The sequence below is a fragment of the Episyrphus balteatus genome, chromosome 2 (genome assembly GCF_945859705.1).
Source record: "Episyrphus balteatus chromosome 2, idEpiBalt1.1, whole genome shotgun sequence".
Taxonomy (NCBI): Eukaryota; Metazoa; Arthropoda; class Insecta; order Diptera; family Syrphidae; genus Episyrphus; species Episyrphus balteatus.
In genome coordinates, this window is record NC_079135.1 from 60,826,720 (window position 1) to 60,965,754 (window position 139,035).

General features: G+C 32.2%; 4 protein-coding genes and 2 long non-coding RNA genes across 10 annotated transcripts; 3 read left to right on the plus strand and 3 right to left on the minus strand.

Moving 5' to 3' along the window:
- Positions 1-4,879: 4,879 nt before the first annotated feature.
- On the minus strand, positions 4,880-10,354 carry LOC129912135 (uncharacterized). Its single transcript, XR_008771752.1, has 3 exons — positions 8,794-10,354; positions 5,612-8,709; positions 4,880-5,547 (listed from the first exon to the last, which is right to left on the minus strand). It is a non-coding gene; the product is annotated as an uncharacterized LOC129912135 (long non-coding RNA).
- Positions 10,355-10,404: 50 nt separating this feature from the next.
- LOC129912127 (translation factor waclaw, mitochondrial) lies at positions 10,405-117,022 on the minus strand. 3 transcript variants are annotated; one of them, XR_008771750.1, is made up of 10 exons: positions 116,991-117,021; positions 92,583-92,709; positions 92,190-92,523; positions 91,920-92,138; positions 91,598-91,866; positions 61,418-61,905; positions 11,212-11,657; positions 11,004-11,153; positions 10,832-10,938; positions 10,405-10,679 (listed from the first exon to the last, which is right to left on the minus strand). XR_008771750.1 is itself a non-coding variant. In XM_055990254.1 (9 exons), the coding sequence occupies exons 2-8, from the start codon at positions 92,630-92,632 to the stop codon at positions 11,028-11,030; spliced, it is 1,920 nt and encodes a 639-aa protein (XP_055846229.1). In that variant the 5' UTR covers positions 92,633-92,709; positions 116,991-117,022; the 3' UTR covers positions 10,921-10,938; positions 11,004-11,027. The 3 variants fall into 3 exon arrangements, 2 of the variants coding, with proteins under 2 accessions (XP_055846229.1, XP_055846228.1); XM_055990254.1 differs by lacking the exon at positions 10,405-10,679 and having other exon boundaries at positions 10,921-10,938; positions 92,595-92,709; positions 116,991-117,022; XM_055990253.1 differs by lacking the exons at positions 10,405-10,679; positions 10,832-10,938 and having other exon boundaries at positions 10,965-11,153.
- Positions 103,014-104,075, plus strand: LOC129909460 (augmin complex subunit dgt5-like). The gene is made up of 2 exons (XM_055986540.1): positions 103,014-103,146; positions 103,288-104,075. The coding sequence occupies exons 1-2, from the start codon at positions 103,014-103,016 to the stop codon at positions 104,073-104,075; spliced, it is 921 nt and encodes a 306-aa protein (XP_055842515.1).
- Positions 104,811-106,074, minus strand: LOC129912133 (uncharacterized). The gene is made up of 4 exons (XM_055990264.1): positions 105,861-106,074; positions 105,586-105,721; positions 105,365-105,530; positions 104,811-105,294 (listed from the first exon to the last, which is right to left on the minus strand). The coding sequence occupies exons 1-4, from the start codon at positions 105,892-105,894 to the stop codon at positions 105,274-105,276; spliced, it is 357 nt and encodes a 118-aa protein (XP_055846239.1). The 5' UTR covers positions 105,895-106,074; the 3' UTR covers positions 104,811-105,273.
- Positions 111,831-114,029, plus strand: LOC129912132 (C2 domain-containing protein 5-like). Of its 3 annotated transcripts, XM_055990262.1 has the most exons (5): positions 111,831-111,882; positions 112,081-112,719; positions 112,797-113,550; positions 113,614-113,701; positions 113,763-114,029. In XM_055990262.1, exons 3-5 carry the CDS (start codon positions 113,246-113,248, stop codon positions 113,865-113,867), a joined length of 498 nt encoding a protein of 165 aa, XP_055846237.1. In that variant the 5' UTR covers positions 111,831-111,882; positions 112,081-112,719; positions 112,797-113,245; the 3' UTR covers positions 113,868-114,029. The 3 variants fall into 3 exon arrangements, with proteins under 3 accessions (XP_055846237.1, XP_055846236.1, XP_055846238.1); XM_055990261.1 differs by having other exon boundaries at positions 112,081-113,550; XM_055990263.1 differs by lacking the exon at positions 111,831-111,882 and adding an exon at positions 111,907-111,992 and having other exon boundaries at positions 112,081-113,550.
- LOC129912134 (uncharacterized) lies at positions 115,092-116,555 on the plus strand. Its single transcript, XR_008771751.1, has 3 exons — positions 115,092-115,289; positions 115,903-116,310; positions 116,365-116,555. It is a non-coding gene; the product is annotated as an uncharacterized LOC129912134 (long non-coding RNA).
- Positions 117,023-139,035: the final 22,013 nt, after the last annotated feature.

Below are 139,035 nucleotides of genomic sequence, written 5' to 3' on the forward strand. Positions count from 1 at the left end.
GGCTCGCGCCAAATTTCAATTTAAAAAAAAATTATTTTGATAGTTAGTACCTACTTGCTACTTGTTTGAAAACTAAAATTGATTTTGGTTGCAGCTGCTGTGGGCTTTTAGGAGAGAAAAATAAATCAAAGCAGATAGAAATAAGATAATCAGGAAAACTCGTATAATTTTTCCAGAACAAAGCTTTATTACACCTGAATTTATTTTTACTATTTTATATTAGAAACTTGGAGAATATTTGTTTTAAAATTAATATTAGCTATGTTTTAATTCCCTCGTGATCCAGATGAGATCATTGCATTTATTTGCGAAAGAATAACAAAACAAAATACTGCTTTTGTTTTAGAGCTAATAAAAACAACGATCTGATCTGGATCACGAGGAAAATAAAACACAGCTATGTATTAATAAAACAAAAAAAATTTGTATAAAGTGAAGTTCAGGTGAAATAGGTTCATTGAGAAAACGAAAACTTTTAATCGAATACAAAATAAAAAAATGGGTCGCACGAACTTGCTTTCAGAGTTCAAGTTGCTTAAATTTTTCCACTTTTTTGCAAATTTTTTTTTAAATCCAAAAATTATTTTTTTGGAAATTTTATTTTTGGTTTATATTTAAATTATATAAATGCTTCTTCACAAAAAGTTTCGTTGAAATCGAATAAGCAGTTTCAGATTTGAAAAAAAAAACGGTTCTATGGCAGGTACCGTTAATATGATTTTGAAAAAAAAAATTTCATTAAAAGATAGACCTTGTCTTAAAACTAACATTTGCCCACTTTTTTGTCATTCTCTACCATCGTAATGTCATAGAAAAATGTTATCTCAACTTTTTTTTGTGTACGAATGCATAACTTGATATATAGTACCTATATCGCAAGTAAAAACGTGTACCAGTTGGAAAGGTATTTGAACAGTATCCATTGCAAGCGGGCTTGAATGGTGTAAAATTTCTAAAATCATTTTACATATTAATAACAATGCAAAGGAAGGATACTTCCTGAAATTTCATCAAATGAATTCCGTTAAATAATTCATCGAGCTTCCAGCTACAGCCAATCAAATTGTTTAGCCTGTATTCATATGAACCAATGTTATTGCTTACTTTTCAAAATTGTTTAACAAAACTTAATAAAAAATATAAATATAAACCAAAAATTAAAATTGTTTATAAAGTAGAATGCCCAAAAAACCTCCAACCGCTTAAAATGAGACACTATATTGTTTGAAAGGACATCAATCTTAAATAACAAATATGAAATTTTTTCACATAAAACCATCCCCAAAGTTGCTACGACCCACAGTGCGGTATTTTGGTCTAAAACCTGGCCAAAAATATTTGGGCACATTTTTCACATTAAGTAGGTACCAAATGACTAAAAAGTTATTTAGAAGGGAAATTTTTCATTTTCTTGGTACAGTAAAACCCACTTACATAAGTGCTTACCTCCTGATTAGCCGAGAAAAAATTTTTTTTAAATCAAAAAATGCACGTACAGTCCTGTGCTATAACTTTTCTTAAATTTCTTTATTTTGTTTTTTTTTTTTTTTTTTGACTCAAGTTGTTCCATTAAGTAGTTTTTGAGAAATTAAGTTTTAAAGATGAAATTTAGAAAAAAAAAAAATTTTTCGTTAAATAACACTCTGTTATAAAATAACAATCATGTCAATTACTTTAGAAATGACCTAGCAGAGGTATTACTGAGAACATCATCTGTTTATAAGAACAAAAATGTTGTACTTTGAGATGCAGCCCATAAAATCTACACCCAATTTGGTGCTTGAGCATAATAACAAAAATATTTTCAAGAAGAATAAGTACAACTCTATTTCCAACTGTTGAAATCTGAAAACATTGAAAAATGTTTTTTTGACGATAACTTGAAATTTTGAGGGTCTACGAAAAATTTCAAGTGCCGAAATATGATGTATGGGAGAGTGGGGCAGTTTTGAACACGGGGCACATTTGAACACTGCATATAAAATTTTATTATATCAATCTTTTTTAGAAGTATTTCGATATTTGAACAAGTCAACACGATATCCATAAATGTCACTTTTACAAAAATTGTTTAAACTTACATGAAAATATTATTTTGTTACATTTATTAATTGATAGATGATTAATAATTAAAAACTTTTGAATTTTCTAAAATAAAAATATAAATTATTGACATTTAATAAATAAAAGTTAAAATAAAAAATAAAAACATACATAACAGCACTTTAGAAAAACTAAATGAAAAACAATTTGAATTTAAATTTGAATTATATCAGAAAATTACACCGCTCTTAATGCAAAAGAATAACTTCCTATTGTATTGTCTATGTCTCTATCTTCTTGAGTATTCATTGTTTTCTCTATATTTTGTTGTATACGTAGACTTTCAAGTGTGTATCTATTATTTGTTCTCTTTTCCTTGTCCATTATTGTTGTATTATCGAAGTCTACAGAGTGGCCAGTTAGAAAATTTACTTTTTTTTATAAAAATCGCAGAAAGAATCGTGTTTACCCAAATAGTGCAAGTTTCAACTGATGGTGTCGCGAATTGGGTTGACTAATTTATAGATAGATTTCACTAAAAAGTAGGCTGGTTATCTACCTGTTATGGGACATAAGCTTAATCCTGGGGGGCAAAATTGAGAAATTTGATTTATGACCACGTTTTAGGTCAAAGTACTGCACTGTGCGACGATTCTTATTCTTCTTCCTTAGGCCAGAACTATAATTTATTGTCGGATGCGTCGAACGAAACGGAGGGGGACAGCAAAAAACGGTTTTTTTGACATTCTTCTAGCTTCGTCAAATTTGTACCCATTTTTTTTTACAGTTTCTGATAGGAGATAAATATACCTTTTCAACATGTAACTTGGTTATACCACTTAGAATTATAAGCAGTCAAAGTTCAAAAGTTCCATTTTTTTCGTCAATTACACAACTTCGACATCAAATTAAAGTATATATTTTCATAACAACATGCTGTTTTAAAAATATACTCTAAAATAATATTTATTTCCAAAAAAAATTTACGATTTCAACCCAGAAACAATGCCCTAGCGAGGTATTCCATCGGAGCGGAGAACGGAGAACGCATACTTCGTCGGAGGCTCAAATTGCATTCGAGGTATCCTTCATCGGAAAAAATACTAAATAAATGCAACGACACATCGCATCGCAACAATTTGACATGCGTCATATTCAAGATTTTAATAGAGATGTACAAAATATACCGATATATCGATAAGTTGGTATATCTTCCGATAAATTTATATAAAAACGCCTAAATACATTTAAATTGTCATATAACTATATAGAGTTTAATTTCATAGTTTTGAAATTAGAGTTGAAGCATTGAATAATTACAAATAGAAGTGGACACCAAGGGAAACTTCCGCTGTAAAATTGTCGGCGCTAGTATCGTGCGTTGAATTAAAAAAGCAAATCCAACAATCCAAAATCAAATCCTAAACCAATTATACATATAGATAAAAGTTTTCCTATTTCAAAAAGTGGAGATAGCCTAGAGCAGGCATGTCAAACTTGCGGCCCGCGGGCCGCATGCGGCCCACATTCTATATTTGTGCGGCCCAAGCTTAATTTAGGTACAACTTGCATTTTCAATTTTTTTACATTCAATTTCTGTTTAAAAAAATAAAATTTAAATGTCTATAATGAACACAAATTTCTCCATTTCAAAACGATGTTGTCCGTTTGGTGAAAAGGTAAGCAAACATTTTTTATGTTGAAAAAAAGCTTTTTTTTGCTGAAATTAGCATTGGAGAAAATAATTGTTTATCTTTTCTCCAGTGCAGATGGGAAAGCAGCGAAAAAGCCCCACACGGTTTGTTTCAACCTAGGTGAATTTTTGGGAAAAAGCTCTTAATTTATTTATTTGTAAAAAATGATTTATGTCGAATTCCAAACATCCAAAAATTCGATCTGCAATCGACTTATTGTCGCTTCTTTTTCTGAAATGAATTCCAATGAAAAAAATTCACTTTTTAATTCTCTTTTTTGAGACGGATTTATAAATATAGAGTTAGTACCTAATCATTTGCAAATGGAGGTAATCGAAATCCAGTGTGACTCCGTTTTAAGATCTAAAATCGATGAATTTGGGATGCCTGAATTTTTACCAACTTCCAAAAAGGAGGAGGTATTCAATTCGCCTTTAATTTTTATTTATGCTAGTTACCTCTTAACTTTGGACTGAGTTAACCAATTTTGATAATTCTTTTTGTATTGGAAAGCTGGGCCCTGCAGTGTGGTTCCATTTAAATTTTGTCCAGTTATGGCTATGGAAACTATGAGAAAAACCATAAAACCCAGTTTTGAACTATGGAAGTCGGTTTAGTTTTTTTGATAAAAATTATTATAAAAGTATCTACCAATCAGATTGGAGAACACTCGAAAATTGGCATATGAAATAATTTGTATATTTAGAAGCACTTTTCGATGCGAGCAGCTGTTTTCACTAATGAATGGAATTAAGTCACCTGTTAGACCCAGAATTACAGATCTAAACCTGGGGTGTTTTAAAAGTAATAACTTCTAATAAATTTTCCCCACAAGTAGAGAAGATGGTAGCAGAAAAGAAATGCCAAGTGTCAGGCAGAAAACATTAATATTACTACATAATTGTTCTTTTATAAAAATAAATCTGTTTCATAAAAATTCTAATTGTTTCTTTTTTGCGGCCCATAAAAATTTATACCCTGTTATTTTGGCCCGCGAAAGCCATTGAGTTTGACATGCCTGGCCTAGAGGATAAGGTGAATGTCTGGTAAGTTTACCTGCCTAGGTTCGAATCTGACGGGAAATTGAGATTTTTTTTTGTTTACATTACTAGAATAAAAATTAATTAAATTTGTCAAAAAAAAAACAAATTTCAATTTTTACCGGTATTCGAACCTAGCTAGGCCTAGGCCAGTAGGAGTAAAAAGCATCGTCCTTGTTCTCTAGACTAATATGACTTTTCAATATACGAAAACTTATATCAATATAAGCTCTTTGGAATGTATAATAATAATTATTAATTTTTTTATGAAGTTTTAAAAAAAATTATAAGTTAAGACTCAACTCGAAAATACATGATAGTTGAGGCGCAAACATGTAGTTCATCTATCTTCCGGTACGTTGTTGTCGCATGAGTAATCTGCGGTGTCACTTCTATTTGTAATTATTCAATGGTTGAAGTTATTTATTTAAGAAAATTAAAGTGTACATGGCAAGTGTCGCGTTACTTTTGAGGCCGAGTCCAAACAAATAAAAAACTCAAGAAAAAAGGAGGATTTGAAAAAGTGAAAGAAAATTTATTTGTGAAAAACTTTTGCCTGTAAGGCCCTCCGCCCGCCAGTGCCCGCGATTTCTTTTTTGTTTATCCATAGTTTTATTTTATGTTGGACTTATGTAATAGTTACGAACATCCTTTTTTCCATCCACCAACATCACTTTGTCGTGGTCCAATTTAATTTAACAGATCTTCCCAATACAGCCAAAATTTTGGGTGATCTTTTTGTATACGTTTGTTTTTTTTTTTCGTTTTGCCTAAACACAAAAATCAATAATAAATAAAAGTTTACTATAATACTTTTTTTTCCTTATTACTTACATTTTAATTATTTATTCCGCAACAAAAACTTGTCGGAGGGCTTCGGAAAAAAAATTATTTGTATCTGTCAAGAAAACAACCAATTGAAGTACTTCATCGCATGCAATTGCATGCGTTGAAATTTGTCGGAGAAAATTTCCGATCAACTGATCGGAGAAATACCTCGAAGCAAAGTCTCCGATTCGTAGAAAATCGGAAAAAATCCGCTCCGACAGAATACCTCGCTAGGGCCGACAGAAATTCGAACTTTTAGGTATAGAACAAAAATGTTGTTTTGGCACGTAGTAGGATATCTTTAGCCAGGATTTTATAACGGGTTTTTGTAGAGAAGTTTAATACAAACATTTTTTTCTTTGGGAGGAGGGTCTATCTCCCCCCGTTTAGGTGGGAGGGGCAGTTTTCTAAAAAAAAATAATCAAAACAAAAAAAATTATTAAAAAACAACGAACTTTTAGGTATAGAACAAAAATGTTGTTTTGGCACGTAGTAGGATAACTTTAGCCAGGATTTGATAACGGGTTTTTGTAGAGGGGTTTAATACAAACATTTTTTTCTTTGGGAGGGGTCTATCTCCCCCCGTTTAGGTGGGAGGGGCAGTTTTCTAAAAAAAAATAATCAAAACAAAAAAAATTATTAAAAAACAACGAACTTTTAGGTATAGAACAAAAATGTTGTTTTGGCACGTAGTAGGATAACTTTAGCCAGGATTTGATAACGGGTTTTTGTAGAGGAGTTTAATACAAACATTTTTTTTTTTGGGAGGGGGGTCTATCTCCCCCCGTTTAGGTGGGAGGGGCAGTTTTCTAAAAAAAAATAATCAAAACAAAAAAAATTATTAAAAAACGACAACATACAGTAATAAATGATACCATTTGCGAAAGGCGAACATTAATTCTAATTTTTAAATCAATACATTATAACCAATGGTTTTCGAAATAATCGATTTCAAAGTTAAAAATAGGCGGAAACCATTATAATGGTTCTGGCTTTAGCTTTTACCAAAATGGCTGGTTTATGAATGTTTTTTTATGGACCAATGTTGCCACACTATGTACTCAAAGTATGCGTTTTCAAGTGCATTTGACGGTCAGAAGGCAAACAATTATCCGTTTTGAACTTAATTGTTTCGTATTATGAAAGAAAATTCAATTATATAGTATAGTTTTTTCTAAGTATCATCCTTATTTAAGTCAACTTTATTTTGAAATTAGCTCACTAGGCTCTGCAAGAATTTTTAATCCTATACATCCAAATCAACATTATCAACCAACAGATCCAGATAATGGCTGTGTCCATATTCTATCTACATTAGACTGATTCAAAAAAAAATTTTTTTTTTGTTCAAAGCATTAGGTATCGAAAATATTGTTGGAAATGACGAAAAAAAAATACTGTAAAAGTTTCAGCCCTTAATGTTAACATTTAGTACCGCCGCATCGCAAATTTCTATTTCCCATACGATTTGTATGGGAAAGATTGTGTATTTGTGTTTAGAATTTTTTATCTTTTTAATATTTTATCCAAAAGGCTTGACAAAATCATTTTTATAAAATTGTCCGCTCTACAAAAAACTCTTAATAATTTTTTTGATTTACCCCCGCGTTTCGAAGTTATTCAACTTTAAAATATAAAAAGTAATTTTTTCTCATTTTTTTCCGATTTTTTGACGAAATTATTAAGTTTTTCCTTTTTGGAAGTCGGTAAAAAAATATTCATAGGTTACGGCACTTTAGGATATTTTTCGATGCTGAATCTCATAGAACTAAAAGCAAGATAATCTGAGTTCCCTAAAATAATTTTCCATTAAAAATAAAAAACACTTTATAATTTGAAATTGAGAATCGTGATAGCAATAATCATGGATGGTCTTATTAGAAAAAAAATTAATATTGGGTATTCAAGATTTTTATTACATTAAGGATATAGTATGCAGACAGTTTTTATCTTGTAAGCACCTTACTTGCCATGTCATCGAATTAATAACCAATATGCATGTCCCTTTCCAGATGTAAATATAATAAAATAAATAAATGTATCCAATGCACTACACAGAATGTAGTACATTGAACCTTATAAGGTAGATACACTGACCAGAATGGAAGTAATCTGAAACCTCAGTGGCCCGTTCTTTAATTGAATAAAATTAACTTTGTTTGCTGTGTCAAAAAAAAATCGTTGTTGTTGTGTTTGTAAGATTTTGTTAGAAAATTTAAACTTTTATTTAGGAACGACTAATGTAACATAATATTTTGAAATCAATTTTATGAATGAATAAACAAGAAAGAATTAATTTGGTACTGAAATAATTCTTTTGAATTGAATTCTAAGCAAATTGAAACAAAATTATGTATTAAATATTTTCAAATATGAAAACAAACAAAAAATTCTCTTCTCACAACTTCCCCTCTCTTCCCCATTTAGTTGTGTTGACAGATTAACATTAGGTCTGTTCCAGACTTTTTGTGCACTAAATTAGGAAGTCTGTCAAATTAATGAGAGTTGGAAGAGAATTCTCTCAGTAGAAAATAAAACTACGAAAGACTGCCAAGAAGTCTGGAACAAGTTGAACACCATTATACAGCACAATTTCATATTTTATGCTTAATTCGATAAACATTAACACTTTTTTAATGCAAAGAACACATAAACGCGATTCAATTTAAAAATCACTACAATTTGATTTTGTTTCTTTATTATTTATTTGTTTGATATACGTCAACTTTTCATTTGACAGCACTCATATTTAACTTCTTTCTCATTTTGAACGAGACCATTCCGCTGTTGAGCTATAACCTCTCTCTAATGAAAAAAGCAATTAATAATCTTGAACTAGTAGAAAACGACCTGATTAATCAAGTCGTCGAGTCTCAGTCAGGGTCCTCCTGGGATAGCACTAGTTACTTATCTCCACTCGGTATTCTTTCTCTAAACCTGGATTCTTGATTAACACCCACTCCCTTGTTTTATGCCAAGGCCACATTGGGCCAAAATCGTGGCTAATCACTTTTTCTCTCTATGTATTTTAAGACTACTTTTGATTTAACACATATCCTCTGTTCGCACTCAGTATACGAAAATTGCGCTGATTTCTTGAAGGTCTTCCGCAAAATTAAATTAAAAAAAAAAAAAAAAGAAACTATAAAAATGAATTTTGTTTACTGTTTATGGTGGACAGTACTTACCTGATTTAGTCTAAGCGTATTGTTAAGTATATATCATACCTGGTATTATTCTAATCACTTATTGCCAGAATGAAAGACTGATTAAATGTTAAATTGCTGTGATAATACCTTGGTACAAACGTTTATCCTTTAAGAATTCATAATTTCTTATTATAAATAATAAAATCTAAAAGAACAACAAAAACTAAAAAAAAAAAAAAAAAAAAAAGTCGTATCCAAATGCTCAACTCATATGTTACATGTTAGTATATATAGTCATTATATGTATTCAAATCTGAATGTTATATGTGTTCGCATAATAAAAGATACAGAAAAAAAAAATAATAAAAGATACATCTAAAAAGAGAAAATGAAATATTACTTATAAAACGACTTTCTGTAAAATGCCATCTCATTCTCACACTTTCAATATCAAATACAATGTAAATTTTTTCCAAATGAGAAGTAAAATAATATTGTTAGTGCGCTCTCGCTCTAACTCTTGCAGAACGACATCAAATATACATTTCTGGCATCTGTTTGTCTTCGTTATTTAGTTTTATTTTAGTAGTAGTCTATTGTATGTATGTATATATTTATTGTTAAATGACCCTCCGTCAATCCAAACGAATATTATACTCCCATGAGCAAGAGTAGTCAAACCATATATAAAAGACAGCCACGAGGCATTTCAAATAAATTGTCAAAGCAGGCAAAACATTATAGCCGCAGTAGTACTTAAGATATAGATAAGAACACACTTTGTAATAGAATTTTAAGTCTCAATAAAGAATTCAATTCAATTCAACTCATTTTGAACGATGAAAGTTAACTATTCTTAACAATAGTAAACATCGGCGAATAAAAGAACGCACTTCAGTGCTTCAAAATACTACGGGGTAACGGGGTGCATGTGGTTGACCATGAAGGAAATGCGAGTGCATTTGAAAAATATGTTTATTATTGTAAAGCGAAGTGTGATTTTAAAGTTAAAAGCTTTGGTCATAAACTGGTTCATAAAATACCCCCGGAAGTGAGCTTCTAAAACTGTAACTGTTGGTTACATATTGTTTGAAAATTGAATTCATAATATAGATCGTTTCCTACAAATCATTTAAGTTGGAGTGGCCCAGATATTGAAAAAAAATGTCGTAGGTCTAATTTGTTGAGTTAAAAAAACATACATTTGTGTGTCAATTTCTTAGATTAAGTGTAAGTCTTTCCTATACGGAATGGTAATTTCTCATAAAATATGCATGATAGTGACCTTAAAGTCCCAGACCGCTCTGGTGGGGGAAGCAATCACGTCGGGGTCAAAAATGTTTTTTTTTCGCAGCTTCCAGACCATAGTGTAGCTCTATGACTGGTTTATACTCACAGTATAACACTATGATTATAATTTAGTTTCGTGGATTTGCAAGAAATTAAGGTAAAACACCAAAAATCTGTGTAATCGGTGATTGAAAAGTGAAAATAGAGAAGTGATTGACAATAAATTGTATTTTACATTTCATTTTTAAAGATACATACTCGTATTTACAAATAACCAGATATAAAAACAAAAAGAAAAATAATAAAAAAAAAACAAAAAGAAAAATAATAAAAAAAAAAAACAAAAAGCGCATGTGTGAAGGAATTAGGTATGTTACAACAAAATAATAAATTGAGAATTCAATTTGGGTTAACAAGTAACAACCCCAAGTTTTGTATACATTTTGTTAATTTAATTTGAATTTCAACAGGTGGTTCGAATTTATTTATTACAATCGTCATTTTATTCTGTAGGCTATTAGAGATTTATAACACTGCTTGATGAAATAAATAAAAATAAAATTAAAAAGTGATTTCGTTCGATCAGTCATGTATTTTTAACACCGAAGGATAGCCAGCCATCACACTTTCTTTCACTATTGATAAATCGGAAAAAAAATTGTTTTGGATTAGAGATGATGTCGGATTGCATTCGATAAATGCCACTTAAGTGGAGAGAATCACATAGAGCAGATTATCAAAATAAATTTCTGTATTAGTTTTTGCATAAAATAATGAACTAACTTACTTTTACTTCACTTTTCTTCTTCTTTTTTTTTACCTTCTTCACTCTTTATAAACTTGTTATTGGTCATTGAATCGCCTTTCATGTTAAATTGTTAAATATTTAATTCACTAGAAACCAGAATAACAATTCAAACAAATTTAATTAAGTTTAATAGTTTACCATATTATATTACTAATTAATTATTGTTTGTATTTGATCATCTTTTTAAAACATTAACAAAAGTCTCATGTGGCACCCTTATATTTGCAAACATTCTCATTTTTTTTTTTCCTTCAGCTTGTTGCTTTAACAGTTTCATTCTTCTCGTTACATCTCCACCATACTAGAAATAAGAAAAAATCAATTATGTAATCTTTTCTTCTTTAAAAATGTTTACTTACTAATTTTGCCGTGACATCCTTTCGGTACGCTTTAATAGTCTCTCTTGCGAGAATTTTATTTCCAACACATGCCTGTATAGCTATCTGGACCATTTGCCTTGGTATAAGCTCTTTTAGTCGTGCAACTATATCCTTGCCAACAGCGGTTGCCTTTGTACAATGTACTATCCGAGAAAATTCCTCTACCTTTTTTCCATTTAGGTGGATGTCTAATCGAACAACACTTGTAATCTGATATCCATGATCTTCATAGTTAAAACTCGAAAAGCCAGAACTAAGTGATTTAAGTCGGTCATTGAAGTCGAAAATTATCTCACCTAATGGCAGAATGTACTTCATTAAAATACGGTCGTCGTCGATGTTAACAGAACTTTTTTGTACGCCCCTTCGATCAACACATAGACTTATAATTTCTCCTAAAAATTTTGTCGGTGTAATTATAGTTCCTGCAAAATAAATCCATAAGTATTTCAATAGTATCATTTTTCCCCTTGTCACAGATCACAAGTCACAAGCATTGTTGTCAGTTGAGCTGCTCTCAAGGAGATGACAAGTTAAGACTCTAGGAAATACAGGTTTCAGGACAGTTTCCTGACACGGTCATATTTTCAGATAAATTACCAACATTTCCGAAAAAATATTGGATATTTAATACGGTTATTATACAGGGTGTCCCAAAAGTAATGGATTAAACGAAATATAGTGATAGGCCAACTAAAAAGCTCTCAGAATTTGGTAACTTGTTCATCCCATATCCTTACGGTTTTCGATTAAATGCAATATTTGTGAAATTTCGAAAAATCCCTACTTTGCAACTGTATTTTGCTTCCTCCACCCCCAATTGATTTTTGTTTTTTAATATTCTTCCACTTAAACATTGTCCAATAATAAGAAACGATTAATTGATCAAAATATTTTTTATTTCATACGCCATTTTGCTGCAAATTAATTAACAGTTTCAATTTGTTTAAACTCAATTCCTTTCATTTATTTCAAAGCAACACGCCCAAAAAAAATTGTTTGATGTGACACTGGTTTATTATTTTAGAAACTTGTCCCGATATTGCAGTTTTCAAAAAGATATACAAGTTTCGAAAGTTGAAGTAAGATCGAAAAATATTACAATTTGAGTTCAACAAAACAGGGTTTTTTAGAGCAAATATCAAACAAAAATAAACACATTTTCTCGAGCTGTTGTTTGTTTATTTCTCTTTGAACAAAAGCCTCTATTTTTGTTTTATTTTTGCGCTGAAAAACCCTGTTTTGTTGAACTCAAATTGTAGTGGAAGAATAATAAAAAGCAAAAATCAATTGGGGGCGGAGGAAGCAAAATACAGTTGCAAAGTAGGGATTTTTCGAAATGTTTTTTTGGGACACCCTGTATAATTAAAAAAAAATAATATTGGAATAATACAATAAATGCCATCAGTTTTAAAACCTTCCATTTTCAGACATGGATAGATTTCTTGATAAATAAGCCGTAGGTATTCTGTGGTAACTCAATAATTTTACTGACTAAACATTTTTTAGTGTAAGCAACAACAAAAAATTACATTTATTTAGTATCAATAAATCATTTGTTGTTGAAAAGCCAAAAATGTATAAGTTTAGAAAAAAGTGTCTCTGTAAACCACGACAAACGAGAATTTTGTTTATCCTAAGTATGTCATTTCTATTTTTTAGCGTGCAAAATTTACTGAGCTAAGTACTAAGTTACAAATATATGGTTATAGTCATAAATATATAATTATATATAAGATAATAATATTTTAGATGATTTCAATTCTATTCGATGGGCTTGATCTGATGTTGTACTTAAGACTCATAAACAAAAATTATAACAGAACAATTAATATAATTCAACAGAAAAAAGTGCTATTTTTAAATATGAAGCACAAATGGACCATAAACAAAGGAAAAAATGCTTAAAAACATTTTTATTTTTTAGCGGAGTGATTGAATATAATTCAATTTAAAAGTTCAATTGACCTTTTAAATTTCATGGAGCTAGGCATTTCATCCATTTACTTTATATCTTGATTATTGATGCAATAATGAGTACTGTAATTATGATGAATGTGTAAAAAAAAAATTCTTACATGCCAGAAGGCTTAAAATTGATAGACTCTAAAAGTATTAATACTGCCAAAAAACTTTTAATTTCGATATATTTTCAAGCGATCGCGAAAACGTGCGCATAGCAGGGAATAAAATTAATTAATTGGACAAGCATCAAGGACTTTCTTTTTTACCCCACTAACTTCCCCTGATATGACTGCTGCACCATCCTAAAATTGTCCAATTGATTTATCCTTACAAGAGATCATATCTATTTATTGAATATTAGCCTTCTGAACTTTTTAGATTATTTACATTTAATCTTAGTATCGCCTTCATTTTATTGAACAAATGAGGGCGATACAAATATAATATAGAGAATATATCTATGTATAAATATTAGACATTAGAGTGACCGCAACTCCCATAGAAAAATTTTGTTGTCGAATTTTTTTCGTGGGAACCCCATAAAACGTTATGCCTTTGCAGATTTTTAGATAGCCAAAATTTAAGCTCCATTGGATAAGTCTAAATGGTGCCGACACTCGCTCAAAGTATCAAAAATCTATCTCTTTTTTTTACTGTTTTGGGAAGAAAATTACCTGTAGCTCCGCTCCCAAACAGATGGGACCATTTTCACTTTTTATATATTAAATTAAAGGTAGTGTTCTTACACATAATTCAGATGCTAAATTTGTAAGAGGTTTACCCAAAAACCTCAAGCATATTTCTTAATTCCCAAAACCTTCCCTATGATATTTTCGCACTTACGGAAACAAATCTTTCTTCCGGTTTTCTTGATAATGAGTTATTCACATCTGACTTTGTTGTTTTTCGTGTAGATGGTCAATCTACAGTAGAGTGGAGCGTTTTTGGACTTTTCTTTAAGATCACTGCGTGCAACTCATGGTTTATGCCTTGTGCTCTTCTGAACATATTCTGATACTTTTTTTTTATTCGACAATGGAAAAATAAAAATCGGGAAGCCTCTGAATATTGCTCGTATTTCACGAAAATCGATATTTTATGAGGCGTTAGAACCCATCTGAATTGACTTAATCTTTTTCATTTCACTACCAACTGCTCATAACTTATGCTGAGTGGTCTCTAGAACCAGATCTGATGCCCTATTTTGAGTCGTTAATGGAAAAAACGAAATCGGGAAGGATAAGAAAAATGCACATTTTCGCAGAAATTCAGATTTTTAAATTGTATAAAATCCAACCCATAACAAATTTCTTTTACAACTTGTTTGTATTTGTTATATTTGTTAGAACCTATTTGAACCTTATAAGCTATAGGGCACTCAAACTGAGAACTTTTTTTTATTATAATAACGTCGTTTATGGGGGATTTAAGAAAATGCTACTTTGACATCCCCTGACCCATTTCAATAGAATTTTAAATTCTAATACTATACACTTAAAAGCTTCGTTAATAATTTAATTTTTATATAAAACACTAACCTTTGTAACTGCATTTAATTTATGTCGATATCATATTTCAATCTTTAGATATTTGACATTTAGGTGTTTCCATAATTCTTTCCCATGCTTAATTTTTTTTAACTTCACCTGCAGACGGTTTTCTTAAATACCATACAATCTTTTGTTTTCCACAAACTTTTGTCTTTAATATTGTTAAATTCATAAAAATAAATCGTTAAACGGTATAATTATTACGCCATTTTGACTTCGAAATAAAAATTTAGCATGGGCAAGAATTTAGTATGGGCAAGAATTATGGAAACACCTAAATGTCAAATATCTAAGGATTGAAATATGATATCGACATAAATTAAATGCAGTTACAAAGGTTAGTGTTTTATATAAAAATTAAATTATTAACGAAGCTTTTAAGTGTAGTATTAGAATTTAAAATTCTATTGAAATGGGTCAGGGGATGTCAAAGTAGCATTTTCTTAAATCCCCCATAAACGACGTTATTATAATAAAAAAAGTTCTCAGTTTGAGTGCCCTATAGCTTATAAGGTTCAAATAGGTTCTAACAAATATAACAAATACAAACAAGTTGTAAAAGAAATTTGTTATGGGTTGGATTTTATACAATTTAAAAAATCTGAATTTCTGCGAAAATGTGCATTTTTCTTAGCCTTCCCGATTTCGTTTTTTCCATTAACGACTCAAAATAGGGCATCAGATCAGGTTCTAGAGACCACTCAGCATAAGTTATGAGCAGTTGGTAGTGAAATGAAAAAGATTAAGTCAATTCAGATGGGTTCTAACGCCTCATAAAATATCGATTTTCGTGAAATACGAGCAATATTCAGAGGCTTCCCGATTTTTATTTTTCCATTGTCGAATAAAAAAAAAGTATCAGAATATGTTCAGAAGAGCACAAGGCATAAACCATGAGTTGCACGCAGTGATCTGAAAGAAAAGTCCAAAAACGCTCCACTCTAATCTACAGATTTCGCTCCCTCAGGTCGTGGTGTCTTATTCGCAGTGCATATCCGCCTTAATGCTTCCTTAGTAGATATCTCAAAATCGCCCTTCTTTGAATTTGTTTAAAGTATCCATTTGTAATCGGTGTTTGTATTTTTTTGTTGCTATATTCGCCCCTCACAACCCACTCATGTCTATCAAGAATTTGTTAACTCGGTTGATTCCATAATTGAAAGAGCAACACCCAGTGACGACTTTATTATAATCGGTGATTTCAATCTGCCTGATTTGCAATGGATCCCTTCTGAGGACGAATCTTGTTTTGCTCCTTCCAATCCAACTTTTGAAAAAGAAGCTCTATTCTCAGACCGTCTTCTTGAATCTGGCCTTTTCCAACTAAGTAAGATGACCAATGATTTAGGTAGACAACTTGATATTATCTTTTCCTCTGACCCTTGTAACTCTATCGTCACCGAAAGCTCTCTCCTCCTGTCCAACCTTGATCTCTATCACCCCCCCTCAATCTCTTAAAATCTCTTTGGACCAAATAATCCCAACCATTGACTCAGAAAATCCCACTCGCTTCAACTTCCGTAAAGCCGATTTTAACCAACTGAACATGCTCCTTAACAATATTAATTTCACCCTCTTTCTCAACTCACAAACCCCCATTGATGTACATAGCCCTTTCCCTCTTTCTCACATCGATTGTATTATCCAATATGTTCCATATACAGTTCAAAAAATTTTTGTATCATCACCGCCTTGGTATACAAAAAACTTACGAGCTCTTCGTAATAATAGATATAAACCATAGAGGAAGGAATACCTAGAGAGCCGACTCGTACCCCCCTTGCCTAAAACACCCGCAAATTTAATTTCAGATAATTGGTATACATCTCTCTTATTTTTCTCTTGTTTTCCTATCTGTGAATACGTGTGAAAGCTATAATTCGTTTAACACCTTCCTTTCACCAGTAGATGTCCTCACAAACTTTGAATTTAAACATGATTTTGGTTTGTACATGAACTTGAATAGCTCAAATAGCTCACTCCAGACACCCACCTTTCAATAAATATGTACAGAAATAAAAAAAAAGGTTCATGTTTTGAATTTATTATATTATTTTTTATGAATTAATTCCTCTACTGAGCACTTAAATTGTTTTTAATTGTTTTGAGCACAACTCCACAGTTGAATGTGTTGGTGCCATTTAAAATGCACAGGAAAACTACCACACATAAGCACTGTGGAGTTTTTCCTCTCATTGCAGCTTGTAGGGTGGAAGAGAAAAACCAACCGAAGTCGCGTCTCTAGGTATTCCTTCCTCTATGATATAAACTGTGGAAAACTCCACTGAAGTTCCAGACTTCCGTAAACTACGCTAACTACCAACAAGCATCTACTGACTTTTCTATTCTCTGCGAATCCCTACACCGAAAAAAAACCAATATCAATTTAACATTTTTTAAATATCAAATTAACATTTTTTAAATATCAGCCAAAAATGCTCTATAAAATGTGTTTTATGATATTTAAAATGTTAAAACAATATTTTTATTATCAGGATGATACTTAAATGTCACATTTTGGAGATTTTTTTGATATTTTATTATCATTTTTTCATATCAATTTCTCATTCCCAATTATTGAAAAATATTAAATAAAAAATTCATAATGTGTACTAATTTAAAGGTGCTTTGTGTTTTTTCGAACTAAAATGTATGATTTACTGAGAAAACTTGATCATCAATAAGATTTTACTTCACATAGTTTGGGAGAAAATAACATAACAACTATATCACCTATAATACAGTAAAATAAGGAGAAAAAAGAGGTAAATCTCGGAATGAATGTTAGTAGAAATTTTTTTTGCTCAATATCTTCCTTTTGCCATTCTATAACATATCTCAAAAGTCTAGAAAAATCTCATGTCCGCTTGTCGCGATTTCAAGGTCAAATCGCGAAATGGAGATTTTCAAAATTAGCAAAAATAGGCTATGGTATTATATACACATATGATACATGATTTCAAGGTATTTTTTAATGCTGATTTAGATTTTTGAAAAAATTAGCCTATTTGCACTTATTCCTAAGATGAACAAGAATCTTCTTTAGTGCATATCCTAAAATTTGCCCCTCCATCAAAAAATACCATTATTTCGTAGGTATATATATTTTTTGTAAGGGATTGTTTTGATTTTTAATAATGATGGATTCTAAAATCTTCATGCAAAATTTGGTTCATCTACCATAACTTTTAAGGGTTTTTCGGCAGTAAGTTTGCAACTGTTATAATAATATGAGTTGACAGATGAAAAACAGGTATAACTTTTTCCAGAGACGTCAGATTGTCTTGATTTCAGATTTTTTGAAATCAGCATTAAAAAATACCTTGAAATCATGTATCATATGTGTATATAATACCATAGCCTATTTTTGCTAATTTTGAAAATCTCCATTTCGCGATTTGACCTTGAAATCGCGACAAGCGGACATGAGATTTTTCTAGACTTTTGAGATATGTTATAGAATGGCAAAAGGAAGATATTGAGCAAAAAAAATTCTACTAACATTCATTCCGAGGTTAAACCCTTATTTAACTGGGATACTATATCACCTATATATTCATATATATTAGACTGGGCCAAAAAAATAAAATATTTTTTTTCTTTGAAAGTTACTTCGAAAATATTGTTCAGGATGATGAAAAAAAAATTTGGTGAAAATTTGAGCCGTTAAAAATAATTTTAAGAGGTCTATCATCGGTGTTTTTTATTTTTATACATGATATGATGTGTTACAACAGAACTGCTAGACGATCAAAGTAAAAAAAATTTCTGCTCATTTTTTCTTATATAAAATTAAATTTCCTACAAAAAAGATCTGAATGAAAATTTTCGTCAGACGAGCCGTATTCGAGTAATTAAGCTTTTAAAATCGAAGTGTTTTTTCAATTTGACTGTTTCACTTTGGAAATTTGTGATGAGCAAATAAGTGAATAGAAAAATAAAACCACGACAGATTCTTATAGGAAATTTAATTCTCTACAAAAAAGGTCTCTTAGTAATTTTCCCTAATTTGAGTTCTGAAGAAGTTATTCACGATTTAAATCGAGAAAAAAATTAAAAAATCAATTTTTTTTTTACTCAATTTTTTTTAACTTTACGGAATATTTATTATTATTTTAACAATATTATGCAAAAATATCAAATTTTACCAATATACATACCTGCATATAAGCTCACTCAAATGATATTTTCTCACCAAAAAAAAAGTATTTTTACCGTCTCCAAGGAATTTTTTAGTAAAAAATGAGTCAGTTCTACTATTATAAATTATTTATTATATATTTATAAGGAAATTAACCAAATAATTATTATTTTTATCATAATCACTGAAACATATTATGAAAAAATTAATTTTAAAGACAATTATCACATACTCTTTATCAAAAAAATCCGTAAAGTCTGATAATTAACTTTTAAATATAATATTTCAGCACATCAAGGTTTTTTATTACAGTTGGGGTATTTTTTTCGATATTCACTAATACCTAGTAGTAGGTATTGAAGTTGCTCTTCGTTCTTCGTTTGAGACTTGTTGTATTCTTCAATTAACGCTACCCCACGTTCAATAATAATTTATAATTGTAGAACTGACTCATTTTTTACTACAAAATTCCTTGGAGAAAATACTTTTTTTTTTGGTGAGAAAATATCAATTGAGTGAGCTTATATGCAGGTATATTGGTAAAATTTAATATTTTTGCATAATATTGTTAAAATAATAATAAATATTCCGTAAAGTTAAAAAAAATTGAGTAAAAAAAAAATTGATTTTTTAATTTTTTTCTCGATTTAAATCGTGAATAACTTCTTCAGAACTCAATTTAGGGAAAATTACTAAGAAAACTTTTTTGTAGAGAATTAAATTTCCTATAAGAATCTGTCGTGGTTTTATTTTTCTATTCACTTATTTGCTCATCACTAATTTCCAAAGTGAAACAGTCAAATTGAAAAAACACTTCGATTTAAAAAGCTTAATTACTCAAATACGGCTCGTCTGACGAAAATTTTCATTCAGATCTTTTTTGTAGGAAATTTAATTTTATATAAGAAAAAATGAACAGAAATTTTTTTTACTTTGATCGTCTAGCAGTTCTGTTGTAACACATCATATCATGTATAAAAATAAAAAACACCGATGATAGACCTCTTAAAATTATTTTTAACGGCTCAAATTTTCACCAATTTTTTTTTTTCATCATCCTGAACAAGATGTCGTGTTAGACATTAATCTATTATGTCTCACACTAACCATAACCCTCCACAATAATTTAATTCATTAATTCAAGGGCACCAAGAGTAATTCGCTTTGTAAACAAACAAACGAATTACTCAAATTAATTGGGCCAGTAATAATTGTAAACACCTGGCCAATGATTCAACTTCAATAATAAGTTGAAGCGACGGCAGGTCGACGATCCGGTGACAAAACATACTGGATCGTCACAATTAAAATTATATTATTATATTATTATATTGTTTTATTGTAGCAAAATTTACATTATTTTTTCTTAAAACTATATTGCACAATTTACAGAGATTGGTATATAAGCTACCTAACTACTGCCAAGTTTAATTTATTTGAACAAGTTAGTGATTTATTTAATTATGTTTGAAGGAAAAGCTACTTGTAAAAACCTTCATTAAAGAAAAAAAAAATAATAATAATTACAAAAGAAGTTATAATTAAAATAGTAATACAGAAAAATGGATACTTAAGATAGGAAAATTTGTTAAGGATGGAGAAGGGGTGGCTTAAATTTCAAGACCGACAATGAGTTTTCAAAATTAACTTTTACATGTATATAAACTAAGATTATCAGTCTTAAAAGAGTTATAACTAAACGTAGATGAATAAATTAACAAACGCATGAATAAATAAATAAATAATAGATAACAAACGACTGAATAGAAAAACAAAAGAATAAATCAATAAATAAATTAAGAACAAACAAAAAACAAAATATGAATATGTTAATAAATATATAAATAAATAAATAAATAAATAAATAAATAAATAAATAAATAAATAAATAAATAAATAAATAAATGAATAAATAAATAAATAAATAAATAAGTAAATAAATAAATAAATAAATAAATTAATAAATTAATAAATTAATAAATTAATAAATTAATAAATTAATAAATTAATAAATAAATAAATAAGTAAATAATAAATAAATAAATAATTAAATAAATGATTAAATAAATAGATTAAAAAATAAATAAATAAATAAATAAATCAGTCAGTAGATAAATATTAATTAATAAGAATATGATAAGTAAATAAATAAATATTTAAAGAATTAATTTGCAATTTAAAAAAGAAAATGCATATTGTAAACAAAAAACAAAAAAGTATCATTTTAGTAAGTTAAATTTGAAATCAGAACATTGTCAGACATAACGCATGACAAATTATAGCGTTCTTTAAGATTTAAGATTCTGTTGGAGACATATTCAACATTTACTAACGCGTGCAGTTCAGAAGTTGAAAAACACCAAGGAAGGTTTAGCATCATTTTTAAAAGTTTATTTTGCATGATTTGGAGCCTTTTAATATGGCTTGTAGCACAACTTCCCCAAGCAGGTGATCCGTAAAACATGATAGCTTGAAATATAACTCTGAAAATTATAAGTTTGTTTTCTTCACTTAACTTTGATTTCCTGTTAATAAATGGATAGAGTATTTTGATTGTTATATTAAGTTTTCTTATAATTTCTTGAACATGAAGACCAAACGTTAATTTTTTATCTAAATGAACCCCAAGATACTTTACATTTGATTTCCAATCAGTCGGTACGCTGTTGATAATGAGCGAATTACTAGGTAAGAAACAGGGTTTTCTTTTTCGAGTAAAAAAGATTGCCTGAGTCTTAGAAGCATTTATTTTAACTTTCCAACTGTTGAAATATTCTTGCAGGATATTTAAAGCAGATTGCAAATTGGTTCCAATAGTAGAACCAATTGAATCCGAAGAAAAGATACACGTATCATCAGCAAATATAGCTTTTTCGCAATTTTGCAATTGGGGAAAATCTGACGTAAAAACTGAATACAATATTGGGCCAAGAACAGATCCCTGGGGAACACCCGCAGAACTTACAAAATCATCGGAACAACAACCATTGACAAACACGACAAAACTTCTCGCAGACAAAAAAGACTTCACCATTTTAATCAAGTACATAGGAAAATTAAACATTAGAAGTTTGTGTAAAAGCCCATCATGCCAGACAGTATCGAATGCCTTTTCAACGTCTAGCAACACCATACCTGTACTTTTTCCTTCGACAAAATTGTTTTTAATGTGTTGAGTAATGCGATGAATTTGTTGCACAGTACTGTGTTGTGAACGAAAGCCAAATTGTTCCAAGGGCAAAATATTATTTGAGCTTATATGCTCCGTGAGTTTATATTTGATTATTTTTTCGAAACATTTACTTATGGAACTTAGCAAACTGATTGGCCTATAACTAGTAGGTAGAATAGCAGATTTTCCTGGTTTTAGAATCGGAATAACTTTTGCCTTTTTCCATTCATCGGGAAAGTAACCTAACTTAAAACAAGAATTGAATAAGTTTTGTAAGAACTTCTTTCCTGACCTCGGAAGGTTTTTCAAATAAAGATTTTTGATGTTGTCAAATCCAGCAGACTTTCGATTCTTTAAACAAAAAAATGCATTTTCCACATCTTCGATGGTAACATAAACTCGATCGTCATTTTCATAGTCTAAACTTGAATTAATTGTATTTATAGAACAAGATACTTGAGTTTCCACGCTACTATTGGGCCTTAAACTTCTACAATTAATATGATTATCGGTGAAAGTTTTTGCCAAGATATTTTCCTTTTCCACAGTTGAAATTGTTACTAAACCATTTCCAAGTTTTAGCGAAGGCAAATGAAACTTAGGTTTTTTTATGACCTTGACAATGTTCCAAAAAGGCTTGCTACCTTTTTCAAGCCCTTTTAATTTATTATTCCATTCATTGTTCCTAAAACTCGCAATTCTATCTTTAATTACGTTTGTCAAAATTTTCATTTCAGCTAAATAGAAATTGTTTCTTGTTCTAATCCACCTTGTTCTATAACTATTTCTTATTTTAATAAGCTGAACTAAGTTTGATGGTAGAGCATTCGTACTGTTAATTTTGATTTCTTTCAAAGGAACGGATTGTTCTACACTTTCGGTAATAGCTTCAGTAAAAGAAGAAACATTAGAATCGATGTCTGACTTGTTTATTGTATTTGTGTTTAATGGAGGAATATTTCTTAATCTTGATCGGATTTGATTCCTAAATGTAGCCCAATTTGCTTTTTTGAAATCCAACACTTCATTTCTGTTTTCATTAGGGCGGGAAAAAGTACTTATACACACAGGAAGGTGATCGGAACTTAATTCGTTCAAAACCATAGGTTGATTAAAAAGACCCGGCATGTTAGTCAAAAAGATGTCTAATGTAGAGGGGGTTGCATGATTATTTGCAGGGTGATACGTTGGATGTGGAGGAAATAGTATGTCAAAACGGTGGGTGGTATTAAGATTTGCAAGTATATTACCCCATGAATTTGCTCTTAAACATCCCCAATTTCTGTGCCTGCAATTTAGATCACCTCCGACCAAAAAAATATCGTTTATATTTACTAATTTTTGCAGATCGTTATTAAATTCAAATTTAGATTGTGGAGATGCTGCGCCACCCGGAAAGTATGCAGCAAAAACTTTTAATGAAGATCCATTTGAAAATGGAATTTCAATACCTATGCTTTGTATTATTTTGGTATTAATAAGTGGTATTAATTTATGTTGAATATTTCTCTTAACTACTACAGCTACACCACCACCCCTTCTCCCTTCTCTATCTAATCTATAGCACAAATATTCTCTATTAGATAATCTATCATTACTACAAAGCCATGTTTCAGAAATTAAACCTATATCTACTTTATGTTTACTCACAATTAAAATAAACGAAAGAAAACTGCTGATGGGTCATATTGGTTATTGAGTGTTGATGGCTCAAATTGCGTCACCAAGAAATTGAGGATGACGCAAAGTAAAGTAGAAGAAATTAAGTAGGTATAATTTTGAAATAGGTTAATAAACAATAAACAAAGAATTGCCCAAAATTGCATTGTATGCAATATTAAGTTTGTAACTGGGTAATTCTTTGTATGTCAATTTAATTAGCAACAAAATAAAGTATTACCCAAGATTGCGATGTAAGCAATCTTAGTTATGTAATTGGGTAATACTTTATACTGTATATTTAGTCTTATAAGTATTAGTGTGTAATGTTAAAATTAAATAGTATAAATAATGTAGAATTAGTTAAGAAATTGAGCAGTCAATCTTGTACACTAGGAGAGGACCCTCTGGCCGATTTACAATAAAACTACACAGGGAGAAACCAATATTAATAAACAATAAATGTAAGAACTATTTAAAACAAATTAATTAATCTTTTTATTCCTCTTTTTCAGGAAGTGGGCCTTAGTTGCCTCTAACATAACTGGCCACCAGTGTGCCAAAAAGCTGGACCTTAGGGAAACGTTAGGGAATTAGAGAAATTGTTAGAAAAGGGAGAGGAACCCATTTGTCGGGTTCACATCCCCTGCCTTTACGGCAAACCTTTCTAATTTACCTTCGTTACGTATGAAAGATTACGTAACATGAAATGGCGCAGCCGGTAGGATGGTATGGCGTTTGGAGAATAAATAAAATGCACGACTGGGGTCGCACGAACTTGCTCTTAGAGTTAAAGTTGCTTAAATTTTTAAGACTTTTTATATAGAAATTTGGAAAAAAAAAATAAAATTCGTTTTAAAAAAAAAATAAAATAAAATCTGAAATTAAATTGCCCTCCAAAACAAGTATGCAGTTTTGATTGATATATTAATATGCATTTTTAGAAAAAAAATTTTCAAAATCGTTAGAGCCATTTTTTAAAAAACTAATTTTTTATAAATAATTTTTTGGAAAAAAAGTTTAAAAATAAAATTGGTATGCCATTTTGTAGAAATCAAAAATCAACATCTAAAAACAAAATTTCAAAAAAATTAAATTTCCCGTTTTCGAAAAGTTGATTTTTCAAAAAAAAAATTTCAAAATTTTTTTAAAAATCCAAAAATTATTTTTTTCAAAATTTTATTTTTGGCTTATATTTAAATTATATAAATGCTTCTTCACAAAAAGTTTCGTTGAAATCAAATAAGCAGTTTTGGAGATAATCGGATTTGAAAAAAACAGTTCTATGGCAGGTACCGTTAATAATGATTTTCAAAAAAAAATTTTTTCATTGAAAGATAGACCTCAACTTTAAACTAACACTTGAATTTTTTAAACAAAATCGTTAGAGCCGTTTTCGAGATATTTCAATTTTACTAAAATCGGTATATGACAAGTACCGTTATTTTTGGTCCAAAAAAATTAATTCCAAAAACCCCTCTGGAGAGTCGCCAAATAACGCTGCATACCAGGTTTGACATCAATCGGTCCATCCGTTTAGGCTGTAGCTCCTTATACAGACAGACAGACAGACTGACAGACAGACTGACAGACTGACAGACAGACAGACAGACAGACAGACAGACGGACTTCCGGGACCCACTTTTTTGGCATTGTCTACCATCGTAATGTCATGGAAAAATGTTATCTCAACTTTTTTTTTTTGTACGAATGCATAACTTGATATATAGTACCTATATCGCAAGTAAAAATTGCCTTAGAAACTGAAGCATCCTCCAGCTTCAGCATGCCATCCTACGAACCTACAAAAAGAAAAATTTTAACTATAATTTCGTTTCCACTGACATGCTTTTATTTGAAGTCAAGTCACTTCAAACTTTTAATTTACTTCCTGATTTCAATATTTAAAAATAAAATAATAAAATAAAAATAAAAAAAAAAATGAAATTTTATCCTGATAAAATTCAGAATCAAATAAAATCACTCTTTTTATAAGCAAACCAACATAAAAAATAAAAATGTCGTTAGGCTTTGAAAAACTTCTCAAGCTATCACACGGCGTTCCTGAATTTTCGGGAGGGAATGACCCAAGGATAGCACAGAAGTTACAAATTTTTTGGACATGCTTACGTCCTATTCAAAATCACATACCTAAAATAGATGAAAAACTATTCATAGAAATACTGACTACTCGATTACGAGAGGATGCTCTTGACCTTATATCAACTTCAAAGCCCTCTACATTTAAAGAGTTTGAAGAAATCCTAAACAGAGCATATTTACCAATTGAAGATTATAATGATCTGGTAAATAGTTTAATCACCAGTCGCCAAAGTCCATTCGAGACTTTGAATACTTTTGTAAGTAGGCTTCGACATTCGTTAATACAATGTCGAGAGGCAGCAGACATTAAGTATGGTGATCAATCTGATATTGTAAAAAATCAATTAGAAGATTTTGCTAAATCAGCCCTTGCTTCTGGGATCTCAAACAAGCAATTAGGCCAATACTTGTTTACTTTAAGAAATCAATCTTTAGAAGAACTAATAAGAACCGCTTTTAGCATGGAAAAACACGTGCAGAGAATGGAAACAATACCACTCTTACATACATCGTGCAACCACACTCAAGCGGCCGCGCCTACTTGCAATGATCTAAATACTTTATTACAAGCGAAAGAAAATATAATATGTAGCTTCTGCAGCATAAAAGGTCACACAAACAGTGAATGCCTTGAACGACAAAACACTCCAATTACGGACATGAAGCAGAAACTTGCAGAAAAAGCTTCAACAACAGCAATCAGAACTACAACACGAGTAATCAACAAAATAACTATCACAATAATCAGAGAACTCAAGATCAAAATAGATCAAACCCTTTTAGAAATATTAATCCAAACTCTCAAAACCGAATAGAAAATAACAATGAAAAACGAGTATTCCATATGGAAACCGTTTGTGATTTTTGTGGAAGAAAAAACCACACAATCAATGAGTGTTCTTTCAGAAATAAGTGGGAGAATACCCAGTCGGGAAACTCCAACTAGTCGACCGAAAGTTTCCCCGTTCGACTTTAAATAGAATTAAGACAAATTTAGGGCAATCCCATTGGAAACACCAAGTTCCAAGGAAACCTGATCCTATACAGGACTCAGAATTATTAACAATAAATAAAAAGATAAATTTACCTTCAATAGGAATAGGAATAGGAGTCGGTAGAAACAAAACAACACGGTTATTGGTAGACACCGGCTCAGAGGTTAGTCTCCTTAAAAAAGCAGCATTAGGATATAAAACGTTCATAAACACTAAAAAGAAGTTAACCATTAACACACCTTGTGGTTCTGATCGAACATTAGGAGAATGTATAGGAAAAATTGAAATACCAACACTACCCAAATGTGAATTTCAAGTTATAGAAGATGACCTAGCCATCCCAGGTGATGGAATTCTAGGGTATAATTTTTTGGGAAAATACTGTAAGGCCTCAGTTATAGCTATCAGTAAAATCCATGAGTAAAAATTGAAACATCAGGAATCTGAAATCTTTTACTGATGAGCGTTTATAGCAATCAGTAAATTTACGTCATTAAATTAAATGTTTATTTGACATTCGCGCCTCAAGAAATTTTTTTACTGTTGATTTCATCAGTAATTTTTTTAATGATGGCACCGGAATAGTAAAAAAATGAAACGCCATCAGTAAAACGAAATGGAATTTTTTTTGGCATTTGGCCAGTCAGCTGTTCAGTAAAATGAAATTTCATCAGTAAAATTTATAAAATGAATTTGTGTATGAAATTTAACACAAAATGCATTGATTCTTTTTGAAAAAATTAGTGGAAATATGTTTTCAATTTATTACATCAAAATTTTCCACAAAATATAAGATTAAAGTATTCAAAATAGCAAAACTAAATTTTTACTGATGGATTTTACTGATAGCTATAACTGAGCCCTAATGTAGATGGCCCTAACAAATTATTAACATTTTCACAAATACACGGAAGTATCACGGGAACACACGTTGGTGAAGTATTCAGTATCCCACTGCTAGAATCCGATGTAACTACAGAGAATGGGTTGTCCATTTCGCACAATGGAAGTTGTTTCACGAGAAATCACTCGCACGTTTATAACTCAAACGAAACACAGCAACAAACCCAAACAAGCCACAATCAAAAGGTGAGGGGAAAAGGTTCAAACACACTTAATTTGGAGAAAAAATTACTTGAAGAAAAATGTAGTTTGCGGCGCAACATTGCGGCCGGCATAGACAAAGATTCTGAAAGTTTATTGACCAACAATTTAGGTTCCTTGAGCACAACCACTAGTTTGAAATCACCAAAGTCTCAATATCTGCCTCGCAAAGTGGAACAAAAAGACGATGGGCAAAAAGTTAGTGCAACTGGAGAGGAAGTAAAACTGCAGAAAGTATCATTGCGACGTGGCTCTGGTAAGCAGAAAAAACTATCTCTCAGAAAAAGGAATATCAGAACTAAAACACCTTCGTGTACCCCAAATAATGGTATTTCTTCAAAAATACAAGAAGAAATTAGAAAAATGATGAATATAAATATTTCTGAAAATAAACATGTAAAAAAAAATAAGAAAGGTCATATGAACCAGAAGAAAATAGGTACTGCACACACAGACCACAGTTTAGATAGAAAAATTAATCAAAATACACTGCAAACAGCGGAAAAAGAAAAAAGAAATGGTTTTTACCGACAAACAAATGATATTATAACACAAGTAGAAGAAGAAGAAGTAGAAGACGAAAATTTAGTTCAATTAATACAACCTCAAGGGTTAGGAAAGACAAAATTACAAGAAATATATAAGTTAACAATAACATTATCATATACAATTTTACATACACTTATATTAATAAGCACACCTATCCAGACAAAGGTTATAACATTATTATATATCATTATAAATAGACTAATATTACTAAACACATTACTTCAGACTAGAATACGAAACAGAATTTACCACGTGAAAATGTCAACACATATAAAGAAAATATTAGTTTAACTTTGAAAAAGGAAATAAGAATTCCTCCCACATCAAAAAAGATAATAGAATTACCAATACAAAATGAAGAAGCAATGATTTGTTTAGGAAAAGAAATAGAAGATGGAGTATTTTTAGGAAATTGTTTAGTTAAACATAACAAAAATAGTATATTAGTTCCAATAATAAATACAAAACAACATAAAATTAAAATACATAATATTGATTTAGAGTTAGTTCCTTTAAAAAATTATAATATAATAAATCTTGATAGGAATTTTACAGATACAAACCACGTATCATGTTATTACACATAAACGTCAACAATTAATGAACAAAAAAGAATAATAGAACTTAAACAGAGTTTAAATAAAGAAAAAACTTTAAATAATGAAGAAAAAAAGGCCATATTAGATCTTTGTGCACAGTACAATGACATATTTCATTTACCAGGAGACAGATTGACTCACACAAATACAATGACACATGAAATACCAATAAAACAAGATCAGGCCCCAATAAATACAAAAATGTATAGACTTCCTGAAAAACAAAGAGGTATTATAAATGAACAACTTGCTGAAATGTTGGAAAACGATATAGTTCAACCAAGCAAAAGTCCTTGGAACTCACCACTTTTAGTAGTACCTAAAAAGGCGGGTCCAGACGGTGAAGCACGATGGAGAGTTGTTGTTGACTTTAGGAAACTTAACGATTGTACAATAGGGGACGCTTTCCCACTAGCGCGAATAGAGGACATACTTGACCAACTAGGACATGCTAGATATTTCACTACACTGGATCTTGCAAGTGGTTATCACCAAGTACTTGTCCTTCCGGAAGATAGGGAAAAAACTGCTTTCAGTACAGCGTATGGACACTATGAATTCAAACGAATGCCATTTGGACTCAAAGGAGCTCCGGCAACATTCAACGACTCATGAACTATATACTAACTGGACTACAAGGTTTAGAATGTTTTGTATACCTGGACGACATAGTCGTTTATGGCAAAAATATAGAAGATCACAATACAAAATTGAGACTAATTTTTGACAGGTTGCGGGAACACAATTTAAAACTTAATGTAGAAAAATGTCAATTCCTCCGTCGAGAAGTTGTATATTTGGGACATAAGTGTTCCGCAGAAGGGGCACAGCCCGACCCCAGCAAAACAAGTTGTGTACAAAATTTCCCGGTACCCCGAACCGTTAGACAAACACAATCTTTCCTTGGTTTAGCCAACTACTACAGAAAATTCATTCCAGGTTTTTCAAAAATAGCACGACCACTCTCTAACTTAACGCGAAAAGATGTAAAATTCAAGTGGACAGACAAATGTCAGGAAGCCTTCCAAAAACTTAAGGACTTATTAGTATCACCCCCTCTCTTAATTTATCCCGATTTTGAAAAAGATTTTATTCTAACTACTGATGCTAGCGATGAAGCCATTGGAGCAATACTCTCACAAGGAGAAGTAGGGAAAGATAAACCTATTGCATATGCTAGCCGAAGTTTAGACAAGACAGAACGAAAGTATTCAACTATAGAAAAGGAAATGCTTGCTATAGTTTGGGCAACGAAAAATTTTAGATGTTACCTGTTAGGTAGAAAATTCGTTGTGTATACAGACCATCAACCACTGACCGGTATTTTTAGGGTAAGGGACCCCACATCTAGACTTATTAGATTACACCACAAATTATTAGAATATAGTGAATGTACTTTAAAATATAAAGCAGGAAAAACTAACATTAATGCTGATGCACTCAGTAGAATACCAGCAAATACGTCTGACAATAAAGACACAATGGACGAGAAAACTTGTTTGGCTGTCACAAGAGCTCAGAAAGCTTTACAAAAGACAGATGCAGAAGATAAAAACAAGGACGGAACTGATTTCGATACTAACATAGATGACGATGCCAATTCTCAAAATGAGAAACAAATTATTCAATCAATCGAACCTAACAAAAATAAAGATATCACAAATACCAGAGAAAAAATAGACAATCACGAAGAAAAAATGACAATAACTTAGAGATTATCACGATTCACCCTTTGGCGGACATCAAGGCGTTATTAATACATACAATAGAATCCGAAAGAAATACGTTTGGCCAAAAATGTTCAAAGACATTTCAAGATACATTAAACGATGTCCAAAATGCCAGAAAATAAAAGTGAGCCCAGTGGCAAAAATGCCAATGGTAATAACTGATACTTGTCAAGTACCATTCGATAAGGTTTATTTAGACATAGTAGGACCCCTACAAGATTCATATTTAGGAAATAAATATATATTAACTTTTCAAGACAATCTAACTAAATTCGTAGATTTTTATGCATTACCAAACCAAGAGGCAGAAACAATTGCCCATATTTTTTATGAACAAATTATAACTAGGTATAGAATACCAAAGAAATTGGTAACAGATCAGGGAACTAATTTTTTAAGTAAATTATTTAAACAAGTATGTAAGCTTTTAAAAATAGAAAAATTACAAACAACAGCTTACCACCCTCAATCAAACGGTGCACTTGAAAGAGCTCATAGACCTCTTGTAGAATATTTAAGAACAATTTGTGATGAAAATCCAAGATCTTGGGACCAGTACCTAAGAACAGCAGCTTTTGTGTATAATAATAGTGTTCACGAAGGAACGAAATTTACTCCTATGGACTGTCTTTTTGGTTTTACCGCTGATATACCATCAAATCTAAAGCGAGACCCAGAACCAGTTTATGACAATGAAAATTATTACTTTATTTTAAGACATAAACTCCAAAAAACATACGCAATTGCACGAAGAAACCTGATCAATAGTAAAAAGAACTCAAAAATTTATTATGATCAAGGCATTAAAATTAAAGCATTCCATATTGGAGATAAGGTACTAATAAAAAATGAAAACAGACAACACAAATTGTCTGAAATATGGAAAGGTCCATACACAATAGTAGAAATACTCAGCCCTACAAATAGTGTAATTCTTATTAAAAAGAAAAGAGTGAATATACACAATAATCGTCTTAAACATTACTATGATGCCGAAGACGAAAAACTTATTAAAAAAAAAAAAAAAAAAAAAAAAACAAAATATGAAATAAAATTAAAATATCAAAGGTTTAAAAAAAAAAAAAAAAAAAGATATCAAAAGAAAAAATAATAATAAAAAAAAAAAAAAAAAAAAAACAAACAAAACAAAAAAGATAATACATAGTTAAAAAATAAAAAATATATATAAAAGATAACAGAATAAAAAAATAAAAAGAACAAAAAAGATGGGAGATAAAGAGCCCCAAACAAAGTTACAATATAAAAAAAAAAAAAAAAAAAAATTATTAAATTAATAAATAAAAGATGGGAGATAGAGAGCCCCAAATTCACACTAACACACATACACAAAAAACACCAACACTACACACACATACACTAAAACAAAACAAACAAAATAGGCTAAAAACTGATGGAAGACAGAACTAACCCACCGGACCAATACTAGTGGAAGATAGGCTAACCCACAGGACTAAAACCAAGCAAAGAACGCAGCTATTATTTGGATTAAGTTTAGATAAAAAAAAAAAAAAAAAATAGAGAAAAAATTATATATATACATAATCAATAGGTATAATATGTTAAAATGTGTTACACTACTTAATAAGAAAGTCTTTCAAACAATGTTCCTTTGTACACTAAATTAGAAGTAAAAAAAAAAATAAATAAATAAATAATCTGTAAATCATGAAACATTTAGTAATCAATTTTCCACATAATAACAAAGACAATTTTAGAATTCAATAATTGTAAATACTTGAACAATACTATTTTAATACATCAAATTAAAAAAAAAAAAAAAAAAAAACATGTAAAATTAAAATACCTATTTAATTTACTTTGCCTACTGTTTGATCTCTAAAAATATCCGCTCAATGACCAAAGGAAGCAACCCACTCAGCAATTTTTGTCTCTTCTAAACAAAAAATGCAATTCTCTTAAAGGGGGGAGGTGTCGTGTTAGACATTAATCTATTATGTCTCACACTAACCATAACCCTCCACAATAATTTAATTCATTAATTCAAGGGCACCAAGAGTAATTCGCTTTGTAAACAAACAAACGAATTACTCAAATTAATTGGGCCAATAATAATTGTAAACACCTGGCCAATGATTCAACTTCAATAATAAGTTGAAGCGACGGCAGGTCGACGATCCGGTGACAAAACATACTGGATCGTCACAATTAAAATAAACGAAAGAAAACTGCTGATGGGTCATATTGGTTATTGAGTGTTGATGGCTCAAATTGCGTCACCAAGAAATTGAGGATGACGCAAAGTAAAGTAGAAGAAATTAAGTAGGTATAATTTTGAAATAGGTTAATAAACAATAAACAAAGAATTGCCCAAAATTGCATTGTATGCAATATTAAGTTTGTAACTGGGTAATTCTTTGTATGTCAATTTAATTAGCAACAAAATAAAGTATTACCCAAGATTGCGATGTAAGCAATCTTAGTTATGTAATTGGGTAATACTTTATACTGTATATTTAGTCTTATAAGTATTAGTGTGTAATGTTAAAATTAAATAGTATAAATAATGTAGAATTAGTTAAGAAATTGAGCAGTCAATCTTGTACACTAGGAGAGGACCCTCTGGCCGATTTACAATAAAACTACACAGGGAGAAACCAATATTAATAAACAATAAATGTAAGAACTATTTAAAACAAATTAATTAATCTTTTTATTCCTCTTTTTCAGGAAGTGGGCCTTAGTTGCCTCTAACATAACTGGCCACCAGTGTGCCAAAAAGCTGGACCTTAGGGAAACGTTAGGGAATTAGAGAAATTGTTAGAAAAGGGAGAGGAACCCATTTGTCGGGTTCACATCCCCTGCCTTTACGGCAAACCTTTCTAATTTACCTTCGTTACGTATGAAAGATTACGTAACATGAAATGGCGCAGCCGGTAGGATGGTATGGCGTTTGGAGAATAAATAAAATGCACGACTGGGGTCGCACGAACTTGCTCTTAGAGTTAAAGTTGCTTAAATTTTTAAGACTTTTTATATAGAAATTTGGAAAAAAAAAATAAAATTCGTTTTAAAAAAAAAATAAAATAAAATCTGAAATTAAATTGCCCTCCAAAACAAGTATGCAGTTTTGATTGATATATTAATATGCATTTTTAGAAAAAAAAATTTCAAAATCGTTAGAGCCATTTTTTAAAAAACTAATTTTTTATAAATAATTTTTTGGAAAAAAAGTTTAAAAATAAAATTGGTATGCCATTTTGTAGAAATCAAAAATCAACATCTAAAAACAAAATTTCAAAAAAATTAAATTTCCCGTTTTCGAAAAGTTGATTTTTCAAAAAAAAAATTTCAAAATTTTTTTAAAAATCCAAAAATTATTTTTTTCAAAATTTTATTTTTGGCTTATATTTAAATTATATAAATGCTTCTTCACAAAAAGTTTCGTTGAAATCAAATAAGCAGTTTTGGAGATAATCGGATTTGAAAAAAACAGTTCTATGGCAGGTACCGTTAATAATGATTTTCAAAAAAAAATTTTTTCATTGAAAGATAGACCTCAACTTTAAACTAACACTTGAATTTTTTAAACAAAATCGTTAGAGCCGTTTTCGAGATATTTCAATTTTACTAAAATCGGTATATGACAAGTACCGTTATTTTTGGTCCAAAAAAATTAATTCCAAAAACCCCTCTGGAGAGTCGCCAAATAACGCTGCATACCAGGTTTGACATCAATCGGTCCATCCGTTTAGGCTGTAGCTCCTTATACAGACAGACAGACAGACTGACAGACAGACTGACAGACTGACAGACAGACAGACAGACAGACAGACAGACAGACAGACAGACAGACGGACTTCCGGGACCCACTTTTTTGGCATTGTCTACCATCGTAATGTCATGGAAAAATGTTATCTCAACTTTTTTTTTTTGTACGAATGCATAACTTGATATATAGTACCTATATCGCAAGTAAAAATTGCCTTAGAAACTGAAGCATCCTCCAGCTTCAGCATGCCATCCTACGAACCTACAAAAAGAAAAATTTTAACTATAATTTCGTTTCCACTGACATGCTTTTATTTGAAGTCAAGTCACTTCAAACTTTTAATTTACTTCCTGATTTCAATATTTAAAAATAAAATAATAAAATAAAAATAAAAAAAAAAATGAAATTTTATCCTGATAAAATTCAGAATCAAATAAAATCACTCTTTTTATAAGCAAACCAACATAAAAAATAAAAATGTCGTTAGGCTTTGAAAAACTTCTCAAGCTATCACACGGCGTTCCTGAATTTTCGGGAGGGAATGACCCAAGGATAGCACAGAAGTTACAAATTTTTTGGACATGCTTACGTCCTATTCAAAATCACATACCTAAAATAGATGAAAAACTATTCATAGAAATACTGACTACTCGATTACGAGAGGATGCTCTTGACCTTATATCAACTTCAAAGCCCTCTACATTTAAAGAGTTTGAAGAAATCCTAAACAGAGCATATTTACCAATTGAAGATTATAATGATCTGGTAAATAGTTTAATCACCAGTCGCCAAAGTCCATTCGAGACTTTGAATACTTTTGTAAGTAGGCTTCGACATTCGTTAATACAATGTCGAGAGGCAGCAGACATTAAGTATGGTGATCAATCTGATATTGTAAAAAATCAATTAGAAGATTTTGCTAAATCAGCCCTTGCTTCTGGGATCTCAAACAAGCAATTAGGCCAATACTTGTTTACTTTAAGAAATCAATCTTTAGAAGAACTAATAAGAACCGCTTTTAGCATGGAAAAACACGTGCAGAGAATGGAAACAATACCACTCTTACATACATCGTGCAACCACACTCAAGCGGCCGCGCCTACTTGCAATGATCTAAATACTTTATTACAAGCGAAAGAAAATATAATATGTAGCTTCTGCAGCATAAAAGGTCACACAAACAGTGAATGCCTTGAACGACAAAACACTCCAATTTGTCAACTATGCAAAAATTACGGACATGAAGCAGAAACTTGCAGAAAAAGCTTCAACAACAGCAATCAGAACTACAACACGAGTAATCAACAAAATAACTATCACAATAATCAGAGAACTCAAGATCAAAATAGATCAAACCCTTTTAGAAATATTAATCCAAACTCTCAAAACCGAATAGAAAATAACAATGAAAAACGAGTATTCCATATGGAAACCGTTTGTGATTTTTGTGGAAGAAAAAACCACACAATCAATGAGTGTTCTTTCAGAAATAAGTGGGAGAATACCCAGTCGGGAAACTCCAACTAGTCGACCGAAAGTTTCCCCGTTCGACTTTAAATAGAATTAAGACAAATTTAGGGCAATCCCATTGGAAACACCAAGTTCCAAGGAAACCTGATCCTATACAGGACTCAGAATTATTAACAATAAATAAAAAGATAAATTTACCTTCAATAGGAATAGGAATAGGAGTCGGTAGAAACAAAACAACACGGTTATTGGTAGACACCGGCTCAGAGGTTAGTCTCCTTAAAAAAGCAGCATTAGGATATAAAACGTTCATAAACACTAAAAAGAAGTTAACCATTAACACACCTTGTGGTTCTGATCGAACATTAGGAGAATGTATAGGAAAAATTGAAATACCAACACTACCCAAATGTGAATTTCAAGTTATAGAAGATGACCTAGCCATCCCAGGTGATGGAATTCTAGGGTATAATTTTTTGGGAAAATACTGTAATGTAGATGGCCCTAACAAATTATTAACATTTTCACAAATACACGGAAGTATCACGGGAACACACGTTGGTGAAGTATTCAGTATCCCACTGCTAGAATCCGATGTAACTACAGAGAATGGGTTGTCCATTTCGCACAATGGAAGTTGTTTCACGAGAAATCACTCGCACGTTTATAACTCAAACGAAACACAGCAACAAACCCAAACAAGCCACAATCAAAAGGTGAGGGGAAAAGGTTCAAACACACTTAATTTGGAGAAAAAATTACTTGAAGAAAAATGTAGTTTGCGGCGCAACATTAGCCCAGTCATTTTAGTCATTTTTAAGCCCAATCTGCGGAAAAATTCCTACTGGGCTGAATTTTGCTATACAGCTTAATGACGGCTTTGTTATGAAGATGTGAAAAATCGACATTGATATCGTGTCCGCGTTAAGAGTTATAGGGGTCAAAAGGTCACAAAAACTGGTTTTTCACGATTTTCAGCAAAACGGTAAGTCTTATCAAAAAATTTTCAATGCAAGAATTGTAGACCAGATTATTATATATAAAAATTGTCATGACACTTTTTTTCCTAAGACCCACCGTTTCTTAGGTATAACGATTCAAAAAGTTGAAGTTTAGTTGTAATTGTCATAATCCTATTCCTGAAAAAAAAACTCCTAACTGAAAAGTTCCTGAAAATTCATTATTTTTTTAGCTTGAATTTCGTTCCTCAACTGTTAAGGATATGGGGAAACCAAAAAAAAAATGGAAATTTTCGCCATTTTTCCGATTGGGGCCCTTCTCCCGAAACCATTTCCATGGGAATTTTTGTTTAGAATATGTCTGAAAATATACAGGGTGTGCAATAGAGAATGGACAACCCTAAAACGGCTTATAGCTACACTTATGATTGTTCTAAAAACAGATAGAAAAAAGTTCTATCGCAACCAGTTCATAAAATATGGACTTTTTTTCGTTCAGTGTATTTTAAATTTTATCATCTTATCTTTTCGTTCACTACAACCACGAATGAATGAATTTTATTTATTTCTTTTTTTTATAATTTTCTAAAATAATTGGATGAGTACATAAACACTTAAAAAATTTCATAGCTATTGCACATTTTCGTAAAAAAAATTTTGAAATCTGTTTTTTGATGCAAAATGTAAAAAAAGTATTTTATGAAAAATTTTAAACACCTGTGGTATAAAATAAATCTATAGAAACCTAGGTGGCCAACTTTCTTAAAAATATTCTGGTATAAGGAGAATATTTTTAAGAAAGGTGTCTATAGATTTATTTTATACCACAGGTGTTTAAAATTTTTCATAAAATACTTTTTTTACATTTTGCATCAAAAAACAGATTTCAAAATTTTTTTTACGAAAATGTGCAATAGCTATGAAATTTTTTAAGTGTTTATGTACTCATCCAATTATTTAAGAAAATTATAAAAAAAAGAAATAAATAAAATTCATCCATTCGTGGTTGTAGTGAACGAAAAGATAAGATGATAAAATTTAAAATACACTGAACGAAAAAAAGTCCATATTTTATGAACTGGTTGCGATAGAACTTTTTTCTATCTGTTTTTAGAACAATCATAAGTGTAGCTATAAGCCGTTTTAGGGTTGTCCATTCTCTATTGCACACCCTGTATATTTTCAGACATATTCTAAACAAAAATTCCCAGGGAAATGGTTTCGGGAGAAGGGTCCCAATCGGAAAAATGGCGAAAATTTCCATTTTTGTTTTGGTTTCCCCATATTCTTAACAGTTGAGGAACGAAATTCAAGCTAAAAATATAATGAAATTTCAGGAACTTTTCAGTTAGGATTTTTTTTTTTAGGAATAGGATTATGACGATTACAACTAATCTTCAACTTTTTGAATCGTTATACATAAGAAACGGTGAGTCTTAGGAAAAAAAGTGTCATGACACTTTTTATAAATAATAATCTGGTCTACAATTCTTGCATTGAAAATTTTTTGATAAGACTTACCGTTTTGCTGAAAATCGTGAAAAACCAGTTTTTGTGACCTTTTGACCCCTATAACTCTTAACGCGGACACGATATCAATGTCGATTTTTCACATCTTCATAACAAAGCCGTCAATAAGCTGTATACCAAAATTCAGCCCAGTAGGAATTTTTCCGCAGATAAAACCTAAAATTACTGGACTACATTGCGGCCGGCATAGACAAAGATTCTGAAAGTTTATTGACCAACAATTTAGGTTCCTTGAGCACAACCACTAGTTTGAAATCACCAAAGTCTCAATATCTGCCTCGCAAAGTGGAACAAAAAGACGATGGGCAAAAAGTTAGTGCAACTGGAGAGGAAGTAAAACTGCAGAAAGTATCATTGCGACGTGGCTCTGGTAAGCAGAAAAAACTATCTCTCAGAAAAAGGAATATCAGAACTAAAACACCTTCGTGTACCCCAAATAATGGTATTTCTTCAAAAATACAAGAAGAAATTAGAAAAATGATGAATATAAATATTTCTGAAAATAAACATGTAAAAAAAAATAAGAAAGGTCATATGAACCAGAAGAAAATAGGTACTGCACACACAGACCACAGTTTAGATAGAAAAATTAATCAAAATACACTGCAAACAGCGGAAAAAGAAAAAAGAAATGGTTTTTACCGACAAACAAATGATATTATAACACAAGTAGAAGAAGAAGAAGTAGAAGACGAAAATTTAGTTCAATTAATACAACCTCAAGGGTTAGGAAAGACAAAATTACAAGAAATATATAAGTTAACAATAACATTATCATATACAATTTTACATACACTTATATTAATAAGCACACCTATCCAGACAAAGGTTATAACATTATTATATATCATTATAAATAGACTAATATTACTAAACACATTACTTCAGACTAGAATAGGTAAACAGAATTTACCACGTGAAAATGTCAACACATATAAAGAAAATATTAGTTTAACTTTGAAAAAGGAAATAAGAATTCCTCCCACATCAAAAAAGATAATAGAATTACCAATACAAAATGAAGAAGCAATGATTTGTTTAGGAAAAGAAATAGAAGATGGAGTATTTTTAGGAAATTGTTTAGTTAAACATAACAAAAATAGTATATTAGTTCCAATAATAAATACAAAACAACATAAAATTAAAATACATAATATTGATTTAGAGTTAGTTCCTTTAAAAAATTATAATATAATAAATCTTGATAGGAATTTTACAGATACAAACCACGTATCATGTTATTACACATAAACGTCAACAATTAATGAACAAAAAAGAATAATAGAACTTAAACAGAGTTTAAATAAAGAAAAAACTTTAAATAATGAAGAAAAAAAGGCCATATTAGATCTTTGTGCACAGTACAATGACATATTTCATTTACCAGGAGACAGATTGACTCACACAAATACAATGACACATGAAATACCAATAAAACAAGATCAGGCCCCAATAAATACAAAAATGTATAGACTTCCTGAAAAACAAAGAGGTATTATAAATGAACAACTTGCTGAAATGTTGGAAAACGATATAGTTCAACCAAGCAAAAGTCCTTGGAACTCACCACTTTTAGTAGTACCTAAAAAGGCGGGTCCAGACGGTGAAGCACGATGGAGAGTTGTTGTTGACTTTAGGAAACTTAACGATTGTACAATAGGGGACGCTTTCCCACTAGCGCGAATAGAGGACATACTTGACCAACTAGGACATGCTAGATAATTCACTACACTGGATCTTGCAAGTGGTTATCACCAAGTACTTGTCCTTCCGGAAGATAGGGAAAAAAACTGCTTTCAGTACAGCGTATGGACACTATGAATTCAAACGAATGCCATTTGGACTCAAAGGAGCTCCGGCAACTTTTCAACGACTCATGAACTATATACTAACTGGACTACAAGGTTTAGAATGTTTTGTATACCTGGACGACATAGTCGTTTATGGGAAAAATATAGAAGATCACAATACAAAATTGAGACTAATTTTTGACAGGTTGCGGGAACACAATTTAAAACTTAATGTAGAAAAATGTCAATTCCTCCGTCGAGAAGTTGTATATTTGGGACATAAGTGTTCCGCAGAAGGGGCACAGCCCGACCCCAGCAAAACAAGTTGTGTACAAAATTTCCCGGTACCCCGAACCGTTAGACAAACACAATCTTTCCTTGGTTTAGCCAACTACTACAGAAAATTCATTCCAGGTTTTTCAAAAATAGCACGACCACTCTCTAACTTAACGCGAAAAGATGTAAAATTCAAGTGGACAGACAAATGTCAGGAAGCCTTCCAAAAACTTAAGGACTTATTAGTATCACCCCCTCTCTTAATTTATCCCGATTTTGAAAAAGATTTTATTCTAACTACTGATGCTAGCGATGAAGCCATTGGAGCAATACTCTCACAAGGAGAAGTAGGGAAAGATAAACCTATTGCATATGCTAGCCGAAGTTTAGACAAGACAGAACGAAAGTACTCAACTATAGAAAAGGAAATGCTTGCTATAGTTTGGGCAACGAAAAATTTTAGATGTTACCTGTTAGGTAGAAAATTCGTTGTGTATACAGACCATCAACCACTGACCGGTATTTTTAGGGTAAGGGACCCCACATCTAGACTTATTAGATTACACCACAAATTATTAGAATATAGTGAATGTACTTTAAAATATAAAGCAGGAAAAACTAACATTAATGCTGATGCACTCAGTAGAATACCAGCAAATACGTCTGACAATAAAGACACAATGGACGAGAAAACTTGTTTGGCTGTCACAAGAGCTCAGAAAGCTTTACAAAAGACAGATGCAGAAGATAAAAACAAGGACGGAACTGATTTCGATACTAACATAGATGACGATGCCAATTCTCAAAATGAGAAACAAATTATTCAATCAATCGAACCTAACAAAAATAAAGATATCACAAATACCAGAGAAAAAATAGACAATCACGAAGAAAAAATGACAATACTTAGAGATTATCACGATTCACCCTTTGGCGGACATCAAGGCGTTATTAATACATACAATAGAATCCGAAAGAAATACGTTTGGCCAAAAATGTTCAAAGACATTTCAAGATACATTAAACGATGTCCAAAATGCCAGAAAATAAAAGTGAGCCCAGTGGCAAAAATGCCAATGGTAATAACTGATACTTGTCAAGTACCATTCGATAAGGTTTATTTAGACATAGTAGGACCCCTACAAGATTCATATTTAGGAAATAAATATATATTAACTTTTCAAGACAATCTAACTAAATTCGTAGATTTTTATGCATTACCAAACCAAGAGGCAGAAACAATTGCCCATATTTTTTATGAACAAATTATAACTAGGTATAGAATACCAAAGAAATTGGTAACAGATCAGGGAACTAATTTTTTAAGTAAATTATTTAAACAAGTATGTAAGCTTTTAAAAATAGAAAAATTACAAACAACAGGTTACCACCCTCAATCAAACGGTGCACTTGAAAGAGCTCATAGACCTCTTGTAGAATATTTAAGAACAATTTGTGATGAAAATCCAAGATCTTGGGACCAGTACCTAAGAACAGCAGCTTTTGTGTATAATAATAGTGTTCACGAAGGAACGAAATTTACTCCTATGGACTGTCTTTTTGGTTTTACCGCTGATATACCATCAAATCTAAAGCGAGACCCAGAACCAGTTTATGACAATGAAAATTATTACTTTATTTTAAGACATAAACTCCAAAAAACATACGCAATTGCACGAAGAAACCTGATCAATAGTAAAAAGAACTCAAAAATTTATTATGATCAAGGCATTAAAATTAAAGCATTCCATATTGGAGATAAGGTACTAATAAAAAATGAAAACAGACAACACAAATTGTCTGAAATATGGAAAGGTCCATACACAATAGTAGAAATACTCAGCCCTACAAATAGTGTAATTCTTATTAAAAAGAAAAGAGTGAATATACACAATAATCGTCTTAAACATTACTATGATGCCGAAGACGAAAAACTTATTAAAAAAAAAAAAAAAAAAAAAACAAAATATGAAATAAAATTAAAATATCAAAGGTTTAAAAAAAAAAAAAAAAAAGATATCAAAAGAAAAAATAATAATAAAAAAAAAAAAAAAAAAAAAAAACAAACAAAACAAAAAAGATAATACATAGTTAAAAAATAAAAAATATATATAAAAGATAACAGAATAAAAAAATAAAAAGAACAAAAAAGATGGGAGATAAAGAGCCCCAAACAAAGTTACAATATAAAAAAAAAAAAAAAAAAAAAAATTATTAAATTAATAAATAAAAGATGGGAGATAGAGAGCCCCAAATTCACACTAACACACATACACAAAAAACACCAACACTACACACACATACACTAAAACAAAACAAACAAAATAGGCTAAAAACTGATGGAAGACAGAACTAACCCACCGGACCAATACTAGTGGAAGATAGGCTAACCCACAGGACTAAAACCAAGCAAAGAACGCAGCTATTATTTGGATTAAGTTTAGATAAAAAAAAAAAAAAAAAATAGAGAAAAAATTATATATATACATAATCAATAGGTATAATATGTTAAAATGTGTTACACTACTTAATAAGAAAGTCTTTCAAACAATGTTCCTTTGTACACTAAATTAGAAGTAAAAAAAAAAAAATAAATAAATAAATAATCTGTAAATCATGAAACATTTAGTAATCAATTTTCCACATAATAACAAAGACAATTTTAGAATTCAATAATTGTAAATACTTGAACAATACTATTTTAATACATCAAATTAAAAAAAAAAAAAAAAAAAAACATGTAAAATTAAAATACCTATTTAATTTACTTTGCCTACTGTTTGATCTCTAAAAATATCCGCTCAATGACCAAAGGAAGCAACCCACTCAGCAATTTTTGTCTCTTCTAAACAAAAAATGCAATTCTCTTAAAGGGGGGAGGTGTCGTGTTAGACATTAATCTATTATGTCTCACACTAACCATAACCCTCCACAATAATTTAATTCATTAATTCAAGGGCACCAAGAGTAATTCGCTTTGTAAACAAACAAACGAATTACTCAAATTAATTGGGCCAATAATAATTGTAAACACCTGGCCAATGATTCAACTTCAATAATAAGTTGAAGCGACGGCAGGTCGACGATCCGGTGACAAAACATACTGGATCGTCACAATTAAAATAAACGAAAGAAAACTGCTGATGGGTCATATTGGTTATTGAGTGTTGATGGCTCAAATTGCGTCACCAAGAAATTGAGGATGACGCAAAGTAAAGTAGAAGAAATTAAGTAGGTATAATTTTGAAATAGGTTAATAAACAATAAACAAAGAATTGCCCAAAATTGCATTGTATGCAATATTAAGTTTGTAACTGGGTAATTATTTGTATGTCAATTTAATTAGCAACAAAATAAAGTATTACCCAAGATTGCGATGTAAGCAATCTTAGTTATGTAATTGGGTAATACTTTATACTGTATATTTAGTCTTATAAGTATTAGTGTGTAATGTTAAAATTAAATAGTATAAATAATGTAGAATTAGTTAAGAAATTGAGCAGTCAATCTTGTACACTAGGAGAGGACCCTCTGGCCGATTTACAATAAAACTACACAGGGAGAAACCAATATTAATAAACAATAAATGTAAGAACTATTTAAAACAAATTAATTAATCTTTTTATTCCTCTTTTTCAGGAAGTGGCCTTAGTTGCCTCTAACATAACTGGCCACCAGTGTGCCAAAAAGCTGGACCTTAGGGAAACGTTAGGGAATTAGGGAAATTGTTAGAAAAGGGAGAGGAACCCATTTGTCGGGTTCACATCCCCTGCCTTTACGGCAAACCTTTCTAATTTACCTTCGTTGCGTATGAAAGATTACGTAACAAAGATTTTCGAAGTAACTTTCAAAAAAAAAAAATATTTTATTTTTTTGGCCCAGTCTAATATACATGTACAGTTGTGTTCAAAATAATAGTAGTGCCTGCAAAAAAATAACATTTGTTATATATACGGTGCTTCTATGGTTAAAAATTTAATTTCTTTGATGTCAAAGTTTGTAACGGTCAATTACTAATAAATGTATCATAATTTTAAAATGAAAAAGAAGGTGCCAAATAATTTTTCATTGATTTTTGGTTGTTCTTTCGAATTTGACCTGTTCAAAATAATAGTAGTTAAAGTTATTTTTTTAAGAATTTAAAAGCGGTTTATAACTTAGAATATTTATTTTTGGTTTAAAAGTAAGTACTCATATAATTTGAACAATTTTTCAACAAAAAACGGTTTGTTTCGGTTTTAATCTATTTAAAGTTCGAAGAGCAAAACACTGCAGTTCGGATAACGGAAACTTATACCAAAGCTGCTTGAAGAAGGGAAAACCTGCTTGGAAATTCATGTTTATATTAGGATGCTACCCTACAATGGTAGCCAATGCAATGAAGTCAACGAAAGACCCGAAACGCGCGGTAGAAAAAGAAAAAAGACCGCCGTAGATGACAGGCGTACTGTCCAGACGAGCAAAGTTGAGCCTTCTGCATCGTTGTTTCACATCCAGAAGGCTTTAAGTCTGGATTGCAGTGCAGTGAACATTCGGGGGCGAATGTTAGAGACTTATTTGTATGCTTGAAGTCCAGGAAAAATCCCGCTGTTAACAAAGAAATATGTTAAAATACTTAAATTTTCGACCCTCCATGTTTAACTGTTTCCATCTTATACTTTGGAACATATTCCGTATTGGGTGGACGTAGGACGTATTGTGGAGATCCAGTACCACCAAAGGGGACAAATTTGCTCTCATCAGTAAACAATATGTTACGCCATTACTTTGCTGGCCAGTTTATGTGGTCTTTTACAAACTGGATACGCTTTTTAACATGTTTCGCTGAACTTTTCGTGGACTTCAAGCATACAAATAAGTCTCTAACATTCGCCCCCGAATGTTCACTTCACTGCAATCCAGACTTAAAGCCTTCTGGATGTGAAACAACGATGCAGAAGGCTCAACTTTGCTCGTCTGGACAGTACGCCTGTCATCTACGGCGGTCTTTTTTCTTTTTCTACCGCGCGTTTCGGGTCTTTCGTTGACTTCATTGCATTGGCTACCATTGTAGGGTAGCATCCTAATATAAACATGAATTTCCAAGCAGGTTTTCCCTTCTTCAAGCAGCTTTGGTATAAGTTTCCGTTATCCGAACTGCAGTGTTTTGCTCTTCGAACTTTAAATAGATTAAAACCGAAACAAACCGTTTTTTGTTGAAAAATTGTTCAAATTATATGAGTACTTACTTTTAAACCAAAAATAAATATTCTAAGTTATAAACCGCTTTTAAATTCTTAAAAAATAACTTTAACTACTATTATTCTGAACAGGTCAAATTCGAAAGAACAACCAAAAATCAATGAAAAATTATTTGGCACCTTCTTTTTCATTTTAAAATTATGATACATTTATTAGTAATTGACCGTTACAAACTTTGACATCAAAGAAATTAAATTTTTAACCATAGAAGCACCGTAAATATAACAAATGTTATTTTTTTGCAGGCACTACTATTATTTTGAACACAGCTGTATATATTAGGGTGGGTCAAAAAAATCGAAATTCGTTTTTTTGATTTGGTACCTCGATTGCTAGACACCTTTAGAATATACTCACCAAATATGAGCTCTTTATCTTAATGGGAAGGTCCTCCGCTTTTCAATTTTCCATTTTTACATCAAGCTTCTACTAAAAAAAATATTTTTTTTATTAATTGAATTTTTAGGGAATTTTTTTTTACATAGTCTTGTAGAAAATTTAACGCTCTACAAAAAAGGTTAAATACACTTTTTTGAATTATCTAACCGTTTAGTAGATATTTGAGGTCCAAAAATCGAGAAAATCTTTAAAAACTCGTTTTTTGTTCTTAATTTTGTAACAAATTGAAAAATTATAATAATCGAGAAAATCTTTAAAAATTCGTTTTTTGTTCTTAATTTTGTAACAAATTGAAAAATTATAATAATCAAACGCGCATAACATATTCTTGTAGGAAACAGATTGCTCCACAAAAAAGGTCTTATTAACTTTTTTTATTAATCTAAACATTTGAAAGATATTCGAGGTCAAAGTTAAACAAAAATATAAAAACTTTTTTCTACTTCACTGAAAAGTCATTATTATTAAATTAGTAAGATGGATTATTGTAAGGCCTTTAATGTTCTACAAAAAAGTCCTTGGCATCAAATTGGTTGCTTTTACCGTTTAGAAGATATTCGCATCCAAACCAATGCCCACTGATTTCAATAGTTTTCTTATGGTCGCTATGCATTGCGACTTGGATTTGATAGCTGTTATTATCAACTTTTTTTTTCGGTGTATACCATGGATATCTTGAAGAAATGCAGTCCAACCTCATCTGTCAACCAAAGCGTTTTTACCAATTTATAAATGTTAAGCGAAAATCTGATAGCCTTCCCTCCACATTTAATTGTTACAACACAACATCTTCTGACCCTCTAGTGATCGCTTATTTGTTCGCTACTTTCTTTAGTGAATCCTACAGCATCGATCAAAAAGATCCTGATTTGGATTACCATAGATTTCTGTCCCTTAGCTCAAACACTTCTTTGCAGTCCATTTACATAAATCCTCAGACCGTTAATGAAAAGATAATTTCATTAAAAGATGACTTTTCTCCTGGCCCGGACGGTATCCCAGCAATCTTTTTAAAAAAAATGTGTTGCTTCTGCCTACCCCTTACCACCCTTTTCCGTCTTTCGCTTTCGCAAGCAGTCTTTCCCACCCTTTGGAAATGCTCCTTTATATTTCCTATTCATAAAAAAGGCAGTAAAAATCCAATTTCTAACTATCGACCTATAGCTAAACTCTCCTCAATACCCAAACTTATCGAAAGTCTCGTTTATGACGCCCTTTACTTCCATTTCAAGTCTATCGTTTCACCACTTCAGCACGGTTTCCTTAAAGGAAGATCTACAACGACGAATTTTTCTCAGTTTGTCTCAACGACTTTATGAGCTTTAGAAAAAGGTTATGAAGTTGATGTTGTAACTACCGATTTTAGCAAAGCGTTTGATAAGATTAGCCATCAAATCATTTATATAAAATTAAAAGCCTTAGGTTTTCCACCATCTTTCATTACCTGGATAAAGTCATACTTAGAAAATCGAATATACAACGTTATTTTCAGATGTGCCACGTCCAATCCCATCTTCGCCACGTCAGGCGTGCCTCAGGGCAGTCACCTTGGACCCCCTTTTTTTATTTTAGCGATAAATGATGTTACTAATATTACAACCAACTCCGAACTTACTATTTATGCTGATGATATAAAGATCATTAAGGTCATCTCTTCTTCACTTGAGTCTTTTCTTCTTCAAGAAGACTTGAATTCTTTCCTTGTTTGGTGTAAACATAATTTCTTAGAGTTAAATGTGAACAAATGTCAATCAATGACTTTTTCTCGCAAACGTCTGCCATCCCCTCCTAGAATGTATCATTTTGAAAATGTTTTCATTCCACTATTGAGGTGAACAAACAAATTTCAGCTGTATGGCTTATTGTTTAGTATTTTTCTCTGCCTTTTTTTTGCCATGAAACTCCTTTTTACTAAAAAGAAAATCAAAACAAAACCATCTGCAAAAAAAATTTAACCTAATTTAACCAAGTCCCAGAGCCCATTAAATTTTTAACACCTAAACATTTTTTATTCACCTCAATAGTGTCAAAAATTTAACACGGTGTTAACTGTTTAACGCAATTTACACACGGCCTTAGAGTCGCCATTTTACAAAATGGAGTAATAAGTTTTTGACGTTTAATTTGGCAAAGTCAAAAGCAACAACAATTTCCAAGACAAATTTGTTTACAATAACAATTTCAATGGGCAGCTGTCAAAAACTTAAGTAGCCATTTTTAAGTTTTGACAGTTCTCGATACAGAGTTTTTTCTAATGATCATACCTTCTCTTTTTATACCATGGACCCATACAAGTGGTGGTCAACAGATACTACAAAATTTCCAATTTTGACAACAATTGCTAAAGTCTACCTTTCGTCTCCTGGGACAAGTGTTTACAGTAAAAGACAATTTTCCGAAGGAGGAATAGTCTACGAAGATAAACGTAATCGTTTACTACCAACAAATGCGGAACAAATAGTTTTCATTTAACACAACTGCCTTAGTAGATTATAAGTACTAAAACTACAATTTTTTAATAAAACACACATTTTGGTATAATAATTTATGTCTTTTTTCTTCTCCATTTGGTATTCGGTATTCGGCCGAATAGTTAAACTATTCGCCGAATAGTTAAACTATTCGGCCGAATACCGAATACCAGAAAAATAGGCCGAATACCGAATAGTGGCCGAATGTTCGCGGCATCCCTACTTTAAACCATTAATTTTGAAACCTCTTTTATTACCTTCCAAAAAGGAGGAGTTTTTTCAAAACGTATTTGAGGTCAGTACTGAAAATTTAAATTGAACACAAAATTTTCTTTTTAAGTAGCATCTGAATTATGTGTAAGAACACGATCTTTATTTAATATATAAAAAGTGAAAATAACAATGGAGCTTCGATTTTGGCTATCTAAAAATCTGCAAAGGCTGAATATTTGTTGGGGTTCCCCCGACCAAATTTCTAAAATCGATTTCTTGCGGTCACTCTAATGAATATAAATCAGCTAATCTTCGTTGCGACACTCATTAACATCAAAAAACCAAGAAACAATTCTTGAATCCCTTCCTCCGATTAGTACCTTAGAACGGCTCTTAGTTGTTCCCTATGGCTCAAGTCTGGTGTTTCGTCTAAAATAATTGAAACAAATCGCGCTTTACTAACCTGTACTTTAATTTCTGTTTTAAAACTGCTGCGATACTTTTTATCAAATCGTTTTGAAAATCACCTTATAGACCTGAAAATGGGATTTTTGAACACTGTTCTAAATGAGTGGCCATTAAAGTGTCATAGTTAGATAAGTATAAACTTTGTGTATGAAGTCCATAGTACTATTTCCACTCGAGAATTTGTGTTTTGCGTCCAAACCACCCAGTAGGCTGTTACCGTGCAGATTTTGATTTTGGAAACAAAAAATGGGTTTGGTTCCGACAGATAGGGTGATATAAATTCTAAGAATAAGAAGTACAGGAATGGGTGTTTGCAGAAACCAGTGCGGCATTTGTACAAAATAGTGTTAGTTACACAAACACATATATGTATTGAAACAGTCGGACTAAAGATTTGTGGTAACTTCCGAGGGCCCAGCAAAAGGTGCCAGTATTGAAAGCGTTTAAACGATGAAAAGAAAAATGGCTTCAATTTGACGGATAAATTGGCATTTTGCCAGTCGTATAAATGAGGCATTACAAAGAATGCCTCTTGGCTGTCAATTGAAAACTGAGTCTGCTCATGCTCAGGAGCAATTGCAGTAGAGTGCGACGTTTGGTCACATACATATATACACAATATACAATACAAAATACTTAGAACTATAGAACTAGAGATGAGTATACGCACGAACAGTTCTACATAAAACCAAGAGCAAACGTCTATTTTACATTCATTTAGTAAATTTTCTAGGTTATGTACAGTTTTGAAAAAGAAAATTCTATTAACACTCATTCTGTCCGCCATTTTGGAACCACCATTTTGAAAAAATGAAAGTTGAAAGATTTTTCGACAGTTTTTATGCGGCACAACCAAACACCGTAGATGTAATATACAGCTGCGGTCAAAAAAATAGCAGTGCATCGAAAAATATTTTAAGTAAAACATAAAACATAAAAAGAGTTTCGATGTTACATTTATTTTTTAGTAAAACTATTTTAGATACATTCTAGATTAATTTTTAGTATAAATGAAATTTAATTTATTGCTAACAGCTAAGCAATAATCCAAAAACAAAATAAACCTAAAAATTAAGCGGTCAAAATAATAGCAGTGATTTTCTTTTTCTAGTAAATTTAAATAAAACAAAGGCACAAAAAGTTCAAATAAACGGTATTTTACTTGGCAAAAGCTAGCATTTGCTCCCTTGACCTTTATTTTTAATTAAAGCTTGGCAAAAACCTTTTATGGGGCCGACAAGTCGCTGAGATCTGTGAGGTGTTTTAGCTCACCAAACCTGCTCAACAACGGTCCATAACTGCTGTTATGTTTGGGTTTTGCTTTATAAACTTCTTCTTTTATATCCTCGCAATGATTCTAGAAAAGATCGAGGTCCAAAGACTAAGCAGTCCACTCCATAAGCTAAATCTTTATGTTTTGAAACCATTGTTTGGCTGCTCTCCTGAAGTATTTTGGGTTATTATGTTGTTGGAAGACCCATTTAAGCGGTATTTTGAAGTCGACGTGTAGCAGCATACTGTTTTACAAGATATCCAGGTACTACTGCTGGTTTATTTTAGTTTTAATCTAATATAATAGACCAAGTCCGTAGTAGGACAAGTTTCTCCAAATTCTTATACTGGACCCTGGAATATTCTCTGGACTGATGAGAGCAAATTGATTCCGCATGGTGGCAAAGGGTCTCGGTAGTACTACCAAACACGAAATATAACCCTAGGTATAACAGAAAAACTATTAAACACGGAGGATCCAGTACAATGGTTTTTATGTTTTATATTTTATTTGAAATATTTTTCGATGCACTGCTATTTTTTTGACTGTCACTGTACATACACCTTTTCCTGTACTTCTTATTCTTAAGTCGATTTCCATTGGTCGTCCGGAATGCCTTTGAAAGTGTTTTATTGGCGTTCTTCTTCTGGAAAGAAGAGAATTTCTTTTCTGATTTTTAAATCAGAATCCAGACTCAGAAGCACTCACACATTCAAACCTCTAAACGTCAAATTTGTCAAACTTCATTTTTTGTTTGTTTTTTAATGCGATTGTTTTGCAAAATATAGTAATTAATGATATAAACTCTTGAAAAGTTCCACAAAAAGAATATTAATAAAATGATTATTAATACTCCTACAATCATAAAAGGTTTGCTTTTTCCATCTTTATCATTTTCATTGTCGTCAAGTGATGAGGAAGATTGTGAAAAAAACACATATAAAGGGTTTTTTTTTTTTTTTTTTTTTGACGGATGGAAATCTTCAAAAGACACTTGGCAGTATTCGACACCAAGTAGTGTGGGACTCTTAACCACTAAAACCACCTCTTTATCAGGACCAATCTTGAGAGATCGACATCAGATTTTTCTTTCTTAACTTTGTAAAATCACTTTGGGGGAAGTTTAAACTTTTAATACTTTCCCATGTTTTTTTAGACCATAAGCTCATGAGGCTTGGTTCTTCTTAATCTCCGAACATGGTTTCTAGTATTCAAGACGGACACCATTTCAGAATTGGTATGACATTGCAGTCTCTGATTATGGGATACAGCGTATTTTTTAACAACTTCTGTAACCGTTTCTATTTGTAAGTCACGATGTAGATCGCTATTTCTTATGTACCAAGGTGCATTAACTATTCCACGAAGGACTTTGTTTTGGAATTTTTGGATGATTTCGGTATTTGTTTTCTTTGTACAGCCCCATAATTGGATACCATAGGTCCAAACAGGCTTTAGTACTTGATTATACAGCATTATTTCGTTTTGGGTTGATAAATCAGAGTTGTTACCAAGTAACCAGTACATTTTTCTATATTTCAAGTTTAGTTCTTCTCTTTTCTTTTTGATGTGCTCTTTCCACTTTAGCTTTGCATCCAAAGTCATTCCAAGGTATTTGGCCGTATTGGCGTAAGGTACAGCTTGATTATTAATGAATATTGAAATATTGTTTATCTTTTTATTTGTAAAGTTTATATGTGAAGATTTTGTTTCATTGAGATACGCCATTTTTCGGTCCAATCTCTGACTGTGTCGACGGCATATTGCAGCTTTACTGCTCCCCTAGAGACACATTTGTCGGGTACCAAAATTGCGGTATCATCTGCAAAAGTAGCCATTATGGTGTGATTCCCAACTGGGATATCCCTTGTGTATAGTAAATACAGGGTAGGACCTAGGACACTTCCTAGTGGTACACCGGCTTTTATTTTCTTCACTTCCGAATATTCTTGATCGTACCTTACTCTAAACAATCGGTCTGAGATGTACGATTTTAATATTTCATAGTACTGTCTGGAAGATCCCTTTGCAGTTTGTACTCAAGTCCCTCATGCCAAACCTTGTCAAAGGCTTGAGCAACATCTAAGAAAATAGCTGAACAGACTTGTTTTCAGAGATACCCAAAAGAGATGAGAAACTTCTGACGTCATACGGGTTTGCCTACAAGCTGCTTTAGACATTTTTGGATAAGTATGCGTGAAAAAATATACATTTTTGGCTAAGTATACGTGAAAAATCGTAGATTTTTGCTTAGGTGTGCGTAAAAACACCGTGGCTACACTATGTGTGTTTTTCACATTTATTCACGAATACAAAAGAGATTACAACAACACGAAATAAACAAATGGGTTTTGGGTGGTAAAACGTACGAAAGTTTCCCACCTCCTTTGGGTATCTCTGCTTGTTTTTCTTCTAATGCTTTTTCTATTACATCCGTTATTCTATGAACTTGGTCTATCGTGGAATGTTTATTTCTAAAGCCAAACTGATAATTTGGGATTAACCTTCTTTCTTCTATAATTTTGCTAAGTCTCTTCAGAAGCAGTTTTTCAAAAACTTTTGCCATAATTTGTATAAGCGATATTGGTCTGTAAGACGTCACTTCTGTAGGTGGGTTACCTTGCTTGGGTATGACAATAACTTCAGCAATTTTCCAATGGTGTGGGACATACCGTTGCTTAAGGCATGCATTTATTATATATTGGAGTTTTATGAAGGCTTTCAAAGGCATTTCTTTCATAACCTGAGCAGTAATAAGATCGTAACCTGGTGATTTTTTATTTGATAGTTGATGTAAACACATACTTTTTATTTCTTTTAATCTTACAATTGGTATTTCACTTTCATCTATCTTATCAACAAGCTGTAAGCTATTTTCAGCCGCCTTTGTTGGGTATGGCTTAAAAACATTCGCAAGATGCTCCGCGAAAAGGTTAGCTTTTTCTTATGGGTTACCGATCCATTTCCCATCTTGAGATTTCAAGGGAGAGTTTAGTAACTGCGGTCTTTTCAGGCGCTTGGCTGCTTTCCATAGCGAAAAATCGGTTGAAGCATCAGTCGTTAAATTCTTTAGGAATGTACTGAGTGAATCATTTTTCAATTTATAAATTTGTTTTTTAAGATTGTTGCTTATACGGTTAAACGTTGTTTTATCATCTGGAAATCTAGTATTTTGCCATTTTCTTCGAGCTCTTCTTTTCTCTATTATCAACTCTCTTATCTCTAAAGGATATTTTATTTCATTTTGTCTTCTATTAGAAAATGTTGGAGTACTTTCTTCAGCGGCCTGTTGCACATCAGCAATAAATTGTTCCACTTCATGGTCAATTTACTCGATTGTATCCATGGGAGATCTTAAATTTATAAAACTTAAAAGCCTTTCTCTAAAATCACTCCAGTTTGTTTTCTTATTTACAAGCTTTGGATTACTTTTTTCTATTACTTCCGATTCACTTAGTGTTAGAATCACTGGAGTATGATCTGATGACAAGTCATAATTACCTTCGACACTAATGTGATTTCGTTTGATTCCTTTAGCTACGAAAAAGTCAATAAGGTCTGGTATTTTGTTAGTATCGGAAGGCCAGTAAGTAGGCGACCTGGAGGAATAGAATTCGCAATTGTATTTACGGCCTGCTTGGAAAAGTCTTTTGCCTTTTGTTGATATAAGTCTTGAACCCCAATGAGTATGTTTCGCATTGAAGTCTCCACCAACAAGAAAGTTATGCCCAAGAAGATTTAATAGATCTGTATAGTCATGTTCTGTCGGGGAGCGCCTTGGTGGGCAGTATAAAGCTGCTATCTTAAACTCTTTCTTTTTCATACCAATACTAATAATTGTTACTTGCATATTTTCATTAGTAAGCTTGATTTCTTCATAATGTTTTAAGCTTTCTTTTATAAGAATCGCCGATCCACCTCTTGCCTTGTCAGCTGGATGTGGAGCGTGGTAACATGAATAGTTTTCTATTACATTATCTAGACTTTGCCCATTGGAGAAGTGAGTTTCGGACACCAAGCAAATATCTATATGTTCTAGATCTAAAAAGATTTTTAATTCGGATAAGTGTTGTAAAAGACCGTTTGCATTCCATGTAGCGATTTTAAGTGTTCTGTCCATCATTGTTTTTTAAGAGCGACTTTTTCGCTTAACTGTTTGATATTGAAATCCTGTTTATCAATTCTTTGAAGAATGAGGTGTAGCATTTCTTTTATGGAAGTCTCTTCATTCTTCCGCACATTTTTTAGAATCTGAGAATAAGCTTTATTTTCATCGCTTTTCCTTTGAACAGCTTTTTTAGGCGGTTCATTCTTAGTATTGTTTTCAGCAGTTAAATCGGTATTTACTGTGTTTCTGGGTTTGTCTCTAGCAGATGTATTTTTGCTTCTGAACTCTTGGAATTTTTTGGCAACTGGGCAGCCTCTATAGCTTGCCGGGTGATTACCCTGGCAGTTCACACATTTTGCTTTCTGATCTTTGCTCATCGGACAATTTTTAGTTGCATGTTTTCCTTCGCACTTTACACAAGCAAACTCGCGGTTGCAGTATTTTTGGGTATGACCAAAAGCTTGGCAACGTTTGCACTGCGGAACAACTTTAGATTTTCGGAGTGGTTCAATTTTAACAGCTATGCCCAAGATTGATCTTACTTTATAAATCTCTTCGACACTTTGTTTACTGTCAAAAGTTAGCATGAATAAAGGTAGTAACCTCTTACTTGTCGTCGATTCTCCAGAGGAGTTTTTAATTGTCTCATTCTTAAATATACAGGGTGATTCAGGAGTAATGTGTCAAAAAGCTAGAGCGTGTAGGTTAGGTCGAGACAAGAAAAAATCGTATGGGAGGGGGGGTCTATTCTCTTTCGTTTAGCGGGGAGGGGCAATTTAAAAAAAAATTGACTTAATTTGGAAAAAAAAATTATTAAAAATCAACGGTTAGGTATACTTACAAAAACGTGCTTTACCTTTTTGAAAATCTAACGGCCAATTTCTTCACATAAGTCCTAAGTCAGCTTAGTACCCGGTCTAGCTAGACCTGGTACTAGCTCTGGTACTCGGTCCTAACGAAAAGTTAGTACCTAACGAAAAGTTAGTGAATCATTTTTCAATTTATAAATTTGTTTTTTAAGATTGTTGCTTATACGGTTAAACGTTGTTTTATCATCTGGAAATCTAGTATTTTGCCATTTTCTTCGAGCTCTTCTTTTCTCTATTATCAACTCTCTTATCTCTAAAGGATATTTTATTTCATTTTGTCTTCTATTAGAAAATGTTGGAGTACTTTCTTCAGCGGCCTGTTGCACATCAGCAATAAATTGTTCCACTTCATGGTCAATTTACTCGATTGTATCCATGGGAGATCTTAAATTTATAAAACTTAAAAGCCTTTCTCTAAAATCACTCCAGTTTGTTTTCTTATTTACAAGCTTTGGATTACTTTTTTCTATTACTTCCGATTCACTTAGTGTTAGAATCACTGGAGTATGATCTGATGACAAGTCATAATTACCTTCGACACTAATGTGATTTCGTTTGATTCCTTTAGCTACGAAAAAGTCAATAAGGTCTGGTATTTTGTTAGTATCGGAAGGCCAGTAAGTAGGCGACCTGGAGGAATAGAATTCGCAATTGTATTTACGGCCTGCTTGGAAAAGTCTTTTGCCTTTTGTTGATATAAGTCTTGAACCCCAATGAGTATGTTTCGCATTGAAGTCTCCACCAACAAGAAAGTTATGCCCAAGAAGATTTAATAGATCTGTATAGTCATGTTCTGTCGGGGAGCGCCTTGGTGGGCAGTATAAAGCTGCTATCTTAAACTCTTTCTTTTTCATACCAATACTAATAATTGTTACTTGCATATTTTCATTAGTAAGCTTGATTTCTTCATAATGTTTTAAGCTTTCTTTTATAAGAATCGCCGATCCACCTCTTGCCTTGTCAGCTGGATGTGGAGCGTGGTAACATGAATAGTTTTCTATTACATTATCTAGACTTTGCCCATTGGAGAAGTGAGTTTCGGACACCAAGCAAATATCTATATGTTCTAGATCTAAAAAGATTTTTAATTCGGATAAGTGTTGTAAAAGACCGTTTGCATTCCATGTAGCGATTTTAAGTGTTCTGTCCATCATTGTTTTTTAAGAGCGACTTTTTCGCTTAACTGTTTGATATTGAAATCCTGTTTATCAATTCTTTGAAGAATGAGGTGTAGCATTTCTTTTATGGAAGTCTCTTCATTCTTCCGCACATTTTTTAGAATCTGAGAATAAGCTTTATTTTCATCGCTTTTCCTTTGAACAGCTTTTTTAGGCGGTTCATTCTTAGTATTGTTTTCAGCAGTTAAATCGGTATTTACTGTGTTTCTGGGTTTGTCTCTAGCAGATGTATTTTTGCTTCTGAACTCTTGGAATTTTTTGGCAACTGGGCAGCCTCTATAGCTTGCCGGGTGATTACCCTGGCAGTTCACACATTTTGCTTTCTGATCTTTGCTCATCGGACAATTTTTAGTTGCATGTTTTCCTTCGCACTTTACACAAGCAAACTCGCGGTTGCAGTATTTTTGGGTATGACCAAAAGCTTGGCAACGTTTGCACTGCGGAACAACTTTAGATTTTCGGAGTGGTTCAATTTTAACAGCTATGCCCAAGATTGATCTTACTTTATAAATCTCTTCGACACTTTGTTTACTGTCAAAAGTTAGCATGAATAAAGGTAGTAACCTCTTACTTGTCGTCGATTCTCCAGAGGAGTTTTTAATTGTCTCATTCTTAAATATACAGGGTGATTCAGGAGTAATGTGTCAAAAAGCTAGAGCGTGTAGGTTAGGTCGAGACAAGAAAAAATCGTATGGGAGGGGGGGTCTATTCTCTTTCGTTTAGCGGGGAGGGGCAATTTAAAAAAAAATTGACTTAATTTGGAAAAAAAAATTATTAAAAATCAACGGTTAGGTATACTTACAAAAACGTGCTTTACCTTTTTGAAAATCTAACGGCCAATTTCTTCACATAAGTCCTAAGTCAGCTTAGTACCCGGTCTAGCTAGACCTGGTACTAGCTCTGGTACTCGGTCCTAACGAAAAGTTAGTACCTGAGCATTTCTTCACATTTATAGGACCTGATCTAATTTCACAACGAGGTCTTAAGAATTAATACGTATAAAACTGGTCTAACTGTCATTTTGAGAATTTATTGAAGTTTGAAATATCTTTTTTTTACATTTGATCAAATTTAACAAATAAAAAATTTAATAAAAATAGAAAACAAGAAGCAAATAATTAAAATAAATATTGAAAAAATTTTATGGAGATTAAAAACGCTACAAGCAATAAAAATTCATACATTTTATGAAGAAAAAAAAGTCAAGAATGAAGACAAGAATAAGAATGCAGAATCAATCAGCCACAAATGGCGAGGAATCATTCAATAATATGAATGCAACCACGAAAGCCTGCCAAAAAGGCTGAAGGACCACCATAAACCATAATTATTTAACAAATAAAAAATATTTTGTATAGATGTACATACATACGTATGTTCATTGTGTTAATAAAAGAAAAGCTTTTCAAAACGCAGTATTTTGTGATTTGGTATTATTATTATGTATGTTTTTATTCCATAATTGACCCCCATCGGAGTTAAAATTTCCGAAGTTTATAGTACGAAAATTCCCACAGATATTTTAATTTGTAATACGATCCTCCAAATTAGCCGAGCCCGAGGTGATGACTATTCATTGGTTGTACAGCCTCGTTGCCAAAAGCGAGTGTCTTGCAATTCGCCTCTACTGCAAGGCTTGTATACATATCATAAGCACAATTTAAAAATACAACCGAAATCTTCTGTGGGCTTTGTTTAGAAGTCCAATTCTCGTGTTTCTTGATAATTAAAAAAAAACTTTCAAAATCAAAATGCAGGGGCAATGGAGTGGTGGATGTAGTGTTTGACTGCTAACCTGGGAGGTATGGGTTTGAGTCCTACCTCAGGCAGCATTCTTTTATTTATCCCCCAGCTTGGACGCCACCCGTGTATTCTAAATTTACTGTACCAACAGAAATTCTTTTCTATTCCTTACTAGTACCGTGCAATATGCATAAGGTCTTACAGGCATATAGAATTATATTAATTATTATCACTAAAAACGCGCTTATATATCGATACAACACCCAAGTAATTAAAAAAATCTGTAATATGGACAACAGGTCATTTAAATTTTCAAATGGAATTAAAATTCACAAAGTCCACTAAATTTGAACAAAAAATAATGAAAATTATTCTTTTTTTTGCGTTTTTTCTTCTTTATTAAACTGCAATATCACTTCAAAAATATGAAATCCATTTATTTGATTCAAGTCCTAACCGCTAGACTACCGATTTTGAGGTCCTAACTTCTACCGAGTCCTAACTAATACTCGGTACCAATTTGACAGTTCTAGGGCTTAGTACTTTTGTGAAGAAATCACTTGGTACCGATTTGAGTACTAACGATTGGTATAATAATCAGGTCCTAGCTGATTTTGAGGAGCTAGCTAGTACCGAGTCCTAACTAGTACTCGGTCCTAAATTGACAGTTCTAAGGCTTAGTACCTGAGTCAAGAAATGAGTTGGTACCGATTTGAGTACTAACTTTAGGACTAGGACCGGGACTAGCGCTAGGACTCTGTGAAGAAATCGGCCGTAAAACATTAGACTTTTACAAATTTCTTAAACAAAATCATTTCATGGCACAGTTTTTGAAAAATTAATTTTTAAAATCAAAATTAAAAGAAAAAAAATTGGAAAAAAAAATTTCAAACTAATTTTTTCAAAATTTTATGTAATTAAGTACTAATTTGGTTTTTAAAATTCGATGCTCTTATTTATTTTTAAACAAAAACAAAAAACCAGATTCAGTTTTAGTGCCTAAAACCCCTTCAACTAGAATCCATGGGTAGCGAGCACCCCAGACATTGTATGAAAAATTCTCAGGTAAGTTTTCAGGTTGTGGCGATTCATGAAATTAATAATTTTGTATTTTCCACTTAGTTTTAAAATCATCATTTTTACTTTAAGAACAAATTTTATATTAATCACCGATTCTGTGCAAAATTTGTTTATCGAATGTAAACAAACTTTTTGATATAAATAGTGCTTAAAAAATAAAATTAAATCAGTTCTATTAAAGAATTCAAAGAAGTAGTTTCTTTTCATCCGAAGCTACTACAAGGTGTTATCAATGAAAAAGTTGATCAATTCAGGGTTAATCCAATACTGTATCACTATATTGTATTCTTATTTAAGTCTGAATGTTTAAAAAATAATTGACGAATTGTTAATGTTTCATAAATTAATTTATCAAGAAGTCCAGCCACGTAAAACAGAAAATAAAGAGGTTTTTTAGAAAAAAGTAGTTTTGGTTTTTTGTTAATTTCTCAAACACGACAAGGTATTTTTGAATCTGGTTTTTTGTTTTTGTTTAAAAATAAATAAGAGCATCGAATTTTAAAAAACCAAATTAGTACTTAATTACATAAAATTTTGAAAAAATTAGTTTGAAATTTTTTTTTCCAATTTTATTTTTAAAATTCTGATTTTAAAAATTAATTTTTCAAAAACTGTGCTATAAAATGGCTTTGTTTAAAAATTTTGTAAAAGACTAATGTTTTGGCTTTACAAAAAAGTATAGCACGTTATTGTAAGTATAACCGTTGATTTTTTAATAATTTTTTTTACAAATTAAGTCAATTTTTTTTTAAATTGCCCCTCCCCGCTAAACGAAGGTAAATAGACCCCCCTCTCCCATACGATTTTTTTCTTGTCTCGACCTAACCTACACGCTCTAGCTTTTTGGCACATCACTCCTGAATCACCCTGTATATACCCATGATACATGAAACTTCAAACTGAAAAGAACTGGAGATCTACTACAATAATAACGGAACCCAATATTTTTTTAAATATACAGCGAATTATTTTAATACATTAAATTTGCTATATGGATATGTATTCTTTATGTTTATATAATTAAATGCCTCCTCACAAAAAATCCACAAAAAAGAACGTTTTTTTTGCACTTACAACTAGATATAACCCCTTAAGAGTTGTCTGCCAGGGTGTTTTTCAAAGAAATTTGGTCTGACTTTTCGTGTTGACACTTTTGGGAATATTATGTGACAAATGGAATAAAAAAAAATACTATACAAATTACTTTCGGTTTGGAATTAAACTTACAAAATTACCCAACCAGGTTGACTTTTTTTCATTTTTTTACACTTTGGGTCGAATTTAACCCATGTTGGTCACACCAAAATGCTGCCAGATTTAACGATTCTTATATAACTCTTCAAGAGCCTTTTTTTATACACCTTACAACATTCTTAAGATGACTTGACTTCTTTCAATTTTGTCACACCTTTGGGTTGAATTTTACCCATGTTGGTCACACCAAAATGCTGCCAGACTTAACGATTCGTGCCTTACTCCCTAAGACTTTTCTTATGATATGCCTTAAAACATTCGTTAGATCACTTGATTAATTATGTCGTTGGCTCTTAGACTATATGAGTTGGCCCCGTTAGCTTTTTTTTTTTAAGTTCGCGATAGGAGAGTTCTTCCGGATTACCAATTAAAAACGACATTAGAGGAACATCTGTAAAACAATAGCGAGACATAAATAAACTACTGATCGGTATAAGACAAGGCCTATTAAGACCAACCCGTTAACAACTTAAAACCACATTAAAACAAACTTTAGCTTGAATTGCCTGAAATTTCCAAAAGAAAACATTAAAACTTAATCTTACCAATAACAAGCGGCTCATAATATTCCTCAACATCTTGGGGTTCTGGAAACAATGCGGCATTAGAGAGTTCCAATGTTTTTTTTCCTAATTTCTTAATCATTGTATGATTTTTTAGAACGATCAGATAGGTCACAGATGGTGCTGTAATTATAGGTTCAGCTGCATACTCTTGTTCAAGTCTTTGGCAAAAAACTTCCATATGAAGTAACCCAAGAAAACCTAGTCTCCAACCTTGTCCTAGTGCTGGACTTGAGTCTATTTTGACAGTTACCGCTGAATCATTCAAAATCAACTTATCTATAGCCCCTCGTAAACTAACATGCTTTGACTGATCAGATGGAAAAATTCCTGCGTATACCATAGGTTGCTGAGGCTTGAAACTTGTAAGAGAAGTAGTTTTGGTGTTTTTTAGGTGTATGGTGTCGCCGATGATGGATTCTTTGCTATTCCGCATATTACAAGAAATTAAACCCACTTGGCCAGCAGATCTGTAAAAATATATTTTTTTTTTGAAAATCAGTTTAAGGCCTACTTATTATTTATATAGGTAAGAAAATGAAAACAAAATATTTTTCAACCTTTTACTACCAAAATGTACTGGTGAATAAATCGTGTGAAACTGATGAGAAATAATAGATTTGGTTTACAATATTTATAATTTTTAATGTGTACGATGCAATGCATAATCGCAAAATAAATAAGAAATTATTACAATATTTATAATTTTTAATTTGTTGATGATGCAAGGATAATACAAACACCAACATGAGAAAAGATTAATAAATGAAATATAGATGAGAAATAATTATGCATTGGCGCGTACCATAAACAAAAAATCTCTGAGGGCTCAATGGTATATTTTTGTTTCGGCAAAAAAAAGTTTAATTTTGCTAACCAGTGTTTCTTATAGAGCAGGAACCAGGGTTTGTAAAACTAAAGTTGTAGATCTTCTTATTATCTTCAACTTTTACATACATAGGACTTGTAGTTTTTCCGGAAATTAAGATTAACCATTTTTTACCATTAAAAATAGGCTTGTGTAGTTCGCGAACGAACTAGTTCAATGAACTAGTTCATCTTGGTGAACTAGTGAACTTAGTTCACTAACTTAGTTCAAATTAGTTCGCGAATAGCGATGAAGATTTTCTTCAACAAACTTAAGGGGTAATAACACCTTGTAAACCATGAAATCGAGCGTCATATTCATCAGCGTATAAAACAAAGAAGAAATATTATTTTCTTTTGGTGTTTGTTTAGTTTAATTAAGTATATTAATAGGTAAAAGAATAGGCCAATGTTAAATTTTTTAATGATGTGAAATTTTTTAAATGGCGGTGTAGTTCAGGAGGGTAGTAAAATCATGTGCTCCCATCGGACGACCAACTAACTCCTACAGTTTTTAACCGATTGGGCTGAAATTTTGTGTGGAGCTTGAAAATACTATTCTCTAGTGAAGTACGTAGGATTTTTTTGAAATATTAATTTTTAAAGAAATGGCATTAGTTTGAAAAAAATTATTTCATTCCAAAAAACAAAATTCGTTGAAAAAAGACCATAAAATCAGCCCAATCGGTTAAAAACTGTAGGAGTTAGTTGGTCGCCCGATGGGAGCACAGCCATCCTGAACTACACCGCCATTTAAAAAAATTCACATCATTAAAAAATTTAACATTAGCCTATTCTGTTACCTATTATTATACTTAATTAAACTAAACAAACACCAAAAGAAAATAATATTTCTTCTTTGTTTTATACGCTAATGAAAATGACGCTCGATTTCATTATTTACAAGGTGATATTACCCCTTAACAGCAACCTAGAGCAGTCGTAATGTGACATTACAAAACAGCTTGCGCTCACTTTACATTATCATTTTTTTTAATATATTTTTTGTGTAAATGTAAGTCCCATCTGTATAGGGAATTTTCAAATTTGGTCCTTGTCTTTTTGTCTTATACGCCGACAGCGTCCTTTTAACCTGATAGACGTTTAAAGAATAGGGGTTCAGAAACCAAAGTACATATGAAATTGCATCCAATTCTTTGTGGAGCGAAATCAGTTCTTTTGCTCTACCTCAAGATTTAGATGTAAAAGGCACAAGGTCGCTTGTGCCAGTCTCAATGTTTCTTCAAACACCATTTACTCTTATTTTTGAGCAAGAACAAAAACAAGTAGCATATTGGTCCTTGCATTACTTTGATTTCGATTTTATGAGAGCAAAACGAACTTCTTCTAGAGTTTCGTCAGGAATCAGAAAGCTCGACAAGTAAATAATCTGTATCTGTTATTTTTACGTTGAATTTGTTTTATTATGTAGAATGCGTTAATTTTACATAAATTTGGATATAGTTTGAACAAACTAATTTTGTTTTTTAATTCTAACAAAAACGGACTGATTAAAATAAATTGAACTGAAATGAACTAGTTCAGAACTAGTTCAGTAGCGTGATTTGAACTAAAGTGATCGATCACTCAAATGAACTAAAGTGCCCAACTCTAATTAAAAACTCACCCCAATCCCGAACTCGGATCGCCTGTAATTTATTTTCTTTTCATTTTTATCATATAGAGAAGTGGGAACCCTGGAACTGTCAACAGTGATTTGTAAACAAGCTCTTCAAAAATAATTATTTTTCAATAAATTTAAAAATAATATTGAAACAAAAAATTAATTCATACGTTCGATTATATTTTTTTTTTTTTTTTTGACAGGAGGAAATCTTCAAAAGACACTTGGCAGTATTCGACACCAAGTAGTGTGGGACTCTTAACCACTAAAACCACCTCTTTATCAGGACCAATCTTGAGAGATCGACATCAGGTTTTTCTTTCTTAACTTTGTAAAATCACTTTGGGGGAAGTTTAAACTTTTAATACTTTCCCATGTTTTTTAGACCATAAGCTCATGAGGCTTGGTTCTTCTTAATCTCCGAACATGGTTTCTGGTATTCAAGACGGACACCATTTCAGAATTGGTATGACATTGCAGTCTCTGATTATGGGATACAGCGTATTTTTTAACAAATTCTGTAACCGTTTCTATTTGTAAGTCACGATGTAGATCGCTATTTCTTATGTACCAAGGTGCATTAACTATTCCACGAAGGACTTTGTTTTGGAATTTTTGGATGATTTCGGTATTTGTTTTCTTTGTACAGCCCCATAATTGGATACCATAGGTCCAAACAGGCTTTAGTACTTGATTATACAGCATTATTTTTTTTTTGGGTTGATAAATCAGAGTTGTTACCAAGTAACCAGTACATTTTTCTATATTTCAAGTTTAGTTCTTCTCTTTTCTTTTTGATGTGCTCTTTCCACTTTAGCTTTGCATCCAAAGTCATTCCAAGGTATTTGGCCGATTATATTCTGCGCCTAAATATATGTTAGGGTGCTTCTTATATGGTCGAAAAAATCTTTTTTTCGATTTTTTAATGGGACACCCCTGCATTATGTTCTACCATATAAGCATAGTATATGGTATTTTTTTCCGATTTTAATATTAAAATTTAGGGGTTGCTACCATTCACTAAAGATTTAAGTACAAAAAAAAAGATCAATTTCAACAAAAATTTTTTTTGTTACAATACAAAGTACGCTTAAGACCCGATTTTTCAATCTTCTAATTAACAGTCAGTTAACTGTCTGTCGAATAAAGATATTAGGCTCATAAACAATCAGATAAAATCATTGAATTTTTCAACTAAGAAAGATTACTCAGTTAGCTATTCAGTAGAATAGAATAGAAAAAATGTCAAATTCAAAAATATTCAAAATTAAACTTTATTTTTATTCCGCTGTATTTTTATCAAAATTTCTTTCAAAACAGTTAAAGATTTAATATAAAGTGCTTAATTCTGATTACAAATTTTAAAATTTTCTGAGAAAAAAAAAACAAAATTTGGTGTATTTTTCAAAACTTTGAATTGTGGTAGCGACCCCTAGAACGTGTTTAAACTGGACCAAATTTTACCCAATTCATATTAAAGGCAGGAAGAACAAAATAGAAGGGTGTCCCATTAAAATACATAAAAAAAAACATCATATAAAGCAAAAAAAAGCACGACTCGATTCACAACAGCGCCAGACGAGTGTGAGCAACTTATAAAAATAACCAAAGCTGCGCATTAGCAATCACGATCTATTTTACGATTTACCTAACAGGTATGTTTCCTGTCGTTTTGTTGAAAAAGGTTTAGGGCCAGTTGTACAAACGTGGTTCAGCCTCGGATCAGGAATTTAACTCGCCGATTTAGGCGGATTAGCAGTTAATCAACTTTGGTTCAAGGATGGATTTAGCTATTTCAACCAATATGGACCTAGAACCAATGCTGAAAATCAATTTTACCACAGAATTGATATTCTTAATTACACTGGTCGGCAAAAAAACATAAAAAGTCGGGAGCAAGAACTCTGTTAGGTGATTATAATAAACTTGATTGTGCTGAATTCAAAACAGTTTACAGATTTTTTCCATCACGTCTAGTTTTTGAGCTCTGCTCATCACAATTTTAGCCATAAAGTTCCAAAAACTAATTTTAAATGAAATGTTTTTTGACATTTAATCTAAAAATATTATTTTTCCGTAATATTTTGCTATTTTTTCAACCGAATCAGGAGTCGAAAACTGAAATTTACTTCAAATCTGCTTCAAAAACCATAAGTTACCTTAACCACCAACATTTTGAGATATCATACCTTTCTATACCAAATATCTTTTAGAAAAAAATAATTTTGAAAATAAAAATAAACGTTTTTAAGACGATAAAATATGGCTTTTGAATATTGCATATGTAGTTTTGCGAAAAAAAATTTAACAGTGATGAAATTCAACGCCAAAAGTACCACAAAAACGCGTTTTTGACCTGTTAATATTTAAATATTTCGAAAACTTGACGTGTCAGTGAAATTTTGACTTCAGATTCGGAATCAGCACACAAAAGTCCTTTAGAAAAATATGGTTTGGTTCAAGCTACATTTTCGTTGCCGACCAGTGTTATTGACGCAGTGAGGGTCTGTGCCCATAACCTGTTGGATTTAATTTTCAAAATATACTTTTTATTAAGGAAAAACACTTTGATTTTTATAACCACCAGTTTGGCGCTTCTAGAAAGTTCTTTATTAAACAAACGATTAATTTGATTTGAAAGAACACAACAGTATGATATTTTTGAAAAGAGAAAAAGATACATTGAAAAGATACATTTAAAAGATACATAAAAAGAAAAGACAGGGATGTGTCATAAACTGCGCCAATAGGTATTTTATTAATACTAACGACAAAATAAAAAATATTTGTTTGCTAATTCGCTAATAATGAGTTTAAAAGATAAAATAAGAAGTGGCTCACAATATTAACTGTAAATTAAATTGCATCTAACAAATATTGGATGTTTTTCGTAGCCCAATAACATTGAGAATTGAACAAAAATTCGAAAACATTGCAACATTTTCGATGAGGTTGCATTGGGCCAACGGGACCGAAAATCTCAATTTTTCTTTAAAACGAGATCATTAAGAAGTCAAAACTCAAAAAAAGCTGTCCCGATGCACAATTGTATGCCCATGCTTAAACTGAGCAAACAAATATTTTTTTTTTCTACTTTGCATTAAAAAAAAGTTAAATTATTTATTTTATAGCCATTGTTCAACGGTTATAACGCTTTTTTAATAGTTATGTGTAAGAAGAATTATTGTAAAATATGACTGATTAAAAAAACTGATGGAATCCATGCATTTGAGGTAGCAATGTGAAAAACTTAAGATTTTACAGTTAAAATAATTTATTAAATTAATAGGCTTTTTTTGCACTTTGGTACCAATAACTTCCTAGTAACTCTAGATTTGATAAAAACTTTTACCATTCTGCAATCCCCTTTGGACGCGCATATTTTTAAAAAAGTTGGCCACCTACGTTCTTATGGATTTTTTTTATACTACAGGTGTTTGAAAATTTTCATAAAATATTTTTTTTTACATTCTGCATCGAAAAACTAATTTTAAAATTTTTTTAAAGAAAAGATGCAACAGTTGTAAAAACTTTTAACTTCTTATGTAGTGAGCCAATTATTGTAGAAAATTATAAAAATAAGAAATTTATAAAATTCATTCATTCGTGGTTGTGGTTAAAGAAAACGTAAGATGATGAAATTAAAAGTACACTGAACGAAAAAAAGCTAATATTTTCTAAACTGGTTGCGATAGAAACTTTTTCTATTCTATAGTCCCAACTGTTTTGGAGCTAGAGCTAATTTTCTTCACAAAACAGTGAAAAAACAGAGATTTTTTATACTTTGAGCGAGTGTCGTCACCATTTAGACTTATCCAATGGAGCTTAAATTTTGGGCTATCTAAAAATCTGCAAAGGCTGAACTTTTTATGGGGTTCCCCCGACCGAAAATCGATTTCATGCGGTCACTCTACTTACTTTCATTAGAAGTGATCCAGTAAAGAAGAAGTTTTTACGTTGCATACTGTTGGGCGGTCACGAGAATATTCGCCAAAAAGATTTGTTTGTATTGCCTACTTTTGGGCAACAAAACTAAAATAAACTCGTTTCTCATTGTGTATACTCTTGGGCGTTTAACACCAATATTAAACTGAAGAAAGAAAATAAATCCAAACGAATTAGAGAACAAATTTCCCCAGATCTTTCTCAGCCAAAAAGTAAAAAGGTTTACACCACAAGGATGGCTTCAGATGGAGAAGAAAACTCGATTAACTCTACAATGATAGAATCCATAACTTGGAGTGAATGTGTTAGAATTCCGCAAAATGCTCAAGGAAGAAATGGCAAATACCTTATCAAAAGTGGAAACACTTGAGGATCTGATATTTTCCGATCACATGCCATTGGTAATATCAGAAACGCTCAGAATCAGAATGTCGAGATGAAACTTTTACCAAAAGTAAGATGAAGTGAAAACTTAAAGAACTCTTACAAGCTCAAATTACATGAACTAGTTACAGCTTCGGAGAGAGATGATTGGACTACCGAAAAGTTAAATGATGCAATCAAGTGCACAGTAGGGATACAAAGACACACTGAAAGATGTGAATTTAAACAGAAATGGTTGAAGCATGTGAACGAGCAAGGAAAAAATCTTTTTCATGCCTCAAAAAATTACGCTACAATGATTCACCGATTATAAAGGAAATTTACCTTAGAAGCAATAAATTCTTAAAAAACACACAAGAATGGTGGAATTTAGCAAGAGAACTTAAATCTGTGAAATATGTGAAAGGAAATCTGATAACATGTGACAAATTCAAAGACTTTTTGATAATCTCCTCAACCCAACATTGTGTGCTGCACAAATATCTGAATTGGCACCCGCAAGAAGTAACCCTATTCTAGATGCAGACATCTCTAGTGCAGAAATTGTTTCGTTCCTTAACTGTGTTAAAAAAATAAAGCTCCAGGATATAACAGAGTTCCTTACGATTTTTTTAAGAACGCACCTGATTCGGCTATTAATGTTATAATAGTTTTGTTCAACCGGATGCTACTATCTGGGATTTTTCCCATCTACATATAAAAAAGGAGACCAAAACATCATTCATTGATTCGATTGCAAAGATTTTTGCAGGAGTAATTATAGCTTGGTTACAGAAGTGGGAAAAGGAATACTCAATCCTAAACGACTTCCAAGCTGGAATTAGGGAGGGCTACAGTATAGCAGATAACACTGTGTTACAAAAATCAGGTTTCAAAATATACGCGGGCGGAGACCTATCACGTTTTGTAGAGCTAATCGCACTGATTATGAAACGGTATTTAAAAAGTCCCTAACACCCCAAAAATCTGGAGTTAAGGGCAAAAAACGGTTTTTTGGACCTTCGCCCATTGAAAAAATTCTAGCTTCCTAGCTTATATTCCCCTTAGACGAGAATATTTTTAAGAAAGTTGGCCACCTAGGTTTCTATAGATTTATATTATACCACAGGTGTTTTTTTTTTTTTCATAAAATACTTTTTTTACATTTTGCATCGAAAGACAGATTTCAAATTTTTTTAAAGGAAAATGTGCAATAGCTATAAAAGTTTTAATGTGTTTATATACTCATCCAATTATTGTAGAGGATTATAAAAAAAAAAGAAATAAATAAAATTCATTCATTCGTGGTTGTAGTGAACGAAAACATAAGATAAAATTTAAAATACACTGAACGAAAAAAAGCCAATATTTTATGAATTGGTTGCGATAGAACTTTTTTCTATCTGATTTTGGAACAGTCATAAGTGTAGCTATCAGCCGTTTTGGGGTTGTCCATTCACTATCGGACACCTTGTATTATACTCGGACCTATTCTAAACAAAAATTACCAGGGAAATGGTTTCGGGAGAAGGTCCCCAATCGGAAAATTGATGAAAATTTCCATTTTTTTTGCTTTCCCCATATTCTTAACCATTGAAAAACGAAATTCAATCTAAAAAAAAATAATGAAATTTCAGGAAGTTTTCAGTTGGGAGTTTGTTTTTAGAATAGGCCTGATTATGACGATTACAACTCAACTTCAACTTTTTGAATCGTTGTACCTAAGAAACGGTGGGTCTTAGGAAAAAAAGTTTTATGACACTTTTTATATATAATAACCTGGTCTACAATTCTTGCATTGAAAATTTTTTGATAAGACTTACCGTTTTGCTGAAAATCGTGAAAAACCAGTTTTTGTGACCTTTGACCCTAAGTGACGATGAGGACTTTTTAGATTTAATTTATAATGGTGTTTCCAACAATCCTACCAATTTTCAGCTTGCTGGGAATTTATGTAACCTCACCCCTTTATTTTAGTCTAATTTGACCGGGCTAATAGAAACATATAGTTTTCTCTGTTCGATAAGGAATCAATTGAGGCAGTTTTCTTCATGAGTCAATTTTTTATTAAAATTCAGTCTGGACAAAAATAGTAATTAATGAGTTTAAAAATTTTTTTTTCATCTTTTTTAGCTTTGAAATAGATTATTTCAAAAACAATTGGTTGAAATATCGCACCCTCAGTGCAAAAGAGCGAGAACTCAAAAAAGTTCATTTCGAGAAAACGCTTCTGCAAAATACATACTGACTCTAAACTTTCCCCTATAACTTTTCATGGGACAGCAATTTCCATAATGTCAAAGCTCTATTACAAGAACCATTACGTTTATTTTGTAGTTTTAATAAATTTATTTTTTAAAATTGTTTAAATTAGGAAAGAGTTTGACTTTTAATATAGTAGGAATTGGATCAAAACAGTCATAATCTTTCGAATTTTTCGTTTACGTTAGAAACAAGCCCTTCAAAAGAAAGGTAATTTAAAAAGCAACATTTCCTCATCATTATCTCAAAAATGTCATTTTTTGACTTATCGCTCTTTTACACTGAGGGTGCGATATATTGATTTAAAAATTAGAATTAAATTGCGCTGCCTTGTTTTTTAATAATTTTTTTTATTTTAATATTTTTTTTTTTACAAAATTACCCCTCCTTCCTAAAGGGGGAGATAGACCCCCCTCCCATAGTAAAAAATGATTGTATTGAACTCCTCTTCAAAAAGCCGTTATCAAATCCTGGCGCCCAAGTTATCGTACTACGTGCCAAAATAACATTTTTGTTCGGTGCCCAAACGTTCCAATTTCTGTGCCAGGGTTGAAATCGTAAATTTTTTTTTTCTAAGCCAATTTTGAACTGATTTTCATAAAAAATACCTCGTTTCATTTGGAAATGAAAACTATTTAAGAATATATTTTTAAAACAGCATGTTGTTTTGAAAACATATACTTTAAATTGGTGTCGAAGTTGGGGAAATGATGAAAAAAATGGAATTTTTGAACTTTGACAGCTTATAAATTCTAGGTGGTTTATCCGAATCACATGTTTTATACATTTTTGAAAAGGTATAATTACTTTTTATCAGAAACTATAAAAAAATGGGTTAACATTTGACGAAGCTAGAATTTTTTCAATGGGTGAAGGTCCGAAAAACCGTTTTTTGCCCCTAACTCCAGATTTTGGGGGTGTTAGGACTTTTGAAATAATGTTTCGTAATCAGTGCGACTAGCTCTACAAAACGTGATAGGTCTCCGCTCGACCTTTTGTTTTTTTGGTTTTGACATTTTTTTGAGGATATCTCAGAAACCTGACGTGATAGGGCAAAATTGACTTCGAATCTGGATTCAGCGATCCAAAAACTATATGATTAACATATTCGCACATCCAGATCAGAGAAAAAATTTTTTGTTTTCGTGACATTTTTTGAGGTTATCTCAAAAACCTGATGTGATGGGACAAAACAGACTTTGGATTCGGTTTCAGTGACCCAAAAACTATATGAAAAACTTAGTCGCAACCCCAGGTCAGAACTTTTTTTTTTTTGTGTGGCTGTGTTATCAAAGATCTCTATGAAAACACTGAGTCAGCTGTTTGGGATGGGGAAAAGCTATCGGAATGGTTCAAGACTTCATTGGATGTTAAACAACGCTGCTTATTTAGTCCACTTTTCTTTGCATTATATATTAACGACATCCATAACTTCATCGGGGGTGGATTAAGCATAAACGGTATGCAGATAAGACTACTCATGTATGCCGACTATATTGTGTTGCTCGCTGAAAGCCCAGAAGTACTCCAGGCAATGATCGACAAAAATGCAGAATACACAACACGATGGAATCTATTCATCAATCTTGAAAAGTCGGAAGTAATCGTCTTTAGAAAGAGAGGTGGAAGACTAAGCTCTCACGAAAGCTGGAAGTTAAACGGGCAACCTATTGAACTTGTCAACAAGTATAAATACCTAGGCTTATGGCTAACTCCTGGATTATGCTTGACAGAACATTTTAAGGAAAGGTCAAAGCTGGCACGACAGAGTCTAAATTTTACATAGAGCAATTTCATTGCGAATAAAGATGTCAGACTCTCCTCAAAAAAAAATGTTTTAACGCTGTATCTAGAGCTATACTAGGATATGGAGCTGAAGTATGGGGATTTTTGAAACATGTCGAAGTAGAAAAAGTTCAAAGATATTTCTTTAAAAAAGTAAAGTTTGGTCTACCAAACTTTACACCAAATTACATGCTTACCTTAGAGTGCCAAATGAAGCCAATATTCGAACACACGATTCGCCGTCATATGAACTATCTGGGAAAAGTCCTAAATAGTTATGGAAACAATAAGCGCCCCAAGTTCCTGGCAAACATAATAATTGAAAAGCGGATATATTGGTTCCAGAGTTGGGAAACCAATTTTACACAGGCTAACTATATTGAAAAAATACAAGACTTTGTTTCCAACAGAAATCTCTTCAATAGTACTGTTGGCGAAATATCGGAAAAAATTGTTAGTGATGACAAGAACCAAGCACTACAAAGAGCACAACTCACACGATCTCATGGCTTATACCATCTACTTAATTTTGAGGCTGGTAAGGAGTATGTTTGTGATGATAAAAAGTTCCCTATGATCAGATTGATCTTCATAGCAAGAGCAGGCCTAATAAAGCTAAACGGTACGACAAGGATCACATGAGAAAATTCGAAATGTTCCCTCTGCAACATGCAGGAAGAAGAATCCCTTCTGCATTTTATTGGAATTTGCCCGTTCCTGAACAGTATCCGATGAAATTGCCTGGGAAGACCCACTCTGAACGAAAGCATGGTAGTTAACTTACTAAACGGAGAAATGAATTGGATTCCATTAGTAAATTATCTTAAATCTGCGACAAGATACAGAAATGAATTAGTAACTGAATTTAATTATTAAAACAAAAAAAAAATATGTACTGTTCGACGAGTTAAGTTATTAGGCTCATAAACATTCAGATAACAACATAATCCAGTCAAATAAGGGTTTCACCTCGGAATGAATGCTAATAGAAATTTTTTTTGCTCAATATCTTCGTTTTGGAATTCTATAACATACTTCAAAAGTCTAGAAAAATCTAATGTCCGCGAGTGGCGATTTTCAAGGTCAAAGCGCGAAAGGAAATTTTCAATATTAGCAATAATAGACAATGGTATTATATACACATATGATATATGTCTTCGAAATATTTTTTAATGCTGATGCCAAGAATCTAAAATCAAGACAATCTGACGTCTCTGAAAAAAGTTATACCAGTTTTTCATCTGTCATATTATTATAACAGTTGCAAACTTACTACCGAAAAACCCTTAAAAGTTATGGTAGAGAAACCAAATTTTGCATGAAGGTTTTCATATCCATTATTATTAGGAATAAAAAAAATGCAATGAAAAAAACATTCATATCTATGAAAAATTGGTATTTTTTGAAAAAAAGGGGAAATTTTGGGATATGCACTGAAAAACATCCTGGTACAATCTTGGAATTAGTGCTAATAGGGTATTTTTTTTTGTTTCTATCTTTGTTTGGATATTCTATATCTTATGTCAAAAATCTAAAAAAAATCTCATGTCCGCATCTCATGTTGGCATCAGCATTAAAAAATACCTCGAAGACATATATCATATGTGTATACAGGGTGTCCCAAAAGTTAACGTCGAAACAAAAACGGTAGATAGGGTAGGTGGTGACAGTTATCAGAAAAATAATAAAAAAAATCGTAGCCATATATCTTGTTAGTTATGCATTAGGTAGGTGGTGACAGTTATCAGAAAAATAATTAAAAAAATCGCAGCCATATATTTTGTGAGTTATGGGCATTTGAAAAAAATCGAAAAAAATGGTCACCCTGTGACGGTTTTTCATGTGCCGTGAGTACAAATCTTAATTTTTCTCAGTTTTTTCTTTTGTTACGGAACCTTGAATAACCCTGCCACCAAATGCATTCAAAAATTTTAAATCATCTGCATCAGTTTTAAAGCAAATATTACTTTTTTGCCCAACTAAGTACTAAAAATTTTTACATGGCTCTAATTCAATGAACCGTAGTGTAAAAAAAATGCACTATGATGTTTCGGCAAGTTACCTTAAAAGTTGGTGTTTTCAATTCTCTTTTCAAAATGGTGTTAACATTGTTGAGAATATTTCATAAATAACCGAGATAAAATTTATGTTCGTAAGAAATCCGACTTTTTTATTAGGTAATTTTTCCATATTATTTAAGTTTTTATATTCTGAAAGGGTACAAAACTTGCCGAAACATTGTTGTGCATTTTTTTTACACTACGGTTCATTGAATTAGAGTCATGTAAAATTTTTTAGTACTTAGTTGGGCAAAAAAAAAATATTTGCTTTAAAACTGATGCAGATGAGTTAAAATGTTTGAATGCATTTGGTAGCAGGGTTATTCAAGGTTCCGTAACAAAAGAAAAAAACTGAGAAAAATTAAGATTTGTAGTCACGGTACATGAAAAACCGTCACAGGGTGACCATTTTTTCGACTTTTTTTCAAATGCCCATAACTCACAAAATATATGGCTGCGATTTTTTTATTATTTTTCTGATAACTGTCACCACCTACCATATCTACCGTTTTCGTTTCGACGTTAACTTTTGGGACACCCTGTATAATACCATTGTCTATAATTGCTGATTTTGAAAATCTCCTTTCGCGCTTTGACCTTGAAAATCGCGACTCGCGGACATTAGATTTTTCGTGACTTTTGAGGTATGTTATAGAATGCCAAAACGAAGATATTGAGCAAAAAAAATTTCTATTAGCATTCATTCCGAGATTTACCCCTTTTTTCACCTTATTTTACTGTATTAACATTGAATTTTTCAATCAAGAAAAATTATTCTACAGAATAACAAAAAAAAATGTCAAATTCAAAAATATTCAAAATTAAACGTCATTTTATTTTATAAATGTTTTTGTTTTCTTGTGTTCCGCTGTATTTTTTTTTTTTTTTTCAAAATTTCTTTCAAAGCAGCTTTAACAATTGACACAATATTTTTGTTGAGATTATTCCTTAGAATAAATTTTATTCGTCTCTGAAAGAAGCATATAGTTTTATTCCTCTATTAAATGTTTTATTCTAGGAATAAGTTATATCTGACTGTTGAAAAATTGATTTTCTCTCTATCTGGGGAATAAGCACAAACTGACTGTTTAACTGACTATTGAAAAATTGGCCCTTAGTACATAGTTTAAGAAACTAAAATTACGCTTTTATCACGCACGAAAAACTATACAATAATTTAATTGACTTATTGGACTACTAGTGGGGCGCCTGAGCAACAAAATCGTGCACTTTGTGATAAAATCATGGAAATTACATCGTTGGCAGTACTCAATAAGAGTATTACTTCCGGAAGGGTAGATACAAGAGTTTTTCTGTGTTGCACTCGCTTTGTTGCATGTCATTGTATAAGTAATAAAACATTTTTTTGCTAGCATAGAAGAACATCTCTTCAGAACTATGGGAGGGATACTATCCGGGCAAGCGGATTTGTTTATGTCAAGATCTTTAAGAACTCTTGCCAATGCACGAGCACGAAAAAAGATAGGTCCCATAAAACTATTTACTCGCTCAAGTGACACTTTCTGGTAACGTTGAATTGACAGCAAACTGCTTGACAAGAAGGTTAACTTTTACGATAAGGACACCCGAACACGTTCCATGAAAAAAATTTGTCCCGCGAAAAATGCGATTTGATTTACTAATTTGTTTAAATCTCATTTGAGTATTTTTTTCGTTTTTCAAGAGATTTAAAAGAACTGTTTTTCAGGCCTTTGAAAACAGTAAAAGAGTTGGTATTAAATGTGCAATAGACCAAAGCTAATGGATTACAGTCCATCCATCCAATCCGTATTTATATAAATACACATACACAAATTTGCACACAAGGAAGCATAAGGAAGCAATTAAATTTTTTTGCTTCTGATACTAAGCTTATATTTATTCAATCCCTCGAGGTCTGTTTACTTTAAAAGTCTAAAACTAACCAATTATTATTACTTTTTTATCGAATTTTAAAATTTGGCTTTCAACGAAAAAAATTCAAAAATACAAATACAAGAAATACAGAAAAAGTGTTAATTTTCGAAAAGGTACATTTCTGTCGTTTCTTAACAAAAAAAAATAAAAATTGCATATTATCAAAGGATTTTACCTCTTCTTTATTTGATTAGGACAAAGTATGGACGTACCGGGTTCATACACAAAATGCCCCTGATTTAGTAAAAAAAAAAAAAAATGCTCAATTTTTTAACTTTTTTTTCATTGTTTTTAGGATAAAATTTTGGTCAAAACTACCTTTTGTAGTTAGGCTTGGTTTTCGAGTTAAATCAAAAAAACTGAAAGCCGACCAGGGTTGCCATTTTTTTCAGAAATCAACGTCACTATCGAGGAAACATAGCGACCAGTTAATTAATTCAATTCTTTTGTATATCAATTTTTAGATAATTTCATTGTGAATAAGTCTGTACTTGGAGATAACAATGGATTTAGTAGCACTTTTGGCTGAAGTATATTTTTATGCGAAGGAATCATATTCAGCAATAAAAAGTCTCGAACGAATTTGTTCATTTTTGCTCTGGAGCTCCGGTCTATTATATAGACTATCCTGAAAAACTTAAAAAAAAAAAACAGTTTGACAGATGTCAACGAGTCCGCACTAGTTTTTATACGTCCTTAGTTTTTTTTTTCCATTCACATCCACATAATTAAAAAAAATCCCATCCCATAGTCTATTTTATTGAGTTTATTATTCATTTTGACTTGAAAATAGTTTTTTTTTTTCAAATGCAGATATCGAAGGTACAATCACGAGATCTAAAAATTGTGAAGGTGATGTGTGGGAAACTATGCGAAGCATCCAAAAATCTCTTATCGAAAGAAATGGAAAACATCTTGACTAAAAAATTTGAGATATTAACTCCTAAGTTAATATTATATATTAAAAAAGGTCACGAAGATAGAAATAATTTAAAAAATTTGAGATTCGGATGGCCAACTTGGAAGTTGAGGTTATCAAATTGTCTGAAAAAACACTTCGCTTATGCATGATCTTGAGAACTTATCAGCCAAAAATCGTTCCATGGAGTTAGACTTACTAAAACATGATCGAAAAAGTTACTTGGCGGATGTTTTAATTTCTGGAATACCTTTTAAACAAAGCGAGAAACTCGATGAAATATTCAGTGGAGTCGGTAATATAATTGGGTGCTCCAATATTAAGTTAGTGCATATTTTTCGTGTGCACTCCAAACAAAAACAAAATGAATCAAACACAACAACACCAGTGATCATAGCTAAACTCGCCAATGTGTTTGAACGAAGGATGCTTATGAAATCATTATACATTAGGGTGGGTCAAAATACAATTTTTTGGATTTCCAAAAAGGCTCAGCGATCAAAAGGTGCTAAATGGTTCGGTTAGCTTATAAGTAAAATTTCACATCATTATTTTAAGCCTAAGTGCCTCCGGATTGTGGTTTCATTTTCGAAAAAGCAGATTTTTGCCTAAAAACCACACATGCTTTGCTTAATTTATTATTATCTCATTTCTTATACAAGCAAATTCAGGAGGATGTGCCAAAAAGTTTAAGCGTGTAGGTTGGGTCGGGACAAGAAAAAAATCGTATTGGAGGGGGTTAATATTCGCCCCCGTTTAGTCAGGAGGGGCAATTTTCTAAAAAAATGATTTAATTAGGAAAAAATATTATTAAAAATCAACGGTTATACCTACAACAACATGTTATACCTTTTTGTCAAGCCCAAAATCTCTTTTTTATTTTGCTTTCAAATAAAACTGTAATAAATTATAAAATAGTTTTTGAAAAATTAATTTTTAAAATCAAAATTTTGAAATTTTTTTTTTTTTTAATTTGCGAACTAATTTTTTTTTTCTAAATTTTCTGTGATTAAGTACTATTTAAGTTTTCAAAATTCAATGCTCTAATTTGTTTGTAAGCAAAAACAGAAAACCAGATGTAAAAATGTTTTGTCGATTTTGAGAAATTAAAAAACAAACCAAAACTACATTTTTCTAAGACTTGTCAATTAATTTATGAAACATTATATCTTTCTTTTATTATTTTTAAGGGGATACCACGCCTCCAAGGTAGAAAATCGTTAATTTGAATATATTTCCTTTGCATTAACTACAATTCTACCAAGTTTCAAGATTCTAGGGTATTCAGAAGTATACTTTTTAATAATAATTGATATTAAATCTACCAAAATGGGCGGTTACCACGCCCCCTGAATGTAAAATCTCAATTTTTCGATTTTTTTCTTGTATGTACTTCAAGATCCATGACCATAACAAATTTCTATGAAAACTAGAAGTTTGCCATATTTTTTATCATATGTTAGTTAGTGTGTTATTGAGTAAATCAGCTACTCTTTTTGCGATTTTTGAAGGCCTTTTTCTGAGAAACTACTAATCCTACGTAGCTGAAAGTTTTTGAGGAGCTTGATTTGGACTATGTTAACAAATAAAACGAGTTTGAAATGTTTGACATTATTGAAACAAAAGTTAGAATGGTTCGAAAAAGGCCTTAGTTTTTTCCTAAGGGCTTAGGACCAAAGTTCATAGAGAACTTGGCTGGGCAACCGGAGGCAGAAGATAAAGTCTGATTATAACCAAACTTTATATTATTGTTTTATTCACAGTTTGGCACATTTTCATCACTGTGCCCGTAAAAAAATCAGCAAAAAAAATTTCTCCATATATTTGTGACCCAGCCTATTATACATTTACATCAAATCAAATAATAAGTTAATCTTATCAAACCTTGGATTTACGGGTTCTTAACTAATGTCGTTTTCTATTGACTTTTGAGATTTTTGTGTAAACATTTCAGATTTTCCACTGCAAATGTTCAGACAAATGTCAAACAGAGGAGTGTGTGTGAAAGTGTGTGTGTTTCTATGGGTGAATCCTGTTAAAAATCCAGATTCAGATTCTTCAATCTCAGATTCATTTTTTTGTCATTTTTTTTGTATCTCAAGACGCAAATAGATCTTTAAATCTGAGATTTTTCCACTATTTCCCCTCTTCACCTCCCTTTCAGATGTCAGATTCACAAATTACATTCTGAGATTCGTCAATAGAAAACGACATAAGAATAATGTCGTTTTCTTTCACCCCAATGAGAGTACCCTTTTAGTACTTATTTTTGCACCTTTGAAGGATTTGTGTTCTTTGAAAAGTGTAAAAAAAAATTACTCCGGAGTAATTTTAGTACTACGGAGTACCCCGGATTTACTCCACATTTTTAGTCAGATTTACACCGATTTGCACACGCATTTGCACACACACTTATGAATTTGAAGTTTGGCATTTTAAAATTTTGTTTGAAAATTGAAAAATGCGAAAAGTTTTTCTTTCAAACTCTTTTTTATTAACAGAAAACAACCATTATGAATATATTTTCTACTGTATTATATTCCGTCAGATATATTTCTTCCATTTTTTCGTTAATTCTTCACTTTTTCCAAAATGAAATTGAAAACCGAATACAAAAAATTTTCCGCCAGTGTTCTTCATCAATAAAAAAAAATCCTGTGCCATATAACAAAAAAATCCCATTTTTTCTGCGTTGATGGGATATTTTATTTTACAATTATAAAATCAAACTAAGGACGTGTGTCAATTAGGATGAAAAAACCGATCAGAAGCATAATGAAAAATATACCAAAAGTAAAACTAAGTCCGCTTCTACACGAAGACGCAAAGCGCGAGACGCACATAAGAGCAAAGGAGAAATAAAGTTCGAAAAAAAGGGAAGGAAGATTTTCTACCGTGAGTCTCCGGTAAAAAAATTTGTGACTCTTTTTGACGTTTCTCTTTGATCTTGTTCTTATTTTTGCTGTTCTGCTTTATTTTACTTTGTCGTTTGCGGAATCTGCTTCGTCGGTTGTGTATTATTTCCGTGTATAGTAACGTTTTTAATTTATTCAAAAGTTTTCGTTGCACATAGACCCCGCACGGGAGTTGTTTTTTTTTTGAGCATATTTTGGTGTTTTTTTGGAATTAAAATACATAGTCTGCTTCTACACGAAGATGTAGCGACGCACAAGATGCACATAAGAGCAAAGGAGAAATCGATCTTTCTCTCTCTCTTGTTCTATGTGCATCTCGTGCGTCTACGTCTTCCTGTAGAAGTCGTTATACGAAAACAAGAACAAAATAAAACCAAAGAAAATAACTGTCAAATTTGCGTCTTCAAAAAAATAAAATAATACGAGTAGAAGCGCGTGACGCACCGAAACGAAAATCAAAAGGAAAATGGAAGATGATTTCTGCGCCTTCCGTCTTCGTGTATTATGCTTCATATGTTATTAATATTAAATTTTCTTTTCAATTCATAAAATGTTTTCCCTAGGCCTGTTATCACTATTTTTTTCAAGGAAATTATCCATTTTTGCCTTGTCACACACACAATTACATAAAAAAAATTACTCTCATTATGTTCTTTCACTTCAGAAAAAGGAGTAAAAATTTAGAGTACTCCTTAATAAGTGAAAGAAAACGACATAAGAAGTACAGGAATGGGTGTATATCACTTTTATAGTGTAGGATAGCGTGGAAAAAAAACTGTCAAAAATAAACCCAACGCTGTCATTCAAGCCATTCTCGTGTGTGATAGAATTAAAACCAAAGTGTAATTCAAATTCAAAAACCCTTTAAAAACATTCTTTAACACAATTGAAAATAAATCTTAGTTAATAAAAAACAAATAAAACAACAATGAATTGCTGTTATTCTATTTGTTATTTTTTTTTTCTCGCTAGCGCAAGTTTAATGAGTATATAAATTGTTTTTTACATAAAAAAAATTAAGCTTTTTTAAGTTTTCCATCCAGAAATATGTTTGAAAATTTCCACTTAAGTATGTACTTTTACACTTTTAAGCCAATGTAGTTAATGCTTAAATGACAATATTTTATTTTTTTTAATAAAAAAAAAATATAAATAACGTGTTTCATACAAAATATAAATTTTCACGTAGATAAAACGTTGCGCCTTGCGAACAACCATCTTACTGCACTCCGTCCCTGGTTCAATGCATATGTGTTTGTGATTTTGATATGATTTTTTTTATTTTAAAATTCAAAAACAACAAACAATGCACAAACTCAAAGGCTCTCTGAGTTGTTAATTTGGATCGATAGGAAGTCTTGTAAAAAAAGCAAATTGACATAAAAGAAAAAAGTTATTTCCATTAGAATGTTTCAAAAATATTTATTAACATGGGCCTTACTAATAAATCGATCGCTAAATACGCATTTAGAAAGATACCTACTCAAATTTTAATGACGTTCTTAAATGTGGTTTTACCAATAACAAAATTATTCACTTCTTTTACTAACTACCGCTCTATTACTAAATTTACTGCAATTTATTAAAACTCTTAAAATGTAGATAAAAAATAAAAAAAAATCCTTGCCAGAAGCGGGACTGGAACCCCGGACCTCTCAGATGATTTTTATGCAGGTAAAATATTTCTCCTTTAGTCTGGCGCCTTAGACCGCTCGGCCATCCTCACATAGTACTGATAGGATTCAAATTTGTCACATAGAAGGAATCCATTTTTTAAAAGCATTTTTGCACTGATTTTCCTTTAATGAACTGTAACACAGGAACAGAAACAGTTTTCTAAACGTTTTGACGTTAAACAGCTTATTTCGAAAACGAGTGTGAAAGCTTTTAATGCGGCATAGCTTTTTTCGATTCCACTCGGAATTAGTGATGACAGCTTGTCGTAGATCGGGACGGAGCTCACCGTGCGGAGATTTATTACGATGGAATAAGTGATAGGGCTGAAGTATTTAATTATGCTTACTCACTAAAAAAAAAAAAAACAAAAACTCGCAGCTGCTATCACTATCGGCGGCTTAGTCTATATCAAATGAATGGGAACTAAAGACAACAAAATGGTAAATTCTACAGAGGAGATTATGAAACTTACTGAGCGCAGAGAGGGTACTGTTACGATACTCATGTCTCATCAGCACAAAATGAACAACGGAAGGATGAATTCGAAGTTGAAGCAGTTGATTAATCTCGAACTTATATTATTTATATTATCTTTTCATTTAGTTTTTATATATTTTTCTAATTTTTTGCTTGAATTGAAATTTTTATTAATTCTTCATTTATTTTGTATATTTTTTTCTAATTTTTTGCATGAATTTAATTTTCGGAGTTTTTTTTATCTCCTTTTTTCTTTTTCTTTTATAGTCATATTTTTCGTATTGATTCTTTTTTTCTTTTTTTTCTTTTTTTGTCTTCTTCCTATTCCTATTCTTATTGTATTTTTGCTTTTAAGTTCTATCTTCTCAGATCTAGAGATTTCCAATATTATGATTTTATGTGTTTTTTGATTCTTTGATTTATAACTTAAAATTTTATAATGAGTTCTCCTCATAGAATAACGAATGAATGAATATAATTCTTGCAGAGCGATGTCAGTTTCTTGGTTTTAAAGTCTGTCATGTAAATGCGCAGATTATTACTGCACACATAGATGAAATCAAAGACTTATTTGCTTCAGGTCCAGTTGATGCTGTGTGCATCTCAGAAACCTAGCTGAAGCCCGAGATTTCAAACGCTCTGTTTGAAATTCTTGAATATACACTCTATCGGAATGATAGAATATTGAAGAGGGGTGGTGCTGTAGTTGTATACTGCGAGAGTTTTTATTCTTCTCGTATTGTTACTACATCCCAAGAATCAGTACTGAATTTTTGTTCCTTGATATTTTGTTAGTGTCTGTAAGTGTCTTTTAGCATGCGTTTACAATCCTCATAAAAATATCCATTTGAATGTTTTTTTTTTCAAAATTGATTGAATACAGTGCTGATTTTGTTGACATAATTGTATGTGGTGATTTAAGTAAAGATGTACAGTAGGTGGCCACATGATTATGACCGATGAAAATTTTCAAAAATTTGTCACTAATTCTTTAGCTAGAACGCTAAAAACTAATTTTATTTTATTTTTTCTGTACATTACAGTATTATTACGGTTGTATAAAACATTATGCCACTACGATTTTTTTTTAAAGAGGCAAAGTCAAGAAAATTGATGACGATAGAGGAGACCACCATTTTTTCAATATTTCGTGTGTCCTTTTGTTGCAAAAATGCCTTTATTCTTTCGGGAACTCTGTTTTTACCTGAATGAGTTGTTGTTCCGTGCTTGTAAAGATTCAGCCACTCACTCCCACTAAGCTTTTCCACCAGTTGGTATAAGGTTTTCTGCAGCATTTCACTAAGAATCCCCAAAGAGCGTTATTTGTGGAATTCATCCCCGGAAAATTACCAAGCCTGTTTATTCTTTAATTTTTCTTACTTAGGAAGGACGTGACACTCTTATCGTTACAGTAGAAAGCCGTAATAATAACTACTGTACAGAAAAAATAAAATTAAATTAGTTTTAAGCGTAACAAATTTGCGAAAATTTTCATCGGTCATAATCATGTGGCCACCTACTGTACTTATAAATAATGTTGCTTCGTCTAGCTTTTATGATGACTGTGCAATGTGTGAACTCCAAGTTGTAAACAAAACTAGTCCAACCCATTTAAAATTTTACTTATTAATCAGTAAAATTTGCTCGGAATTCCTTCTTACCATGACCTGATTTTCATTACCTATGATATATGTTTTAATGAAGCTCCCATTTCTGGACAATTTAGTTATAGAGATAAGAATAAAAAACGAAAAGGTTGAACTGTTTGAATCTCTTGTTGGTAGGTTATTTGAAAGTCATGGTCCGAAAAAAACCATTATTTCTATTGACGCTCGTATTCCATAGTTCAACGATACTATAAAAATATTAATAAAGGAAAGGGATAGATGTTATTCTCGCTGAAAAAGGTATACTTTCAAAATAGCTAGAAATTATGTTGTTTATCAAAATCAGCATATTTTTCTTCAAAACTAAGTTTTAATCTTCCTAGTAAATCATTGTGGAAAAATATCAAAAAGTTTGGTAAGTCGGTGAAACCAGAAAAGTGTGTAACTCCATTTTAGCAAATTTTATAGGAGAGCATTAAAACCTCATCGTTTTGAAGACATTTGTATGAGTTTCAATTTTCTAATTTGCTAATAAATAAAAACTATGAACTTTAAGGGGATTCCCAGTTTAAGGAACGGTAGATATCAGGTTTGGCTAACAGATGCCATTCAAATCTAATTTTCAGACAGTTTGGAGTTACACACTTCGTTTCACTGACGATATGTTATTAATATTAATTTGTTTTTTTTTTTTCAATTCATAAATTTTTCTCCCTAGGTCTGTTACTATTATTTTTTTCAAGGAAATTATCCATTTTTGCCTTGTCACACACACAATTACAAAAAAAAAAATTATTCTCATTATGTTCTATTACTCCAGAAAAAGGAGTAAAAATTTAGAGTACTCCTTAATAGAGTGAAAGAAATGGACACAAGATTAGCATTAATACTTTAGGGAGTAACCATTTTAATGACTGGAATGCATCTTCGTGGCATAGAGTCCATTTAATTTTGACACCTCTCAACTGTTATTAAAATCCACGAATCTCGCACTACCTCCCACAATTCTTTCGAATTGTTCATTGGTTTCACCTCATGGACCTCATTCTTTACACAAGTTTTCAAAGAGGTAAGGGTCGGGGGATTGTGCGGGCAACTCCATAGCGCATACCTTTTTCTCTTGAAACCATAATTTTGCCCCTTTCTAAGTATGCTTTGGGCCATTATCTTTTCGGTATACCCAAATCAAAGGCATTTCCTCTTTAGCATAGGGTAACATAACCTCCTCGAGAATTTTTACGTACTCCATTATACCCTTGATGGGCCTTGATGGGATAAATAAAATAGGCCCACCCCCGTTGTATGAAAAGTATCACTTTCGCACCGCCATGCTTCACCGTTTTCACGGTGTATCGTGGATCGTTTGATTCATTTTTTAGTCTTTTCACATACTCATCTTGGGATCCAATGGTCGTCGAGGTGTCAAAATTAAATGGACTCTATGCCACGAAGATGTATATGCATGATTATAACGCAGATAATATTAGCCTTTTTGTTTTATTTGGGGAGCACTGCTATTTTTATGAACATACTTTATAAGAATTGAGTTTGACAAAAACTACATGTCTATCTTGTGCCTTTTGGATTTTTCCAAAGCATTCGATGGTGTAAATCATACAATTCTTTTAAATAAGCTGGCTATTTCTTTTGGTTTCAGTCATTTATCGATCAAGTTGATAAGGAGCTATTTATCGGACCGGAATCAAATTGTTTGCAAAGGGAATGAGAGTTCAGATCCATTTTATTAATCAAAGCAGGTGTACTGCAGGGATCCACTTTGGGACCTCTATTATTCTCTCTACTAATAAACGATTTGCCAGAAGTCTTTAAAGATATATCTATGCATATATTTGCAGATGAAGCGCAGATATATTTGTCTAGTCCCATTGGACTCTTTGAAGACTGTATCTTTGGAATTAATGAAGACTTGAAGCAAAGATCATATAACTAGTAAAGATGTCGCACGTAGAACAAACTTCTGTGCTTGAAATTTTCTACCATCAGATTTTACCCATAGGTCCAAAACATGTATCCAAGAATTAAATTGTTGAGAAACATTTTAAAATTTTTCGATGACTGCGTAGAAAAGAGAGGGTTGATTTTTATAGATGAATTTATTTAATGGGAGGAAGCGAGATAGTAGTTAAATGTTGATACGAATAAGGAAAAGAAAAAAAAATACATTTGTCTGCGAGAATGTACCTATGAAATAATTTTATTTTTGTTAAATTATTCAGGAAACTGATATTAACACATGATTCAAAATAATAATTTAAATAAGAATAATTTTAGATATATATATGACAAGAGTGTATGAGTAAAATTGTGTGAAAATGAATTTAATCCCTCAAATTGTCAATAGGTCCAAATCATTATAATGCAGAAATCCTTCGCAACATTAAAAAAGTTCTTATCATGAGTGGGAAAGAGAGAGTTATTTTTAATAGATTTCTTAAATGCGAAGGACCGAGATGTAAGTTGAATAGGAACAAATGAAAACAAAAAGGATTGTTTTGCCATGCGGGTGTTGTGTTAGACATTAATCTATTATGTCTCACACTAACCATAACCCTCCACAATAATTTAATTCATTCATTCAAGGGCACCAAGAGTAATTCGCTTTGTAAACAAAACAAACGAATTACTCAAATTAATTTGGGCCAATAATAATTGTAAACACCTGACTAATGATTCAACTTCAATAATAAGTTGAAGCGACGGCAGGTCGACGATCCGGTGACAAAACATACTGGATCGTCACAATTAAGCGAAAGAAAACTGCTGATGGGTCATATTGGTTATTGAGTGTTGATGGCTCAAATTGCGGATGACGCAAAGTAAGGTAAAAGAAATTAAGTAGGTATAATTTAAAAATAGGTTAATAAACAATAAGCAAAGAATTGCCCAAAATTGCAATGTATGCAATATTAATTTTGTAATTGGATAATTCTTTGTATTTCAATTTAATTAGTAATAAAATAAAGTATTACCCAAGATTGCGATGTAAGCAATCTTAGTTTTGTAATTGGGTAATACTTTATATCGTAAACTTTAGTCTTATAAGTATTAGTGTGTAATGTTAAAATTAAATAGTATAAATAATGTAGAATTAGTTAAGAAATTGAGCAGTCAGTCTTGTACACTAGGAGAGGACCCTCTGGCCGATTCACAATCCTTTTTAGGGGCAGGTATTTTTGGGTGATTTTTAATGTTTAGCAATTTTTCGGAGCTTTCAAAAATTCTGAAATCGTGTGGCTAAAATCTAAAAAGGTTTTTAGTTTTTCAAAAATTCATATTTTGAAACGCAGAGGCCCTTAATTTTTTTTTTTATTATCTTTCAAATGGCATTTTCAAATTGTCAAAAAAATGTCCCCTACCTACAACTATGTCAAAGGTCTACTTCATGTTTTAGTTTAAGAAAATCGTTTATAACTTAGTTTTGAAATTTTCTAGAATTTTTCAATACCTTCGTTAGCCTTCCAATAAATGTATCTACCAATTTAAAAAAAAATCAGTTTTCTACAACGTTGCTTTTAGAAAATAGTCACTTTATTGCAATTTCGTTTTACCCCTATTTACCCTATTTAATGATTGAATTTTTTAGAATCCTTTTGTGGTATTCACCTTTACATTATTACCTTTCAAATAAGTTATAGAAGATTTTTGTATCTCCAATAGTATACATATTTTTAATAATTGCAAAATAACATAAATGCAAAGATAATCGCCTAAGATCATGAACAAATATTTAATGCAACATTTTTAATTTTTTTTGTGTGCAAAATATTTTCAGTTGCAATAAAAATTTAATTTTCAATCCAAATAGGTATTCTTCAGTTGCAATAACATTTTTTTATGCAAAATATTTTTGGTTGCAATCATTTTTTTTTAAATTTCAAATGCATTTTTAAATAGAATTTTTTACAGCCCTGATCCACACTAAATAAATCTTTCAATATCAATAGATACCTACATAACCTACCTCACTAAAGAAAATAACATCAAACCAAGAATGATCATTTTTATCACTTCCTACTAGGGCTGTAAAAGTAACGACAAAATGAGTACCCGCATGTATACGTTACTTTTGATACTAGTACCCGCATCAATAATATCGTTACTCGTTACTTTCGTATGTTTCGCATTTTTCGCATATTTCGCATGTTTCGTGTGTTTCGCATGTTTCGTTACTTTCGTTACTTTCGCATGCTTCGTGTGTTTCGTACATTTCGTATATTTCATGTATTTGATACGTTTGGTATGTTTGGTATTTTAAGTATGTTTCGTACATTGGTATAAGGGTGTAAAAATTTTTTTTTTGAAAAAAACCAAAAACAATTTCTATAATCTAAGCTACATTTTAAGGTCATAAACATTAAAATTAGTTGCGGCATTCTCATGGAATAAGAGTTTAAAGGTAGCTATATTAAATTTTTTTCTTTTTTTTTTAATCAAACGTGGAAAATTTTTTTGATTTTTTTCCAAATTTTTAGACAAAACTTGGGTAATTTTTTGTTTATATTCTTTCAGTAATCTTATCATAATTCTTTAGAGACCTTTATTTCAAAAGTGCAACGCGCAGATCTCGAAATATTAACACTTCAATACAACCATGTCGAACAATTTTTCATTTATTTTTTCTATTGAGAGTGATTTTCAAACCTCGTTTTCTCTGCTTTTTTTTTGTGTTGAAAATTTTGCACCGAAAATAAACTAATTTTTTGAAAAACCAAAAAACTTTTGTACATTCTTAAGCTAAATATAAACTATTAACACAAAGGCCATAACAGATTGGTTGCGTCGTGGATATACATATTTTGGCCAAATAGAGAAAATACAAAAACGTCTCTTTTGATATTTCTGTATAAATTATCGATAACACAATGATTATTGAACCTTGGCACTACTGTTTTAATCGACACAAAAGTAAACTCCAGATAATTATCTGCAGTAAGCATTCTGTTTCTGACTATGGTTACGATACCGACACGAGATGCGAGATGCGACAAATTGAGTGCATCACTTCATTTCGTATCTCTTACATCGGATTTAGTATTGAAACTGGAATCGCGTCGTTACTCGTATGTTTCGTATCTTGTACGTTTCGTATGTTTCGTTACTTCAGTATCCAGTAACGAAACATACGAGTAACGATACTGTTTAGAAAGTAACGTTTCGTTACTCGTTACTGAAGTGAATACCCGCATTTTAGTAACGAATACATACGATTTGCTACAGCTCTACTTCCTACCTACCTACCTACCTACCTACCACTTGTTTGAATTTCTTTTTCCAACCAAAATACAATGAACTACATTTTTCAAGGACGATTGCTGTCGCAAAGGAAAAAAATCCTACCTACATATTACGTGTGTACTTACACCTAAAAGCAATGCGCCTGTGCCTTTGCGATTATTCAAAAAGGAAACAAAAATATAGAAATAGAAAACCACCCTCCACTTAAAAAAATATCTAAATATCTAACTACCATCGAAAAAAAATTAAAACCAAAAAAAAACTTATCAACCTTCTTCTGCTTACACGTATACCTACCTATACCTACCCACCTCAAGCACACCAGTCACTTGCAAAAGTTGTTTTTGCTTCTTTTTTTCATCAATCTTTAAAACTAGCCATCTCGTCTTCGCCCTGCTTGTGCGAAGCAATCCAGTTGTGAAAAAAAATATATACCCGCATGGCAAAACAATCCTTTTTGTTTTCATTTGTTCCTATTCAACTTATGTCGTTTTCTATTGACTTTTGAGATTTTTGTGTAAAATTCTCAGATTTTCCACTGCAAATAGAATATGAAATCTAGTTTTGTTATTGTGTGCGAAATCTGTGCGTATAAAAAAAATAAAACAACAACAAATGTTCAGACAAATGTCAAACAGAGGAGTGTGTGTGAAAGTGCGTGTGTTTGTATGCGTGAATCTTGATAAAAATCCAGAATCAGATTCTTGAATCTCAGATTCATTTTTTTGTCATTTTTTTGAATCTCAGGACGCAAATAGATCATGAAATCTGAGATTTGTCCACTATTTCCCCTCTTCACCCCCCCCTTTCAGCTGTCAAATTCACAAATCTCATTCTGAGATTCGTCAATAGAAAACGACATTACATCTCGGTCCTTCGCATTTAAGAAATCTATTAAAAATAACTCTCTCTTTCCCACTCATGATAAGAACTTTTTTTAATGTTGCGAAGGATTTCTGCATTATAATGATTTGGACCTATTGACAATTTGAGGGTTGAAATTCATTTTCACACAATTTTGCTCATACACTCTTGTCATATATACATATATCTAATATTATTCTTATTTAAATTATTATTTTGAATCATGTGTTAATATCAGTTTCCTGAATAATTTAACAAAAATAAAATTATTTCATAGGTACATTCTCGCAGACAAATGTATTTTTTTTTTTTTTCTTTTCCTTATTCGTATCAACATTTAACTACTATCTCGCTTCCTCCCATTAAATAAATTCATCTATAAAAATCAACCCTCTCTTTTCTACGCAGTCATCGAAAAATTTTAAAATGTTTCTCAACAATTTAATTCTTGGATACATGTTTTGGACCTATGGGTAAAATCTGATGGTAGAAAATTTCAAGCACAGAAGTTTGTTCTACGTGCGACATCTTTACTAGTTATATGATCTTTGCTTGAAGGCAATTTCAGATTAGGCATCAAACAATAAACTGAATCTTAATCCTGATAAAACGAAAAGTATTGTTTTTTCAAAACATAAAATTGATATTTCGTTCCTACCTCCTATTTCATTATCTTCTAAAATAATACCATACGTGGAAACTGCAAAGATCCTAGGAATCTATCTCAACTCCCAACTTTCCGCTACAGATAATGGTAATTTTATTGTTAAATCAATTAATGGTGGTATTAGACAGCCTAATGCTTCTTCTTAGTTTACACCCCAAGCCACTAGGATGCGACTTACTTAAACTCTATTGGTCCCTATCATTAGTTATAGTGCTGCGGTATACAGTAGTTGTCTTGATGATATTTCAATTAGTAAATTGCAAGTAGCTTTTAATACTATTGTGCTATATGTGTTTGGGTTGTGCCGTTTTGACCATGTTTATATGTTTAGTAAACGAATATTGGGATTATCTCTTCAAGAGTTTCTAAACAGTAGAAGCTGTATATTACTATTTAATGTGATTAAAAAGAAAGAACGAGCATATCTGTTTGAAAAAATAAATTTTGCTGCATCTAGTGGAACAAACAATATTATTTTATCATATTTCAATTATTTGCAAAGCGAGAGGTTATTTTTCTTTCATTCAAAAAAACTATGAAATTCATTACCTATATCAATTCAACAGTGTAAAAAAAATCAAATTTTCAAAAAATCTATAATTATGTTCTAATGAACAAAAATAAAAGTTTGTTTTCTTAGAAATTTCTAGATCATTTCTCTTCTTTAGTACCTACGTCTCTTCCCTTTTTTTCTCTTCTTCTTCTTTCTTTATTTCTCTTACTCTCTATGCATTTAACTTTCTTTTTAAATTAAATTTATTTTATTATGTTTTATTGAATTTGTTAATATCCGAAATGCACTCTTGACCTCTTAAAATTAAATTTATAGTATTAAGTAGTAAGTACTAGTAATAAGAACCCAATTCTTTTTGTACTACCTATAGTTGTGAATAAATAAAACTATACTAAACTAAAAATTATCGAGTTTTTTTCAATTACATCGCAAAACGTACTCACATATTTGTTACGGGCGTTTCAATGGGCCGAAGTATGGAAATCGATTTAACAGGATATGACTTCCCCGATGTAAGCGATTGAATCTCCTCGCCAGTTTTAAGGGATCCATTATGTACGTAAATAAGATTTAATGCTCCACGATATTTGTCAAACCAACTATCAAATACAAGTGCTCTAAATTGGCTTTCTCGGTTCACGTTTGGTGGAGGTATATTTTCAATTACGTTTTCGAGAAGTTCAGGGATTCCCTTCCCTAGTTTAGCTGATATCTTTGAATTAATGTTAGCTTTTTTTAAATACTGATAAATATGTCAATAATTACTTTTAAGATTCGATGCGGTTTGATTCCAAACAATGAATATAGATCCTTAATGACACGTTCTGGGTTCGCATGTTTAAGATCAATTTTATTTAATACGGGAACTACGGCTAGATTTCTTGAATTTGCCAGCTGATAGTTGGCAACCGTTTGAGCTTGAACTCCATGGCAGGCGTCTACTAATAGAATAACACCATCACATGCTGCGAGCGACCTTGAAACCTGGTATTACAAAATTAATGTCGATTTTCTTTTTTATTTTCTTTAATTTACTTCACTGGAAAAGTCTACGTGTCCAGGCGTATCAATCAAATTCAGCAGATAGGTTTCATTTTTATATTCGTGTACAATTGATACCGTCTGAGCCTTCACAGTAATCCCTCGTTCTCTTTCGACTTGCAAACTATCTAAAACTTGCCGATTTCCAGAATTTTTCGATATTGCACCAGTAAGTTCTAGCAATCGATCGGCTAGAGTGCTTTTTCCGTGATCTACATGTGCAATTATGCTAAAATTACGTATTCTTTCTATTGGAATACTAGAGTAATTTTCAGGATGTAATTCTAAATGAGCGGCTGTTGTAAATTTTCCGGTAAGTAGTTCTATTCTTAAAGTTTACATCAAGTATGAAAATTTAATATAAAAATTTCATGTGCATACTCTTACTTTGATTGATACCTCAATAAATTGAAGAGTGACCGAAAGTTTAAAAACATTTTAATTAAAACAAATTTGATTTTCCTTATACCCCGTTTGTATGGCGATTTAAATCCGAATTGAATCAGGATTTGGGTTTATATATACCTGAATCGAATTGAATCCGGATTTGTCGATCCGATCCGACTCGGGTAGCTGAATCGAATCGAAAATATGCATACCCTTCAAGCAAGAAAACTGAGTTCAACAAAGAAACTCCGACCTCAGACCGCGAAAATCGGGCTTGCGCTCACACACTTGCAACTTTTTGTGTATGAACACAAAGTCGAACGAGAATCGAGGTGAAAAATGAGAAAAGGAAAAGAAAGACAAGGCCAACAAGAGCCAAAGCGTCATTTTGTTATTTTTTGTTGAAGTGTTTGGTCGCGTGTGTCTCGTGTCTCGTGTCGTTGTTTGTATAATGTTAGTTTATTAATTATAAACAATTTTATTATATTATAAACAATATGGAAAACAAAAAAGGTATGTTTTATATATCGCTCAAAGTGTTTGGGTTAAAATGTTGTTTCTTCTTGTGTTGTAGATGTAATCTCTAATGATGAAGAAAAATCTAGAAGGTGAAACATGCGATTGGGTATCTAAAAAAACACCAACAACAGCAGCAGCATCAAATGAAATAAAATGAAAAAAAAATGTATTGTATTTATTGTGAAAATTTCGTTTGCCAAAATAAAATAAAAAATAAAGCAGTTTCAGTGAAAAAAAAAAATAAATCTTGTTCTTTTTTGGTCGCAAATGCGAAATGTCATCCCTTTCTTATTCCTCTTTCTGGTAGGTTTTCGCTGCTCCGGCTCAGGTCCGCCTTCGGCTCCGTTTTCTCGGAATGGAGATTTTCACCACACCAATACATATGCAATCGACTTCGCGGTGATTATAATTTCCATACTAATTTGAGCCGCCTTCGGACCAGTTTCTGATCCGAAGTCGGACTCAGCTCCGCCTCAGGCGGAGCGGATTCGGACCGAGGTCGGACCTGTTTGCTTGAAGGGTACCGAATGAATTGAATACTCGAGATATAATTTATGGTGGAACCCTTCAAGCAAACAGGTCCGACCTCGGTCCGAATCCGCTCCGCCTGGGGCGGAGCTGAGTCCGACTTCGGATCAGAAACTGCCCTTCAAGCAAGAAAACGGAGTCCAGAAAAGACAGTCCGACCTCCGACCGCGAAAAGCGGGGTTGCACTCACACACTTGCAACTTTTTGTGTATGAACACAAAGTCGAACGGGAATCGTGGTGGAAAGTGAGAAATGGAAAAAAAAGTGAAACAGACATAGCCAACAAGAGCAAAAGCGTCATTTTGTTATGTTTCGTTGAAGTGTATAGTCGCGTCGCGTCGTGTCTCGTGTCGTTGTTATTATAATATTAGTATAATTATAATTAATTAAATGTTGTTTTGATTTAAAACAACACCTGGACATCAAATTTTCCACCTCCATGATTTGGACCCATACACAAATAGTTCCAATTTAATTGCTTCTCTTCTAGCCATGTGTCGTGTTCTGTGTTCATCCGAGTTTGAGATTTGGCGATCAAATCCGAATAATTCAATCATTTTTTACAAGTGCTGGTACAACTCTACATCCACCTAAACGTGAAGAAGTTCTAAAGAAAGTTATATATGAATATGGAGGAGTCGATATAGATTCCATATTGGCGCAAGATGGAATAACAGATATTAAAACAGAACGAATTGGAGGTGTATTACATTGGGAAAAAAACCAACCCATTTACCCGAAGGTACACCAATGCATCCGGATGTGATGCGAATGACTGGGTATTTAATAACATTAATATCATTGATCATTGTTTAATCAATATCTTTCTATAGAATAACGAATCAGCAGGAGATAACAACAAAGGAAGGAATCAACAAAGGAGGGAATACTAGACATCCAAAACACAAACAACAGCAGCGACAACAAATAAAAAGATTTATTTTATTTAATATTTATTTTAAAATTGTATTTATTGTAATTTTTTGATCTAAAAAACATTAAAATAAAAAAAAAAAAAAACAATTTCAGTGAAAAAAAATTAATACAGGATTTTTTTTTAGGTTAGAAATGTCAAATATATTCGATACTCGAGTATCGATCGATGTGAAAATGCCGGACGTCATTCGTTCCGCCTTCGGCTCCATTTTCTCGGAATGGAGATTTTCACCACACTAATACATATGCAATCGACTTCGCGGTGATTATAATTTCCATACTAATTTGAGCCGCCTTCGGACCAGTTTCTGATCCGAAGTCGGACTCAGCTCCGCCTCAGGCGGAGCGGATTCGGACCGAGGTCGGACCTGTTTGCTTGAAGGGTGGTCCGAAGGCGGCTCAAATTAGTATGGAAATTATAATCACCGCGAAGTCGATTGCATATGTATTGGTATGGTGAAAATCTCCATTCCGAGAAAACGGAGCCGAAGCGGACCTGAGCCGGAGCAGCGAAAACCTACCAGAAAGAGGAATAAGAAAGGGATGACATTTCGCATTTGCGACCAAAAAAAGAACAAGATTTATTTTTTTTTCACTGAAACTGTTTTATTTTTTATTTTATTTTGGCAAGCGAAATTTTCACAATAAATACAATACATTTTTTTTCATTTTATTTCATTTGTTGCTGCTGCTGTTGTTGGTGTTTCTTTAGATGCCCAATCGCATGTTTCACCTGCCTTTTCCGTCATCATTAGAGATTACATCTACAACACAAGCAGAAACACATCACTTTAATCCAAACATTTTGAGCGATATATACAACATACCTTTTTTTGTTTCCATATTGTTTATAATTTGATATAATTATTTATAATTATACTAATATGTATTATGCTAACAACGACACGAGACACGACGCGACTATACACTTCAACAAAAAATAACAAAATGACGCTTTTGCTCTTGTTGGCTATGTCTGTCTTTATTTTTTTTTCTTTTCTCTTTTTTCACCACGATTCTCGTTCGACTTTGTGTTCATACACAAAAAGTTGCAAGTGTGTGAGTGCAACCCCGATTTTCGCGGTCTGAGGTCGGAGTTTCTTTGTTGAACTCAGTTTTCTTGCTTGAAGGGAACCCTTCAAGCAAACAGGTCCGACCTCGGTCCGAATCCGCTCCGCCCGAGGCGGAGCTGAGTCCGACTTCGGATCAGAAACTGGTCCGAAGGGGGCTCAAATTAGTATGGAAATTATAATCACCGCGAAGTCGATTGCATATGTATTAGTGTGGTGAAAATCTCCATTCCGAGAAAATGGAGCCGAAGGCGGAACGAATGACGTCCGGCATTTTCACATCGATCGATACTCGAGTATCGAATATATTTGACATTTCTAACCTAAAAAAAAATCCTGTATTAATTTTTTTTCACTGAAATTGTTTTTTTTTTTTATTTTAATGTTTTTAAGATCAAAAAATATACAATAAATACAATAAATACAATTTTAAAATAAATATTAAATAAAATAAATCTTTTTATTTGTTGTTGCTGCTGTTGTTTGTGTTTTGGATGTCTAGTATTCCCTCCTTTGTTGATTCCTTCCTTTGTTGATATCTACTGCTGATTCGTTATTCTATAGAAAGATATTGATTAAACAATGATCAATGATATTAATGTTATTAAATACCTGCTGTCGATTCCCAGTCATTCGCATCACATCCGGATGCATTGATGTACCTTCGGGAAAAGGGGTTGGTTCTTTTCCCAATGTAAATTGGGTTTGCATGTGGTGCACTCGGCCGGGTGGTTTTTGAGAATGTGCAAATTGCTGCTGCACACATTTCATTAGGGAATCTCTCAATTTCAGTCTCAACGACTGCTTACCCCCACACACAATATGCGTTGAGTTTTCATCAATTTTAATTATCGTATCTTCACTTGGTATGCTTATCGTTAATACACCTCCAATTCGTTCTGTTTTAATATCTGTTATTCCATCTTGCGCCAATATGGAATCTATATCGACTCCTCCATATTAATATTTAACTTTCTTTAGAACTTCTGTAGAGTGGTGGATGTAGAGTTGTGCCAGCACTTGTATTTGCTTTACTATCCGATTCATCATCACATGGAGCAATATTATTTACTTTATCTTTGACTTCAAGAATTCCAGTTAATGTGGATATTGTCACACCGGGAGTTGTTTCACGAGGAACAATTTTGATGCTAATTCAGATTTAAGATAGACTCGATCCATTTTTCGTTTGAGTGGCAATCGATTGGTTTCGCCACATTTGAAAGTGATGATTTTCTTGTCCTAAAAATGAAGCAATTAGAAGAATTTATATGACCTTTCAATATGAGTATTACCGGTTGTTCAATATAAAGTTGTGGAGCAATTGGATGCGGTTTTTTATAGTTTTCAGGAATAACCAAGACACTAGGTTTTGGTTCCTTAATCAGCTTGTTTGCTTGTTGATAGTTCAGTGACGTATCGATGGGACAATAGAATGCCTTCATGGACAAGGGTTGGAAAGGAGCCAGCACTTGAAGATATGGGAAGTCAGGTTCTAAAAAAAAAATAAATACAAATCAATTAAAATATTGGAAGATCCAAAAAGTATTCATCATAGAACTTGTAAAAATGATTGAATTATTCGGATTTGAACCCCACATTTCAATAAAGTGGACCGCATCGCCAAATCTCAAACTCGGATGACCACAGAACACGACACATGGCTAGAAGAGAAGCAATTAAATTGGAACTATTTGTGTATGGGTCCAAATCATGGAGGTGGAAAATTTGATGTCCAGGTGTTGTTTTAAATAAAAACAACATTTAATTAGAGATTTTGTCTTATTTACCAATTCAAATAATAGCAACGCACCTATGAATTTAATGTTTCCGTTAGAAAAGTTTCCATTGGTTCCCGGACATGTCCATAAGTTAAATTGGGTTATTTTTTATACATTAATAAAAATTGTCCCAAGAAAAATGACGAATCGTACCAAAATTTCTTAAAGTGTGAATATTTTAATCATCTAACGTACAAATCGTGCTGCAAGAAGTTTTTTTAGTTGATATTATATAGATTTATCATTCCCACACCAATGATAAATGGATAAATATATAATATGTATGTTATATGGGCCAAAATACTATTTAATTCCTAAAAAGTTGTCACTTGGGTCCCTTGTTAGAAAAACGAGTAAATTTTTACATGTGCTGCCAGTTTTGGTGGATTAACGACAAGAATAAAAGTGAAAAACAGTTGTTATTTGTAATTTTAGGACAGTAAATAGAATGGTCATTAGTCCCAATCTTCTAAAATGGCTGAATTTTGAAAAGACACCATCACTAAACCAAGAACAGAATTGTATGCGTTTAAGGTTTTTGAAATCCCTCACCACATGAAAAGTTGAGTGGTATTTCTTGTTATTTTTGGATCAACGAATATTTAATTTTGATGTCCTTGGTAAGTTTAACTATCAGTTTAACATTCTGCGAAAGGAGAAACCATTTTAAGACCATCTTCATTGTTAAAAAAGAAGCGTGGAAGAAAGTAATCTACTATGATAATTATGATAGTGAATTTCAAACGTGAAGAATGGTCACAATTATTTTTAAATGAATATTCAAGAAACTTTTCCTTAATTCTCTAGTATTTGTGAACCAGTATACTGGATTTTTCAAAAGGACCACACCTCCTACCACAAAAAATGCTCCGTAAAATATTGGGAGGAAGTGCAAATTAAGGAAGTACTTCAGTATCTGCCATAGAAAACAAGCCTGAACATTTTTGAAAATTTTTGGAAATGGCTAGCCCGTACTGATAAAATTTGTGATAGTCGATTTTAAGACACAAATATTTCTTTACCCACCATTTAACAATTTAGGGAAGAGATTCAGATAGATTCCATAAAAAGATTTAACAATGCAATTCCTGGACAGTTTTGTTATTTTTTTTATGAATAAAAACGGTTTTATTATTTGATTGCTCTTCGATTTGAAAAGGATGCCTGGGCAATAAATTCATTGTAAATGAATTAAGAATTAAAATTTGATTTTGAACAAATTATGTAACCGACAATACTTCATCATATAAAATGCTTTTCGCTAAAAAAAAACCAATTAAATTAAAAAAAAAAAAATAATAATTCTTTTAAAAGGCCTGTTTAGTGAAAAAAAAATCTAGGACAGAACAGATCAGAGTAGCACAAGTTTGTATTACTAAAGATCTTCTGAAGAGAATTATTTTGTCAATACAAAACAAAAAACTATTAATATTAAGTTTTTGTTTGTGACCAAATAAAATAAGTTTGACTTTCGTTGATAATTATTCCATCAGGTGTCTTTTTTGTAAGCTCTAAAGCGCCCCCTAGGCGATACAATAAGCCCTAGGCGATAGTTAATAGCTAACAGGCTTTACAAAATTTTGGTAATAACTGCCAACAATTAGAAGCAAATTTTCTTTTTCAAATGAGAATTAAAAATATACAAGGGTGTCCCGTAATCTTCTTTTTTGTGTATTTTATTGTAATCAATTTTTAATAAATTCCTATTTTTCCACAAAGATTAAAATATTTATTTATTAAAACTTGAAAATGACTCTCGACGAAGATATTCTAGCATTTGAAATATGGGCAACAAAGCTGGGTTTCCCTCAAAACGATATGCCAAGTAAAGATTCTATTCGACCTATTTTTAAGTCCCCACGATAAAGAGATGTTTTTTGCAATATGATCGAGCGAGTTAAACCACGTCAAGAAGTTCAAGTTATTCGTGAAAATATTCTCATACGAAAAATGGACAAACTTAAAGATCAAGTTGTTCCTGCCTGCAGTCGAAGCTTCTTGCCTAAAGAAATGCAACGTTATTTGAAAGTCAAGGATCTTAAACAAAGAAAATCCGATTTGGAAGCCAAGACAACTGAAGTTATGTCTCAATACAATTATTTACCAAATTCTATTAAAACAAAAAATATGCAATCTATAAAATTAAAACAAAAATTAGAATGTCGTCAAGCCAAAGTCGATATGCTTGACTTAAAGAGAGACAAATTGAAGCAAGACTTGGAAAAGGAGAAATCAAATAAGAAGCGTATAATAGCAACAATCCCTGTGAAGTTGACCTCGGCAAATGCTAATGAAAATGTTGTTTTTTATTTTAATGTTTTTAAGATCAAAAAATATACAATAAATACAATAAATACAATTTTAAAATAAATATTAAATAAAATAAATCTTTTTATTTGTTGTTGCTGCTGTTGTTTGTGTTTTGGATGTCTAGTATTCACTCCTTTGTTGATTCCTTCCTTTGTTGATATCTACTGCTGATTCGTTATTCTATAGAAAGATATTGATTAAACAATGATCAATGATATTAATGTTATTAAATACCTGCTGTCGATTCCCAGTCATTCGCATCACATCCGGATGCATTGATGTACCTTCGGGAAAAGGGGTTGGTTCTTTTCCCAATGTAAATTGGGTTTGCATGTGGTGCACTCGACCGGGTGGTTTTTGAGAATGTGCAAATTGCTGCTGCACACATTTCATTAGGGAATCTCTCAATTTCAGTCTCAACGACTGCTTACCCCCACACACAATATGCGTTGAGTTTTCATCAATTTTAATTATCGTATCTTCACTTGGTATGCTTATCGTTAATACACCTCCAATTCGTTCTGTTTTAATATCTGTTATTCCATCTTGCGCCAATATGGAATCTATATCGACTCCTCCATATTAATATTTAACTTTCTTTAGAACTTCTGTAGAGTGGTGGATGTAGAGTTGTGCCAGCACTTGTATTTGCTTTACTATCCGATTCATCATCACATGGAGCAATATTATTTACTTTATCTTTGACTTCAAGAATTCCAGTTAATGTGGATATTGTCACACCGGGAGTTGTTTCACGAGGAACAATTTTGATGCTAATTCAGATTTAAGATAGACTCGATCCATTTTTCGTTTGAGTGGCAATCGATTGGTTTCGCCACATTTGAAAGTGATGATTTTCTTGTCCTAAAAATGAAGCAATTAGAAGAATTTATATGACCTTTCAATATGAGTATTACCGGTTGTTCAATATAAAGTTGTGGAGCAATTGGATGCGGTTTTTTATAGTTTTCAGGAATAACCAAGACACTAGGTTTTGGTTCCTTAATCAGCTTGTTTGCTTGTTGATAGTTCAGTGACGTATCGATGGGACAATAGAATGCCTTCATGGACAAGGGTTGGAAAGGAGCCAGCACTTGAAGATATGGGAAGTCAGGTTCTAAAAAAAAAATAAATACAAATCAATTAAAATATTGGAAGATCCAAAAAGTATTCATCATAGAACTTGTAAAAATGATTGAATTATTCGGATTTGAACCCCACATTTCAATAAAGTGGACCGCATCGCCAAATCTCAAACTCGGATGACCACAGAACACGACACATGGCTAGAAGAGAAGCAATTAAATTGGAACTATTTGTGTATGGGTCCAAATCATGGAGGTGGAAAATTTGATGTCCAGGTGTTGTTTTAAATAAAAACAACATTTAATTAGAGATTTTGTCTTATTTACCAATTCAAATAATAGCAACGCACCTATGAATTTAATGTTTCCGTTAGAAAAGTTTCCATTGGTTCCCGGACATGTCCATAAGTTAAATTGGGTTATTTTTTATACATTAATAAAAATTGTCCCAAGAAAAATGACGAATCGTACCAAAATTTCTTAAAGTGTGAATATTTTAATCATCTAACGTACAAATCGTGCTGCAAGAAGTTTTTTTAGTTGATATTATATAGATTTATCATTCCCACACCAATGATAAATGGATAAATATATAATATGTATGTTATATGGGCCAAAATACTATTTAATTCCTAAAAAGTTGTCACTTGGGTCCCTTGTTAGAAAAACGAGTAAATTTTTACATGTGCTGCCAGTTTTGGTGGATTAACGACAAGAATAAAAGTGAAAAACAGTTGTTATTTGTAATTTTAGGACAGTAAATAGAATGGTCATTAGTCCCAATCTTCTAAAATGGCTGAATTTTGAAAAGACACCATCACTAAACCAAGAACAGAATTGTATGCGTTTAAGGTTTTTGAAATCCCTCACCACATGAAAAGTTGAGTGGTATTTCTTGTTATTTTTGGATCAACGAATATTTAATTTTGATGTCCTTGGTAAGTTTAACTATCAGTTTAACATTCTGCGAAAGGAGAAACCATTTTAAGACCATCTTCATTGTTAAAAAAGAAGCGTGGAAGAAAGTAATCTACTATGATAATTATGATAGTGAATTTCAAACGTGAAGAATGGTCACAATTATTTTTAAATGAATATTCAAGAAACTTTTCCTTAATTCTCTAGTATTTGTGAACCAGTATACTGGATTTTTCAAAAGGACCACACCTCCTACCACAAAAAATGCTCCGTAAAATATTGGGAGGAAGTGCAAATTAAGGAAGTACTTCAGTATCTGCCATAGAAAACAAGCCTGAACATTTTTGAAAATTTTTGGAAATGGCTAGCCCGTACTGATAAAATTTGTGATAGTCGATTTTAAGACACAAATATTTCTTTACCCACCATTTAACAATTTAGGGAAGAGATTCAGATAGATTCCATAAAAAGATTTAACAATGCAATTCCTGGACAGTTTTGTTATTTTTTTTATGAATAAAAACGGTTTTATTATTTGATTGCTCTTCGATTTGAAAAGGATGCCTGGGCAATAAATTCATTGTAAATGAATTAAGAATTAAAATTTGATTTTGAACAAATTATGTAACCGACAATACTTCATCATATAAAATGCTTTTCGCTAAAAAAAAACCAATTAAATTAAAAAAAAAAAAATAATAATTCTTTTAAAAGGCCTGTTTAGTGAAAAAAAAATCTAGGACAGAACAGATCAGAGTAGCACAAGTTTGTATTACTAAAGATCTTCTGAAGAGAATTATTTTGTCAATACAAAACAAAAAACTATTAATATTAAGTTTTTGTTTGTGACCAAATAAAATAAGTTTGACTTTCGTTGATAATTATTCCATCAGGTGTCTTTTTTGTAAGCTCTAAAGCGCCCCCTAGGCGATACAATAAGCCCTAGGCGATAGTTAATAGCTAACAGGCTTTACAAAATTTTGGTAATAACTGCCAACAATTAGAAGCAAATTTTCTTTTTCAAATGAGAATTAAAAATATACAAGGGTGTCCCGTAATCTTCTTTTTTGTGTATTTTATTGTAATCAATTTTTAATAAATTCCTATTTTTCCACAAAGATTAAAATATTTATTTATTAAAACTTGAAAATGACTCTCGACGAAGATATTCTAGCATTTGAAATATGGGCAACAAAGCTGGGTTTCCCTCAAAACGATATGCCAAGTAAAGATTCTATTCGACCTATTTTTAAGTCCCCACGATAAAGAGATGTTTTTTGCAATATGATCGAGCGAGTTAAACCACGTCAAGAAGTTCAAGTTATTCGTGAAAATATTCTCATACGAAAAATGGACAAACTTAAAGATCAAGTTGTTCCTGCCTGCAGTCGAAGCTTCTTGCCTAAAGAAATGCAACGTTATTTGAAAGTCAAGGATCTTAAACAAAGAAAATCCGATTTGGAAGCCAAGACAACTGAAGTTATGTCTCAATACAATTATTTACCAAATTCTATTAAAACAAAAAATATGCAATCTATAAAATTAAAACAAAAATTAGAATGTCGTCAAGCCAAAGTCGATATGCTTGACTTAAAGAGAGACAAATTGAAGCAAGACTTGGAAAAGGAGAAATCAAATAAGAAGCGTATAATAGCAACAATCCCTGTGAAGTTGACCTCGGCAAATGCTAATGAAAATGTTGCTGCAAATGCCGTTGAAGAGGCTTACAAGGAATTGGATTTTTTCTATACATTGGTTTTGAATAATTCTAATCCACACATCGTCCAAGAAGCCAAAGATGATATGTGGCGTAAAATGCGAAAACTCTTCACCAACATACCCAACTTTCTCATATTCAATTCCATATTAAAAGTTAAAGAAGAACAACTCCAAAACATCATGACCCTCAATAAAACACCCAAAATCCCATTCAAAGAAAATCTCAATGCCTTTGATTTGAAACTGCTCAAAGCCAAAGCATCCATTCTCGGAATGGCAGCCAACTACATGTCCGCACGCCAAGAAAGCCATTCTCTCAATCAACGCTTTTCCCTCGCCTACACGCAATTTGTCGAAGCTGTCCAATGTAAAGTAAATCTCTTCAATATCGAAACTGACGACGATATCGATGACATCATTTCCAATTACATTGTACAATACAATACACGAGTATTCAACAAAGGTCAAAACGAGTATATACTAGCCCAGATCGAATTGTGCAAAGCACAAATCGAATGCGGCACAAAACAACTCGAAGACCATGAAATTCTGCTCAATTCGATAAAAAGGAAAAGATTCTATTTTCAAATAACATGCTGCAGCATCTCCACGGAGATATGCAACTAGAACAATCACACTATTTGCCATCGGTGATGATGAAAATGAGTGGCAATTTAACGAAGACTATTGGATAAAATCGAAGTGGCCGACATAAATACAAATCGATTGCTAAAAAAAAGCAACAAAATATTATAGTTTCTTGCTAAGGAATCCATTGAAGAACTATATTCCCCCAACCAAGTGCCTCAATAATCAGACATACTCGGAGTATGAATCGGAATATCAAACCTACTACCGCATGGTAACAATGGGGAATTTCATAAAGTAAATCCAAGGAGATGGATATTGGCAAAATTATTATTTTTGCATTGATTTCTCTGGAGAGGTTTTTTTTTCATTTTCATTTTCGTTTTGTTTTGTTTCTGTTCTTAAATATGCAATGCTTCAATGGAATTTTTTTGTTTTTTTTTTATATTTTTTTCATTGAAACAAGAAGGAAGGAAGAAGTTTTCTTGTTGGGATTTTTTTTTTTAGATAAAGTGTTTATTAATTTAAGTTTTAATTGATATCTTCTTTAGTTTAATTAGAAAAAAAAAATAAAAATAAAAATTGTTAACTTTTTCTCTCAAAGTAGAAAAATGAAGAAAAAGATTTAATCATATGAAGGTCTAAATATAAAGCTTTTTGTTATTTGAAATAAATCCAAATTTAATGTGAACCATAATGAAGTTTTTGTTTGAATTATATTCTCTTAAAATAAATTTACATTCACCAATACTATTTTTTTTTTCAAGTACATACCTTTGAAACTGCAAAACTCGGCAGACCTCGAAGCAGCTCAACTTGAATTTCTGGATTCACTTCTTCAGCCAATTTAAATACATATGTACGTCATTAGAAAATCTTATGCCACATCTCCATTGAGTTTAATAATCTCCAAAATAGTTTCATACCTATATCCTAAACCAACAATCAACAGATGGTTCCCTCGATCGAAATGAGGCTCGCAAAAATAAATTGATGCTTTGACAAAAATTTGTTTTAGCTTAGACATTCAGCGCATCGACAAAAGTGAATACATCTTTGAATTCCGACTCATCAAAACCTTCAACTAATTTAGATAAATCAAATGCAATTGCAATATTGGAATGGATATTCCTGATGTGTTTTGAAAATTCTTTCGTAGACATTTTTTGTTGCTGTTCTGTTTCTGGTGCCAGTTTGTTTAATGAAAGAATTTTTCTTACAATCTGATGGGCCAAGGCTACACCATCTGTGATGATATCTGAAAGAAAAAGGAAGAGAGAGAGTTGAAACCTTATTTTAAATTCATATTATTAAATGCAAATCAAAACCTTCGAGCATAAGATAATTTCTTTCGTGAGATGTTTTGCATTTGTCTGGGTTTTAGCCAAAGAAAGCAAACCAGTCCAGATAGTTTTAGAATAAGGCAGTGTCTCTGGGTTACAAAGAATGTACAAAAAAACCGAGCGAAGATATTCTGTGCTGTGTTTCTTTATTCTATAACGAAACGAACATGAGAAAATTGGAAATGTAATTTAAGATGATAACTTACTGTTTGTCTTGATGATTACAAATTCCATTAATTTTATTGGCGATGTCATTCATGTAAACACCTTTGTTTTGAATGAGTGTGATAAGCGGATGTTGTTGTGTTTTTAGTCCATATGAGTAAAGTACGCTTTCCTTGGCTTAGAAAAAAAAAAAGATTTAACAGATTAATGGCAAATTTTGCAATTGTAAAAGTAAAGCAGAAAAAATCGGTCATAATTTGAAGCATCCCATAAAAAGAAATTATGCCCTTGGTGCTAAAACCCTCTGTAGACACACCTCTTTTTTGTGAATTTGGTTTATACTTTTTCATGGCGCTAGAACTTTTTCGGTCTCACTATTTCATGGAGAATATATGAAATTGATGTAGAATTTTCCGAGAAATTCGAATACTGTATTAACAATTCCAAAAAATTGTATTTTCACCCTTATAAAGACACTTTTCTGTGACCACTTTTCATTTCTGTCGTGCAAAATTCGCACCCGTCGTGTGCCGACAGAGGGTTAAGATTAATTGCATAAAATTAAAAAGAAATAAATAAAATAATAAAATGATAAAAATATACCCACAATTATTAATTTCACTTTAATTATTAATTTCACTTCCTCGACTCGCTCACTTTCTTTTTTGTTAATGTTTTATTAATTTTGACGTTTTAAAAAATTTGTTCTTTTGTAAAATGGGGTTGCACTTGTCTCTATCTTCCCTTCAAGCAAGAAAACTGAGTTCAACAAAGAAACTCCGACCTCAGACCGCGAAAATCGGGGTTGCACTCACACACTTGCAACTTTTTGTGTATGAACACAAAAGTCGAACGAGAATCTTGGTGAAAAATGAGAAAAGGAAAAGAAAGACAAGGCCAACAAGAGCCAAAGCGTCATTTTGTTATTTTTTGTTGAAGTGTTTGGTCGCGTCGTGTCTCGTGTCGTTGTTTGTATAATGTTAGATTATTAACTACACTTAGGGCCAATTTTTCAATAGTCAGATAAACCTCAGATAGAGCTTATTCCTAGGAATAAAAGTTTTTTTTATATTGACATTTATTCTTCTGATAGTCTAACTGACGATTGAAAAATCAGGGCTTAGGAGCAAAAAAACGGAATCAAATAAATTATATTATATTAAAAACAAAAATTGCCATGGATAAAATATTTTTATTCAAAGTCTCATGGTCTCATTTTAAAGCTTGTATTTTTTACTTTGAATTGTTGGTAAGAACATAAAAATGCATACCATAGTGTTACCGCTATCTGTCAATAAATTGCACTTCATTTTTGTCTTAATGTTAAATTTTCCAGATACTCTCTGTTTCAATTTCAGTCTTTTTTTTCCAACGATAGTATTAGCGTTGTCTGTCAATGAATTGCACTTAATTTTTTTTAAATGTTAAATTTTCCAGATAGTTTGTGTTTTAATTTCAGTTTTTTTTTTCGTACATACTTCATTTATGTTGGATGGATGGAACCAACTAACGGATTTTTGAGTTCTTAGCATTGACTTAAAGCTTTTGTTTCAAGCTTTTCAATGGTACCATTAACATTCATGTCTGTCGATTACTTCACGACCAATTATCGTTTTTACAGAACGCAAAATTTGATTCCATTTTTTTGCTCCTAAGTATATAAACAATTATATTAAATTTATATAAACAATATGAAAAACAAAAAAGGTATGTTGTATATATCGCTCAAAGTGTTTGGATTAAAGTGTTGTTTCTGCTTGTGTTGTAGACATTGAATAAGAAGTACAGGAAGGGGTGTATATCACACCTATAGAGTTGGCGAGTGAAGCCACAAAAAAATTTAAAAAAAAATCAAATTTATATAAACTGTCAAAAATTTTATATAATCTGTCAAATTTCGAGCTCGTTTTCCAGGGGCGAACTCACTCTTATTGGTGATGACAAGGCGATGCAATCATTGACCGCCAATGTTTCAGCTACTCTTGATGATTTTAAAACAATTTTCAGTGTGATTTTAGTTGAAGAAAAAAAAACAGTTTAAAATTCGTATATAATTATGATGAAAAATAGCATTTATACGGAAGTCTATCACGAGACCAGTTACATTTCTGCTGGCGCCCCTTGAGTGAACAATATATCTGCACTCCGACCCTTTACCAATACATGTGCATCTGTACAACTCACACTAATAAAAAGCGGCTTCACTTATTTGAATAAACACCCCTTCCTGTACTTCTTATTCAATGGTTGTAGATGTAATCTCTAATGATGAAGAAAAATCCAGAAGGTGAAACATGCGATTGGGTATCTAAAAAAAAACACCAACAACAGCAGCAGCATCAAATGAAATAAAATGAAAAAAAATGTATTGTATTTTATATTGTATTTATTGTGAAAATTTCGTTTGCTAAAATAAAATTAAAAAATAAAACAGTTTCAGTGAAAAAAAAATAAATCTTGTTCTTTTTTTGGTCGCAAATGCGAAACGTCATCCCTTTTTTATTCCTCTTTCTGGTAGGTTTTCGCTGCTCCGACTCAGGTACGCCTACGCCTCCGTTTTCTCGGAAAGGAGATTTTCACCACACCAATACATATGCAATCGACTTCGCGGTGATTATAATTTCCATACTAATTTGAGCCGCCTTCGGACCAGTTTCTGATCCGAAGTCGGACTCAGCTCCGCCTCAGGCGGAGCGGATTCGGACCGAGGTCGGACCTGTTTGCTTGAAGGGTTATACCCTTCAAGCAAGAAAACGGAGTCCAGAAAAGACAGTCCGACCTCCGACCGAGAAAAGCGGGGTTGCACTCACACACTTGCAACTTTTTGTGTATGAACACAAAGTCGAACGAGAATCGTGGTGGAAAGTGAGAAATGGAAAAAAAAGTGAAACAGACATAAGACGTTTTTTATTATCACTTGATCCATATAGATCATTAATTAAAATGTATTACAACAACTATATGAGATCTTGCTTTTCATCAGGATCACGAATCGTGATCTTGCTTTTCATCAGGATCATGAATCGTGATCTTGCAAGATCTCATGTAGTTGTTGTAATACATTTTAATTAATGATCTATATGGATCAAGTGATAATAAAAAACGGCTATAGCCAACAAGAGCAAAAGCGTCATTTTGTTATGTTTCGTTGAAGTGTATAGTCGCGTCGCGTCGTGTCTCGTGTCGTTGTTATTATAATATTAGTATAATTATAAACAATATCAAATTATAAACAATATGGAAACAAAAAAAGGTATGTTGTATATATCGCTCAAAGTGTTTGGGTTAAAATGTTGTTTCTTCTTGTGTTGTAGATGTAATCTCTAATGATGAAGAAAAATCTAGAAGGTGAAACATTCGATTGGGTATCTAAAAAAACACCAACAACAGCAGCAGCATCAAATGAAATAAAATGAAAAAAATGTATTGTATTTTATATTGTATTTATTGTGAAAATTTCGTTTGCCAAAATAAAATAAAAAATAAAACAGTTTCAGTGAAAAAAAAAATAAATCTTGTTCTTTTTTTGGTCGCAAATGCGAAATGTCATCCCTTTCTTATTCCTCTTTCTGGTAGGTTTTCGCTGCTCCGGCTCAGGTCCGCCTTCGGCTCCGTTTTCTCGGAATGGAGATTTTCACCACACCAATACATATGCAATCGACTTCGCGGTGATTATAATTTCCATACTAATTTGAGCCGCCTTCGGACCAGTTTCTGATCCGAAGTCGGACTCAGCTCCGCCTCAGGCGGAGCGGATTCGGACCGAGGTCGGACCTGTTTGCTTGAAGGGTAGTGTTTTCTTTTCGCACTTTTTCACCACGATCGAGAATCGATTCTCGTTCGACTTTTGTGTTCATACACAAAAAGTTGCAAGTGTGTGAGTGCAACCCCGCTTTTCGCGGTCGGAGGTCGGACTGTCTTTTCTGGACTCCGTTTTCTTGCTTGAAGGGAAATTGTGTGTGATTGGGTGCGTTCACGTACGCACAGATACCCTATCCAAGATACTTAAGTATCCGATACGTTTGTGAACACGAATCAGCTGTTCTTCAAATCTCCCTTCAAGCAAACAAGTCCGACTTCGGATCAGAAACAGGTCCGAAGGCGGCTCAAATTAGTATGGAAATTATAATCACCGCGAAGTCGATTGCATATGTATTGGTGTGGTGAAAATCTCCATTCCGAGAAAACGGAGCCGAAGTCGGACCCGAGGCGGAGAAGCGAAAACCTACCAGAAAGAGGAACAAAAAAGGGATGACGTTTCGCATTTGCGACCAAAAAAAGAACAAGATTTATTTTTTCTTTCACTGAAATTGTTTTATTTATTTAACTTTCACAAACACAAATGTTTACAATTATTTACTGGAGAAACAGCATACAGGCCAGCGGCAGGAATAATTGATTTTCTAAAATTTTATTTGTTGAATGTTGTTCGTGGTTGGTGGTGGCGTCAGGCTACAGGAGAAGATGACTTCCTACGAAAAACATAAAAAAGATTAATTATTGATTAGAAATTTGCTAAGCTACATTTCAGCAATGCATACCTGTTTTTTATTCCAATTAATATTAATAATATTGTTATTATTATTTTTGACGAGTCACGAGCACGACACGCGAGGAACTTCAACAAATAACAAATAAATAACAAAATGGCGCTTTGTCATTTTCTTGCCTTTGTCTTTCTTTCGTCAGTTCTCCTTTTTGCATTTTTCACCACGCTCCTCCTTCGACACAAAAATTGCAAGTGTGTGAGTGCAACCCTTTTTTTCGCGTTCTGAAGGCGGAGTGTCTTTGTTGAACTCAGTTTTCTTGCTTGAAGGGCTCCCATAAGATACACTAGAATCCAGAAATTTTTAGGATACCTTTGGATTTTTTTGCTTGTCAACACATGTTTACGATCAGCTGAGATTTTATATGGGATTACAACAACACAAAGGTATCCAGATACCCTTGGGTCGGTACGTGAACGCACCCATTGTCTTCTTATTTGCAAATTCACTGTATGTATGTCTAAGTGCCTGGCCACACAGTGTTGTGCCCAATCACGTTCCAATTCACATTTTCTAGGAACAAATGTCAAAAAGAGGAAAATCCTCACCCCTCTTGCCTACAACCTGACTGGATAGGCGATTGAAAAATCACTGTGTAGCCAGACACTAATGATATCTAGTTTTACCCTTCAAGCAAGAAAACTGAGTTCAACAAAGGAACTCCGACCTCAGACCGCGAAAATCGGGCTTGCACTCACACACTTCCCTTCAAGCAAAAAAACTGAGTTCAACAAAGAAACTCCGACCTCAGACCGCGAAAATCGGGCTTGCACTCACACACTTGCAACTTTTTGTGTATGAACACAAAGTCGAATGGTGAAAAATGAGAAAAGGAAAAGAAAGACAAGGCCAACAAGAGCCAAAGCGTCATTTTGTTATTTTTTGTTGAAGTGTTTGGTCGCGTCCTGTCTCGTGTCGTTGTTTGTGTAATGTTAGTTTATTAATTATAAACAATTTTATTAAATTATTAACAATATGGAAAACAAAAAAGGTATGTTTTATTTATATCGCTCAAAGTGTTTGGGTTAAAATGTGGTTTCTTCTTGTGTTGTAGATGTAATCTCTAATGATGAAAAAAAATCTAGAAGCTGAAACATGCGATTGGGTATCTAAAAAAACACCAACAACAGCAGCAGCATCAAATGAAATAAAATGAAAAAAAATGTATTGTATTTTATATTGTATTTATTGTGAAAATTTCGTTTGCCAAAATAAAATAAAAAATAAAACAGTTTCAGTGAAAAAAAAAATAAATCTTGTTCTTTTTTTGGTCGCAAATGCGAAATGTCATCCCTTTCTTATTTCTCTTTCTGGTAGGTTTTCGCTGCTCCGGCTCAGGTCCGCCTTCGGCTCCGTTTTCTCGGAATGGAGATTTTCACCACACCAATACATATGCAATCGACTTCGCGGTGATTATAATTTCCATACTAATTTGAGCCGCCTTCGGACCAGTTTCTGATCCGAAGTCGGACTCAGCTCCGCCTCAGGCGGAGCGGATTCGGACCGAGGTCGGACCTGTTTGCTTGAAGGGTACCCATAAACACCCTTCAAGCATGAAAACTGAGTTCAACAAAGACAGTCCGACCTCAGACCGCGAAAATCGGGGTTGCACTCACACACTTGCAACTTTTTGTGTATGAACACAAAAGTCAAACGAGAATCGTGGTGAAAAAGTGCGAAAAGGAAAACACCATAAAATAGAGACAAGTGCAACCCCATTTTGCAAATTTTTTTAAACGTCAAAATTAATTAAACAATAAAAAAAAAGTTAGCGAGTGGAGGAAGCGAAAGGTAATTCAAAGAAATTTTATATAAAAAATAAAAAAAAAAAACTAACGAATTCCAGCTGAAATAAAGAGATGAATTCATCACACACGTGAATGAATTCCTCCTATCGGCAGGTGTTATTATAATTGTGTTCTAGCGTTTTATTTCTATCCATATACTTTCCTACTGATTCTTAAATTATAACAATTTTTCTGTTCATAGGCGAGTGCTGATCTTTTTTGAACTAACTGTTTTGAACCATGGAGCAGAAGTTGGTAAAAAATTGGTAATCCTGTACAATTTACTGATGAAGCAACAATTGCCAATAAACACGCAGCAGAAACTGCTGCTCCACCAAAATTGGCCAGTGAATCAACATACCCATCGAAAACAACCAATGGACATTTATATAACTCTTCGTCAAACAACAACTATAATAGCACTTCAATGAATCAATCGATGAATGCTTCCTTCCATGACTGCTCCATAGCGAGTTTAACTCCATATCAAAGCACGTGTTACATCCAAGTCAGGCATACGCACTTGGAGTAATGCTAAAGGAGAAGGCAAACTCTTTAATATGGATCTGCTAGACGAATCTGATGAAATTCGTGCTACAGCATTTAAGGAGCAATGCGACCGATATTACGATTGAAGTCCACAAAGTTTATTTTTTCTCAAAGTGCCAGCTGAAACCAGCAAATAAGCAATATTCTTCTCTTAAAAATGATTACGAGATGACATTTATAGGCGAGACACTAGTTCAGCCTTGTGAAGAAGAAGATTATGGCATTCCACAAGTTCAATATAATTTAGTGCCAATTTCACAAATTGCAAATATTAAACCTAAAGCTGCTGTTGGTAAGAATTTTAGAAATATTTATTTTGTTGAGAGGAAATAAAATCTTAAGTTTTTCACATTGCTGCACATTAAAAAGAAAAGATGTGCTGTTCGTCGCAAAGGCAGAGTACCCGATGTATTAATGGCCGCAGTAGAAATCCCAGATTCGTTGTTGGTCACGGGTCGAGGCTGTTTTATGCAAGCTCAAGTAGTTCGTGCTTAAAAAGATTTGCGTTCTGAATCGAATGCCAAAGAGATATCCAACGGTTTGACATTTTTAGAATATGAACTTCATAGAGTGCTCATTAATAAATTAAAAGTCAAAGGTATGAATGCCATATTCGGTCTGAAAGCTCTAGTGTCAATTGGTGAGCGAATGATTGCGCTCATACTGGAACAGCAATTTTCCTTAAAGCCTTGCCTCCCCCATTGGTGCCGAAAATTGTCGCTGGTAATACTTAGACAGATAAAGCGAAACTAAATATATTGCAATAGAATTTACAAGAAACATACGAGCGCAATCGTGAAATCTATCAACTTAAATCAATGGATCCAGACTATGAACCAAGTACCCGATGCCAATCGGATAGTGATGAATCGGATCATGAAATTCTTGAGATGGATCTTAATACTGGAAATAAAGATGCTTGTGTTTTGGAAGTCGATGATATTGAAAATTTGGAAATTATTTCCCTTTTAATGGAACCTTCGCCACCAAGTGGTTTTCATATGGTGAATACACAGATTGTGCCAGGCTTAAACGATATGGAAATAGTGAGAAATTTGCAATTTTTCACACAAGTTTGGAGGGCGAAATTGGGTCACAATGGATTAGCTAATCATTTCCAAAGGTATACATTTTCTTTTTTTTTGTAATGAAGTGTTTTATTTTTATTATTCATTTTTTGATTTAGACTTTGCCAGACTATATTTTTCAAACTACGCAGTATGATGCCATGTGCAATATGTGATCTTAGATTTCTTTTAGATCTTCCAGAAAGTGTAAGTTCTTACCATTAACTTCGACCAGAATTGTATTTATCAAATAGACTTATTTTGACAGGATGAAATTCAACTTCTGGTAACAGGAATGGGATTGGGACTTAGAGAAGTAAATAAATTTGAAAATCGACGAAAAACCATTAATAACACTGTGCAAGTTTTTTGAAAAAAATTTTTGAGACAGGTTCGCGATTAACTGTTTCGCCCTGTTTCGGACCCGAGAAATCGATTGGCGTCATTAGTTTTTCGATTTATCGGTACGACTTCGAACAAAATTTTTTTTGAAAGATTTTCAATTATTTTGAGAATTTTCCATTTGTTTTAGTCATTTTTCAACCAAAAACAATATTTATATTGCTAATTATTCTGCTCAAACGTTATTTGCTACCAGTAGAAAGACATTAAAAACAATTTTGAACAATTTATTTGAAAATTTAGTGATTTTTTTTGAAAAAATTTAAAAAATCGAAATTTTTTACATTGTTTATCGTTTTTTTCGCTGTTTTTGTTCTCTTTTGCACAAATACATAGCATGTTTTCTATTAAAAATTAATTTAACTGTTAATTTAGTGTTGGTTAAACTTCGACCTTCAATCGACAGCATCGATAACAAAAAAATATCGAGTATATCGATACTTCACAAAACTATCGATAGTTTCAATACTTCCAAATTATTTCACCACAAGGCTACCGATATTATCGATAATTTTTTTCTCAAAACTATCGATAATGGAAACTATCGATATCTACCAAACACTATGTTAATTCGTTGTTTATATCCAATGTCAAACGAAAACTTAACTTCTAGTTCAAATTGTGTTTAATTAATTTCAAAGCTATCGATAATATCGGTAGCCTTCTGGTAAATTAATTTGGAAGTATTGAAACTATCGATAGTCTTGTAAAGTATCGATATACTCGATATTTTTTTGTTATCGATGCTATCGATAGACTGTCGAAGTTTAACCAACACTAAATTAACAGTAAAATTAATATTTAATGGAAAACATGCAATGTATTTGTGCAAAAGAGAACAAAAACAGCGAAAAAACGATAAACAATGTAAAAAATTTCGATTTTTATTAAATTTTTCAAAAAAAATCACTAAATTTTCAAATAAATTGTTCAAGATTGTTTATAATGTCTTTCAACAGGTAGAAAATAACGTTTGAGCAGAATTTTAGCAATATAAATATTGTTTTTGGTTGAAAAATGACTAAAAAAAGTGGAAAATTCTCAAAATAATTGAAAATCTTTCAAAAAAAATTTTGTTCGAAGTCGTACCGATAAATCGAAAAACTAATGACGCCAATCGATTTCTCGGGTCCGAAATAGGGCGAAACAGTTAATCGCGCGCCTGTCAAGAATTTCGACTTGCACAGTGTAATGATGGAGCAGTTAATGTGAATGGATCAATTAAAAAGTCACATGATAAGGAATTGATATTTCCTCTAGATGAAGATCAAGCTGTGGAAACACCTACTCCAGTTCCAAGTACACCCGTTCCATCTTCGTTATATGGAAATTATTCATTAAAGTATAGGAAAGGTTCACCATCGTCCGTTAAGATGAATGCTTCGAGAAGCATGTGAGTATTAAAGAATTTTTAAGTCAGTGAAAACAGAATGGTATTTAAGTTTAGTTTTCTATGGCAGATACTGAAGTTCTTCTTAAATTTTCACTTCCTTCCAATATTTTACAGAGCATTTTTTGTGGTACGCGTGGTCTTGTTGAAAAATTCAAAATACTGGTTAACAAATACTAGAGAATTAAGGAAAAGTTTCTTGAACATGCATTTACAAATAATTGTGACCATTCTTCAAGTTTGAAATTAATTACACTGGTTGGCAAAAAAACAAAAAAAGTCGGGAGCAAGAACTCTGTAAGGTATAATAAACTTGAGTGTGCTGAACTCAAAACAGTTAACAGATTTTTTCCATCACGTCTAGTTTTTGAGCTCTGCTCATCACAATTTTAGCTATAAAGTCCCAAAAATTAATTTTAAATGAAATGTTTTTTGACATTTGATTTAAAAATATTATTTTTCCGTAATATTTTCCTATTTTTTCAACCGAATCAGGAGTCGAAAACTGAAATTTACTTCAAATCTGCTTCAAAAACCATAAGTTACCTTAACCACCAAGATTTTGAGATATCATATTGAAAGGTCATATAAATTCTTCTAATTGCTTCATTTTTAGGACAAGAAAATCATCACTTTCAAATGTGGCGAAACCATTCGATTGCCACTCAAACGAAAAATGGATCGAGTCTATCTTATATCTGAATTAGCATCAAAATTGTTCCTCGTGAAACAACTCCCGGTGTGACAATATCCACATTAACTGGAATTCTTGAAGTCAAAGATAAAGTCCATAATATTGCTCCATGTGATGATGAATCGGATAGTAAAGCAAATACAAGTGCTGGCACAACTCTACATCCACCACTCTACAGAAGTTCTAAAAAAAGGTTAATATGAATATGGAGGAGTCGATATAGATTCCATATTGGCGGAAGATGGAATAATAGATATTAAAACAGAACGAATTGGAGGTGTATTAACGATAACCATACCAAGTGAAGATACGACTGGGAATCGACAGCAGGTATTTAATAACATTAATATCATTGATCATTGTTTAATCAATATCTTTCTATAGAATAACGAATCAGCAGGAGATATCAACAAAGGAAGGAATCAACAAAGGAGGGAATACTAGACATCCAAAACACAAACAACAGCAGCAACAACAAATAAAAAGATTTATTTTATTTAATATCTATTTTAAAATTGTATTTATTGTAATTTTTTGATCTAAAAAACATTAAAATAAAAAAAAAAACAATTTCAGTGAACAAAATTTATAAACAGAGTTTTTTGTTATGCTAGAAATGTCAAACATATTCGATACTCGAGTATCGATCGATTTCAAAATGCCGGACGTCACTCGTTCCGACTTCGGCTCCGTTTTCTCGGAATGGAGATTTTCACCACACCAATACATATGCAATCGACTTCGCGGTGATTATAATTTCCATACCAATTTGAGCTGCCTTCGGACCAGTTTCTGATCCGTAGTCGGAGTCAGCTCCGCCTCTGGCGGAGCGGATTCGGACCGAGGTCGGACCTGTTTGCTTGAAGGGCAAAAAATACCAAACGTCAGTTGACCGCTGAGTTTCCAGTCTTGGTATTTTTTGTTTATGGGTTTACCCATAAACAAAAAATACCAAACGTTAGTTGACCGCCGAGTTTCCAGTCTTGGTATTTTTGGTTTATGGGTGAAACCATAAACAAAAAATACCAAGACTGGAAACTCGGCGGTCAACTGACGTTTGCCTACAAGCTGCGAGGTGTGGTGAATGTCGTGAACCTATCGTTGTGTTCGTGTCCGATGTGTGGTGAATGTCGTGAATCTATAAATGGGTAAAACCATAAACAAAAAATACCAAGACTGGAAACTTTCGTACGTCTTTCCCCCCAAAACCCTTTTGTGTACAGTGTTTTCTGTGAATATATGTGAAAGCCACCACGTTGGTAAATGACGTTTACACGCACACATTCATAGATTCACGACATTAACCACACATCGGACACGAACACAACGATAGGTCCACGACATTCACCACACCTCGCAGCTTGTAGGCAAACTTCAATTGACCGCCGAGTTTCCAGTCCTGGTATTTTTTGTTTATGGTTTTACCTTAGAGGATATAATATATATTATATCCTCTAAAGGCTTGACCACACTGGAGGGTATGCGGTAGCGGTACGGGTAGCGGTGAGGGTACTTGTATGAAAAAAATTCCAAACTGACACATCAACGTTCAAGTGTGGAGTTTTTTTTAGTACAAATATCGTTACCGCTATACCGCATACCCTCCGGTGTGGCCAAGCCTTAAGAGTTTTACTTGCACTTTGTTTTTGGTTAGATTTTTCTATTTTACTGCAAATACATTAAGGCCGTGTGTGAATTGCGTTAAATAGTTAAATCCGTGTTAAATTTTTGACACTATTGAGGTGAACAAAATAATTTAAAAAAAAAGAATTTATTGTTTAAAATTTTGTCTGCCTTTTTTCTGCCATGATACTCCTTTTTAATAAAAAAAAAAACAAAACCATCTGCAAAAAAAATTTAACTCAAATTTAACCAGGTTCCGGAGCCCAATAAATTTTTAACACGTAAACATTTTTTATTCACCTCAATAGTGTCAAAAATTTTACACGAATTTAACTATTTAACGCAATTCACACACGGCCTAAAAAAAATTGTGTTTTCGATTCTATTTCAATTCGATTCCTCGATCTGGTACTTCCATATACCTGGATCGAAATTTCGATTCAGTTTCAATTCGATCTTTAAATCGGTCATACAAAAACGGGGTATTAGTTAAAGTTCAAGATTCAATGAAGAGTAAAGGCTTGGCCACACCGGAGGGTACGCGGTAGCGGTACGGGTAGCGGCAACGATATTTGTATTAAAAAAATTCCACACCCGAACGTTGAAGTGTCAGTTTGGAATTTTGTCCATACAAATACCCGTACCGTTACCTGTACCTCTACCGCGTACCCTCCGGTGTGGCCAAGCCTTTAAGGGAGAAAGAAAGTTCGAAAAAAGGGGATGGAAGATTTTTTACCCTAGGTGTTTTTTTTATTACCACCGGTCTTAACTGGACAAAAAAAAACGCCTCGCGGCCTTTGTATATAAAATCTATAGTACTATCATGAAAAAAAAACAGCGCCACCAAAAAAGTAAGTGAGCGAACGAACTAAAAACTATGTCAAATTTCAAACAGAAATGTATATCTCATCTCCTTACTCTCATTATTGAATTCGATCTAAGCGCCCTCGCGACCACTCAGGCAGCGAACATACTAAAAAATTTCACTTCATGATAGTACTATAGATTTTATATACAAAGCTCGCGGCTTAACCTGAAATCTTGGCAGCACTGCATATTGAATGTTTCGAAAACAACAAAAATTTAGAGTTGTCATATTTTCGCTTTCGGGTTTTTCTTGTATTTTTCTTGTTTATTTTACAAAGAGACACAAAAATGTATGCTACCAAAACTAGTTAGAAAAATAAGCTTTCTGCATAATTTCTTTTAATTTTTCAGGCCGAAAAACTATACAAAAATGCGTTTGAAAATTTTCACTTTTGTACTTTTTCACTTTTTGAGCGAATGTAGTTAAGGCTTTATATTTTTCGTTTCGTTGAAGTTGGGGGCCAAAGCAAAATTAAACATACATAAGTGGATAGCAGAAAGGGATAAATCCAACCAAATAACTGTTCAAACTTAAGTTCAGATGGTGCGTTGAACCCGGCCATTCTCTTTAATTTGAGAGCAGAATATAGACAAAAGATTCATTAAAAATAAGTCTGATGGGTGTGAACGAAAAATATAATTCCGCCATCAGGCCAAATGACAATCAGTCTGTCCGGTAAGTTGGTCAATGTGAACCCCCCTAATGTGAACCCCCCTTTTAAGCCAAACGTCAGTGTCGAGGAAAAAAAAACTTTTGACATTTCCCCTTCAAGCCTGGTGTGCTGTCCGCGCTAAATTTTAGCTCCCATACAAATTATCGAAAAAAATTATCGGAGCTAAAACGTATCCCATACAAATTATCGATAACTTGCATGGGAATTGTATCTCATCTAAAGTTTTGAGAACAGGCTTGAAGCCTGGTACGCAGCTCGCGCTAAATTTTAGCTCCCATACAAATTATCGATAACTTGTATGGGAATTTTATCTCGGCTAAAATTTAGCGCGAACAGCGTACTAGGCTTCAAGCAAGAAAACCTAGTTCAGAAAAGACACTCCGACCTCAAAACGAGAAAAACGCCCAGCAAACGCAGAACTACAGAAAAAACCGGTGTTATGTACGTAAAAGAAGTACTTCTTTTCCACTGAAAAAAGATAGGAGCTCGGGAAAAAACTCAGTTATATACTTTCTGTATATAAGAATACGTGAAGCAGCAATCTCTTTCTTGCATACAAGATGAAATAAATTTCCCCTCCATTAATAGTACAGACAAATGTACTTCAAAAGTGGATCAGCGAAGCACTTCTGGAAGTGGTTCTGATGTACATTTTCCAGTACTTTTTTACCTACAGAAAAAGCACTGAAACTTGTACTTTTAAAGTACTTATTTGGAGCACTTTCATGGGTTTTCCGTATTGCTAAAATCCATATTTTAATTTCATCTGAAAATAAAAAAATCTTCAAAACAAACAAACAATTCTTTTAAACAACTATTATTTAATATTTTATTGGAAAAACACAAAATAGTTTTTTTTTGAAAACAAAATACATAAAAAAAAGATCCTTGGGCACGCGACTGTGGCCTGTTCAGTTGAGAAAAATGAAAAAGAAGAAAATACTCTGCAGTCTGCACTTTGGTGGTAGTTTTTGTATCTTGTTTTGATTTTTTTTTTTTTCTAAATGCTCAAGGCTGAAGCTGCTGTAAACTCAGTCAATGATGTCTGGAATCGACAACTTTATAATTTATCAATTTTATAATCAGCATACCTTTATTTTCCAAATCAATTGGTGGTTGTTTTTGTATCATTTTGGTATTACTTTTTTTTTCTAAATGCACAAGGCTGAGGCTGTGCATTTTGATGGTGGAAATAAATTTTTGTGGCGTGCCGAAGAATTTGTGTGGTAGATATTGTTTAGAGAAAAAAGTTTTCACAAATAACACTCAACACTGAGAAGATTATATATTTTTTAAATTAAATTGTTTTTATTTTTATTCTTCAAATGGAGCAGCGAAAATTTTTTTTGATATTGCTGTGGCTATCAAGGTTTTACTGGTTTCACTAGAAAATATAAAATGTAGGAAAAGTCAAATCAAACGCGAGCCGCCATTACAAAAGAGACAAAACTTTGTGCATTGCATACATCGCGCTCTTTTCCTCCCATTTATCAAAGAAGAGTTTATTTTTTCAGGAGAAACAAAACTTCTATTTTTGGAGGGGAGAGATTTTGGTAAATAAGGAAACACATACAATCCTCAAAATAAGCTTTGTTGTTGGTTGTATTTTGCCCTAAACTACTGAGGTTTAGTTTGCAGGGCGGGGTTGCACTCACACACTTGCAACTTTTTGTGTATGAATACAAAGTCGAAGGAGAAATCGTGGTGAAAATACCAATACATATGCAATCGGCTCCACGGTGATTATAATTTCCGTACTAGCCGCCGTGGGAACCCTTTCGTAGTCGAGCTCGGACTCACGTCGGAGCCGATTCGGACCGAGGTCAGACTCGTTTACTTGAAGGGTAGGTACTAAAGTCCACTTCAGCCCTGTTCCTTTGGGAGGTGACAAAGTAGGTACTACTAGTAGTTTACTAGCAAATTTCAATGAAACGAACTTACAACGAATTCAGTACAAATCGTATCTACTCGGGAAGAAGAGCATGAGTTGATGATAGTATTAGATTAACCAAAACATCTACTAGTAGTAAACTACCACCTCCAATGGAACAGGGCTTTTATTTGACATAAAATATATCTTAATTAAAGATGAATATCATAATAATGATAATAACACGTCTCGTGTTATCACATGAGGTCAGCAAAGAGAAGAAAGTTAAATTAAATCGTAACGTAAAGGTCCCCACCCATAGAATCCGTTGCGTCGAAGTTTTCAACTGACAGCTCTACAAAATACACACGTTCTTAAGGGAAGCAACCCATAAGCGACGGATCGGACGGAGGCTAACGGATTCCACTGAAGAAGTAGCCCAACTTTCTACTTTTTCATCGGTCGTATCCTTTGACATTTGTTGTCAACAATAGATTAGTTCGATTTTCTGTTTCTGAGTGCACACCGGGGAATTTCAGAACTAAGAACTGTGTTCTTTTCTTCTCTTCTTTTATGAATTGTGCACTTTAATTGTTCATTTGTGAAGAAAATGTAGTAAAAGTTACATTTAATGATATATTTGATAAATTATAACAATTAGGTAAATACTTAAATTCTGTTGTAGAGTTCAATTTTAGTATGCCAAAGTCATTCCTACAACTGATAATTTGTTATAAAAAAATTGTTTTCACCTGAATCACAATTAAGAGTTTGCAACTTTGTTCCAAAATATTTATTTATAACGGTAGTATTCGTTGACAAGGAAAATGTTAAAAAAAATTATTTGTTTTCTCGCTCCAACCTCAAGGCATGATTGGGAAACTTCAAATGTCAAAATAGCAAATGTCAAAAAGAGTCCAAACATTTTTAAATCTGTTTTAAAATTTCTGCCTCACTTCGCCATCTCTTTCTCACCAAAAAGTGCGAGTGAGAAATAACACAAGACGTCAAAATGAGTCGGTTGACTGAGGCCAATGTGAACATCGTCATGGGTTGACTAGTTGACAAAAATTAAAAAAACAAAAATGCAATATTGGTCTTCTAAGGGCCAGTTGTACAAACGTGGTTCATCCTCGGATCAACGTTTGAACTCGGTTCAACTCATTTGCAGTGTTGTACAATCGAGGTTCAGGTCTTAACCCACTGCTGAACCACGATCAGAAGTTACCCACCGATATTGGTGGGTTAGCAGTGGTTCAGCCATGGATCAGATGATTTTTAGTGGAAAAAATGTTGCTTTCTCACTTTAATCTGATTTTTTTGACAGTTCGGCTAATATAAATAATAAATAAAATAATAACACAGCTTTTACCAGCTTAATTTATTTTATTAATACTTTATTAGTTTTTTTTTCTTTTAAATATATACAATTTTCTGCCCAAAAAAAAAACAAAAATAAATAAACAACATAAACAGGCACCCAAGAATCCTCATCCTCCTGATTAGTCCAGTAATGAATGCATAATCCGGCCGCCATTAGATTAGAAGGGGCAAAACAACTATACTCTGTCCGATAAAAATTGGCAGTACAGGCCTTATGGAAGAGCTTTTTTAAAATCAGTGGGACCTAACAGTTGCCAAACGAAAAATATGCCCCTGAAACACACAAAAAAACCACAGGCGCGCCATGGCATTGTTGTTGTAATTTCTTTACCAAGCGACGTACATCCCCCTATGACCGATCTGCGACACGGTCTGTGGCAAAATTGAAACTCAATCATCAAAGTTGCTTTTTAAAACTATTCACAATACATAAGAGTTACCATTGGTAAACTTCCTTCATAAACTACTCCCTTTTCTATTATTTTTTGAAAGAGCTTTCAGGATTAATGCTTTTTTCAAGCTTTTAAAACGGAAAAAAGCATATGTGTTGACGTGGTGCTGGGGATGTTTTTTTTTTTTTATTTTGTGTATGTAGGAAAACAGTTAATATCAATATTTTAACACGCATTTCAACATTTTAACAGGAAAAATTTGTTACGCATTCGTGGGGTTGGGCTGTGTCTTATATGAGAGAATTTTTGTTTGTTATTGTGGTGTAAAAAAAAAAATTAATTTGTTTTATTCGTTTTTGTGAAATTTTACCGCCAAGATGGTAACGCTGGTACCTTTTCGAAACATTTTTTCTGGATAGTATGGCATCGCGGTGTGAGCTTTTTGATGTGATAGACATATCCAGGAGGCGTGAAGAAGAGTGAGATGCAAATACCCTATCTTCCCTGTACTGCCAATTTTTATCGGACAGAGTATAGTTTCACTAATATTATGCTTTATTTTTGTGTATTTTATTGCCAATTACAATTAATAGATGAGAATTTAGTTAAATTAAGAAGACGAAACATTTTCACGCACTTGTGCTTTATAAAATAAGGACAACTGACAGTGACATGATCTATATACATACTAAAATTTTCTTGTATATAAACCTGAACTGGGGTTGAACTGACTCTCACTTGATCCACAAATGTACAACCCACTCAAAGTTGAACCTGGTTCAAGAGTTAACTCGAGTTCAGCTGATCCGTGGGTTAACCCTCAATTTGTACAACTGGCCCTAAGGGCCAATTGTAAAAACGTGGTTCATCCTCGGATCAACGTTTGAACTCGGTTCAACTCATTTGCAATGTTGTACAATCGAGGTTCAGGTCTTAACCCACTGCTGAACCACGATCAGATGTTACCCACCGATATTAGTGGGTTAGCAGTGGTTCAGTCATTGACATTAGGTATATATATACTTAAATTTTCTCGTATATAAACCTGAACTGCGGTTTAGCTGACTCTCACCTGATCCACAAGCCACAACTGTACAACACACTCAAAGTTGAACCTGGTTCAAGAGTTAACTCGAGTTCAGCTGATCTGTGGGTTAACCCTCAATTTGTACAACTGGCCCTAAGACATGGAGCTGGGCAAGTATGTGTTGAATCACTGTTGTTTGCTGTTTTTAATTTCATTTTGCTCATTTTGAGGGAAAGCGGGACTTTGAAAAACACTGAACAAAATTTTAGTCATTGTCATAGTTTGAGATTTTATTTTTGTGTATTTTAATTTGGTTCAAGCCTTGTATATATAAACTATAGTACTATCATGAACTTGAATTTATTAGGTCCGCTTCCTTTAACTAGGGTGCGCTGCGGTAGTTTTATTCAAGATTTGAAAGGTAGAATGAAGGAATAAAATACGTGTGTAAGAGGGAGAAAAATACTTTTATCAATTTAATAGGATAAAGAGAAAAAACCGAAATCATATGTTTGAACTTCGACAGCCTGGAAAAAGCGAAGGAGAAATGTAAACTAAATATTTTTTATTATTTTGTGGTTGTATTTCTTCCCTTATTATTCAAATAAAAACGCCATTTTTATTTTAAATTTGCCAATATATTTCGAGGTTCATACCTCATCTTCAGGGCTAAAAAATATTTATTTAATAAGCGTTTTTAATATATAATTATAAACATATACAATAAAAATAATTTACCTATTATAAAACTATTTTAGTTATAATGTACAAATTATTTCTTCTGCTACAACATTTATGTTTTATGATTATGATTGTGATGATAGAAGAAGCTACCAATTCCTATCTGAAACACAAGATGAAACAGAAAATCGTGATCCAAAAATCTATTCATCTATAGCATATATTCCGGGATTGAGTGAATCCTTAGCAAAAAAGTGTGAATACTTTGTACCTGAAATAAAAACTGCTATGAGACCAAATCATAAAATATCTCATTTTTTCGCAAATACTAAATCAAAGATTGAAAAAACTAATAAAAGTGGAGTAGTTTATTCTATTCCATGCAATGATTGCCCAAAAATATATATTGGTGAAACAATACAGAAATTGGGTTCTCGTATAAATCAACATAAAAATGAATGCAGAAAAGTCCTCGAAGGTTCATCAAACAAAAATATTGCCGCTCTAGCTGAGCATACAAAACAAAATGGCCATTCATTTAAATTTGATGAAACTAAAATTTTAAAATCTGAAAAACAAAAATTCAAACTACAAGTACATGAAGTCAATCAAATTATTAAACATGAAGAAATTGTTTGTAATTTTAAAACAGATAAAAAAGACTACAGCAATACTTATCATAATTTAATAGTTAGCTCTTAAATTTAGATTAATATTAATTTGTTAAATAATCACTTTATTTTTACTCAGTAATTTTTGCTAGATTTGATTCTTAAATTTAAAAATCAAAAATAAAAAATTAAAAATAAAATAAAATCAATCACAATCATAATCATAAAACATAAATGTTGTAGCAGAAGAAATAATTTGTACATTATAACTAAAATAGTTTTATAATAGGTAAATTATTTTTATTGTATATGTTTATAATTATATATTAAAAACGCTTATTAAATAAATATTTTTTAGCCCTGAAGATGAGGTATGAACCTCGAAATATATTGGCAAATTTAAAATAAAAATGGCGTTTTTATTTGAATAATAAGGGAAGAAATACAACCACAAAATAATAATATTATAATTCAGCAAAACAAAATATAAAATATAAATATTTTTTGTTTACAACTCTTTGTTTATTTGTTTGTTTCCTAGGTGATAGTAATTAGAGTATTTTTGAATCAAATAATTTATGTTTGCGAATTTGAATAGATTTTTCTTTTGGGACTTTTATTGGATTTATTCTAAGACAATATTGCAACATTTAACTTATCCTGTATTGCTTTTTATATACCTATTATAATTTTTACTTTATAATTCAAATTGTTAATATAAAAACAAATTTTAAACTGCGTCATTTTGAGTTATAAAGTAAATAAAGTTAAAAACTTAATTATTATATTAATAAAATAAATTAGAGTTACGTTAAATGTTGCAACATTGCGTAAAAAAATATCAAACAAAAATTCCAAAACAAAAATTTATTCAAGTTTTCAAAGCAAAATATTCTATTCGATAGCAATCACCTAGGAAACAAGAAAAAAGATATTTAAAAAAGGAGAAAACAAACAAAAAAAATACATTTCCAAAGAAGAATACAATTTCAAATTTAAATTCAAACGTGATTGCCACATCGGTCAAATTAAACTTAAATATTTAAGTAGATTATTATCAACGCTAATACAAACATTTAAATACAATAATGTTTATATTATTGAAGTTAAGAACTTATGATGTTACTTGTTATTTACAACCACAGTACACATAAAAAGGTAATATATTCCGAACTGACATTGGTCGCCAGATTGTCAAAACATGACACTTTGGCGACCAATGTCAGCTACCGAATTCTTAATTGTTTAAAATACCGACGAAAAACGCACAAAAACCGATAAACCACGCACACCAATAATATTTAAACAATTATTTACCATTTTCCGCTATGAAACACGAAGAAAATTTGTTATTTTTCAATTTATAATATTTTTAAATGACATTTTATAAATTAAAACAAAAACAAATTTCCTGTTTACTGCGATTGAAATATAAAAATTAAAGGCCGACCAATCTGTCAGGATTGGTGCCCATTTTTGACAAACAAATTTTGACAACGTTCGGAATATATTACCTTATTATGTGTACTGTGATTTACAACTACTTGTTTTTTGTTTTATATATTAAAGAAGTAAATAATTTTCTATCTGAAAATTATTTTTCAATATTAATTATTCTTTTCAAAAACTTTGTTATTAGCTGAACTAATATTTCTCTTAAATAAAAATCTAATTGTTATTTGTTTATTAATAAAACTGGCTTTCCATTTAATAAATGTAATAGGTTATGGGACCAGCAGCTATTTTATAAATAAATATTAAACAGATTATTTAAAGAAATATTATTTTTCGGTAACGATAAGAAGAAGATTCATTTTCAAAGAAAAATTAAGAAGATATTAGATACAGATATGGATCTAATGAAGAATATTAGTGAACAAGATTGGCCAATATGGAAGCGGAAAATACGAGATCTTCTTGATTATCACGAAGGGGCAGTTGACGTCATAGATGGAAATTTAGAGAAGCCTGAAGCATTGGCAGCTACTTCTTCGGAACCTGAGAAGAAAGAACACAAGGCGAAGTGTGATTTATACAGAAGAGCAAAGTAAGTTACTCAAAGTCTATGATAACTAGCTCTGTAACTGATGCTGTATATCAAAAAATCATGGACAAGGAAACGGCTTACGATGCATGGAATGCATTGAAGAATCAATTTGAAGCGTCTTCCAAAGATCAGCTATTCAAAATTTGTACTGATCTGTTTAGTTTCAACTGGAAGACAGGCGATGATGTGTCTACACACATTGCTCAGTTAAGAAACTTATGGAATGAGCTTAATAATGGTCTTATTGCTAAGAATTGCCATTTTGTAACGTACTATTTTAGGCTTTCGGTCAGTGCTGATATGCTAGTTCCCATTTTTAGCTCGTCGGTGGGGTGGGTTGTTTGACCTTATTATACATTACAAAAAAAAATTTAATCATATCAGGCTTAAGCATCCATAGGTGTTTGAAGATGCGTGAGAATCCTTCCTGCCCTCCCTCAAACGATTGGTGGATTGACAATGGGGCAACAAAACATGTCACTAAATCTGCAGATTATTTCTACGAGTTTAAAGAATTTGAGACTCCGTGCAGTATTCAAGCAGCTGGAAAGGAAACTTAAAAAGCAGTTAGCAAAGGAAACATTCTGACGATGTCCCGAGTCAATAGTGAAGAGATCGAAATTACATTGAGAGATGTAGGTACGGTATGTACCTAATGTTTCTAGAAATCTATTTTCAGTACTAGCATCTGAAGACAGAAACCAAGATAGCATATTTAAGTCATTGCCTACAAAATGCTGGCTTGAAGTAAATGCTCAAGTCTTGTTATGTGGCTAATGGTAAGACGAATGGGTCACTGTATAAAGCAGATATCCGAATAGTCAAAACTCAAGAAAGATGTGGTCTAAACATTGCAGTCACAATGTTAATTTAATTTAGCACAACATTACAACTTTACCACGAGAGATGGGGTCACCAAGACAAACGTCACGTCAAAGCATTACTAGAAAGAGAGTTGGGAATCAATGTAAAACTAGATAATACTATTTGTGAGCCATGTATTTATGGGAAAATGCATCGATTACCTTTTGGAACTCGAAGAAAAGCAACTCAACCAGGCGAGTTAATGTCGACTGATGTTTGTGGACCGTTCAGTGGTTCATTCAAGAACAAGCGTTATTATTTAGTTGTGTTTAAAGATAGTTTCACAAAATATGGCTATGGTTTTGCAATTGAAAGAAAGTCAGACGTAAAAGATGCCCTGAAAGAAGTGCTAGCACATGCAAAAGGTTTAGGTTATAATATCAAAGAATTATTAAGTGACAATGAGGGTGAGTTCGACAATGCTGAAGTCAAAAATATACTTCGTGACCATTAGAGTGGGCCGAAAAACACTTTTTTTCGAATTTCAAATCGTAATAGCGCGGAAAAGTTGCGAATGGTGATGACTAATAAGGGTTTAAAAAATAATCAAAATCAGTTCATATCTTCCGGTCGCGCATCGGCTCTGAAGTATGAAAAAATTTTTAAAAAATGGTATTTTTACAAAAAAAAATTTACCACCCTAACATATTATTTTTTGAACATTATAGCTTTAAAAAACTCTCATGTGAGCTAAATATTAAGCAGAAAAAAAAATTGGCTCAAATTGATTAAGGACTTCGGTGGCACATGTGTTTCAAATTTTGTCAAAAATGGCAAAAATCATATTTTTGCGATATTTTTTTTCCTTTTTATAAACTATTTTTAAAATTATTATTTTTACCAAATAAGAATTAAAAATGAAGTTGACACAATCAGTGAAAGCCGTGAAGTCGCTGAATATATAAAAATCTTTCGGTCAATTACGCTTTGGCTATTTATTAATCTCTTTGCCGCACAGTGGTGCCTTTGGTGCTTTTTTGGCTTCAAAAATCATTTTCACGGCCATTTCTTGATGAAAAGTCATGAAATTTAGAACACTGAAATATATAAGTATAAGATATACGAAAAAGCTACCAACTTTTTTTTTACTCAAAATGGTGGTCCCAAAATGGCGATCAGAATAAGCATTTATAGAATCTTCTTTTGCGAAACTGTTTATAAGCTAAAAATTTAGCTAATTGATGAAAAACAGATGTTCGACTTTTGAATTAGGTACAACTGTTCATATTTAATGAAAAAAAATTCAAACATTGTTGAAACAAAGTTCAAAAAGAGTCAAAATAGTAAACCGCACTTTCGACCTTTTTTTTGTGCTATTTTTTGATTTTTTGTTTATAAAGCTCAATTTTTGATATCTTCCTTCTTTATTTTCATAAAAAATTGACTATTTTGGCTTTATATAATTCCCAACTATGTTTAAAAGTAGATATTAAGAAAGAAAAAAAATGAAAAGATAAAAAAACTGTGCTAACTTCAAAAGGAAACAAAAAACAGCACAAAAAAAAGGTCGAAAGTGCGGTTTACTATTTTGACTCTTTTTGAACTTTGTTTCAACAATGTTTGAATTTTTTTTCATTAAATATGAACAGTTGTACCTAATTCAAAAGTCGAACATCTGTTTTTCATCAATTAGCTAAATTTTTAGCTTATAAACAGTTTCGCAAAAGAAGATTCTATAAATGCTTATTCTGATCGCCATTTTGGGACCACCATTTTGAGTAAAAAAAAAGTTGGTAGCTTTTTCGTATATCTTATACTTATATATTTCAGTGTTCTAAATTTCATGACTTTTCATCAAGAAATGGCCGTGAAAATGATTTTTGAAGCCAAAAAAGCACCAAAGGCACCACTGTGCGGCAAAGAGAATAATAAATAGCCAAAGCGTACTTGACCGAAAGATTTTTATATATTCAGCGACTTCACGGCTTTCACTGATTGTGTCAACTTCATTTTTAATTCTTATTTGGTAAAAATAATAATTTTAAAAATAGTTTATAAAAAGGAACAAAAATATCGCAAAAATATGATTTTTGCCATTTTTGACAAATTTTGAAACACATGTGCCACCGAAGTCCTTAATCAATTTGAGCCAATTTTTTTTTCTGTTTAATATTTAGCTCACATGAGAGTTTTTTAAAGCTATAATGTTCAAAAAATAATATGTTAGGGTGGTAAATTTTTTTTTGTAAAAATACCATTTTTTAAAAATTTTTTCATACTTCAGAGCCGATGCGCGACCGGAAGATATGAACTGATTTTGATTATTTTTTAAACCCTTATTAGTCATCACCATTCGCAACTTTTCCGCGCTATTACGATTTGAAATTCGAAAAAAAGTGTTTTTCGGCCCACTCTAGTGACCATGGCATTGTGCAAAGACTGACCGTGAGGAGAGAAAACAGAACTATCATAGAAATGGCAAGAACTTTCATCTTTCAAATATTCCAATTCAGAAATTACATTTCCAGAAGCCATTGGGAAGAATTTGTAAAAATACCATTAGGGGTATTCACGATCCGATGCAACTGGTCTAGTATCATTGCAAAAGTGCAAAAGTGTAAAATCTTGCAACACTACAACAACAAAATATATGGATTGAAATTTCACAATGGTCTTGCACTTTTGCTATACCCTAGACCTATTGCAAAATAAAAATACAATGGTGTAAATTTTTTTTGACAGATGGAAGCTCGCCGTCGCGTGTCGCCCATGATGAACAGTTTATCTTTTTTATTCTTATTCTTTTTTATTTTGTTTCTTTTGATGTAATTTGTGAAAATAAATTAACCCGAACACAACAAAGAATGAAATTATAAAAAAATTGAAAAAAAAAAAGAAGCATCGGTGGAAAGACAACTCCGTAAAAAAAAAGAGTGAAGCTGATATAAATCATATCATGGATTCCATTCAATATTTACTATAGATAAGAAGAGGTGCGTTCACGATCTATTGTAAAAAAATAAAATTTTACACTTTTACTAGGCCTGTTGCACCAGATCGTGAATACCCCTATTGTTTTACCCCTACATGATGTTAAAGAAGAAAGATCTGACAATGAACCTGAAAATACATTTATAGAAGAAGAATCAACAATGACAGAAAACGAAGAATATAGAACCAGCAGTGACAATGAAGAAGATATAGAAAGTGATGAATATAATACCGGCCAACACACTGATCTAGACAATGAAGAAGAAGAAATTCAACAACCATTAATAGGAAAAGAAAGTCTAAGAAAAAGCACACAATTTAAGAGACCAATGAAGTTTGATGATTTTGTTATGTCAGCGGAAGAATTTGTAAGTAATTTAGAAAGTCCTGAAAATTACCAAGAAATTGTATCACTCAAAGAAAACCAGACATGGATACTATCCGAACTACCGAAAGGAACACAAGCTATACCTTGCAAGTGGGTTTACAATCTGAAGAAAAATCCTGATCGACAATCGAGAAATATAAAGCCAGGTTAGTAGCAAAAGGTTTTAGCCAGCGTTTTGGTATTGACTTCTGTCAAACGTTCAGTCCTGTTGCGTAATTAGGGACGATACGGTCAATTTTAAGTATTGCTGCAAGTGAAGACATGCACCTTGCGCAATTTGACGTATCAACAGCCTTTCTATACGGAGAACTTGAAGAAGTCATATTTATGAAGCAACCAGAGGGGTTTACTGATGGTACAGATAAGGTATGTAAACTAAAAAGAAGTCTTTATGGTCTTAAACAGTCGTCAAGGTGGTGGAATAAACGGTTTGGAAACTTTTTTTTGAATTTGGGATTCAAAACAAGTGAAGCTGATCGATGTTTGTTTATTCGTGAACGAAATGGGAATTCTCTTATTCTCGTTTTATATATTATTCTCGTTTTATATGTTGATGACGGCTTAGTTGCGGCCACAGATAAGAAAGACTTAGATTTATTCATAAATGAACTTAAACAAGAATTTAAAATCATCTCGAAGGAAGCTGTTTATTTTCTGGGACTAGAAATCGAGTTGAAAGATAAAAACATTAAAATTAAACAGACAGCACATGCTAGAAGAATTTTTGAACGATTTAATTTTTCTGAGTGCAAATCGATTTCAACTCCTATGATCAAGAATACTGAAACTTTGAAATCAGGGAAAGAAGAAACAAAGAAAAACACATTTCCATACAGACAAGCCGTTGGTGCATTAATGTATTTAATGCTTGGTACAATACCGGATCTTGCATAGTGTAGTATTTCTTTCAAGAACACTCGAAAATTCATCAACTGAAGATATTACCAGAGTCAAGAGAGTTTTTCGATACATAGCTGGAACATTAGAATGTGATATAACTTATCGAAATGATGCAGAAAAACGAATACTGGAATGCTACAGTGATGCAGGTTGTTGCTGGTTAGTGGAGGGGAAGGAGCGTGGAAGAGGAAGAGTCGATAAGGCAGCAAAACTACCATACCGTGACAGGAACATCTGGAAAAGGAAAGAGGAACACCAGGAAAAGGGAAAGAGTGTCTACTCCCGAGAACTTGGCCTGCTTGCTGTGCGCAGCTTCAGCTCGTCGGATGTGGTTGGGATCTTGTTCCCGGAAGTAAACTTCACCAGCAGCCAAAAACATAAATCAGGCCGATAACTAACAACTAAACTCAAAATTTGACGCGGACGGACGTTCACCACCCCAAGGGCACTGCCGGTGTTGTTGCAGTGTGGCCTTTTACTCACCCAACCATGAGAATCCTCGGCCATTTTGGATTCTCCCAAACGCGTTTTCGTTCCAGCAGAATCAGGTCCTCACCATCGTTAACGATCAGCTACCATCAGCACCCCTGAAAAGTCTTCAATCAAATCCGGATTTCGCTAATGCGAAACGGAAACAAAACAGCCCAAAATATTTAATTTTTGCGACTTAAGGCGTCATCAAAGTTTATTTTGACGTTATTTGAAAATCAAAACAAAAATCAAAAAAAAAAAAATCGAAATAAATTAATTAACAGTAATTAAGATCGAAAGTAAACTTAAAACAAAAAAAAAAAAACATTATTATACCCTTTATGGCATTTAAGTTTACTAAAGAAGCTACACGGCCCTGGATTCCCTACCCCCAGAGAGCTCTTCGAAGGTAATTCTCACCCAAGGACACTAAAAACAATGATCGCGTTGACCCTTTCAGGAACTTGATTTTTCTCACTTACAACTCTATATAAATTAGGGAATTTTTTTTATAAATATTAATAAAAAAAACGATAAATAATTTAAACTTTGACGCCATAACAAAAAAATATGTTTTAATAAATAATGGACGATCACAAACACATAATTTAGTTTTCTGTTTCTTTCTTTGTTTCTTTTAGATAGCAGTTTCTTCCTTTTTTTTATATTTTTGATTATTGTTAGCACTCAATAGCAAAAAATTAATCGGGCGGCCCAGCACTATAGTGCTTTATTGAGGGGCCGCCGAGGATTCACCTAAAACTTTTCAAATTTTAACTAAACTCAATAAAAATAAATTTCTTTTCCGAACTCACCACTTTTCATTTAGTTTTCATTTTTTTTTTTAATTTTCTTTGTAGGATAATAATTTTTAGCGTTAAACTATCTACATAACTGAAAAAAAAAAACAAACGAAGTTTTAATATTTTTCTTTAAGTTTCTATAGGGTTAAATCACGCACTTTTTTTCTTCTGCACTGTATGAAACCACGATCGTATTTGAATGTGCAGATTTACTGTCAACAACAAAAAACATATGTCCCGTAAGATCTCAGGCAAAGCTATGCAAAAATTATCAGATGATTCTTCCCTAACTGGAAAACATCATCCGATCCACATCTCTTAATATAAACAACAACAAATACTGTACGAAGATAAAAAAAATCTACATGTATTTATGTTCTTTTTTCTTTCTGTGATCAGTGTGTGGGTATAAAAGCATCATTAGGGTAATTTCCCTTTGCTTTTCCAAATTCGGAGTAAGGGAGGTACCATATTCATATTATATTCATATATAATCCCATGAAACAAACAGATGTAACCTTTCGCCCACAGGTGTCTTGCAAGAGTTAAGGGGTGACTACAATGGTCCTCTTTTACTTGATAAACATTAACCCAAAACACGATCGAAACAAGAACTAGCCCTTCAAGCAAGAAAACCGAGTTCAGAAAAGACACAGAAAAGCCGATGTGGGACCCGTTTCGTAGTCGAGGTCGGAACAGCTTCGGACCGAGGCCGGACTCGTTTGCTTGAAGGGAGTCCAAATGTTAAACTCGATCCACCATGTAAACGTAGTACCTCTTGATCTTTTATTTTCTTATCGCTCCCTTCAAGCAAACAGGTCCGACCTCGGTCCGAATCCGCTCCGCCTGAGGCGGAGCTGAGTCCGACTTCGGATCAGAAACTGGTCTGAAGGCGGCTCAAATTAGTATGGAAATTATAATCACCGCGAAGTCGATTGCATATGTATTGGTGTGGTGAAAATCTCCATTCCGAGAAAATGGAGCCGAAGGCGGACCTGAGCCGGAGCAGCGAAAACCTACCAGAAAGAGGAATAAGAAAGGGATGACATTTCGCATTTGCGACCAAAAAAAGAACAAGATTTATTTTTTTTTTTTCACTGAAACTGTTTTATTTTTTATTTTATTTTGGCAAACAAAATTTTCACAATAAATATAAATATAAAATACAATACATTTTTTTTCATTTTATTTCATTTGATGCTGCTGCTGTTGTTGGTGTTTTTTTAGATACCCAATCGCATGTTTCACCTTCTAGATTTTTCTTCATCATTAGAGATTACATCTACAACACAAGAAGAAACAACATTTTAACCCAAACACTTTGAGCGATATATAAAACATACCTTTTTTGTTTTCCATATTGTTTATAACTTAATAAAATTGTTTATAATTAATAAACTAACATTATACAAACAACGACACGAGACACGACGCGACCAAACACTTCAACAAAAAATAACAAAATGACGCTTTGGCTTTTGTTGGCCTTGTCTTTCTTTTCCTTTTCTCATTTTTCACCACGATTCTCGTTCGACTTTGTGTTCATACACAAAAAGTTGCAAGTGTGTGAGTGCAACCCCGCTTTTCGCAGTCGGAGGTCGGACTGTCTTTTCTGGACTCCGTTTTCTTGCTTGAAGGGCTGTAGTGTCAATCTGTCATTCTCATTCAATTTTATTTCTCCAATCAATGGTAAACAATATTCTATTTTGATTTTATTTCTATAATATTTCATTTTTTGATCTGTCTTTATTTAAACCATACTAAAAATCCTTTTTATCTTTTTCAGCTTGGGTCTACTATCATCAAGGGAACCTTCACCAAGGATTTCGTCAAGGAAAAAGGTAAGTTTGGTTTGTTTACGTTTTTAGTTTGCAAGTTAAAGTTTTGTTTTCTTTTCCTTTTCTAGGCTCTGGATGTAAGTTCCAAGGCGTCCGTAACAAGGTTTTGGGGGTTGTATGAAGACAGGACGTTCAACTTCTGGAGTCGTTATTAAATATGCTGGTGGAGCTATCTCTTGGCTTAGCCAAAGACAAGCAATGGTGGCTACATCAACTACAGAGGCAGAAATAGTAGCGGCAAATGAAGCAGCCAAAGAAGCCATTTGGTTAAAAAGATTATTCAAAGGCATTTTTGAACTGAAGGATGTGCCAGTCATTCAAGTCGAAAATTCTGCGGCAGTACGACTTTCACAAAACCCAGAATTTCACCGAAGGACGAAACATATTGCCATAAAACATTTCTTCATTAGAGAGAAAGTTTTTGAATGACAAATTATGGTTCAACAAATTTCAACCGAACAACAACTTGCAGATGTAATGACAAAGCCTTTACCAAGCCATCGTCTTAAAACATTATGCAAACAAATTGGGCAAGATGTTTAAATGGAACTTTCAAGTAACAAGGGAAAGTATTGCAGTTAAGAACTTATGATGTTACTTGTTATTTACAACTACTTGTTTTTTTGTTTTATATATTAAGGAAGTAAATAATTTTCTATCTGAAAAATATTTTTCAATATTAATTATTCTTTTCAAAAACTTTGTTATGAGCTGAACTAATATTTCTCTTAAATAAAAATCTAATCGTAAATAAATATAATAAAACTGGCTTTCCATTTAATAAATGCAATATATATGCCACATTCAATGAAAGTGTTGACGAAACGAAATGTTTCGAAATCACATTTGAAGTTAAATGTTTCATTATTTTCTAGGAAGTTAAAAACGCTTCCCACTTATTAGAGAGAGAAGATTCAAACAAATATTCAACATAAAATTTCACTTAAAAAAAAAAAAATGAATCTAAATGAAATTGAAAAAAATTAAATGTTTCTGGACGTCATCATTCTGATTGGAGAATTTTATAACTCTATGCTTTATGAAACTTAAGTATTTTATCATAACTATTTATCATTTCATAAGACTTTTTATAATTGTTTTGTTTTTTTTTTCGAAAAAATATCGATATGTATTTATTTCCAAAATTTTTAATTTATTTGAAAACAAAACAATTTCTTACAAACCTTATCTGTTAAACTACATCAAAAAAAATAATTCTTACTTATGGGCAACCGTGGTTGTACGTTTTTTGTTTTTTTTTTTCAATTTTTAATTGGGGATTGGAAAAGTTGATATGCGCTACCGGTGGTCAAAATTTGCAACTAAATAAACAGGACGGAAAGAACCAGCGCCACCTTGTTGTGAGAACACACACGTCAAGCTGTCAAAACATCCGACATCTTGATTTTTTGGGTAAGCACCATAAACAAAAAAATACCAAGACTGGAAACTCGGCGGTCAACTGACGTTTGCCTACAAGCTGCGAGGTGTGGTGAATGACGTGAACCTATCGTTGTGTTCGTGTTTTATGAAATTTAAGCAAAAAAAATGGTTTTGTTAAAAAAAATTTAATTTTAATTTTAAAAAACAATACGACAACATCGGCAATTTTTAATCTATAGACTTTAAAGTATTTTTAATTTCCTACGTTTGAAAAAAAAAATCGTCAAAATCAGAGCTTTTCGCCCGGGTTCCCTGATAATTTGCTTTAGTTACTCTACTATGAGTAACTGTTTAAAAAAACATTTTCACAAAATAATTTTTTATATTTATTATTTATTTACTTTATTTATTTTTTTAATAAACAATACTTAATTTAACAAAACAAAATTTTAACTAAACATATAATTTACATTTTCGTTACCTTTTTGTTTCCAAAAACAATCTTCGATTATTAACCGCAGGACCACTGTTCCCCTGTTAACATATATAAAAAAATTCACTTCCAAAAATATTTACAAATTTTATTTTTTACAATTTAGTTTCTTACCAAAAAATTTAAAAATATCAGAATTTGAGTTGTTTTGAAAAAAACAATTTTAAAATTTGACGATGATCGCTGAAAAAGAACCAATTATTTTTAGCCAATTAATCCACCATTAATTTAAGTTAACCTTTTCAAAGTGCAGTTGCAGTCGTTATCTTGGACAGTTAGTATATCAAACATAAACATTATATTCATCTCTTTCCCACATATATACAAATTGAATTTAAATTGTAAAATATAGCAATATTTGTAATGCTATATATGTTTTGTCTTTTTTCAATGATTTTCTCTTTCATATCTAATTGGGTGGAGGGTTGTAAAAATTTATAGGGGTATTCACAAACAAAATTCAATTTTAGGTTCAAATATTTTATTGAAACAATTTTCTCCCAAAAAATGTTAGTTCCCAATCTGTTGTCTTAAAGTTGATTTGCATGAATTCCCAAAATTTTTGAAGCCGTTTTCCTTAAAACTACAATATATTACCTAAAAATTATAATTAATTAATATACATTTACCACACCATTAACATGTAATTATAAAAAAAAAAAATGTGAACTCATTGTTTATTTTCAGAGCACCAGCAACAGCAGCAGGCGAATAAAGATTGGGCCATGACTACACAGTGTTGTTCCAATTTTACATTTTCATTGCCAACAACCTCACAGGTTAGGTTATCGGAAAATCACTATTCAGCGAAGCACTTGCGCTATTGCAGAGTAGCAATGCTATAGCTCTAGACCCGGCGATGATCTTGGCGCATGCAACGACAACAAATGATATAAAAACTGCTTTCGGTTACCAGAATAAACAGCAATCGCATGTTGTTCCACTTGAACCAGGAGTCCCAGGAAAGAATCTCGTCCAAGATAGACTGAAAATTAAAATCATTAAAAATATCTATGTGTAACAAAAATAACAATTCCCATTCAAACGGTGGCGAAGGAAGTGGGGGAGTCACATTAGATACGACACCAGCTTTGTCATCTGTTGAGTCGGATCAGCCAATAAGTCCATTGGCGATCGTATACATTAAATGTGCTAAAAATTGAAACCCAAGAGACCCAACCCAACTAACAATTTTACCTCCACGAGGTTAAGATTTTTAATTTCTTGCAGCTATTATCTCTACAGGGCTTGTATTTAGTTTGCGAATCGAAAATTCAAACTTTCGAGGCTTAACTTTCGTTAACCGCTTCCTAGAAACCTAGTGCAAGTGGAATCTAAAAATTTCTACAAGCATTAATGTAAACATTTCGTTTAAATTTCATTACGGCCACATGAAATTCCATTGTAGAAGCACAAGAAATAAAAGCCAATAACTGACTTCTTTTAAATGGCTTTGCAAAAGAAATTGTATTAGAACTGCTTACAAAATCTTTATGAATGCTTTGTATTTTTTTTTATCCAATTCGAAAATTATTAGACTCAAAAATGACTTAGGTATGTATTTAAGTATGGTAGAAGTACCTACAACTTATACAATTGCCTTAAATGCATTTATTATTATAATTCTATATTACCGAAATTATGTCAATAGTATATGAGTCGTGATATTCATTAAATAAAAAAAAAAAACATTACGTTGAATTTCAAATAAACCGCATTAAACGGTTTTGCCTTTTTAAACAAATATTCCACAAAATAGATGTGTGCATTTTAATGTTTGAATTAAAAAATTGTTGAATCATTGTTTTT

Excerpts from the sequence above, each read along its gene's own strand:
- LOC129912127 (XM_055990253.1), bottom strand. The coding sequence starts at position 92,632 with ATGTTTTTAAACTTTCGGTCACTCTTCAATTTATTGAGGTATCAATCA. Across the intron at positions 91,867-91,919 it reads AACCGCATCGAATCTTAAAA|ATATCAGCTAAACTAGGGAA; the intron begins GTAATTATTGAC and ends ATTAATTCAAAG. Across the intron at positions 11,154-11,211 it reads AGGATGTCACGGCAAAATTA|TATGGTGGAGATGTAACGAG; the intron begins GTAAGTAAACAT and ends TCTTATTTCTAG.
- LOC129909460 (XM_055986540.1), top strand. The coding sequence starts at position 103,014 with ATGATCGAGCGAGTTAAACCACGTCAAGAAGTTCAAGTTATTCGTGAA. Across the intron at positions 103,147-103,287 it reads CTTGCCTAAAGAAATGCAAC|AATGTCGTCAAGCCAAAGTC; the intron begins GTTATTTGAAAG and ends AACAAAAATTAG.
- LOC129912133 (XM_055990264.1), bottom strand. The coding sequence starts at position 105,894 with ATGAAAAAGTATAAACCAAATTCACAAAAAAGAG. Across the intron at positions 105,722-105,860 it reads ACCAAATTCACAAAAAAGAG|CCAAGGAAAGCGTACTTTAC; the intron begins GTGTGTCTACAG and ends TTTTTTTCTAAG. Across the intron at positions 105,531-105,585 it reads TGTAATCATCAAGACAAACA|AATAAAGAAACACAGCACAG; the intron begins GTAAGTTATCAT and ends GTTTCGTTATAG.
- LOC129912132 (XM_055990261.1), top strand. The coding sequence starts at position 113,246 with ATGGATCCAGACTATGAACCAAGTACCCGATGCCAATCGGATAGTGAT. Across the intron at positions 113,551-113,613 it reads TTAGCTAATCATTTCCAAAG|ACTTTGCCAGACTATATTTT; the intron begins GTATACATTTTC and ends TTTTTGATTTAG. Across the intron at positions 113,702-113,762 it reads TTTTAGATCTTCCAGAAAGT|GATGAAATTCAACTTCTGGT; the intron begins GTAAGTTCTTAC and ends TTATTTTGACAG.